Consider the following 143,887-nt stretch of genomic DNA (forward strand, 5'->3'; position numbering starts at 1 on the left):
TTTCTTTCTTTCTTTCTTTCTTTCTTTCTTCTTTTTTTCTTCTTTCTTTCTTTCTTCTTTCTTTTCTTTCTTTCTTTCTTTCTTTCTTTCTTTCTTTCTTTCTTTCTTTCTTTCTTTCTTTCTTTCTTTCTTTCTTTTTTCTTTCCTCTTCCACTTCCTCCTCCTTCTTCTTCAAGGGAGGGGGAGAGGGAGAGGGAAAGGGAGAGAGAGAGAATCTTAAGCAGGCTCCCCCACCAAAGCAGAGCCCGGTGCAGGGCTTGATCTCACAACCCTGAGATTAGGACCTGAGCCAAAATCAAGAGTTGCACACTTAACCAACTGAGCCACCCAGGCACCCCCTTCTTTTTTAACATAAAAATTTCTGAAATGCTAAGAGTTTGGTTTGGGTGAAAGAGAAGTTTGGAATGTTTTTAATCCTGTGCTCAGTGTTATTGGTAATATTAGAAGAGCAGCAGAGCCATGAATCCAGTCATACTCTTGGCTAAAGCAGCCTATCCTGACTTAAGTACTCCTCACATGAAAAAAGACCCAGGGCTTTAGTTGACAGTGAATGAAACCTGAGCCACTGAGGTGACCTGACTGCCAAAAGAAGCAAATGTGATCTGAACCAGCATTAATAGGAGGCTGAAGGCTGGGACAAGTAAGGCAATAGTCCCAGAATACACTCTGGAGTGGTCAGATCATACCTGGAGGATGGTGTTTCCTCCTGGGCTCCACATTTTAAGAGTAACGTCGACAAGCTGGAATATGCCCCAGTTGGGCAACAGGATGATGAATGGCCTACAAACTACATACTTTGAGGAATAGTAGGAGGAACTGGGGTAGTTTACCCTGGAAACTAGAAGGCATGTAGATGTGGGATAACCATTATCAAATATCTGGAGGGCTATCATGTAGAAGTGCTAAACCCTCAATGTAATCTCAGCAAGTACAACTTAGACCAAGGGGTATATATTACAAAGTGGCTGATCTGGTCTCCATAAAAGGGAGAATTTTCTCGCCTTATGAATATCCAGAAAATAGCAGCTTTGCAAGGTAGTGACTTTACCTTAAAAGGGGGTGTTGGAATGGCAGCTGGCTGACCAAATATCAGAGGACTCATGAACAGGATGGGAAGTTTGGAGAGATGATCTGATCTATGAGCCATTCAGAATCAAAGGTTCTAATGACAGAAGCTTAACAAGGAAGGAAGTATTAGTACTTTTCCCCTTCAACTCCATATAAGTATTAACTATAGAAACTAGGTTAAACTTGATTCTAAGACCAGATATCAAAGTTTTGAGGATGAAAAGAAACAAAAAGCCATAGGAAATTAATGTTCTCCTAGCGGTTGAGGATTTTGTGTATAAAAGGTTGAATGGTGTTTGTTAGTTTTTTCCAAAGCAAACCAAATGATTGTTTTTTCTACCTTTAAGATGCTTTAGAGCCCTGGTATGCTCTCTTTCTCATCAAACTTACAGTCCTCTTAATACGTTGTTTTCATTTTAATATATTATTACACTCTGCAAGATCACTCTTAACTTATGCAATAGTATTTCCGGGAATGGCAGTCTGTATCCACATGTCAAAGAACCAGCCCTGTGGAACAAGTAGTGTTTCAAGCTTATTAATTATTAATAATGAGGTAGCATCCAGTAAAATGTGTGCATTGAGATAGCTTGGCTCTTCCCCATAATTAGTGAGGTGAGTAGGCTGGGAATGATCATTCCTATGTTATCATTGTAGAAACTGAGTCAAAGAGCAGCTGGCCTACCATGATCATGGGTGGAGCTGGCACTAGAATCCAGAACTTCTGACATCTAGTCCAGTGCTCTTTTCAATTGTTTTTAATAGTAAAGGCTACTGTTCTTTCCTAATAAGGGGTTGAGAGACTAACTTAAATGAAGAACACTGCTTTTTCTCTTTTAACTACAGTGATTCTTTAGAGGAAGGCAGATTGCTTTGGCCACAGACTTGGCTTTTAACTTTAATGCTGTCCCTAGTTCATTTTACATATAAAAATAGTCTCTAGCAAACATCACTATTGATGTCTGATGATACTTGACCCTTTTCTTGAAATATTGATTATAACACTCCAAATAAAAATCTTATGGATGTATACAGGACGTTTGTCAAATGGGGTAGATTTGACTGGGTGGTGCAGGAAAATGCTAAGGAGCTTAGGCTGAGTCAGAGAGATCTAGGTTTAAATCTGTTAGGCTACCTATTGGCTCATCTCATGGAGCCTCAGAATCCTTACTGGTAAAAATGGGAATAATAATGAGACCTGCCTTTTTTTTTAAGATTTTATTTATTTATTCATGAGAGACACACACAGAGAGAGTCAGAGACATAAGCAGAGGGAGAAGCAGGCTCCATGCAGGGAGCCCAATGCGGGACTCCATCCCGGGATTTCAGGATCATGCCCTGAGACAAAGGCAGATGCCCAACTGCTGAGCCACCCAGGTGTCCCTAGACCTGCCTTTCTGGGTTGCTAGGAGGATTAGATGAGATAATATGTGTAAAAACATGAAAACTGTGATTTAAAAAAAAAAGTTTATTGTGAGTTATTATCCACTCATTATTGTGAGTTATTATTACTCATTTTTCTATTAAGGTATTGTTGTGTGTTTCCTATTTACTTTCGTTGTGCTATTTATACTCAGCATAGTAGGTGCTAAATAAAACCCTAATCAGTGGTATCATGCTGGACCAATAATCAATAATAAGTCAATAGACCAAGTGCCTCCTTGGTGCTCAGCACAGTGCTGATCTCTGAGAATACAAAGCTTCTTGGGGTGCCTGGCTGGCTCAGTTGGTAGAGTGCAACTCCTGATTTTGGCGTTGTCAGTTCCAGCCCCATACTGGTGACAGAGATGAAGAGATGACTTAAAAGTCAAATCTAAACAACGACAACCACCACCACAAAGCTGCCTGAGACTAGGCCCTTGCTAAGAGAGACTGATCCAGAGGTTGCTGTGGAGGCCAACCTGGTGTTTCAGAAAGCACTGTAGATGTTGTGTGAGTGTTGAATGAGTCACGGACAACCAGGCCAAGAAAGGTGGGTGGGACCCTGGTGGAGAGGGAACAGCGACGTGAAGACACAGATCTCTGAATCAGCAGATGAGAGAGCGAACTGACAGCCGGCACCGAAGTTGTAATACTTGTTGGGCTAGTCATGTCACCTCTCAGAATCTCAATTTCCTTATCTGTAAAAAAGAAAACAATGAAGTCCAACTACTGGTCACGATGTGTAGAATGAATGGAGTAAATATTTGCAAAGTGCTTGTCGGCACATCAACCGCCCACAGTAAGAGCTCGGGAAATGTTAGCCACCATTACCATTACGTGTAATAATTTAACGATACCTTACAATTATGAACGTGTCATTCCAAGGATAACTCCTGCCCCGGTCGTTGGGCTGCGAAGAAGGGTATCCGGATTCACAAGGCACTCCCGAGGAGCTTTAAGGCCAGGATGCCAGGGCGTGTTTCTCAACCGCAAGGGAACGCCTGCAAGACGACCCCGCGCCTGCGCAGTGGCAAGGGAGCCTCAACGCCGAGCCCGGCTCCCAGGATCACGTGGGCCCCGCCCCCGGCCCCGCCCCCGGCCCCGCCCCGGCCGAGCCAGTCTCCGGCGGCTGCGGCTGCGGCAGCGGCAGCTGCGGCTGCGCCTGCGCGGAGCCGGGCGCGCTCTGCAGCGGAGGCGGCGCGAACAGCAAGGGGGCGGCCGATGGCTCTGCGGGGCCTGGCGGCCTCGGGGCCTGGCTCCCGCGGGCCGTTGGACGAGGCGGTGGCGGCGGCGGAGGAGCGCGGGGCGCCGGCCGTGGTGGTGGCGGCGGGAGGCGCGCCGGAGGACGACGACGAAGACGAGGGCCGCGGCCGGGGCCTGCTGCGCTGGGACGGCTTCTCGGCCTGGCTGCACTGCGTGTGTGTGGTGGGCTTCGACCTGGAGCTGGGCCAAGCCGTGGAGGTGAGGCCCGGCCGCACCTTCCCCCGCGCCTCGTCCGCGGCCCGCGCTGCAGAGCGTGTGGCCCGGGGGCCTTCGGGCCGCGCATCCGGGCGTGGCCGGCCGCCGCTCCGCGGGTCGGGCCGGGCTGCGGTCCATTGGCAGCTCCCGTGGGAGGATCATGGGCTGCGGCTAGGGGTGAAAAGTTCTCTCGAGGCCCCTCCTAAATACTTGTTGAGGTTCGTTTTGTTTGTTTTTCTTTTTAAACCCGGTGTCACATGAGTAACTGAAATGGTTAGCGGCGCCTGGAGAAGGCTGCAGGCAGATGTTGGGGACTTTTTTATGGAGACGCGAACAATGCCCCTGACATACGGTGAACTGGAATAGCCAACCAAGCCTTACACAACCAACTTTTTAGACTCCTAAACCGTTTTTGGCCATTTCCACCAACTCTGACAGCATACTGCTCAGTCTGAGCGGAAATGCTTATCTCAGCATAATTTCCCCCTTTTGTTCCTCATTTCTATTATTATTATTATTTTACCATTTCTAGTATTTATTGATGTTGCTTCTGAAGCAGTTGGCCTGAAAGCTATCAAGGTGAACATAGTTCATAGTTCATCTTGTGTGTGGATCAAGTTTCCATCTTTATGATGCCTCATTGAAAGGCCTTTGAATGTTATTCTTGAGGTTGTCTAGGGTCCCTTGTGTGGCATAAAACAGTGCTTGTCTTTGTGTCCAAGGAAAGCCTGATCAGAAGGAGGTATGTTTGGAAAATTTTTGCCAGTTTGTTTTGGTGATGGTGACAGATTTTAATGAACCATCTCATTCAGACTTTGGTGGAGTTTGTCTATGAAAATTGGCCAGGAAGGTTTTTCTTAAAGCTAGTGCTTTTGTATTCAGCACGTCTACTCTGCTTTATCATTACGCAGTTCGGTACACGTTAAGTTTCTACTAAGATCTAGGCATTATGCTGGATGCTGGGCATACAAATATGAACAAAATGCTGTAACCTGTGTTTATAGATTTAGACTACAGTTAAGAGGGGAAGCAAAAATTAATCACAGCAGCAGATAGGTCCAAATGCCATGCCTGGTACATAGTGGTGTTCCATACATACTTCCTGATAGAATGAGTGAATACATGAACAGTTCTTTATCTTGAGATAGAAACAGCAATTTCCAAGGCTTTGAATTAGTGATTTGTAAGTTATTTATCATTTACATTGACATGTTAACCTGAAGTTATATAAGTAGTACAATACGATTTAATCAGAAAGTGTAGGATTGGGTTGTTGTAGTTGATTGTATTTTAAAATAGTCTAAGGAGATCCTTGTGGGCTCTCAGCATTCAGGACATTGTTTATAAGTATGTTTTTCTGACCAGATAATATTTAGTATAATTGACGTGTTACAAAAATGTAAATCATTAAAGGACTTATTTTGAATTTTACTTCCCATGGGATATGCTACTGAACAGTTTTCTTTAGATTAGTAGTTCTTAACTTTTTTTGCGTCTTGAATCTTTTAAAAAATATGAACTCCATTACAAAAAATGCTTGCTAATACAAATTATGTATATATATACTTCTGTGGACTATATGGGGGTCATCTGCGATCTTTTTTTTTTTAATTTTTATTTATTTATGATAGTCACAGAGAGAGAGAGAGAGAGAGGCAGAGACATAGGCAGAGGGAGAAACAGGCTCCATGCACCGGGAGCCCGACGTGGGATTCGATCCCGCGTCTCCAGGATCGCGCCCTGGGCCAAAGGCAGGCGCCAAACCGCTGCGCCACCCAGGGATCCCCATCTGCGATCTTTATTCCACTGTTCCCAGACTAAGAATCACTGATTTTAGAAAACATAGGATAAGGAGGGGGAAGATTCCCTTAATAAATAAGGATCTAGGGGACCCCTGGGTGGCTCAGTGGTTTAGCGCCTGCCTTCAGGGCAGGGCGTGATCCTGGAGTCCCGGGATCGAATCCCACGTCAGGCTCCCTGCATGGAGCCTGCTTCTCTCTCTGCCTGTGTCTCTGCCTCTCTGTCATGAATAAATAAATAAAATCTTAAAAAAAATTAATAAATAAGGATATGAAAAGGATAAACACATTAAATTGGTTGCAGCACAACTTAATTTTGTTTTGTTTTTCTGAGAAATGTAGAATATTGTACCTTGCCACTTTTAAAAGAAGAAAAAGAAACATAAATTAGTAATGAATTTAATGAAACAATTGAAAAATATATTTCACTTTTGTATTATGGTCATATTCATACCAAAAGTAGACAGGTGGGGTGGCTGTAATGGGACAAGAACATTAATGTAGAATTGGGTTGGAGAAGTGACATAGAGTAGCTCCAGCCCCAATTCCTGTAGTGCACAACCATGGAGACTCAAAAGGGAAATTAATTAAAGAATAAGTAAAAGCCAAGTTAGGACTATAATATTCTAGAAGCCACATGTGACCTCACTGTCTTTGAATATTAGGGTTGAAAGAGACATAAAAATCTGTTGTGCCATGACAGAAAGGAACATTTGCAAATTTTAAACAAATGCATAAACAGTGCCACTTGGTAAAGCTTAAATCCTCAACAAAGAGACAGTGTAGCATATCATAGTCTCAGTTGAGAACTGAGACTCCACAGCTGGACTGCCTAGATTTGAGTCTGTGACTTTGGACATGTTAACTTTGCTTGCCTCACACTCCTCTGTAACAGTACCTGCATCATGACATTGCTGTGAGAAGTGAGAATTCGATAAATTAATGTTGGTGAAACATCTGGAACAGTACCTGTGCCTCAGTAAGACTTAGGTGAGTTTGTATTTGGGAAGTCTGGAAATTTCCTTTTTCAGTGGAGAGAGTCCTTAACTTGCTTTGTAAAGGCAAGGCTTCGAATCTTAATTTTCTCATTAGTAAAATGAATTTGAGCTAGTAGAATCTTACTTTTTTTTTTAAGCAGGGAACTTTTTCCCCTGTGTAAATAAAAACTTAATATGAGACCTCAGTGGCTAACCTGGTTGAGATGGGGCCTGTGTGTGTATATTTGGTTGTGGACAACAGGAATTAAGCTATAGCTCAAGCAGAAAAGGAAACGTTGTAAGGCAACAGATTTCTCAAGATATTCAAGGTACAAACCTAGTAGGGCTTCATAAAATGACTACAGCCCTAACTTGGAAGCTTCTTGCTTATGCTCTTGTTTTATGGGATTTTGTTTATGCTTCATGCTCCCTACAACTTATTTCCTTAGCTTCTATAATCTTTATGGTGGAGAAGTTGCCCTTTTCAGCCACTTCAGTGAAGAGAGATGCCCAAGGAAGGTACTCAGGCCTGGTTTGGGGCAAATAATTAGCTGAAGACCTGTAGGTTAGGGGAGTGGTCCATGTTGCAGAAAATGTCTGTTAGACCCTATAAAGGGGACAATGAAAGGTATCTTTTAAGTTGGAAAGAGGTTATAAAAGGTGTTGACAATAGGAGGTGTGCTTAACTTCTTTTCCCACAAAGTGGCCCTGAAGCATCACTGCAGAATCCACGTGCCCTCTGGAACAAAGTTTCAGATCCTGTGGATTTTATAAACTAAATCAGTACCAGCTCTGAAATTACCTGATTATATAGTAAAGCCTTAATCATCTAAATCCAGAATTGCCTCATTTATTCAAGTATTTTTTTCCTTGATTGAGTAATAATATGCTTATTGTTGAAAACTTGGCAGGAAAGAAAATTGTAAATACTGTAGAAAACACAGAAAAAAGTGCTATTAATATTTGACATTTTTGTTAATGCTTTTTCTTTTTTACATAATTTCATATCTGTCAAGAATTAATTTGTTTCTTAAGAAAAGAAACTATCAAAATTTTTAAAAAAGATTGATAGTAAAGAGTCTCTTGGAACCCAGTTGCAGGAAGCTGGAATGAACCTCGGGATTTGGAAAGCCCCAGGCTTTTTTGCCTTTTTTTTCTAGAGCTGTGTAGTCTTTTGTCTCTGCTTCTCTTTGCAAGTCTGTTTCATTCTCTGTGCTGAGGCTGGTTTCTTCTGCAAGTTTCATTTTCTGCTCCCCCATTTCTCTTGACTTTGGATTACTGTGGTGCTGATTTTAGCCAAACCTACTCTAGTGTTCTGGAACCAGGCTGAAGCTTAATTCAAATACTGAAGTATCTGATTGGCTCAGCATGGGTCAGGTGCTCCCTCTTGTTCAGTCATCTGTGTTGGGAGACAGAGCTTCAGTGACAGTAGAAGCCACTTGTAAAAGGAGGAGGGGACACTTGCAAAGCATGGGTTGGGCAGCAGTCCCCCAAAACAGGTCTAACTATCAGACTCTGCTTTTATTGATAAATATGTTCATGAATAACTAGCCAGATCATTAAAGACTCTTCATAGAGTTTTTTACACCATAATTTATTTAACCATTTTTCTTAGTTTAGATATTTAGTAATTTACTTTTTCTTTTTTCTTCATAGTGTAGAGAGTTATTTGCTACCAGTATATACATCTTAGAGATGTTTTGAATTTCTGAGACCCTTTAAAGATTTACTTATTTATTTATTTTGGGCAGGGGATATTGGGGAGAGGGGAGGAGCAGAGGGAGAGAGAGAAGCAGACACTGCATTGAGTGTGAAGCCTGACTTGGGGGCTCCATCCTACCATCCTGAGATAATGACCTGAGCTGAAATCAAGCATCCAAATCAGTTGGATGCTTAACCAACTGGGCTACCCTGATACCCTCCCCTTTAAAAAAAAAAAAAACGACTATTTATTTGGTGGGGGGGGATTTGAAAGCCTTTAAAGTATATGAACTACAAGGTGGAGAGTTTTTATCAAGAAAGAATGCTATATTTTGTTAAATGCTTTTTTTACACCTATTAAGAGGATCATCTGGTTCTTGTCTTTTATTAACAAGGTTTATCACATTGATTGATTTGCAGATATTGAACCGCCCTTGCAGCCCATGAATAAATCCCACTTGGTAGTGGTGAATAATCCTTTTAATGTACTGGTGATGGGCATTAAGGAGGGCAGTGATCATTGAAGTGATGAGAGGTGGGTGTTACATGTAACTGATGAATCACTAAATTCTACACTGCTCTAAAAAAAGTCACATGAATTTATAGAATGTAATAGGAAGTTTACATTTCTGTAATTTGAGGTCAGCTTCTGAACCTTTTAGACCTTGATTTTATAAGAATTGAGGCATCATTGGTAGCTTTCCTTCCTTGAAGGCTTTACCTATCAACTCTTTGGATAATTTCAGTCTAATTAAAAGAGCACAAGGTGTGGGGTTTTGAACATCTGCTAGTTACCTGATTTTTGGCTAGTTTCTTCAGCTTTTTGAGCCTCATTTCTCTCAACTAATAAAGTGGTATAATAATATCCTGAGAGTGTTGTTGGAGGTACTAAGAGAGAGAATGCATGTAGAAATTAATACCTATCGCTTAATGCATGCTCAAATGTTGGTCCCTTATTATAGTTAGTGTCCTTGCACATTCAGTAATCAGTGTAGGACTATTCTTGGCTATTCTCTCACTCCTATTATTTTGCTTTAAATTCATTAAAAAAAAAATCAGTTTTGGATGTGAACCCAAGTATTTAAAGCACTTCCTGGGGGAACACCTAGCTGGCTCAATCACAAGAACATGCAACTCTCGATCTTGGGGTTGAGTTTAAGCCCCATATTGGTTGTAGAGATTACATACATACATACATACATTAAAAAAAGGGGGGGACACCTGGGTGGCTCAGCAGTTGAGCGTCTGCCTTTGGCTCAGGGCATGATCCCAGGATCTGGGATCAAGTCCCATATCGGGCTCCTTGCAGGGAGCCTGCTTCTCCCTCTGCCTGTGTCTCTGCTTCTCTCTTACTCTGTGTCTCTCATGAATAAGTAAATAAAATCTTATAAATAAATAAATAAATAAATACTTAAAAATAAAGCAGTTCCTGGAAATCAAGTTTTTTAGGTTTCATTTTGCTGATAATCTATGAAATAGCACATTTGTATGTATATATAATTTGTATTCCACCTCTTGCTGAAAATAATTTCAGGCCAATTAAATAATCTACAAAAAGGACAGTTTATCATTAATATATTGGGTGAATTGTGATGTTATTTGGATTACTGATCTTCACCCCGCCGCCTCTAAAAAAAAACAAAACAAAACAAATTGAAGATAAAGCTCTGCTGTGGGGTTGAAGGCATACTTATGTGTCATTAAAAAAAAAAAAAAAAAAAACAGGAGAATTGACTCCCCTTTCTTTTTCACTTCTGCTTTTTTCGTCACTGCCTGTTCCCCCTTATCCCTCTAGCAGAGTGGAGCACCTGAGGTAGTCACCACAGTTTGCTTTATTTTAGCAACATTTGTTTATTTTTTTGAGAAAGGTGAAGGCAGTTGTGTGAAGGGTTGTTTGTTTCCTTCTTAAACTGGATGCTCCATAACCTCAGTATTTGATCCTCAGCAAGTTTACTGTTTTAATCAAAATGGCTGTTATGTGTAATTGTATGTTGCTGGACTGTCTGAACTGTCCATTCAGCAGATATTTATTGGACAACTACCATATCTGTACACTGTTGTGTTCTGGAGATAAAGCCTTAATGAACCCTCCCTTCAGTGAGCTTCCAGTTTAGCATAGATGGTAGGCCATTAAACATTGAGGGTTATAACAGGAGGGTTTGCAGGTACTAATAAGGGCCTTTACATTTCCTTGTGAACTTGCAGCATTTCATAGTAGCTTGATGTAGTTATGTGGTTTGAGAGTTAAAGCCTTAGTGATCTCCTGAGTTTAGGCTCCCAGATTTTACAAGGGCTTCTTCAGTGCTGCTAATCTCTGGTTCTATTATGAAATTATATAATCCCAATATGGAGATAATCTGGGATCTTCCCCTCTCCAGTTAATGTGTTTACAAGTGCTTTATGTTTTATATTTACTATGAAGAATTATGTGAAAAATGGACAATTGTATCTAAACTTTACTCTTATTAGCAAGAAATGTTTCACTGTCCGTTCCATGTTCAAACTGATCACATTTTCCAGGAGCATAATTTAGTTTTGATCTTGAATAAGCTGGAATCTTAGACTGAGGCCCAGCCTGTTCTGATACTGTGGTGTCGGGCCATTTTTTCCCACTTGTTAAATTAAACATTTTTACTGCAGCATAACATACATGTAGGAAAGTGTACAAATCTTAAGTTGGGTGAATTTTCACAAAGTAATAATACCATCCACTACCATAGGGATCAAGAAACAGAATTATCACTGCCACGGAAATTTCATTTATGTCCTCTTTCTGTCATGACCCCTTGCCCTTTCTCCCCAGACCCTAGCAACCACTAATCTACCTTCTGTCTCTGTGGATTCTCTTATTCTATACATTTCATACGAATGGAATCATACAACCTGTGGCATTTTTTTTGTCTGACTTCTTTCACTTAGTATATTTTTAGGGTTCTCCATGGTGTGGTACATATCAGTACTTCATTTCTTTTTATGGATGAATTTTATATCATTAAATGGAAATACAACATTTTGTTTATCCATTCATTATTTGATGGAAATTTGGCTATTATAAATAATGCTACTATGAACATATGTTTATAAATTTTTGTGTGAACTTGGTTTTCTCTTGTCTTGGAGTGAAATTGATGTTTAGTAAGGTAACTATGTTTACTCTTTTGAGAAACTGCTAAACTGTTTTCTAAGGTGGCTGTATTTTCACATTTCTGTTAATAATATATGAGGGTTCTAATTTCTCCATATCTTGTCAGCACTTGTCTTTGTGTGTGTCTTTGATTACAGCCATCCTAGTGGATATGAAGTGGTATCTTATTATAATTTTATTTGCATTTTCCCTAATGACTAATGGTGTTGAGTGGCTTTTCATATACTTACTGGCCATTTGAATATCTTTTTTGGAGAAACATCTAATCAAATTCTTTACTCATTTAAAAATTGGATTATTTGACTTTTTTATTGAATTGTAAGAATTCTTTATATTCTGTACATTAGACCCTTATCAGATACATGATTTGCAAATAGTTCTTTCCATTCTGTGGGTTGTCTTCACTTTTTTGGTAGTGTTCTTTGAAATACAAGGGTTTTGAATTTTGGTAAAGGCCAACTTATGTTTTCCTTGGTTGCTCATCCTGTTATTGTCTAAGAAACCATTTGCTAATCCACAGCTATAAAGATTTATTCCTACATTTTCTTTAAGACATTTGTAGTTTTAAGTATTACACTTAGGTTTTTAATCCACTTTGGGTTACTTTTTTTATATATTGTGAAGTAGAAGTATTATTTTCCTTGAACCTTATTTTGATACAATTTTTGATTTACATAGAGTTATAAAAGTAATTCATTTAGCTTTCTCATAAGTTAACATTTTACATAAACATAGTACAGTAATAAAAACTAAGAATATAATACTGGCGTGATACAATTTGCTAAACAGAGTTTATTGGGATTCACCAATTTTTCTACTATTGTGCTTTATCTGTTTCAAGATCCAGTCCAGTTTCCTACATTTCATGTAGGTATCATATCTCTATAGTTCTCTTCTATCCATGGAGCTCTTCAACCTTTTCTTGTCTTTCATGATCTTGATATTTTGGAAGAATACTGTTCATATATTTTGTAGTACGTCTTTCAGTTTTGGTTTTTCTGGTATTTTGTCATGATTAGTCTGAGGTTATGAATTACTGGGAAGAATACCCCAGGTATGATGTGCCCTTTTCAGGCCATCATATCAGGGAGTATAGGATGTTAAAATGTCACATTATTGGTGATTTTAACCTTGATCACTTGATTGAGATGATGTCTGCCATGTTTATCCACTATAAAGTTACTATTTTTCTTGTAATTAATAAGTGTTTATTTTGTTAGATATTGAAACTGTGCAGGATCTTGTTTTCTAAACTTTGCCTGCTAATTCAACATCCGTAAGTGGATCTTACCTACAGTAATTATTATTCTGGTGTTCTCGTAGTGATTTTTTTTCTTTATTCCTTCTATATTTATTAGTTGGAATTCTTTTATGAGGAAGAGTTGTCTCTCTTTCTCATCCATCTGTCCATCTACCTATATCATTATGGATTCAAGGATACTATCTTAACCAGCTTTGAGCATAGATACCTTTTTAGGTTGGCTTCTGTGTTCTTTAATCATGCCCCCTTCCTTTTTTTTTTTTTTTAAGCTTTATTTATTTATTTATTTATTTATTCATTCATTCATTCATTCATTCATTCATTCATGAGAGACACAGAGACAGAGAGAGGCAGAGACACAGGCAGAGGGAGGAGCAGGCTCCATGCAGGGAGCTCGATGTGGGATTTGATCCCAGATCTCCAGGATCAGGCCCTGGGCTGAAGGCGGCGCTAAACCGCTGAGCCACCTGGGCTGCCCTCCCCCTTCCTTTTTTTGAACACTTTCTTTCTGGCACTACAAGATGCTCCAGGCTCATCTTGTATTTTTCCTGTCCCACCCTGTAGTCACTACCTCCCTAAGAAGCCCTGTTTCTTTTTATTGCAGAATGGTACTTATCAGTCAGCATCTCAGTATTAGCTGTACTCACTGCTACTGGGGTGTCATTGCTTTATTTATCATATTAAAAAGCCTTTTAAAAGGGGTATTATAGGTGTGCCTGGGTGGCTCAGTCGGTTAAGCATCTGCCTTTGACTTGGGTCATGATCCCACTATTCTGGGATGGAGCCCCATATCTGACTCTCTGCTCAGGAGGAGGTCTGCTTCTCCTTCTCCCTCTGCTATTCATGTTCTCTCTCGCTACTCTCTTAGAAAATGAGATATTGGGACGGCTGGGTGGCTCAGTGGTTGAGCATCTGCTTTCGGTTCAGGGCGTGATCCCCGGGTTCTGGCAATCAAGTCCTGCATCGGGCTCCCTACTGGAACAGGAGCCTGGTTCTCCCTCTGCCTGTGTCTCTGCCCCTCTCTCTGAGTCTCTCATGAATAAATAAAATATTTAAAAACAAAAAATATTATATTGTTTATAATCTATCTTAAAATATTTTCCAGCCAGTTTGTTAAAATTATGTGGCACATAACCAGTTGAAAAATGTAGACTTTTTTTTTTTTTTTTTTTTTTGCTTGTAAACAGTTTCCATTTTCAGTTTGGAATGAATGTTATTGTCTAATCATTAAAGACATAATTTTCTTTTTATATTTTATTTTGGGGGCACCTGAGTGGCTCATTTGGTTAAACATCCAACTCTTGATCTCAGGTTTGTGAGTTTAAGTCCCACATTGGGTTCCATGCTTGGTGTGGAGCCCACTTAAAAAAAAATTAAAAATAACTAAATAAGCTTCTGTTTTTAAGTAATTTCTGCACCCAGTGGTGGGGCTCAGACTTAAAACCACAAAATCAAGAGTTAGATACTCTACAAACTGAGAGCCAGCTAGGGTTAATAGGTTTGGAATTTATCCTCTTTTTAAGGTTTTGATTATGTTTATATGTGAGTTAATGTTTATATACGAGATTAAAGCAGGCCTAGGATGTAGATTCTGCTAGGCCTGAGATGCTGGGTAGAGTGTAATGGAAACAGACACTGAGTGACATGGCAGCTGGTAGGCATCCATTCACAGATAACTGGGATGCATGGCAGGCATGAATTTTTCCCATGTCCAAGTGGTATTAGCAGTAAGTTAACTGGTGTTCCTCATTTTTTTTAATCTGGGACCATAATTACTCCACATAGAGTTGGGAATGTTAGGGTATGCAGGGGTAAGTGGCAGACATACCTTTGAAGAGAATAACCTGATTTAAAACATTTTCAAAATACTACTTTTCAGTATCTATATTAATATTTTTTCCTGTGGTACTTTTTTCCTATTACATCATGATGTGAAATATTTATTCTATGTCATTATTTTTAGGCCTTAATAATGCTATCAAATAAACCTTACTTTTTTCTTGGCTGATTACCTGGCCACCTCTCCCTTGTTTCATATAACATGGAAGATCTTAACATAGGTAACAGAACCAGGGTGACATTAGCTGATGCTCTCTGTCCCCCTTTGATGCCTCCCAGGAATGCCAGTGGCCTGGGGGACAGAGATGCCTGGACTTGAGCTGTGGAGAGAGGAAACTTCAAGCGAGAGGCGTCTCCAGGTACTGGGGCCAATCCACAGTTGATTAATGCCTGTATAGTTATCAGGAGCTAACCAACTAAACTAACACTGATTGCCCAGACTTATATTTATACTTTTTTTTTTTTAACAAGATAAAGTATGTACATAGATAATCTAGTAACTGGCAGTTGGTGCAGTTTGAGATAGATACTTGGCAGTGGTTACTTTTTGTTTTTACGTAGGGAGTTTAATTGAAGTTTTAAAGCTAAGTATGTTTTTTTTTCTATTTTTTGATCTTAAGTACACTGTGGACATGTGCATTCCTATATCATAAAAATACATTATTTCCTTTTGAATATCATATCTATTTCAAAATAAAACACTGGATAATCTTAACAGAATACATTAAAATGAAATTCTAGAATACTGTTTGACAGTCTAACACAGAGTTTTTAAAAGGCAGACTTGATAGGTTATGTAGTTCTTACATCTTTTTAGCTTAAATATATATAGCATGCATAAGTCCTTTAAATATACATACAGATATATACACACATTATATATAAGATACTCATATATATATGGGTAAAACATAACATTTTTTTCTATATTGTCATGCTGGTATTTTAAACCATAGGAAACCAAAGTCTGAACAAACCACTGTGATGTCTTTATGTAATAAAAAAAGGAAATTTTGTATATTTGCTTTTAAGTTTATATTTTAATTGCAGGAAAGAAAAATCTGAAGGGCACTCACATAAAACTCAGAGTCTAATATAAAGCTGTTACAGGCCACTAAATTTTACCAATATGATAACTCCGGGATAACTTATATGTAATGAGATTTTCTTAAAATAGAGCTAAATAGGTTATAATTTGCCATTTTTAAAGGTAACAAGGTAAAATGGTCTCAAGGTGAAGCAAGGGAAATCTATGTACACATAAAGAAGAATTACGTATTATTAAATACTGAGTTGTTGAACTAATTTGAGGGTATATCCATTTATTGAAGAAATATTTTTAGTGTTTACTGTGCAGCAGAGAATGCTCTAGGTGTTAAGATGGAGTGATGAACAAAACAGACCAGATTCTTGCCTTCATGAATTGTGGAGACAGGTTACTTTAGATTGGTCAGAACATGGTACAAAACAGAGTAAGTAGAAGGAATATTGACTTTGGTGTCATTCTCTATTCCAGGTATGGTAGGTGGTTTTCATGTAATGTATCAGCTCTCTAGACCCTTCCTGTAGCCCTATATTGAGAAGAATTATATGCCACATCCTAGCTAGCTAGTGGGGAAAGAGGGCTGTGATTGTACAGTAATGATCGCTGCTAAGGATGGAATGAGAATGGTGGCTTGTGTACTTTGGAATCAGGCCTTGGTTCAAGCCCTGCCTCTGGCACTTAACTAAACAAGGAAACTTTAGGAGAGTTATTTAAGTACTATGAACTTGTCCCCTCTTCTGTAAATACAAGGAGAATTGACAGAATTATTGTGAAAGTTAAAAATTCCAGAAGGTACTCATTATTATTTCTCCCCATCTTTTTTTCTTACCGTAGTTTTCTTATATATACAATGAGGATATCACTCCTGGCCTTGTCTATTATTGTGAGGGCTAAATAAGTGAAATAAATGTGTGAAACTACTTTAATAGAGTTTATAATGTGATATTACTGTATATTATATCTGGAAATGGAAAATTATTAGGCTCTTGGGCAGCTGAGGGAATGGAAGAACTCATGAATTCTTCCAGAAGTGAGAAGTCATGGATCCCCACATTAGCAACCCAACATTAACATAATTTAGCTACTCTTTGTTATTAGCCACTAGCTAACCTGCTGCTTTTAACCTCATTTCTTCTTTATATTCCCCAGAGAGTCTGGATTGGTCCACGTGAGCGTTGTCAGAATTTTCACACCTAGCCACATTTCAGTAGTTGGTTGACTGGCCTGTTGAGTCTTGCTGCCTTTGGGTCTGGTGTTTGCTAGTGCTTGTTTTGACAGGAGCTGTTCTGGCCTATACTTGCTTCCTTTGCAGGGATTGTGGGGAAGGAGTTTCCCTCAGAAGGTGCTCTTGATCACTATAGGCACTAAACTGACCTGTCCTAAGAAAATGCAATGATTATTTAAAGGGGTTGGAGGAAATTAGGATAGATTTTATGGTGGGAGGTGGCCTTTGAGATTTCTTAAACTATGGATAATTATTTTCTCCTTCCAGTTTTTCTTTCAATAAGTAACTGGTGATTTGAATTACTTCTTAGAATTGATTGAAAAATTCATTATTTCTTGAAGTAGATGCCAGCTGATGGATCAAATTCTTTTTAGATTTTAGTGCTCCAAAGAAAACTCAATAAGCTTTGAGTCCTTAGTAAATCAGCTGGTAAATTATTCTTGATAAACCAAGATTTCACCAATCTTTTAGAGGTAACTTTGTGAATTTTTTTTTCCTAATGTAAATCCTACTTAGTTCTTCCAGCTTCTCCCATGTGTCATTATTGAAGTTTGTCAACAATTTCTTAAAACTATTTGACCATAGCCAACTAGTATTAGAAGTACTGCTAATATTTATAATATATACTCAGTATATTTGTCTAACGAGATTTAATTCTTTTTCTTCCAGGTAATTTATCCTCAACATTCCAAACTTACTGATAAAGAAGTAAGTAAAAATATTGCTCCATATAGTCTGCTATTCTATTTCTCTTTGTTTTTATTGGTGTGTGTGTGTCAGCATATATAGCTTTTGTTTTCTTTTTCAGAAAACCAATATTTGCTATTTGTCTTTTCCAGATTCAAATTCAGGTAACTATTTTTCATGTGGCATTTTTTTTGAATTTTATACTAAGAATATGATCATACTATTAATATGCAAAAGTGGATTGAAATAGAGTATTAGAATGCAAACTCCGTTTCAGCCTAACAAGTCAGTGATGTGATTCTTAGTTTTATGATGCCAGTCATGTCTTTTTTATTTTAGTTGGCTCAACTTTTAAAATAAGTGTTAGGTTGTAATAAGGTAAAACATCAAGGAGCAATAAACTGTTGAAGTAGTGAAGAGATCGAAAACCGGCAACATTGGTATGTCTAGGGATTTATAGAAAGTAGCTTACTTTTAGTTCAAGATTTGGAAGCTTACCCAAGAACTCTGTGAAAGCGGTAAGTTAAAAAAAAAAAAAAAACCCACACACAGGGTGAATCTAGTTATGAAGCACGGCCATCAATTACTTGTAATAGTTTGTGTCTGTTAATATAAGTAAAGCATGTGGAATAGTGTGTGGCGTATTGAAAACACCACATAAGTGGTGCAAACTATTATTATTTTAAGCTTGGTTTTGCTGGCCTTTTTCAAACTTGCCCTTTGTGTGGTCCTAATTGTTCAAATCTTTCAGGTTACCTCTTATGTTTCGCTTTCAAAACAGCTTTTCAGGCTTCTAGTGACCAGAACATTTCACATCTTAGACCACACACAGTTAGAACCCTATGAAGCAAAGGCACTCCTTTTCCCTTTTTTTGTCGTTATTTCTAATATCCTGTTAACTTAGTTTAGTTAATCTAAAAGGGGAGATTTGACATTTTAATTTTTGAAAGTATTTTCTCCTTTCCTTATAAATGCTTCCAGGGTTCTTTGCTGTACATTTGCAACTCAGCTTTCAGGAATTATGTAAAAAAGAAATGGTATCTTGTTTTTTTTTTTTAAAAAAAAAAAAAAGCCTTTGAGAAATCCCAGCAGGAGTTTTATTCTAACTTGGAATTATTGGAATCTCTTAATATGTTTGCCTATTATTGAAATAATGACAGAGAAGTCCTATAGGATCTTCCGTCATTTCCTTACAAAGTCTACCCATGCAGTTCTGAGTGTAGTGAGTGTTGGATTGGACTTTCAGGACTCAGGGCAATCTGAGTTATAGGCTATAGGCATTACAAAATGAACTGACGTTATGTGATTGGAGTCACAGGTGTATTCCACTGCACACCCTTCTCTTTAAGATCACAGCTGGGTTTCATGGCTCTCTTTTTTACCTCTCTGCATGATCTTCAAGGCTAAGAAGCTAATTCCATGGTGTTTGAATAGCCTTTTTTATTTTTAGTTTTGTAGTCAGTGTCTTCCTATGTCCCTTTCTTATTAGAAGTTAGACTCAAGTGTAAACCCATGTAAATCAGAATTTGTTCAATATTTTAGGCACTTGAGTGGTGTACAGATGTTTTATAATGCCTTTCTTACGAGTTGCACATCAGATGAAGTAGGGTTTGTTTTATTTAAAGTATGGTTGATGTTTAGAAGTAACATGGACAAAAGGTCTTAAAAACAGACACCTTGGGATCCCTGGGTGGCGCAGCGGTTTGGCGCCTGCCTTTGGCCCAGGGTGCGATCCTGGAGACCCGGGATTGAATCCCACATCGGGCTCCCGGTGCTTGGAGCCTGCTTCTCCTTCTGCCTGTGTCTCTGCCTCTCTCTCTCTCTCTCTCCGTGTGACTATCATGAATAAATAAATTAAAAAAAAAAAACAAACAAACAGACACCTTGCCATCTTAGAAGATGATTTTTTTTTTTTTTAAGATTTTATTTACTCATGAGAAACAGGAGAGAGAGGGAGGCAGAGACACAGGCAGAGGGAGAAGCAGGCTCCATGCAGGGAGCCTGACACGGGACTCGATCCCGGGTCCCCAGGATCACGCCCTGGGCCGAAGGCGGTGCTAAACCGCTGAGCCACCCAGGCTACCCTTTAGAAGATGAACATTAATCTAGACAGCAATAGGCTGTGAGTTTTATATGTATTTGAGAGTACTAGTCTCAGTTGTGATTATCCAGCCAATTTGTTTCACTTATATGTTTATAAAATGCATGTTGGGATTCCTGGGCCAACTTTGAAGTGGATTTAATTTTTTCCCAAAATAGCTTTTATTGTTATGTAAGGAAATCCAGGCACAGTAGAGCAATCTTTAGGAAAGAATCATAGTCTAAGTTTTGTTTCCATGGTGCACACTTAAAGTAAAAATGGTTTTTCGTAATTATGGCCAGTTTAGGTGAAGTTTACATGTCTTAAGAGGTTTCTAGAAATGATTGATGTTTAAAAACATTAGTCAAAAACTTTTCAAGTTAAAATTAGAAAAATAGTGAATCTATTACTTGGGCACTTCCTGAGTCTCCTGTATTATGTCTTCTTAAAAAACCTTCTCATTGTACAATATAAAACATATACAAGGTCTAGAAATAGAATATTGCCAGTGCCTTACAAGCCCCCTCCTGTCCCCTCCTAAGCACTGTTTTCCATCCTCCTCCAAGTGCAACCACAATCCTGATTCTTAGAGTGATTGTCTTGCCTTTCTTTATACTTTTATCACCCAACTATGCATCTCTAAACAATATAGTTTAGTTTTGCCTACCTTAAAAGGAAAAAAAAAAAAAAAGAAAACAACACTACATAATCGATTTAAACAGGATATGTTCTTTTGTATTTGACTTCTTTTTCTTATTATTATGTTTGTGAGTCAACATTACATACAAACAGTTTAAAATTTTTTTAATTACGTGGGAAAAATGGAAAGGAAAAAATAGTAAAGAGACCTAGAGTTAAGATGTGTGTTTTGCTGGTGGCTTTGCCTCTAACCAGCAAAGATGGCTTTGGACAAGTCACTTAAACTTTCAGGATCTCCTGTTTCTATGCTAAAACAGAATAGAATGAGTTTAAATAGTTAACAAGACTTTTTTAGCTCTAACATTTGGTGAATCTGGATGAAGAAATGTTATACTATGCTATTCTTAATTACTTTCATTTTTGTTTTCATTAGGTTGTCTTGGAGATACCCAGTTTTGTTTTAGGTTTCGACAATCTTCTGGGAGAAGGGTGTCACTGCATTGTCTCCTGGATCATTATGACAAAGATTTACCAGTTTACTTAAAGGTTGGAAAAGTAGTAATAGAAAAATGTCCATGTGAGAGAAAACTTTAGAACTCAGCTACCTCTTATGGCATTCAGAAGGATTTTGCTTTTGTGTTATTACTGTATTTTACTGCTAAATTTCGTGAGTCTATTTCATAAGGATTCAGCATGTGTGACAGTAAGAGACTTTATAAAGTTACAGTTCTTAAAACACATAGTACGGTTATGATCTATAGAAATTGATTACAATGTTGAGGTAATTTTCTTCCATTTGTGTTAACTCTTTGTTTAGTTCTGGAGTTAGGGTGGTACTATACCAATAAATGTCACTCAGAGTTGAAGATTCCCTACTTTACAATAGAATTGTAGTTGTCTCTTTTTTATTTTTTTAATAAGCTTTTTTTACAGTTATTATTTATTAAAGGCAATTTTAATAATTTAGGTGATTTCAGAGTGTAACTTTCTGTTTGGTATTCCACATTTCCATCCCTTAACTTGTGAGGAACATTTCCATCTGGATGTCCTATCAGCACGTCCAATATGACATTATTTGCCTGAAATCAGCATTAATAGTTCACCTCCCTGGGTTGCACTAATGACAGGAACTCTTTCCCAGTTAGCAAAGACAATATCTTCGACTCATAGCCATCTACTCCTTTCCATGATCTTTTGATATTGCTATTAACATATTCTTTCAACTGTTAATAATAGCTACTAATTATTGAAGCTTGTTATGTTCTAGGCACTGTATTAATAAGTGCGTGTTATTGATCCTCCTTACAGTGTTCTGAGAGAGTTCCTTTTGCAAATGAGGAAATTGATGGCTGTTGAGGATAAGAAATTTGCCCAAAGACATCCCATCTTTTATGTTTTTTTTTTCAATGTAATATATATTACACAGTGCTGCTAACTAAAGTATACATGCGTATTACATAAAAATATAAAGTGACTATTTATTGCTTAATGAGTAAAGAGCTAATGATAGTTAACTATTTCCTTATCTTTACTTTTTGGGCCTTCCAAAATAAGACCTTTACCTTTCCAATTTTTAACTTTATCTCCTTTTATATACATGTGGCATATTTTAGCCAAACTGAATTATGTGCTTTTTTCCTGAGGTAGCTTGTATTTTTCTGTCTGCATATTTTTGCTCAAATCTGAACTGTCTTTGTCTCTGTTTAAATCATATCCATCTTTCAATGCCCAATTTGAAAATAGCTTCCTCTATGAAATCTTTACTGATCCCCAGATAGAGGTAATCTCTTTCCTCTTGGCCTCCTTGTGACACTTTGTACTTTCTACATAGAACCCGCTTTGAGCTTTGTTTTTATCCCTCTTTAGATTATAGAATTAATAACCTCAAGTTAATTAATAACTAATTAATAAGTAAGAGTTACTTTCAAGTTATTTTTGATAAACATTTTAGTGTTTCATTTTTATTAGGTAAAAATAGAACTGGCTTTGTAAGATTCAGATTGGCAATTTAACTCCTTTTCTCTATCTTTTGAAATTTTACATTAGGATACTTCATTTTATTAAGACTGACCCCTAACTCAATTATAGGTACAATTTAAAAATATACATATAGCATTGGGGAAAACATAGAATTTGATTGTTTCCTGACTTCTACTAACTGGTATGAATAAGCTGAGTAACTAGCTCTTTGTGTATAAATCATATTTCAGTTCAGGTTTATAAAGCAGTGTTATGTTAATATTAAAGGATAGCAATATGTATTTTTTTGTCATTTCTTTCATAGAAGGATCCTGCTTATTTTTATGGATATGTGTATTTCCGACAAGTTCGAGATAAAAGTCTAAAAAGAGGCTACTTCCAGAAGGTAAATTTTGTATATACTAAGGAAAAATATTTTTATATTACGGCTAGAAAAATGGAAACTGTGAGGATGAATGGTCTTTAAAGTCTTTGATATTTTATCTTTAAACATATTACAACTTACTTTTTTTTTAAATTATAGACACCTGTCCCTAGATTTTAAAATAGTATTGAATTTTGCTTTTCTGCTATCTCTGTGCTAAATTCCTGATGGTAAATTATGGATACTATATGAAACTGTCAAAAGCCAAAAGAATCTGCTTAATTTTCACATTTTGGGGGGATCCCTGGGTGGCTCAGCAGTTTAGCACCTACCTTTGGCCCAGGGCGTGATCCTGGGGTCCTGGGATTGAGTCCCGTGTCGGGATCCCAGCATGGAGCCTGCTTCTCCCTCCTCCTGTGTCTCTGCCTCTCTCTCTCTCTCTATGTCTATCATAAATAAATAAATCTTTTTTTTTTAATTTTTATTTATTTATTTATGATAGTCACAGAGAGAGAGAGAGAGGGAGAGGCAGGCTCCATGCACCGGGAGCCCGACGTGGGATTCGATCCCGGGTCTCCAGGATCGCGCCCTGGGCCAAAGGCAGGCGCCAAACCACTGCGCCACCCAAGGATCCCATAAATAAATAAATCTTAAAAAAATTTTTTTCTCACATTTTGGAATGAGAGAAAGAATAAACAGATGATTGTAGTATTGTTACAGCTAATAACAACCTGCAGTATCTTTTTTAAACTGCTAAGAGTTGGGATGCCTGGGTGGCTCAGTGGTTGAGCATCTGCCTTTGGCTCCGGGCGTGATCCCAGGGTCCCAGGATCAAGTCCCACATCGGGCTTCTTGCATGGAGCCTGCTTCTCCCTCTGCCTGTGTCTCTCATGAATAAATAAATAAAATCTTTTAAAAATAAAAATAAAAAATAAACTGCTGAGAGTCAGTAAATACACCTCAGCAACATCTTAGTCATTACTATTTCCACTCTAAACGTACAATTATTTTATTTTCTTAAAAAAAGTTGGGTGCACCTGGCTGGCTCAGTCAGAAGAGTATGCGACTCCTGATCTTGGGGTTATTAGTTTAAGCCCATGTTTCGTATAGAGATTACATAAATAAATAAATAAATAAATAAATAAATAAATAAATAAATAAATAAATAAATAAATAAATAAATAAATAAATAAATAAATAAATAAATAAATAAATAAATAAATAAATAAATAAATAAATAAATAAATAAATAAATAAATAAATAAATAAATAAATAAATAAATAAATAAATAAATAAATAAATAAATAAATAAATAAATAAATAAATAAACCTTAAAAAAATTTCCAACCACCAGTTTAAAAAATAAAAAATTGGTTCTGATTTAATCCCAGCTAACTGGGACACACTTTTACCTTTTGTAACTAGAATGTGCATTGACTACTACTTGATATTGGATGGAAAAGTAAAAAGGAGTTTTCAAGAAAAATAGATTTAAAAGAATGGCATAATTCATGTCTGAAATGATCCAACTATAGAGTCACAATTTTTTTTAAGATTTTACTTATTTATTTATTTGAGAGAGAAAGCACACTGTGGCGGAGAAGCAGAGGGAGAAAGACAAGCAGACTCCATGCTGAGCACAGACCCTGATGTGGGCTTGATCCCAGGACCCTGAGATCACAATCTGAGCTGAAATCAGGAGTCAGTGCTTAACCCACTGAGCCACCTGGGCACCCCAAGTCTCAATTTCTAAGTATATGGCTGTAACTGTTGAAAACTAAAATAGAACAATCATAGGTCTTAGTTTGAAAAAAAGCATAACAGTTTGCTCTTTCAGTATTAGGAAGAGTTCATCTAGCTAATTCTTAATACTGCTTTGCTAATGAAAATAGTAGTGAGGCTTTGGAAATTATCCATGACATTTGTCTGTTAGGAAATTCTTTTTCCTGAAGAGCAGGAGAATCTGTGAATGTGTCCTTATGCTCTTAAGGTTTGGTACTAGGTTAAACTTTTTACATTCTGCGACTATAGTTTTATGTAGTTTTTCTTTTAACCATCCACTGCAAAAGCTTTATTTCAAAATCCACACTTTTTGCTGATTTTAGCTTGCTAGTAATTGAGTATGTAAGAAATGACAAGTTTAAATTACAATCATTAGGAAAATTAAAAAAAAAAAACAACTATGTTTCTTTTTTCTCTCCAGTCCTTGGTTTTGATCAGCAAACTACCTTATATTCATTTTTTTCATACTGTGCTCAAACAAATAGCACCAGAGTATTTTGAAAAGAGTGAACCTTATTTGGAAGCAGGTAAGTTAAACATTGTATGAGTTAGATACCTTTATGAAGGAGTTTAAAGAATTTTGCTAGAAATGGCTGATAATTATAAAGTTGGCTTTCTAAAAAAATTAGTTAAGAATTTTAAGGGCTATATGGTAGAAGAGAGAGATGTACAAAACTATTCTGCACCTTTACCTAACAACACCCAAGACCATATCTGTTATTGTCTCCTTTTGCAACAGAGATGATGCCTATTTATTAGGATAATAATAAATATGGAGTTGACAGTTTTGCTTCTTAGAATACTGTTTAAACGGAAATCTTTATGTTCCTCAATACAGAGACCTCTATCAGGTGGTATGCTTTTGTAGTTAATTTTGTTAGAGAATAGGAAAACTCTCTTTTTTAAACCTATTGTTTTTTTTTTGCTTTTAAAAAATTTATAAACCAATTCATATCCTAGAACACAGGTATATTTCTGGTATATGTAAGATATTTTCACTACTTTTCTTTTACCTTTTTTTTTTTCTTTTACCTTTTATCCTCCACCTTCCAAGGAAGGAAGTGGAAAGTGGAGTTCTATGGAAAGTGGAGTTCTAATTTCTAATGTTCCATTTTTCATATTTTAATATTTGAACTTATAATAAGGAAATGTTTTATTTTTCAGCTTGTAATGATGTTGATCGATGGCCTGCCCCAGTGCCAGGGAAGACATTACATCTGCCTATTATGGGGGTTGTAATGAAGGTAATACCTTTTATTTCATTTGTCTCTTTTTCTGAGGAACTCTAGGAAGTTTATAGATGAGTTTTGCTTTTTAACTTCCTAATGATGTTCAGTACTATTACTGCTTTCATTTGTATGTGAGGAGTAAAGTGATACCATAGTCCATTCTGTTGCAGAGTCATTAGTCACATAACTCCAGGGGCCATCTGTCCCATTTCATCCTGTAGAGTTTACATGGAGGTATCATTCTTATATAATACATGTGAATGTAAATGCCACCATGCCACCTTCTAGGGGTACCTGGGTGGCTCAGTGGTTGAACACCTGTCTTTGGCTCAGGTTGTCCTGGGATTGAGTCCCGCATCAGGCTCCCTGCGGGGAGCCTGCTTCTCCCTCTGCCTATGTGTCTGCCTCTCCCTCTGGTCTCTCATGAATAAATAAATACAATCTTTAAAAAAAAAAAAAAAAAAGTCACCTTCTAGACTTCTGCAACTCCATGGCCCTCCAGAGATGGGTGGCATTGCAGAATACTTGTCGAATTGAGTATAAATTAGTAAAAATGAAAATAAATTAGGAAAGCCGTGGTTCTTAGTTTTAAATGATCTTCTTGATGTATAGTGTTAGACCAGACATGTCTATCCCAGGGTATTGTGCTCTATTCACTTTTGCTTTCTTTTTCTTTTTTTCTTTTTTTCCCAATGAATTTACATTTTGCTCTAGGCTTTGTATGAATGTTCTCTAAGTGCTCTTGCAATTCATTTTCAAGTTGGACTTATTTTTGGCAATGCTCTGTTTTTAGATGTACTCACTTCTGTAGGATGTGTTCTGTTTTTTCCCTGGGAGATCATCAAAAGTAGTACTCATAGCTCTAGGTTGAGAGTTCTCATGATTTCCTGTTAGATTTATCCCATAGTTGGGCAAGCTTGAGAGGGTGTGTTTGGGTGTGTGTATATTAATGAAGCAAAGATTGGAACAATAAACAAGAAGCAGTATGAAGCTGATGCCCTTTTTCTGTTTTTCAGCACATTTGCTTCTCAGCGAGTTAGTGATTTCCATGTGTCTGGGAATATGGAGATCTCAGTTCACTTAACTTTCTGCTGTGACTAAAGATAAATAGGACTGTAGTTTTTAAGTCTGATATAAATACTTTGTTTTTATGGCTTTTTAGGCATTGCTGAGTGTACTTTTTTAGTGGTTAAGAGAGTTTATGATCCCTCATTGTAATGGGACTCACAAATTATATAAAGGACATTCTTCTCTTTTATATCCAAAGTTAATTTCTTCTCTTTCTCTTTAAGGTACGGATTCCCACATGTCATGACAAGCCTGGGACAACTCAAATAGCGCAGTTAACTCAGCAGGTAGTGTGGTACTGTAGCAGAGTAATCTAGCATATATAGTCTCCTTAACCGAATTCTTAAACTAGCAAATGCAGAGTTTCTTGAGTTTATGATATATTTCTGAATATTACTGAAATACTCCATTAAATAATTTTGTAATGAATTGATAATAAACTTTCTAATGTTTCTCAGATTGTTTTTCTTGTTATCTGGTAGATACTAGAGAACTCAGAATATATACTGTTACAGTGAGGTCTAGGGGAAAATACAAAAACCCTCTTAGAAGAGTAGTCAACAGACTTGTTTGTAGGAAACTCAGTCAAAGGATTCTGTAGTTATGATTGTCTTTCATTTCCCCCAAAGCTACATCTGTTCATGGGTGGGGCTGAAGTTTTTATTTGAAATGTTTCAGCTGGTGTATTAGCACTCCCATTGTTTGAAGCGAATTAAAATGGAAAACAGTGGGAAAACTAATTTTGCCTGTTATATGTATCAACTAGTGTTACGATAGTATTTCATGCAGTTGTGAATTAATCTGACATCTGATTATTGGATTAGTACTTTATCCAAGGAATCTTTCATCTTTGATCTTCTACTGTGTTAGGGGAGATTGCTAAGACCCCTTTTCTTTGTAGCTGTTCCTGGAGGAAGGGAATCAAAAGATAGGGCAACATGGCTTATTGATCACAAGATAGATCTTTTCAGAATCAATTACTGTCAATTTTAGTGACATCTTTTTTACTCTTTCTTTTTTATCTCAGGCAGACACACATATATCTGTTATTTTACCTACTGTTCATGAGGTGGATCTTTTCAGGTAAATTTTATTAACTCCCTTTTCTCTTTTACTTTGTGATATTGTTTTGAATTTCTTTAGAAAATGAATATTTTCTTACATATGGAAAAAACTGGAAGGAAGATAGGTAAAAAAAACAAAACAAAACACTGGAAGAAAATACGCATTATATTTCACATATTATAAATCAGTGGTTCATCCCTGACTGTAATTATGAGCTTTGATAGGGAAATCTGGATATAGATTGGGTATTACATGGTAGAAACAAATTATTTTTTGTTTGGTTTGGTGTGAGAATGGTATTGTAATGATGTAAGAAAATGGACTTACTTTTTAGAGATGCATTTTTAAGTATTTTGAGATGAAATGCCATGCAGTTTGTATTTTATTTTAAAATACTTCGATGAGAAGTGCCTTGCTAGCTCAGTCAGTAGAGCCTGAGACTCTAAAAATACTTCAGTAAGAAAAAAAAACTAATAAAGTAAAAATGGTAAGATATTGTTAACTCTAGACATATAAATGAGGGTTCTTACACTACTGTCTTTATTTTTCTGTATGTTTGAGACTTTTCATGATGCAAAATTTAAAAAAGGGAAAGAGAATCTAACACTTATAAAAGGAAAAAGTACTGGTGCCTGTGCTTTGCCCAGACCAGCTGAAGAGAAATCATTGATGCTCAAGTTCCAGCTCCTAGGCAGTTCTGCTGTGTACTCCAGCTTGAGAAACCATTGCTGTTGCTGAGCAGTTCTTTTTTTTTTTTTTTAATATTTTTATTTATTTATGATAGTCACACAGAGAGAGAGAGAGAGAGAGGCAGAGACACAGGCAGAGGGAGAAGCAGGCTCCATGCACCGGGAGCCCGACGTGGGACTCGATCCCAGGTCTCCAGGATCGCGCCCTGGGCCAAAGGCAGGCGCTAAACCGCTGCGCCACCCAGGGATCCCCTGCTGAGCAGTTCCTAAATAGTAATACATGTAATTGAGAGTCATGTAAAAGATTTAGAATGGGTTCTCGGGTTTGGTTTTTTTGTGTGTATAGACTTTTGTGGATGTGTGACCTTTAAACTGCATGGACTGCTTCAGAGAGTGGTTAGTTTTATATGCTTGATTGGTTTTATACACTTGGTCCTAGCACAGCTCTGTAATCCCACTTCTAGGAATTTACCCCAATAAATATGAAAGCACATATCCACACAAAGACCTGTATGCAAATATTTATAGCAGCTCTATTGATACCAGCCTAAAACTGGAAACAATGCAAATGTCCATAACTTGGTAAATGGATAAACAAATTGTGATTATGCATGTACGTGGAATACTACTTAGCAATTAAAAAAAAAGAGTGCACCTTGATACAGTCTGCAGTGTAGGGGACTCTCAGAAGCATCATGCTTACTGAAAGGAGCCAGATATTAAAGAGCTACTTACTGAATGATTCCATTTACATGATATTCTAGAAAAGGGAAAGGCATCAAATCAGTGGTTGCCTAGGAGTGGGGGAGGGAAATCAACTACAAAGGGGACAAGGGAAGCTTTGGAGTGATGGAAGTGTTCTATATCTTTATTAAATGTGAATTTTACTGTATGTAAATTATAAATCTTATTTTAAAAATTGGTTTTCTTTTAAAAATTAAATATTGTAAAAAAATTTTTAAAAATAAAAATTAAAAATTAAATATTGTAGCATTCTTAGAATGAAAAGAGGGAGTGTCCCCCAAATAAAGGAATAATATCACAGGAAAAATATACTAAGAAGGATGCATACTATTTTACTTTTTTTTTTCTTTTTTACTATTTTACTTTTTTAAAAAAGATTTTATTTATTTGAGAGAGAGAGAGAGCACGAGCTGGGGGAGGGGCAGAGGGAGAAGCAGACTCCTTGCTGAGCAGGGAGCCAGATGTGGGGCTCTATCCAAAGGCAAATGCTTAACAGACTGAGCCACCCAGGTGCCCCCCCCTCTTGTTTTAGAGAGAGAGAGAGAGAGCACCTGCACACAAGCAGGTGGGAGGGGGCAAAGGGAGAGGAAGAGAGAATCCTAAGCAAGCTTCATGCATGTCACAGAGCCCCACGTGGGGCTCAGTCTCATGACCCTGAGATCATGACCTGAGCTGAAACCAAGAGTCAGTCCCTTTAACTATCTGAGCTATTCAGGCACCCCTACCATTTATACTTTTGATACTTAGGAATAAATTAAAGAATTGGCATAAGTTAACAAAGTTTGGTTACTAGACATGTTTTCTTTTGAACTGCTGGGTACAAATCTAAATGCTTTTCAGTTTATTATCAGTTGTCTTTGCTTTTCTGGTAATTATTCCTACCACTGACACTTTTTATTAGCTTGTATCTTTTCTTCTGATTATGAATGACATGTTCTTGTTTTTAAAGTAGGACAAGTGAAGGGCACCTGGATGGCTCAGTCGGGCAAGCCTCCTGCTCAGGTCATGACCTCAAGGTTGTGAGGTGGAGCCAGATATCTGGCACCATGCTCAGTAAGGAGTCTGCTTGAGATTCTCTTTCTCTCTCCTGCCCCTCCCCCTACTCTAGGTAGGACACTCTCTCTCTCTCTCTCTCTTAAATAAATAAAATCTCAAAAAAAAGTTGAGTGAGTTTGTTGTTTTTTCATTGTTGCTCAGAAGGTGAGAAAACTAGAAGTCAAACATGATAGGCTTACACAGAGATAGTGCTGTGCTGAGCATTTAATATCTGACACTCAGATGTGTCCTTCATTCAGGACAACAGTCTTTGTTTTGTATGTAGAGAACTTACATTGTAGGTTTATTCATGTGAATAAGTGTTTATCACTCATATTGAAGGTGATATTTTTATACCAAGAGTAATAAGCTTGAGAGCAAAGGACTGAGACCTGGAAAGGTGTTTGAAGCGGAGTGGCAGAAATGCAGTTGAATGTAGGGATCTATCTCCTTTGTGCTGGGTCAAGTCTTGCTAATGCAGCCATCAAAATTGGGAAATTAACATTGATAAATTAATACCATTAATTCAGATGTCACCAGTTGTCACAACACTATCTAGTTCAGAATTACCTATTGTACTTACTTGTCATGCCTCTGCAGTTTCTCTCTCTCTCATTCTGGAATAGATCCTCAATCTTTCTTTCATACACTTGAGCATCTTGTGTATTACAGGACAGTTATTTTACAGGAAATCCCTCAATTTAGATTTGTTTGTGATTTACTCAAATTAGATTCAAGCTCTGTGTCTTTGGCAAGGAGATAACTTGCTTCATTACTGATGATGTTTACTTTGTGATATTCTCCAAGCTTCTTAATTGATAAACTATTTGTTTTCCTTCTTGTGATTATTTTGTATAGGGCACTTTGTGTTATCTGTGGGTAACTGTGTTACCCTTATACTTGAGGCTTAAAAGAACAAATATTACTTAATATAGCTTCTGAGGGTTAGGAATCTGGGGACAGCTTCACTAGATGGTTCTAGCTCTAGATCTCTTATGTAGTTACAGTCAAGATATCAGCCAGGATTCTAGTCAGTTGGACAAATGGGGCATGAGGGTCTCGGCTGGAGGATCTATTTCCCTTAAAGGCTTACTTACTTGGCTTCTGGCTGGAGGTCACAGTTCCTTGTGGCTGCTAGCAGGAGGCCTCATTTCTAGCCATGTGGACCTGGCCATAGGGCAGCTTGAATGTTCTCACAGTATTCAGAATGATCTGAGACCAGGCTAAAGCCAATATGTCTTTTATGACCCAACCTTCAAAGTTGTGTACGGTCTTCATTCAGTTCATTACAGGTAAGCCATTAATTGAGCCCACAGCTAAGAAAGGGAGAATTAGGCTTCATTTTTAAAGGAGGTATCAAAGAATTTTTAGAAATATTTTAAAACATCATACTGTGTATATCCATATGGACTGTTGGTTTCCTGGTTTTTCAATAGGTTATTAAAGTCCATTATTCTCATTTGATTTTTCAGTTGTCCTCAACTTGGCTAGTAAGACCTGTCTCACTTCAAATGGCCTCTATTTTTTTTTTTTTTATTCTTGTCATTCTTTAAACACTTCCTTGCTTTCTTGTGTAAGATGTTCCAGGCTAATCTGTTCTTTTTTAATTAAAAAAATTGATATATAATTCACAGACCATAATATTCACTCTTTCAAAAATATAGAGTTCAGTGGTTTTTACTATATTCCCAAAGTTGTGCATCACTACTATCTAGTTCTAGAACATTTGATCACTTCAAAAAGTAATCCTGTTCCTAGTGGCAATTATTTCCCATTTCTTCTTTCCCCCCAGCCCCTGGAAATCACTAATCTACTTTTGATTTCTATAGATTTGCCTATTCTGGCCAAACCATATAAATAGAATAATAAAATCTGTGGCTTTTTGCATCTTTCTTTTACTTAGCATATCATTTTTGTGGTTTATCCATGCAGTAGCAATGAATTGTTTGTTCATTTTATGATGTTCCATTGTGTGGATATACCATATTTTGTTTATTCATTAATTCACTGAGGGACATTCAGATGGTTTTTACTTTTTAGCAATTATGTGTAATGCTACTATGAACATTTGTGTATAAGCCTTTGTATGGACATATGTTTTCAGTCCTTTTGGGTTCCAAGATTATCTTGTATTTTTTTCCTCCCTAGCTCTGGATTCAGCCATTTCTCTACTTTTTTTTTTAGTGGAGAATAGGATTCAGAAGCCAAGATCTGGGTACTAGTTTTACTCATTGCTATTGGGATATCACTGATTTTAGGCCCTCCCAGTGGACAGAGCTAGGGGATACATATTATATATATAGGGGATATATATATATTTGTAAAGGGGTGCATACATACATGCTGATATATAATATATATATATACATTTTTGAATATATATATATATAAAAGATTTTATTTATTCAGGAGAGACACAGTGAGAGAGAGAGAGAGAGGCAGAGACACAGGCAGAGGGAGAAGCAGGCTCCACACAGGAAGCCTGATGTGGGACTCGATCCCGGGACTCCAAGGATCACACCCTGGGCCAAAGGCAGGCGCCAAACCGCTGAGCCACCCAAGGATCACCTATATTTATTTTTATATCTATCTATATTGAAAACCATAAAGTCACACCACTACCCCCAATTCCAATCCTACAAGACAGGATTCATTCTAGTGTTCTCCCTTTCTGTATTTGTATTTCTTTTCCCTTTCTGAGGAACTACCTCTTATTATCCTTAATTTATTTATTTGATTGGTCCTTGTTAGTAACCAATCTGTCATCTCTGCTTAAACCCTCTCCTCTGTGCTAATGATTTTCTTACCCTTTTTAGGCTCTGACACTCCATACCCAGCTGCCCTTCTTCGTGGATTACCTTCTTTAACCTTCCCAGTCTCTACGCATGCCAGATTGACCCCCATGTGGTTATTCTCCTACCCCATTTAGGCTTCTATGTTGTACATAGGCCCTCTCTTCATATGGATGCCATCCTCACCTTTCTTGTGCTCTGGCTGCCCAATAGGAATGCCCTCCCTATCTTACTGTGCTTCTACACCTCTTTCCAGGCCTCTCCATGTGAACACCCTATTTCCCCTGCTCTTATGTCCCACCATGGGCAACATCAGCACACTTCTGATACCCTATACCAGTATGCTCCTCCAGGCCTCTCACACTTCTTGGTCTCTGTCACCCCAAATCAGATTACCTCCACACATGTACACCTTCTTCACCACATTTGGGTTCCAAAAGCCCCACAGGAAGCCACCTCCTCCATGTGAATATCTCCCTCATCTCACATAGGCCCTCTCACCCTCCTCTGAACCAACATGTCTTCCTTTCCTTCCTGGCAGAGGTACCTACCATGCACATGTTCTGCTTTAGGATCAAATTGTTTAGGAAAGAAAGAGGAAGAAGAGCTCCCTTGCTTTATCCTTGAACTGTTTATTATTTTGTTTTTGTTCGTTTCTTTTTTTCCTACTTCCTTCACATTTTTTCTTGCCTTTGAATAGTTAAAATTAACTTTCCCTAATTTCCATTTCACAAATATGTTTTATATTTTTGCACTTAAGCATTCTTCCTTCCTTCCTTCTCTTTGTGTATGTGTTTTCAACTAGGTAGATTGGTTATGATTTTTATAAGTAGATATTTTCTAATCTACTAGGAAACATCATTACCCTAATAGGAGGAAATTACTAAGTAAGTATGTTACCAAATGTCTGAGGCTAAGTAGTGTACCAGAGTTGTGTCCTGATAGGCTTCCATCTAATTCCAGGGCTCCTATAAAAATAAGGAACATTTTTGTAAGGGAAGGATATGCCCAGGAAATCATTCTATTGTTTAGCATTAGAACTTCCCCTTGTGATTTGTTTTCATCATTTTTTAATATGAAACTAGTAGCTTTTATTTTTAAAAATTTTAAAAGATTTTTATTTATTTATTTGAAAAAGAGGGGGGTGGAAAGCACAAGCATGGGGAGGAGCAGAGGGAAAAGGACAAGCAGACTCCCCGCTGAGCTGAGAGCCCAATGTGGGACTAGATCCCAGGACCTGGAGATCATGACCTGAGCCTAAGTCAGATGCTTAACCCATTGAGCCACCCAGATGCCCTGAAAGCATTAGCTTTTTTTTTTTTTTTAAGATTTTATTTATTTATTCATGAGAGACACAGAGAGATGCAGAGACACAGATAGGCAGAGGGAGAAGCAGGCTCCATACCTGGAGCCCGACGCGGGACTCAGTCCCAGGTCTCCAAGATCACACCCTGGGCCGAAGGTAGCACCAAACTGCTGAGCCACCCAGGCTGCCCAGCATTAGCTTTTATTTATTTATTTTTATTTTTTAAAGATTTTATTTATCCATTCATTCATGAAAGACACAGAGAGAGAGAGAAGCAGAGACACAGACAGACAGAGAAGCAGGCCCCATGCTGGGAGCCTGATGTGGGACTCGGTCCTGGGTCTCCAGGATCATGCCCTGGGCCAAAAGCAGGCACCAAACCGCTGAGCCACCCAGGGATCTCCAGCATTAGCTTTTAAAATAAGTACATTCTGTGAACATCCTTTGGAAAATTAATTTTTCTTGTTTTCTTCAAAATATTCAGAATAGAAATGCAAATGAAAGAGAGCAATATTATGAAATAGGTCTACATATGGTACAATTTAATTATTTTATATGCTTTTATTATTTGTTAGCCATTTGTGTGTCAATATATTGCATTTGATTTTCTAAAAATTGGAATGAGTCAAATTGGTATGTTTTTATGTGGATAAAAGGGACTTATGCATTACTGTATTCTAAATGAATTTGTATATCACAACAAGGTATAAATAGCTGGAAGGATTTATATCAATATGAAATTTTTAGAACTATTACCTAAGAATTAAAAGAAAAAACAATTGGATAAATAACACTTTTACTGTATAAATATCTTTCAGATGTTTCTGCCCAGTTTTCCTTCATAGTCAGATGCTTTGGGAGCTGGTTCTGTTGGGGGAGCCCCTTGTGGTCATGGCACCATCACCATCAGAGTCATCAGAGACTGTATTGGCACTTGTTAAGTGAGTATATTTGGTTCTTGATGGTGATAGTTGCATTTTCCCACCTGTGATATGTTTGCACACTGATTGCGTTGATCCACACAACTGCCTGCCTTGTTAGAAGGCTATGCTCATGATTGTACTGTTTCATGGATGAGAAAATTAATTCAGGCTCCATGAGGGCTGGAACCAGGTTCCAGTAAACATTCATTCACTTAGACAGTAACATTCATTCACTTAGACAACATTCATTCACTTAGTAAACATTCATTCACTTAGACAAAGCTGGCACCTGACAAATATTAGTTGCGTGAATAGTCAGTGTCTAGTAAAAGATGTATTAACTGGGGAATGAGAATGCCAGAGTTTTACCCCATCTTCAGCCCCAAGTCTAGTGTTTTTTTCAACACACTATTCCACATTATTACACATTTCCACTGTCTTTCTGGTTTTCTAAAATGAATTTGCTGTTTACTGAAATAAATTATTACATTGTTAAGTATACTGAGTGTATTGATGTTTTATAGTTATTGAGTAGGGCCTTTAATTTTTGTGCCCTTTGTTTTAAATATTCTTCTTGCTCCACAGCTGTATTTCTCCATTAAAGTACTTCAGTGACTTCCGACCTTATTTCACTATTCATGACAGTGAATTCAAAGAATATACTACTCGTACTCAAGCCCCGTGAGTAAACAAAATAACTTTTATTGACCAAGTATTACCTGTATAATATAACCAAATTATGTTAAAATTAAATCTTGAGCTTATTGGCACCTTGATTTTATAAAGGAAGGTTTTAGGAGCTGCTTATAATACTTCTACATTTCAGCTGTCAATCTTATTTCTTTGAATAGTTTTATTAGTGGAAGCTGTATTATCATTAATAGCCATCTGACTATACTTTGAGTTCTGTTTTCTTGCCTTACTTCAGGGCCTCTTACAGCATCAGTTATCTCTTCTTGCTCTATAACTTCCCTTTCCTTCTTCCTCTTCTTCCTCTTCGTTGAATTAGCATGGAAACATGAAAATTCTTCCCAGTATGTCAAAGGGGAAAAATTATCTTATCATTTCTCTCTTAGCTTCTGCTCTATTGCTCACCTTTTTTTTCGTAACTAAATTTCTAGAATAACAACAAAAATCTCCATTTACTGTCTCTACCTCTTGGTTTTCTGGTTGCTTCTCAGTGTGCTGGTTGATTTCTCTAGTTAAGTCATTCTTGCATAGTCATCAAGACCCTCTTCCTGCCCAACCCCATGAGCACATTCTGCCCTATTTTTCCTGCCTTCCCTTTCTTACGACATTTAAGCTGTTGAGCTTGAAAGCATTTTTTAATCCTTGACACCAGTCTCACCTGGCTCTCTGGTGAGGCATCTCAGTCTCCTGTGCAGATCTCTCTGTCTCTGCCAGCACCTTAAATGTTGGTGTTCTCAGTGCTGTGTTCTGGGATCTGATTTCAGACTGATAATTCTTTCTGAGGAATCTTATCTATATCCACTGCCTCTGTTAACACCCATATACTGATGACTGAAATTTATCTGCCTAGCCCACATCTTTGCAAGGTGCAGACCTATGTCCAGAGCTTTGTTGTTGTTTTTTACCACTTTACCACCTGGACATCTTAATGGCACTTGAACTAAATGTATAAAACTGAATTCCTTCTGTCTCCTTGTTTTCTTCCCTAAACCCATGCTGCTTTTCATGAATGGTACTACTTTTCACTTAGTTATCAAAAACTTTAAGTTTTCATAAATTTCTCCTTCTTAATATGCCCCACATCAAGTTTTACCAAATTCCATCAATTCAACAGCATTAAATCTCTCTCATAGTAATATTTGTTATCTGCTTCCCAAAAGTCTCTTCCTGCTCTTACTATTTCCAGTCTTTGTCATATCTGCTGTTGCATTCTCCCAAACCCCATCTCCTCTTTGTTTCTTTTTTTTAATAAATTTATTTTTTATTGGTGTTCAATTTACCAACATACAGAATAACACCCAGTGCTCATCCCGTCAAGTGCCCCCCCTCAGTGCCCGTCACCCATTCACCCCCACCTCCCACCCTCCTCCCCTTCCACCACCCCTAGTTCGTTTCCCAGAGTTAGGAGTCTTTATGTTCTGTCTCCCTTTCTGATATTTCCCACACATTTCTTCTCCCTTCCCTTCTATTCCCTTTCACTATTATTTATATTCCCCAAATGAATGAGAACATATAATGTTTGTCCTTCTCCGATTGACTTACTTCACTCAGCATAATACCCTCCAGTTCCATCCACGTTGAAGCAAATGGTGGGTATTTGTTGTTTCTAATGGCTGAGTAATATTCCATTGTATACATAAACCACATCTTCTTTATCCATTCATCTTTCGATGGACACCAAGGCTCCTTCCACAGTTTGGTTATTGTGGGCACCCCAATGTTTATAGCAGCAATGTCCACAATACCCTTCTCCTCTTTGTAGAGCATCTTCCAGATTTCCCCTAGAGTGATCTTCCTACATTTTCATTCATGTGGCATCCTTCCATTTGATTCTCTAGTACCTTCCATTTGGCTATAAGATATTTTTTTTATTTTATTTTTTTAAAGATTTTATTTATTTATTCATGAGAGACACAGAGAGAAAGAGAGAGGCAGAGACACAGGCAGAGGGAGAAGCAGGCTCCATGCAGGGAACCTGACGTGGGACTCCATCCTGGGTCTCCAGGGTCACACCCTGGGCTGAAGGTGGCGCTAAACCGCTAAGCCACCCGGGCTGCCCATGCCTATAAGATTTTTAAACTTCTTAGCGTATTAACTTGGTACTTAATAATCTGGCCAGCATCTGCCCATCTACTTTCATTTCTGACTGTTTATCATTCTCGGTTTATGCTGTAGGAATGCTGAGCTATTTGTAGTTCTTCAAGCACACCATGATCTCATTTCATTGATTTGCTCATACTATTTGTTCTCCTGCATCACCTTTAACTCCCATACCCACTTGGAAAGAATTTCTATTCATCTTTCATATCTTTGCACAAATGTCCTCTCTTTGGTGAAGCTGTCTTTGTTTTTCGATTTTTTTATGTTAGGGAGAGAACATGTGCACACATGGTGGGGGCAGGTGGCGGGAGGGACAGAGGGAGAGGGAGAGTGAATCTTCAAGCAGACTCTACTGAGTGTGGAACCCTATGTGGGGCTCAGTCTTAGGACCCCAAGATCATGACCCTGAGATCATGACCTGAGCTGAACTGAAGAGTTGGATGCTTAACAGACTGAGCGACCCTGGCACCCCTGGTAAAGCTGTCTTTGAATACCCTGATAGACATCGTTTCTCCTTTGTAATTATCGTATGTTATATACCACCTTCTCTATTTTCTGCTTTGTGGCATTGTAATCGGGTATGTATGCTTTTCGTTCTATATGCTCGTAGAAAGACCATGTCTTTTCATCTTCACTTGCCTGGTCCTAAACATGATGCCTGGCAGACAGTTGATACGTAATGCATTGAGTGAGGGAAGAGATGATCTATTGTTCAGTCTAAAGAAATTATAAATTATTCTTCACTGGAACATATGTCTTCTTCTCACTTTGTTTCTGTTTTGTTTTATGCAGGCCTTCAGTCATATTAGGAGTAACCAACCCTTTTTTTGCAAAAACACTCCAGCACTGGCCACACATTATTCGAATAGGAGACCTTAAACCTGCAGGTAAAATATAAACTCAGTGTTCTGTTTTTAGTATGTGAATTGGCTGAGCAGATTTATTTCTTCCCCTTTGTTTTCATCTCTTAATTACTTTTTAATTATGTTAATGGAAAGCTTTTTTGGAGGCGATCTGAATAAGGGCCTTTGGAGAAGAGCATAACTTCCCACTAAAATATACAGATTCTTTTATGTGTAACCCATCATGTCCTCCTAGTAAAAAATGTACATCTAATATTCTAGTGTTATAAACATGAAATGAATTACAACAACGAAGCCTCAAAATTTGAGCAACTTTTAGTATATGTATAAGCCCAATTAAATGGGAATTTCCAACACTGCTTGAATAAAACCTTGTAGAAGCTTGAATTATTGAACTTGGCACAAAATTCTCTGCTAGGTCTCAAATAAGTATTATACATTTCTCTGGCAATTGTATTAAGAAATGGTCAAAGGTTGTGCTTTCCTTGAAGAAGAGATAAATAGTATTTGGCCTATCGTAACTGTTGTATTATGAATGTATGTATGTATGAATGTATTTAAATGAGTAAAATAATTCAGAGATTAGAAGCTTTGTTAACTTGATGATAATTTAATGGTCTCTCTGACATTCCTCACTGGACAGTCATGGGTTGTTTATTGAAATAGTGAGACTTGAGATATTGAAAATATTTTTAAACAACTTTATGGTATGTTACTTTTAAAGACTTTTTTTGGAGGACGCCTTGGTGGCTCAGCAGTTAGGCATCTGCCTTTGGCTCAGGGCATGATCCTGGTCCCAGGATTGAATCCTGCATCGGACTCCCCGTTGGGAGCTTGCTTCTCCCTCTGTGTCTCTGCTTCTCTCTGTGTGTCTCTCAGGAATAAATAAATAAATAAAATCTTTAAAAAAATAGTTCTTTTGGGGCACCTGAGTGGCTCAGTTGGTTAATTGTCTGCCTTCACGTCAGGTAATGATCCCAGGCTCCTGGGATGAAGCCCCACATCAGGCTCTGTGCTCAGCAGGGAGCCTACTTCTCCCTCTCCTTCTTCCCTTCCTGCCGGCTTGTGTATGCTCTTTCTCTCTAAATAAATAAAATCTTAAAAAAAAAAAAAGACTTCTTTTGGTGTACATAGATATATTTAAAATATTATTTAATATTTATGAGATATTCTTTCCAGTATATACATAAATCTACATAGATATGTTAGACTGAAGCAATAACTGTTTAAATTCTATTATTTACAAACACTAGACTCAATCTTATACTGAAATCCTTAAAAGTCTTAAAAAATAGAGGAAGGAGCAGATAACTTCACTTTGGCTGTCAGATCTGTGTGTTCTTAAAACAGCCTCTTTAGCCTCAAATTCTTTGCTAGATGAGTTCCTGACTCATGGCATTCTGTAAATGTCATAGTCACCTGCCATTTCACTGGTATCCTCTCTCTATGATTTAGTGATAATTTAGAATACAGCAGTCACCAGAGTCTTAGCTATAAGAAGATATGGAACATTTTTTAGAATCTTAATTTAATATTGACATTTATTTTCATAGTTTTGTCCTCTTAATCTAGACTAAAAGCATCTGAGTCGGATCCAGGCTCAGTGAGGAGTCTGTCAGATTCACTCCCTTTGTCCTTCCCCCTGCTCACATATACATACACTTTTTCTTTCCTTCTCTAAAATAGATAAATAAAAATCTAAAAAAAAAAATTCTAGAAACTTGGGTATTTCTGGACTTTGCTCTTCTCCCAGTCTGTCCCCAAAGCTTCATGGCTTTCTCTCCTCCACAGAGTTCCAGGGGCTCCCTGTCTTCCCTGTTCGTTCCTTGCCGCACACGTCTTGCTTCATTCAGGTTCTGTATCTACCCAGGAGCAGTACTCCACAATGCTTCTATTTTATCCTCTGGGCTTTTCTCTTTCACTTCAAGCTCCTTTGTGCAACACAGCAGACCTGCTCATGAGTCCTGTCTATCTGTAGTTCAGGCCTGTAGCTGTGGCTTACGTTATCACCACCTCGTGTCAGAGAATGTGTTAAATGCAGATTTGATCCTGTCAGCTCAGTCTCCCCATCCACTGCCTGCCATGCTCATGCTTCTGATCTCTCAGTCACCTTGGATGTTAGACATCTTTATAGTTCCTCTTGATTTGACCTTTGAGTACTTCTGTAGCTTTATCTCTTGCCTGTCTTAACATACTCTTCATTCCTGCCTCTGTAGTATAGTGGATAAGAGTGATGGCTCAGGAGTTAGACTGCCTCATTCCATATCGTGGTTCAACCATGTTATCTGTGTGTCCTTGGACAAGTTTTTCCTCTAGAGCCAACAACCTATCTGAATGGGATATTGGCCAATCAGAGTGGATGATGATGCAGGAAAGAGCCAGTGCTGGTGCATACCAGGTCAGTTTTATCCATGCCTTAGTTTCTTCATCTGTGAGATGGACTTGATAAAACCTGCTTCTTAGAGAAGATTAAATGCAATCATTCATGCAGTAGTCTTAGATCAGGACTGGCACAAATAAGGATGGAGTATGTGGTGGTAGTACTATCCTTACCATTATGTATAACTCTTTAGGCAACATGCTGTTAATGCTTCTGGACTCAACTCTACCTCAAACATCTTTTTCTCCCTGGATAACTTTTTATTTCTCTTATAAGACTGCTTACATATCACTTCCTTTAGGAAACCTCAATAATTTTTTCACTCCTCTTTGGCCAAGACACTCTTTTGTGTTTCTATAGGATCTTGTTTATCCCAGCAGATATCCTTCCAAATTGTCATATATCTCAATTTGTCTTACTTTGCCTTTAGATTGTGAGCTATTTGATACCAGGAACTAGTTTTTATCTCCAGTATCTTGCATTTATTAACATTTACTGAATCAATGGGAAAAAAATCAGTCTATTTGTACCTGATATCGACTTATTTAATAGTGTCTGTTTAAAGTTATTATTGAGACGATTAATAAAATTAGGATATCATTTTTATTATTCTGCAGCTTTTCTGTAAGATTGAAAGTACTTCAAAGTAGAGTTTTACCATAGTACATACTTCTAAAATTTTTTAACAAGATTATAAGTGAAAATTCTGTGTTCCTGCAGAACCACCCCCAGAGAAAACTGTAGTTAGCATTTAAATTTAAACAAAAATATGTTGTCAATTTAGAGCCTTGAATTAGATAAGCTCTAGATTGTTTTTCACTTCTTAGGTCCACTTTGTCCTCCCTCTCCCTGCCTAAGAGTAAGGAAAAAAAGTAGTGTGTTAATGATCCTTTTAAGTGCTTGTCTTGGGGCATTTTTCTCCTAATTAGAGAGTTGTTTAGATTGTAGCTTCTCTTGACCCGAAGACCAGAACACAGCATATGCTGCTTGGGAGGCCTATCCCTTTATGGCTCAGGTCTGTGGTTGTGACATACACTGTCACCACCTGGTGGCAGTGTAAGTTTCTACAATGCGGGAACAGACAGGGAGGTATCAGAAAACTTTTGAATACTATAGGAGTTGCTTGCAATTCCATTTACTCTTCAAGGGTATTTTATTAATATTAGGCACATAGATTTTTCAATTTCATGTATTTGGCACAAATATTTTAAATTATAAATTGAGTGACAAAAGGAAAAGTTTTAAGTAATGGATATTAATGAAAGATCAAATACCCATTTTATATAATTTATATACATTTTTTCCGTAATGCTATAATAATCCAGCATTCCCTTTATCCAGTTTTAAAGTATCAGGAATAAACTCTTGAATATTATTTGATATTAAGAAGAATACTTTAGGGGCGCCTGGGTGGCTCAGTCAGTTAAGCATTTGACTCTTAATTTCAGCTAAGGTCGTGATCTCAGGGTCGTGAGATCGAGCCCTGCATTGGGCTCTGGCGCTGAGTGTGGAGCCTGCTTGAGATTCTCTCTCTCCCCTTCTGCACCTTCCCCTGCTTTCACTTGCTTTCTCTCTCTCTCTCTCTTTCTCTAGTAAATAAATAAAATTAACAAAAAAGAATACTTTAGCTACAAGATCCCTGACTAAGTAATAAACAGTCAGTGGATTATTAATCTTGCAAAATTCCGGTTTTGTAATATATAAAACTTGAATAATTATAAGAATCTTTATGATATTTCCTTCAGGTGAAATTCCTAAGCAGGTTAAAGTAAAAAAATTGAAGAACTTAAAGACACTGGATTCTAAACCTGGTATTGACTTTTTATTATTATATTTTATTATTTTTATCAATTCTTAAATATATACTTATGTGGGTACTTGGGTCTTACTATTTACCTTATTTTCTTTTCTTTTTAGGAGTTTATACTTCTTATAAGCCATATCTAAACAGAGATGAAGAGATCATAAAACAATTACAGAAGGTAATTACTTGCTTATATTATTAATTTAAATTTCCTTGTGCAGGTATGCAATATCTAGGCAGTATGTGCATTATGTATGATATGTAAAATGAGGTCTTTCTTTTGAACCAAAACTTCATAAAAATCAGGAGATTAAAGCAGCAATGATTATGGGCTTGAAATGTGGAGCTGCCGCTACCAACTAGTACTGGTCTTTCTAGAAACTTAGGAGTTACAGTGAAAAAGTTATAGACTCTTCCATGAGGTAGTTTAGCATCTATAACAGAGGATAGTTAGCATTTTTTGGAAAATGTAAATAATACTCATACAGCAAGTATGAAATAAAAACACTTCATTGTAAACTGATACTTTTAAGTGTGAGATGAACAGTGATGTTTTACTCTAAGGGTTTTTCCACAAGATATTGCACAGTGAACTTCAAGTTAAATTACTTCAAGATGAGGTTCTAGGGTTCTTTTTAAATCAAGTAAAAATATGTATTTACATATCAATTGATTACTATAATTATGCATTGTTTTATTTTCTCTTACACTAGAATGTAGGTTCTCATTGCTTTTTCTTTTAAGGGTGTACAACAGAAGCGTCCTTCAGAGGCTCAAAGTGTTATTCTCCGACGCTATTTTTTGGAACTGACACAAAGCTTCATCATTCCATTAGTAAGTTAACACACATATTTGCTTAATTTAGTGATTAGTTGAGGGATATGTGAATGCTTTCCCCATCCACAAAACCTTCAGTTGTGTGCTTTGCCTGCTCATGTGTTTGATGATTAAAAATAGAGCCCTTTGCAAGAGACCTGGACTCTCTTCTAATATTAACTATGTAACTTTGGCAAGTCACTTCCTTCCTCTGCCCTCATTTCTTTATCTGTAAAATATGGCTAATTCCACTTTTCCTAATTATCTTACAGGGTTGCTTTGAATCTTAAATGAAATAATTATGAAATACTACATAATTATTGCACTTTATACCTTAAAAGAGGGTTAACCTGGAGCCTCTTTCTCTGATATTATTTCTTTTTTTTTTTTTTCAAAGCCACTTTAAGATTTTATTTAGAGAGAGAGAGAAAGCTCATGAGCAGGAGGAGGGGCAGAGAATCTCAAGCAGACTCTGTGCTGAGTGAGGAGCCCAGTGTGGGGCCTGATCTCATGACCCTGAGGTCACGAATGTGGGCCAAAACCAAGAGTTGGACACTTAACCCAACTGAGCCACCCCTCTGATACTATTTTCTTGAGCATGATTTGATATGATATCCATGAGACTGCTAACTCCATAATGATAGGGACCTTATCTGTCTTGTTCATTATCTTTTCCTCAGTCTGGTATCTGATAGCACTCAATACTTATGGAATAAATGACTACATGATATGGTTCCTTCTATAAAACTCTGTAGAATAGCATATTAAAATACTAAAACTAAAAAAATAAATAAATAAATAAATAAATAAATAAATAAATAAATAAAATAAAATAAAAAAAAATAAAATACTAAAACTTGCCTCACAGTATCAGACAGTACCATAATGTGGTCTTAGTATGGAGCCTGAATTGGAGAGAGATGCCAGGTAGTTAGTTATTAATGTAATCTGTCTAGGAATATCATGTGGGAGCAACCTGGAGATCTTCACTATTACATTTTGTTTTTTTTTTTTTTTTTTTAATAAATTTATTTTTTATTGGTGTTCAATTTTCCAACATATAGAATAACACCCAGTGCTCATCCCATCAAGTGCCCCTCTCAGTGCCCATCACCCAGTCACCCCACCCCCTGCCCACCTCCCCTTCCACCACCCCTAGTTCGTTTCCCAGAGTTAGGAGACTCTCATGTTCTGTCTCCCTCCCTGATATTTCCCACTCATTTTTTTCTCCTTTCCCTTTTATTCCCTTTCACTATTTTTTATATTCCCCAAATGAATGAGACCATATAATGTTTGTCCTTCTCTGATTCACTTATTTCACTCAGCATAATACCCTCCAGTTCCATCCACATCGAAGCAAATGGTGGGTATTTGTCATTTCTAATGGCTGAGTAATATTCCATTGTATACAGAGACCACAGCTTCTCTATCCCGTTCACATTCAGAGTTACTATTGAGAGATATGAGTTTAGTGTCATCATGATATCTATTCAGTCTTTGTTTTTGTGGACTGTTCCACTGAGTTTCTTCTTAAAGGGGAATTTTAAGAGTCCCCCTTAAAATTTCTTGCAGAGCTGGTTTGGAGGTCACATATTCTGTCAGTTCCTGCCTGTCTTGGAAGCTCTTTATCTCTCCTTCCATTTTGAATGAGAGCCTTGCTGGATAAAGTATTCTTGGTTGCATGTTCTTCTCATTTAGGACCCTGAATATATCCTGCCAGCCCTTTCTGGCCTGCCAGGTCTCTGTGGAGAGGTCTGCTGTTACCCTAATACTCCTCCCCATAAAAGTCAGGGATTTCTTGTCTCTTGCTGCTTTAAGGATCTTCTCCTTATCTTTGGAATTTGCAAGCTTCACAATTAAATGTCGAGGTGTTGAACGGTTTTTATTGATTTTAGGGGGGGATCTCTCTATTTCCTGGATCTGAATGCCTGTTTCCCTTCCCAGATTAGGAAAGTTTTCAGCTAGAATTTGTTCAAATACATATTCTGGCCCTCTGGCCCTTTCGGCGCCCTCGGGAACCCCAATTAAACGTAGGTTTTTCTTCCTCAGGCTGTCGTTTATTTCCCTTAATCTATCTTCATGGTCTTTTAATTGTTTGTCTCTTTTTTCCTCAGTTTCCCTCTTTGCTATCAACTTGTCTTCTATGTCACTCACTCGTTCTTCCACCTCGTTAACCCTCGTCGTTAGGACTTCTAGTTTGGATTGCATCTCATTCAGTTGATTTTTAATTTCTGCCTGATTAGCTCTAAATTCTGCAGTCATGAAGTCTCTTGAGTCCTTTATACTTTTTTCTAGAGCCACCAGTAGCTGTATAATAGTGCTTCTGAATTGGCTTTCTGACATTGAATTGTAATCCAGATTTTGTAACTCTGTGGGAGAGAGGACTGTTTCTGATTCTTTCTTTTGAGGTGAGGTTTTCCTTCTAGTCATTTTGCTCAGTGCAGAGTGGCCAAAAGCAAGTTGTATTGGGAAAAAGAGAAAAAGAGAGGAGAGAAAGAAGGAAAGAAAAGAGAAAGAGAAAAAAAAGGGAAGAGAAAAAAAAACGAAAGAAAAAAAAAGAGAAAAAGAAAGGAGAAAAAAAAGGGGGGGTGGGGGAAGGAAACAAATCAAAAAGCAAAACAAAACAAAAAACAAAACAAAGCAAAAAAAATAAAACCAAAAAAAAAAAAAAAAAAGAACCACAGGGTAGTATCTTCTGATTCTGTGTACTTTAAGTCCCTTGGCTTCTCCTGGAAGTTGTCTGTCTAGCTGGTGTTCTGGGGGAGGGGCCTGTTGTGCTGATTTTCAGGTGTTAGCAGTTGGGGGAGCTGCTGTGCCCCTGCCTGGTGCAGGGCTCAGTGGGGGTTGTTTACCCCGTGAGGCCGCAGGAGGAACAGCCCCAGTGGCGGGGCAGCTCTGGAAACCTGGATTCAGCTCCGGCAGGAACTCCGTCTGCAGGGCCTGGAGGCTCCGGGGCGGGGCCGCTGATCTGCTCGGGGCAGGAGCGTCCTTGCTGTCCTGGGCCCTCCCGGTCTCTGCCTGTCCCGGGGGGGGGGCCGGATCCTGGGCTGTGTCCCGGCGCCCTGTGCTCCGGAGCCTGCGCTGGTGGATTCGCGCTCCAGGGCTGCGCAACCCCCTCCGCGGAGCCGCCGCCCGAGCCCCTCCGAGCTGCTCCTGGAACCGCGCAGGCCCCTCTGCACGGAGCCTCTTCCTCTGCCCGAGCCCGGCCGAGCTGCTCCCGGGGCCGCGCAGCCCCCTCCGCGCAGCCTCCTCCGCGGAGCCGCCGCCCGAGCCCTCCGAGCTGCTCCCGCCCCGCAGCCCCCTCCGCGGAGCCGCCGCCCGAGCCCCTCCTGGCTGCTCCGGGTCCCGCCGGGTCCCGCCGTGCGCGCTGCAGCCCTTAGGGAGCTCGGCGCACTCTCCTGGGCGCGCAGTTGCTGTTACTGTCCCGGGGAGCCCGAGGGCATCCCCTCCCTCCTGGGTCCTGCTCCAACTCCCCGCGAGCCCCTTTCCCCCGGGAAGGTCGGTGCAGCTCCTGCGTCTCCGGGACGGGGCTCTCCTGTCCTGGGGACACTCGACCCGGCCTCAGCCCTGCTCCTCGCGGGGCCCCTCCCCCTTGGAGGCCTTTTCTTTCTTTATCTTTTTCCCCCGTCTTCCTACCTTGATAGAAGCGCGAACTCTTCTCACTGTTGCATTCCAGCTGGTCTCTCTTTAAATCTCAGGCCGAATTCATAGATTTTCAGGATAATTTGAAGGTTTTCTAGGTAGTTTGGTGGAGACAGGTGATTTGGAGACCCTACTCTTCCGCCATCTTGCTCCTCCCCTCCCCCACTATTACATTTTGAAGCAAAATATTCTTTCTTGGTCTGTAGATGTTAATTAATTTTGTTCCATTTAAATCTGTTTGATTTGAAATGAACTTTACTGTAGTGCTTAAGGCATGGGTTGAATTCAGGTTCAGGCTGCATGACCTGGGCAGCTTACTTAGCTTTTCAAAGTCTCTTTCCCAGTAAGAATTGCCACATGGGATGGTTGCAAGGATTAAAAGAGATCATGCATGTAAAATATTAAGTACATTTTCTGGTACATACCCAATAAGGTTAATGATTTTCATTAAAAATATGCAGTCCCTTGGATTACATAAGATTTAGTTAAATTCTTATTCAAAGTCTGACTTCTCAATTCAGTCTAAAATTTCCTATGTCTGTTATGGGGAGTGATGTATTGCTGCTATTAAAAGAGCATATGATGAAAAACTTGTTGTAAACCTATTTTTTTTAAGCCCATCTGTTTAAATGTTTTTGAAAAGTCTCTAGGTAAGAATGCCTAACTTTGGGGCATATCAGTGGCTCAGTTGAGCATCCAACTTTTGGTTTCTGCTCAGGTCCTGGTCTCAGGGTCATGGCATTGAACCCCACACAAAGCTCTGTGCTCAGCACAGAGTGTGCTTGGGATTCTTTCTCTGCCCTTGCCTACACTTGCTCGCACTGTCTCTTTCAAGTAAATAAATAAAATCTTAAAAAAAAAAAAAAGAATGCCTAATGTAGGTTAATTTTTTCTTGGTTTTAGGAAAGATACGTGGCAAGCTTGATGCCTTTGCAGAAAAGTATCTCTCCATGGAAGGTATAACTATATTCAATTAAATTCTTATTTGAGTTCTCTGTCATTAACTTCTGGGAGTATATCCATTTCTAATTTTTAAATCAGTATGTCATAATTTCTAGAGTCCACCCCAATTAAGACAGTTCCTTCCAGAAGAATTTATGAAAACACTTGAGAAAACAGGACCTCAACTGACCTCTAGAATAAAAGGCGATTGGATTGGACTTTACCGGTTGGTCTTTTTTTCCCCTTTTTTCACCCATCTGTAGAACTTTGTTTAAAAACAAAACAAAAGGGCAGCCCCGGTGGCGCAGCGGTTTAGCGCCGCCTGCAGCTCAGGGCATGATCCTGGAGACCCAGGATCGAGTCCCATGTCAGGCTCTCTGTATGATGCCTGCTTCTCCCTCTGCCTGTGTCTCTGCCTCTCTCTCTGTGTCTCTGTGAATAAATAAGTTAAAAATCTTAAAAAAAAAAAAAAAAACTGGACTTTAACTTATATTAAAAAAAAAAAAAAGTTTCACATGGTTCTCCAAGCTATAGGTAGGAAAGGTATCAAGGAGAGGAAGTAAGTCATAATCAAACTTTGCTTTTTTAAAATTTATTTTTATAGGCATTTTCTAAAATCTCCAAATTTTGATGGTTGGTTCAAGACCCGACGGAAGGAAATGACCCAGAAATTGGAGGCACTCCATTTAGAAGCTCTTTGTGAGGAGGTTAGAAAACTGTGTTTATGTGATGATTAACAGCTATTGAAAATAAAGATAAGATTATCCTTAGCGGCTGGGAGATTATATCCATATCCACTACTTTGTAAATAGTAATACCTAACTTTTCTAGATCATGTGCTGTGTGCCAGGGGCTATGTAGGTGTTTAATATGGACAATGTCTTTTAATCCTCACAATGATGCATTGAAGTAGGTGTGTTATAATTTGCATTATGAAACCCTCAAGGATTATAAATTAAGTGACTTGCTTCAGATTGTATCATTGCTAAGTAATGGAGCCAGCAGTGAGCTAGAGCCCTACTTCTACTGATCCACAGCAACTAACTGTGTACATCTCTTCCCAACTCTGTGTTCAGTGATCTCAGGTTGGTAGCTTGAAATTGGTTACAGTTGGTGTATTATACCACATTCGCAAATGCTACATACAAACCAGAGACTTTTCCTAGAGAATTGGTGGTTAAATATTTATTAGCATAGCACTGGCTAGAATCAAGATTCAAATCTGAACACCTTTTCCAGTAACTATTCCCAATTTTTTAATGTATTTTGACTGTTTATAATCTATAATTTGTCACCAGACTATGTTAAATTGAGCTACTTGTGAAAATATAAAGGATAGTCTCATTTTTATTTAACGTGAGGTGCGCTAGCCTTGAAGTGAACTTTCTGATCATAAACTCCCAGTGACTGTGATTTTAAGAGAATGAATATAATGAAGGCAACCACAAATAAGCCAAGAAGAGCTTGTTTGTAGATGTGAAAGTTTACATGTTCAGTTATCTGAATTTGTTAGTGTTCCTTATAAATTACTTACTACTTAATAGGGATGGGAGTTAGTGTTATACTCTGAGTTGCAGTTTTTTCATTGATATAAAAGGGCTACCTCAGAAAGGAGTTTCTTACATTTTATTTACAACTGTTAGTTCTGATGTCAAAAATTATCTCATTAATATTGTTAAAATATCATATGGAGAATTATGCTTGTACTTTAATGCTATATCTGAGTTACATCTTTATTCTCCTTTTCCTTCCTATCCTTCCTGCTCAGTAGCCTCGCCTGTTAAAATAGAGCAGTTTGAAAAGTATTTTGAGTATTAACTGATTGGGGTTTTGTTTATTCTTCTAGGACTTACTTCTCTGGACCCAAAAACACACAGAAGTAGAAACAGTAGACCTTGTATTGAAGCTAAAAAATAAGCTGGTATGTAGCCAAAACAGCAAAGATCCATAAAGATATTTTCCTCACAGTTGAGGTGACAATTCATGATGTGAAACAGAAGTAGCTTTTTTAAACGAGAGCGCTTAAGATTGGCCAATTGATGGTAAATCTGAAAATACTTGGTCACTCAAGCAGATCAGAGTGATGCCATATTATTTGAAAAGTATTTACAGGGAGTCTAATGAGCTTTACAAAAAAATTGTCACATATCTAATACCACCTAGTACCTATAGATATTATCTATTAATTTATAGAAGTCTTTTATTGATCTCAACAATATATTGTTTAAATGACATGTTCTTGCTTTTTTACAATTTCTGTAAATTCTAGTATAAGTTTGAATTTTCCAAATCATCAAAACCACTAAACTTGTTCATTTACAGAATATAATATATTAATACAGACTGAGAGGATAATTTAAGTGCTTCCAAATGTTCTTTATGTAGTTGCAGGCTGATCGAGAGCGCTTGCCTGTGAAACCTGACACCATGGAAAAGTTACGGACACACATAGATGCAATTATCTTAGCATTACCAGAGGACCTACAAGGCATACTGCTCAAAACAGGCATGACATGACACTTGCCAGGATTTTCCAGCCGAAAAAGATTGTGCACCATGAAGCATACTGACATTTCAACCCAACGCACAAGGGAGATGTCTCAGTGTGGAAAATAGCCGTGAATGCTAGCTACAGGGTGGAAAGACTATACTGACTAAACAGACCTTTTTAGTGCATTATTTTTAAAAATGGATATCTGTGGTGGTTCCACTTTAATACTGAAATACCGAAAGGCATTTCTATATTTTTAATCATGTTCAAAGTGCTCTTATGAGAGACCTGTGGGGCCATCAGTTTAAGTGATTCCAAACTGCAGTGCTGGCATTGCAGATATTTTTTTAAATTGGTGCTGTTTTGCCCAATCATGTTAAAACTCAGGGGGATATAAAAATAACATTCACACTGGCTATCTTCTTAAGAAGAAGGAAAAGACTGATCTGTCCGACTGTAGTTAGAAGTAATTAATGCTTTTGTAGTGCCTTCTGTTGTCCTACATGTTTCACAAAGCCCAGCTGCTAGTCTTGAAGCTTTTTCTTAACTTGATTATGATATGTAATTTTATAAGGCATTCTTCTGAGTAATCACCGCTTAAAGACGTTTCTTGCCTCCCATCATCATGTGTATTAGTAGTGCCCTGGTGTGATCTTTTTTTCAGTTGTCATGTAGGTTTCATTTCATTAAATTCTATTATCATTTCAAGTTTAGCCTTACCAGTTTCTCCAAAGGCAAGAAAGCATCTAGTATTAATTATGGAAGAGTTTAATCTCTTCTTAACCATTTACTAGTTGAACCTGTTTAGGTTAATTAGCTTGGATGTTTTCCAGAGACATTCTAATTGTAAACCTCATAATCAGCTATTTTTAACTGAATTCTCATGTCAAAGGCATTCATAAACCTTTTGTGTTATAGGCATGTGAGTGATTGATTATAAGATTAGTTTTCAGCATTATTTGTTTGGTAGGGGTTTCCCCCCATTATATTTCTCAGAATACTGTCCCTACTGTTGTTAGACATGGGGATTTTGCCTAAATCACTGTTAAGCAAGCTAGTTTTTTTTATTGCACCACTAGGCTTATTTTGTTTCTGTTTTGTTTTGTTTATACTACCTTGCCAAAAATAGAAGATTGTGATTTGGTAAAGTAAGGTTGTTTGGTTTGTGTTTGAGTAGGAGTGTCCTCCAGAAGCCACTATTTAAAATAGCCACACATGACATAGCACATACGTAAATAGCTGTGTCTTGAATTACCCTCTCAGTAACCAAATTTAGTTGTATGTGTTTGTAAAAGAAATGGCTTCAGAAGCTGTCTCTTGTTTTCTGTTAATGTAACTCTTAAGGGCACTCCTGACCCAGAAAGCCTCTTGTGTTTGTAACTGTGGTCTTATACCTAAATGTGCCCTTTTCTCCTGGATACAGTCTCTTGAAGCATACCTCAAAGTCATAGAGAGAATATGGCATTTGAAAGAAATCATTTGCCTTGGATCATATGAGTTATTTTGTGAAACAACATTGTCCTTATGGAAAAGGGGCAACTACTTTTATATGCTAAAGTATTTCATATCTTTCTGGGAAACCTTATTTAGGTATAAATGGTCATCTTATTATTTTTCAAAAAGGAGTATTTTAATAATCTTACAATTTATATGCAGTTTGTGACCAGAATTTGAAAGTTGTTAGTGTCATATCAAGGATCTTTTAAATTATGCCACTACAGGATGTATCATTTCAAGTTTATTTTGCACAGCTAAAGAGTAGCAAAGGATGCCAAGTAGCAGAATAACAGTATCTTCATATTTACTGTATTTAACTAAAACCTGACACATGTTGAAAACCATATCATACTTACCTGGTTTATCTATTAATTTCAAATTATGTACTTGTAAAAGTAACTGAAAATTGCATTGGGAATCTGAGAAAGACTGCTAATTTTTTGTGATTTTCAGTGTTGTCTTTTTTTTTTTTTTTAAGGAGATATTGTTAAGATCTAAAAACTGTCATTTAATGTTATCTCCACCAGCATCAGAGGGAATCACTGTTTTCAGGGTGTTATGTAATGCCTTGTGCCTTCCGTTTTCGTGAAAAAGAGGTTTTGTGAAGGCATTTATGGTCATTACTGAAAAATGAATTAAAGGCCTTGGATTTTAAAGCACTTGGATGTCTTGTGTTATTTCTGAGTAAGGTTGGAATGCTTGAAAAATTGCATAATAAATAAAACTTGTACATTATAAGTTTCTTACTTCCCAACTTATTTTTACCTTTTAAAAAAAATTTTACTTTATCTTTTTACTTCCCAACTTATTTTTAAAAATTCAAATGAGAGGGATACCTGGGTGCTCAGTGGTTGAGCATCTACCTTTGGCCCGGGACATGATCCCAGGGTCCTGGGATTGAGTCCTGTATTAGGCTCCCCTTCAGGGAGCCTGCTTTTCCCTCTGCCTATGTCTCTGCCTCTCGCCCTGTGTCTGTCATGAATAAATAAATAAAATCTTTAAAAAAAATTTCAAATGAAAACTTCTGCTTACTATGAACAAGTGGACAGCAGTCCAGTATAACAACAGATCAATGACGTGATTTCAAATCCTTGTTGGCAGTGTATTGACTTTATCAATGACTTTATGAACTGATCTGATGAAAAATTTTTCGCTTAATAAAGTAAGTAGCTATTATTGGATTCTCTCTTACTACAATTTTTTTTACCTTTTTTAAAATTTCAAATTACCTTTATTTCTTCATCTCCCTTTTTTAAAGTATATGATACTACCCCTTGGATTTTAATTATTTGTTAGAAATAAAATATATTGGATGTTACTCCTTTTTGAAGTTACTAGATGATACCCTTGAAAGTGTACTATAAAATATTTCACTACATTTAAAAGAGATTTTATTAAAATCTGTCCTTTTGTTTTCATTTGCTTATAACTTAATTCATTTGTTTTTATACACTTGCACTGACTTCCTTCTTTCAGCATAACTTGGGGAAAATTTTAATTACTAACTTCCTAATATTAGTCTTCTAAAAACATAGTTGAAGAAGACAAAAACTTCTCTAATTATGGATAAATATTTAAATAACAAAATATATTAACTCATATTAATGACTAAATTATCATTAACACTTTCATATCCTTCCATATATTCAAGATATATTATTTAGATGCCATCTGCAATTTGGTTGAATTGTATTTGTAATTAGACCAATAGAAATTAGCACTTGTTAATAAAATAGAGCTCCTAGAGTTTTTTTTTCCAATTACACTTCCCAGTTTGAAATAGCATGGCAAGAGAATTCTGCTATATCCTATTCTCCAGGGTTACTTCTGCACTTTTGAATACCAGCCTTTCTCTGTTACACACTACTTGAATGCTGTGCTGTGCATTTCTTCAAATTAAGATTCTTATTGTCAGGAGTACCTGGGTGGCTCAGTCAGCTAGGTGTCCAACTCTTGATCTCAGCACAGGCCTTGGTCTTAAGGTTGGAGTTAAAGCCTCATGTTGGGTACTGGGTATACAGCCTACTTAAAAAAAGAAAAAAGATTATTGTCTAATAATCATAGGCCTCCTTCCGTTTTACTGGCATCAACACTAGGCTTAGGTTCTTCTGTTTCTTTTTGCCTCCCCATTCTTTTTGTCGTCATATCATCATTTCTGTTTAGCCAATTAGAAAGTTAAACTTCATGGAAGCCAAGAGTTGGACATTTAACCAACTGAGCCATCCAGGTGTCCCCTCTATATATTCTTTTTTTTTTTCCTCTATATATTCTTGATACAAGTTCTTTCTCAGATATATAGTTTGCAAACATTTTTCCCTCAGTTTGTGACTAGTCTTTTGATTTTCATAACAGCATCTTTTAAAGAAGCAGAAGTTAATGAATTTCTATGCAAGTTCTTCCTCTGATTTTGATTGGGATTATATTAAATCTATATTTAAGTTGGGGAAGAAGTGACATCTTAATTATATTGCCCCCTGATCCATGAACAAAATATATCTCTGTTATTTTTGTCTTCTTTAATTTCTCTCAGCAATATTTTGTGGTTTTCAGGGTATAAATGTTTCACATCTTCTGTCAGATTTATCCCTATGCCTGTCTTTTTTTCATGTTATAAATTATATCAGTTTTTAAATTCTCAATTTTTCATTCCAAAGTTTAGTTCAAAATGCTAATATATACTTGATTTTTGTATACTGATACTGTATCTCACAACCTTAAAAAACTCATTTACTAGTTCTAGTAGCTTTTTTTTGTAGATTCCATCATATTTTTTACCTAGAAGATTATACCATCTCTGAATGAAAACTGCTTTACTTCTTTCAGTAGATGACTTCTTTCTCTTGCCTGATTGCACTGTCTAGAATCTCCAATACAGTGTTGAATAGTGCTGATGAGAGTGGACATCTCTGTCTTGTTCTTAAAGGAAAGCATTCAGCCTTTTATAATTAAGTATAGTATTAGCTGTAGGGTTTTTGTTTGTTTTGTTTTGTTTTGTTTTTTTGGTAGGTGTCCTTTATCAAGTTAGTGAAGTCCTCTTTTATAGAAGTCCTATTGCTGAGAAGGTTTTTTTTTTTCGTTTTTTTTTTTTTTTAAATCAGGAATGGGCTTTGGATTTTGTTTAAATGCTCTTTCTGAATCTATTGAGATGATCATATAGTTTTTCTTCTGAGTTTGTGAATATGATTGATATGTTAACATTAATTGACTTTTGAATGTTAGACCAAGTACATTCCTAGGATTAATTCCTCTTGGTCTTGATGTGTTACCCTTTTAATATGTTTTTGGATTTGACTTGATAAAATTTTGTTTAGAATTTTTACTCCTGGGATGCTTGGGTGACTCAGTGGTTGAGGATCTGCCTTCAGCTCAGGGTGTGCATGATCCTGGGATCCGGGATAAAGTCCCACATCGGGCTTCCTGCATGGAGTCTGCTTCTCCCTCTGCCTGTGTTTCTGCCTCTCTCTGTATGTCTCTCATGAATAAATAAATAAAATCTCTTTTTAAAACAAGAATTTTTACTTCTGAGGGCAGCTGACACTCCACTGGATGCCTGGCCTCGCCACCTGGCCTGGCTGCTCCTCAAGAGCACCCTGACCCCCCTCCTGGGAATGGTGCCTCTGAGGACAAGTCTGTCCCCCACTGTTGCTGACCCCTGCCCCCTGTCCTCATGGCCACCTCAGTGCCACCCCCACCAGACAAGCTGGAGAGAGGTGGCTGCCCCCACTGACCCCTGCGCCACCTGGCACCAAGAGGAAGCAGGGCAAGGTGGGTCTGAAGATGAAGAGCCCAGGAAAGAAGTGAAGGAAATCAAATACTCAGGGCCCTGCATACTCACACCTGACAGAGTTTGCACCATGTTTGCCTCCCATAGTAGATCACCTGGTTGCATCCAACCCTTCTGAGGATGTCTTGAGAGCCCCTAAGGTGGGGGGCGCAGCCCCTCCTTTCCTTGGCAGTCGTGTTTCCTTTGGAGGCTTCTGTGAACAGTGGGGCATGGCAGGCCAGGTACGCCCAGGCTAGGGCATTAGAGGTGGTCCCCAGCCTCTTCATCAACAGCACCCCCCCTTCCCTCCCAACCCTATGGGCCTTGTTTTCAACATGAACAATCCCCACCCCCAACACACAGCCCTGCAGGGCCCTGGCTGCTAACCCCGAGGCAACATGAGCTTTCCTAGCCAAACCTTCCACTAGCCTCTGGGTCAAAACTTCAGCCTCCTGGTGGACAGATGATGCCAGGCCTGGGAGGATCAGCCCATGATCTCACCCACCATAGGACAACCTCTCAGAGGGGAGCTGGGCATCCCTTCTCTCCCCCAACACTTTGTGCAACCAGGAGCAGCTTTTGGGCCTTCTCCTCCAGAGACCTTGTCAGGGGTCCCCCAGCCTGCCCTCCAATACAAGTCCCTTCCCTGGTCCAAACCCTGGCTTTCCTGGTCTTGGTTAGGATGGGGGAAAGGCCCTGAATCCACCTGCCCCTAGTGCTTTTTCCCAGGAGCCTTACTCAGGCTCCCTAGCTGCTGCTGTTAATGGGATCAGCCCAGTCTCTCCCCTCCCGCCCTCCGCTCCCGCACTGCAAACAGCAGTGGGCGGGGTGGGGGAACTCTGGAAACAAATAGCCTGGCACCCCCAGCAAGGCAAGTGGGGACTCAGGGCCTCAGCCTCTCCCCCCAGGTGTGGTGTACACGTGTGGTACCTGTTGCAAGGAGGTGAGCAATGACTAGTGTGCCGTCCTGTGTGAGGCCAACACAAGTACACACGCATGACAGAGCACATACGGGCTGCTGACCACTGAGGCCTCAGCCTCCTGGGCTTGTGATCTCTGCCTCAAGACCAAGGAGATCCAGTCTATACATCCATGACGGTGTGGGGCAGCGGGTGGCTGCTAATGATGGGTGACACTGGCGAGGGTGATAGTTTCCAAGTCTGGTTCTTGGTTCTGCTTTCCACTGGCTTCCCGTCCCCATGGGGCAGAAACACAGTGGCTCCTGGGGGCAGAGAAAGAACGGAGGTGGGCAGGCAAAAGAGCCTGGATTGCTCATTTTTCCAGAAACTTACTCATACATACTGAGATCTACAGAGATCCAGGAAACCAAAGCCCTGCCCAGCACTGTGGTGGCCCCAGTCTCAGGAGACCTAGGGGTACGACTGCAAGAGAAAAGAAGCCAAAAGGAGGATCTGGAGGGCAAGGGTCTTCTCTGTGCAGACGATGGATGTGCCAGCACCTGTGCCTAACACTCCTATCTAGCCCCACACTGCAGCCTTAGTTTTTGGAGTGAAGTGTTCAAGGTTTCTGGCCAGAGGAGTTGGGGTCCCGTCCCGGCAGTCTCCCTTTCATGGGCTTTAGGACACAGATTCGGGCAATAAATGGGAACTTTTTCCCTTTCTGACTTTCCCCTCACCTCCTCCAAGACCTACCCAAGTCCTACCCCCTTAGAGAACCAAATAGCTGAAAGAAGCAGGAGAGCTCTTGGCTAGGGCAGTTTCTCGGTGATTTGGGGCTTCAGGACGATGGGTAAGAGTCGCTGTCCAGACATGCGTCCCTCATACCAAAGCCACTGGCCCTTTCTCAATCTCTCTAGGGCTTTTGGCACTCTGCCTCCCTGGCTGGGTTGAAGGAAAGCTTGAAAAGGCACAGAGCCCTTATACCTCATGTCCTGTTAGAAGGATCCTTGTCCCCACCTGTGGGTGAGGGAGGCGGTGGGACTGGCATTGCCATGGTCCTGAAACGCATTCCAGAGTCTGGATGTGCTTTGCTTCTCTTTCCCTATCTTCCTGTATATCTTCTTGGGCCTGGTGATCTAGCAGTTCTCATTCTTCTCAGCCAGGCCTGCGCTGGGCTTTATGTGTTAATATTTTATTTTTGAGGCAGCGCTTGCTGCCCATCCCAGAGATGGGCCCGGGACTGGGTAGGAGCCGGGCACTTTTGCTCTTTTTCTCTTGTGGCTCATGCACACACTCCTCAGTGGGGTGGGGAAGGCAGGCACAGGTGTGGCCCTGGGAGGAGCTGGTGGTCCCTGCCCCCTTCTCGTGGGATCCTAGCATGTCAAGAGAAGACAAACAAATATACTGCAGAACTCACTGGGCTGTCCAGGTGGAGCCGGCAGCTTTTGAGACTGTAAGAAAGAAGGGAGAGGCCTCTGGCCTTCTCTCTACCACCGTCCAGGCTCCCTAGTGCTCCCCAGCCCTGCCCTCACCCTGCCCAGCTTTATGTTGTGTTTGTGGTTCTGTTGCCTCTCTTTTATCTGTCGCTGTTTTTGTCACATGTTCCCCCTGCCTCAGCCCCATCTCTGCCTTTTGTAAGTGGCTTCTAGGGGAGGGGGTGCTCAATCCTTCTCTCCCTCTCACCCCACTACTTTTTTGGAAGAAAGCAGGAGTGGCAGAGATGGTATGTGTGTGGGGCGGTGTCTTTTGTATGACTGAATTAATAAAATGACTTGAAACCCTCCCCACAAAAAAATTTTTGCTTCTGTGTTGGGTATATGTAGGTATTGGTTCATGGTTTCTTTGTAATGTCTTTGGTTGAGGTATCAGGCCTCAGAGTGAGTTTGAATAGTGTCGTATTACGTATTTCTTAAATGTTTGGTAATAGTCACCAGTGAAGCCATTAGGGCCTGGAATTTCCTTTGTGGAAAGGTATTTATGCTCAATTTTAAAAAAAATAGACACAGGCCATTAAGTTTATCTGTTCCTTCTTTTTTTTTTTTTTTTAAGATTTTATTTATTTATCCATGAGAGATACAGAGACAGAGGCAGAGGGAGAAGCAGGCTCCATGCAGGGATCCTGATGTGGGACTCCATCCTGGGACCCCAGGATCACGCCCTGGGCCCAAGGCGGCGCTGAACTGCTGAGCCACCCAGGCTGCCCACCTGTTCCTTCTTGAATAAGCTTTGCTAGTTAGTGTCTTTCGAGAAATTTGCCAGTTTCATCTAAGCTGTTAAAATTATGGGCATAGGGGCAGCCTGGGTGGCTCAGCGGTTTAGCGCCACCTTCAGCCCAGGGAGTGATCCTGGGGACCTGGGATCGAGTCCCATGTCGGGCTCCCTGTGAGGAGCCTGCTTCTCCCTCTGTCTGTGTCTCTGGCTCTCTTTCTCTCTCTGTGTGTCTCTCATGAATAAATAAATAAAATCTTTTTAAAAAAATAAATAAAATTATGGGCATAAAACTGATCATCATATTCTCCACTGGATCTTAGCCAAAAGGCTGAGAAGCAATGATCATAAGATTTTCTTGTTCTTGTTTTAAGTATCTGTAGAAACTGTAGGGATGGGAATCTTTCTCATTCCTGATGCTGGAGACTTAACGAATTTTTTTAATCTTCTCAAAGAATTGGATTTTGGTTATATTTTCTCTTTTTTCCTGTTTTCCATTTCATTGATTCCTGCTGTTGTCTTTCTTTTCTTCTCACTTTGGTTTTAGTTTGCTCTTCTTTTTTTTTTAGTTTCTCAAGATAGAAGGTGAGGTCATTGATCTGAGACCCTTCTCTAATGTAGGTATTTGTGCTTATGCATCCCCATAGCACATTAAATTAGTAACATCCCATAAACTCTGATATATTTTCATTCAGTTCAAAATATCTTTTTACTTCCCTTTTTATTTCTTAGATGGATCCATGGGTTAATTAGAAGTCTTACTTTCCAAATATTTGTAGATTTCCCAGAAATCTTTTTTTTTTAAGATTTTATTTATTTATTCATGAGAGACACAGAGAGAGAGGCAGAGACACAGGCAGAGGGAGAAGCAGGCTCCATGCAGGGAGCCCGATGTGGGACTCGATCCAGGGACCCCAGGATCACGCCCCAAGCCGAAGGCAGGCGCTCAACCACTGAGCCACCCAGGCGTCCCTTTCCAGAGATCTTTTTATTTCTAATTTCATTTCAGTTTAGTCCAAGAACATACTTGGTGGATGTTAAATCCTTTTAAATGTATTAAGATTTGCTTTGTGGCCCAGAATACAGTTTATCTTGGAAAATGTTCCAGGTACACTTGAGAACAATGTGTATCTTAGTGTTGTTGGGTAGAGTGTTTTATAAATGTCAAGTTTGTTGATAGTATTGTTGGTGTCCTTGCTGATTTTCTCCTACTCATTCTATCAATCATTAAGAGAAGTCTACTGAAATCTCTTGGTTTTATATATCCTTTGCTCTGAAATCCACTTTGATATTCATACAACTTCAGCTTTCTTTTGACTAGTGTTAGTGTGGTGTATCTTTTCCATACTCTTAACTATATAGCATATAGTTTGTTGCTACTTTTTTTTTTTTTTTTGCTACTTTTTTTTTTTTTTTTTTATCCAATCAGACAAATTTTTCCTTTTCATTGATTGGTGTGCTTCTACCATTTACAATTCATGTGATTATTGATATGGTTATATTTGAGCCTATTATCTTGCTATTTGTTTTCTCTATTTTTAATCTCCTCTTTATTTCCCTTTTCCTTTTTATTTGACTTCGAATTAATGGAATATTTTTTATGATCTCATTTTATCTTCTTTGTGGGATTATTGGCTATAACTCTTTATTATTTTAGTGTTATAGTATACATTTTTAACTTATCGGTCTACCATAAGGTGATTTTTATGCCACGGCAGATATAGAATAAAAATGTTACAGCAATGTACTTCTCTTTCTCTCCTTCCAGCCTTATTGTTTATGAATTTTAATTCTGCATAAGTTATAAATCTCACGATACATTGTTATTTTTGTTTAAATAGTCAAATTTGTTTGTTTATGAGCCCAACATGGGGCTTAGCTAGCCAGGTGCCCATAAGTAGTCAATTACCTTTTAAAAATATTTAAATGGTAATAAAAATTTCTTACTTATATACTCTTATACTTAACTTTTTTGCCCATGCTCTTTAATTCTTTACATAGATGTATTTGGTAGCTCTTTTCTTTTTTTCCTGAAGAACTTCAAAACATTTCTTATAGTGCAGGCTTTATTTGAATTATTTTTAAAGATGTTTTTACTCTGAGGGTACCTAGCTGGCTCAGTGGCTAGAGTATGGTACTCTGAATCTTGGGGTTGTGAGTTTGAGCCTCACATTGAGTGTAGAGATTACTTAAAATCTTTTTTCTTTTCAAGATTTTATTTATCTAATTTAGAGAAAGAGAGAGAGAGAGCATGAGCAGCAGGAGGAGCAAAGGTGGAGGGAGAGGGAGAGAAAATCTTAAGCAGGCTCTGCACTGAGCGTGGAGCCCCACCCGGGACTCCATCCCACCACCCTCAAACTATTACCTGAGCTGAAACCAAGAGTCCAATGCTCAACTGACTGAGCCACCCAAGTGCCCCTAGATTACTTAAAATCTTTAATAATATATATATATTATTAAAGATTTTGTTTATTCATGAGAGACACAGAATGAGAGAGAGGCAGAGACACAGGCAGAGGGAGAAGGAGGCTCCATGCAGAGAGCCTGACGTGGGACTCGATCCTGGGTCTCCAGGATCACACCCTGGGCCGAAAGCGGTGCTAAACCGCTGAGCCACCTGGGCTGCCCACTTAAAATCTTTTTTTTAAAAGTGTCTTTATTATGTATAGATTTGTAAGTTGTCCCTTTTTTCTTTCAGTATTTTAAAATGTTACTCCACTCTTATTTGCATTATTTCCAGTAAGAAATATAATTATATTTTTCTCTTTGTTCTTATGTAGTTAATAAGCCTCTTTCTCTGGCTGTTTTTGAGATTTTATTACTGGGTTTTGTGTTATTTGACAATTATACTCTTTGATATAGTTTTATTCAAATTTCTTGGGCAGCCCGGGTGGCTCAGCGGTTTAGCGCCTACCTTCGGCCCAGGGTCTAATTCTGGAGCCACGGGATCGAGTCCCACGTTGGGCTCCCTGCATGGAGCCTGCTTCTCCCTCTGCCTCTCTCTCTCTCTGTCTCTCATGAATAAATAAATAAAATCTTAAAAAAAACAAAAACAAATTTCTTGTGCTTGGGGTTAGTTGACCTTGTATATGTGGTTTTGGTTGTCATCAAATTTGGAAAATTTGAGGGCATAATTCTTTTTTTTTTTTTTTAAGATTTTACTTATTTATTCATGAGAGAGAGAGAGAGAGAGAGGCAGAGAGACAGGCCTAGGGAGAAGCAGGCTCCATGCAGGGAGCCTGATGTAGGACTCAATCCTGGCACTCCAGGATCACACCCTGGGCCAAAGGCAGGTGCTAAACTGCTGAGCCACCCAGGGACTGCGGGCATAATTCTTGAAGCATTTTTCCTGTCCCCCTTCCCTTCTTTCAGAGGCTTCAATTACTCATGTATTCGACCTCATGAGGCTGTCCTATAGGTCATGGATACTCTTTATGTTTTTGTCTTGTTTTATAACTCTTCTATCTCTCTGTATTTCATTTTGAATAGTTTCTGCTGCTATGCCTTTAAGTTCATTAGTCTTCTGTATTGTCTAATCTGCTGTTTAATTCCATCTAGTCTATTTTTCATCTCAGACATTGTGATTTTTATTTCTAGAAGCTTATTGTTGTCTTTATTATGTCTTCCATGTTTCTACTTACATTTAAGTAACATTGTGTCAGTTCTGAGGTGGTTCCAACTGGTTATCTCATTATTATGGGTCATGTGTTCCTGACTCTTTGCATACTTGATAATCTTAGATTAGATGCCAGAATTTTACCTTGTTGGGTATTTTTGTATTCTTATAAATCTTCTTGAGCTTTGTTCTAGAATCAGTTAGGTTACTTGGAAATTACATCATACTTTCAGGTTTTTTATGATTTTTAAGTAGGTCCAAAGCAGTGCTCAGTTTATTTAGTTTTTGTTTTAATTCCACTAGTGTACATTTGTTTCAGGTGTACAATTTCATGATTCAACACTTCCATAGACCACTTGGTGCTCATCAGGACAAATGTACTCCTTAATCCCCATCAATCCTATTTACCTCATCTGTCCACCCACCTCCCTCCCTCCTTGGTAACCATCAGTTTGTTCTCTGTAATTAAGAATCTGTTTCCTGGGTTGCCTGTCTTTTTTTCCCTCATGAACGTTAGTTTTGTTTTTTAAGTTCCGCATATGAGCATCATATGGTATTTCTCTTTCTCTGATGGACATACTTCACTTAGCATAATACTCTCCAACTCCATCCATGTCATTGCAAATGATAAGATTTCATTCTTTTTTATGGCGAGGTAATATTCCATTGTATATAAATACCATGTCCTCTTTATCCATTCATCAATGGACATTTGGGCTCTTTCCATAGTCTGGCTATTGTTGATAGTACTGCTGATAGTGCTGCTATAAACATCAGGGTGCACGTATCCCTTCAAATTAGTATTTTTGTATTCTTTTTTTTTTAAAGATTTATTTATTTATTTATTATGATAGACACAGAGAAAGAGAGAGAGGCAGAGACACAGGAGGAGGGAGAAGCAGGCTCCATGCCAGGAGCATGACGCAGGACTCAATCCTCGGACTCCAGGATCGCGCCCTGGGCCAAAGGCAGGCGCCAAACCGCTGCGTCACCCAGGGATCCCCGTATTTTTGTATTTTTTGGGTAAATCCCTAGTAGTGCAATTGTTAGATCATAGGGTAGTTCTATTTTTAACTATTTTTTTAAGATTTTATTTATTTATTCATGATAGACACAGAGAGAGAGAGAGAGGCAGAGACACAGGCAGAGGGGAGAAGTAGGCTCCATGAAGGGAGCCTGACGTGGGACTCGATCCCGGGTCTCCAGGATCGTGCCCTGGGCCAAAGGCAGGCGCTAAACTGCTGTGCCACCCAGGGATCCCTATTTTTAACTTTTTGAGGAACCTCCATACTGTTTTCCGGAGCGGCTGCATCATTTTGCATTCCCACCAACCAATGCTCAGTTTAGAATTATTCTTCACTACTGCGACAAGACCTTCTTGAATACTCTAGACACTATCTTATGAATTATGAGTTTTTCCAATCTGGCTGGTAAGAACAGGCATTGTTCCCAACCAACCCTGGGCACTATTTCCTTTAATCCTTTCTGTCGGCTCTTTCCTTGGCTTTGGTTAGTTCCTCATATGCATGTGCTAATCAGTGCTCTGCTGAATACTCTAGAACCCTCTGCAGATCTCTAGGTGGGTTTTTGTATAAGGGTTTTTTCTTTCTGTGCTATTCCTTCTTCTCTGGAATTCTGCCCTAAACTTTGATTTCCCCTGACTTCAGCTCAAAGAGTTCACCAGGCTACCCTCTGTTCCCCTAAGATGTGACCTAAAAATGCCCTCAAGGCTATAAACTGGAGCACACTCAGGTTCAGGGCTCACTTGCATTTGTGTTCTGTATCTCGTACTCGCTTTGGCAACACATGTACTAAAATTGTTTTCTGTCTCTCAAGAATCATTGTCCTTCATTGCCTGGTATCTAGTGTCTTGAAAATCATTGTTTTGTAAATTTTGCCTGCTTTTTGTTATTCATTATTTTAGGTGAGAGTGCAAATCTGGTCCTTGTTACTTGATCTTGAGCAATTTGGTTTTAACAGCCTTCCAACGAATTCTGGTGCATGTTAAACTTTGAGGACTAGATAGATCCATGAACTGAATGTTAGGCAATTATTTCATTAACATGCTCAACTGCCACACACCATGAAGACAGGATTATATGCAGTAAATCTAATATCTGGAGGAAAAAGATTTTGTAAATCATTTCTATGCTTTGTAGCATGAAAGATATGTCAGTGATTGTGAGATATTTGAAATATTTGTACAATCAAGATAGATGGAGATTTGGGCAAGGAGAGGAAGATTTTGTGAAATAACCTTCATTAATGTTGCTATGGTACATAGTAGTCAGACATGTAGCTTTAAGCTACCTAATAATTTAACTGAAATTTTTTATAAATGTTAAGTGATAAATACAAATTTGAGTAGAATTAGTTGCCTTAGGCTATGTACCTACCATAAAATCACTCTGCTTTAAAGTATACAGAAAACTAGGGCGCTGGGGTGGCTCAGTTGGTTAAGCATTTGCCTTCAGCTCTGGTCATGATTCCAGGGTCCTGAGAGCCCTGCATGGGGCTCCCTGCTCAGTGGGGAGCCTGCTTATTCCTCCGCCCCTCTCCTCTTCATTCTCTCTCTCTTTCTCTCCCAAATAAATAAAATCTTTAAAAAACAAAACAAAGGGACGTCTGGGTGGCTTAGCAGTTGAGCATCCCAGGTGTGATCCCGGAGTCCTGAGATCAAGTCCCACATCAGGCTTCTTATGTGGAGACTGTTTCTCCCCCTGCCTGTGTCTCTGCCTCTCTGTATATCTCATGAATAAATAAATAAAATCTAAAAAAAAAAACAACAAAAAAACAGAGTACCACAGTACCACTTCTTCTGGGAGTCAGGAATGTGACTGCTATAAATACTTTGAAGGAAACTAATCAAGTTACTGCAATTCCTTAAAGTTTTCTGCAAGAAACTTTAAAATAGTTTAAGATATGTATAAAATTTATGCCATCTTTATTAAGCAAATAAAGCAGAAATATTTTAAGCTGGGGAAGTAAGTGTTGACTTTAATAAGCTTTACCCAAATTATTAAAAAACAAAACCCTGACTCCTAGGAAAGATGTGGGCACAGATCAGATATACAAGCCTTCCCACAAAATCAAATGGAATAAATAAAACTTTTTTTAAAAAAAGAAGACACTGAAGCTAAGGAAAGTTCTTACCTACATGACAGAGGCTTTGAGTTGCTGAGAGGAACAACATGGGTCAAACTATCCACCAGACTCTGGGAATTCACACACCACTCCCATTCCCGGTGGAAGGGAAAGGAGTTGGACAAGATTCTTTGTAGAAGCACAGATACTGTTCCACTATTGCAGATAAATAACAATGTCCAGAAAACATGAACTTTATTTTTTTTGTAAGATTTTATTTTTATTTATTCATGAGAGACACAGACAGAGGCAGAGACACAGGCAGAGGGAGAAGCAGGGTACCTGTGGAGGAGCCCAATGTGGCACTCAAACCCCAAACCCCAGAATCCCGACATGAGCCAAAGGTACTCAGCCACTGAGCCACCCAGGCGTCCCAAGAACATGAACTTTAAACAAGATTAGTGATGAATTACAGCCAGAGAAAAATATCAAAATGGAGTTTTGAGAGGTTGGGAGGTAAAAAAAAAAAAATTATACTATTATACAACTAACAAGTAGACTAGAAAAAAAGCTGAGTCACTTTTGCAGAGAGCAAAGTGAATGACATGGATTAAATTGTTGAGAAGAATAAAGTGATAATGTATATGAAGCATGATGTTTGACATATACTAAGTGCTCGATAACATCTGTTGTTACTAAATATTAGCACTATTTATAGAATACATACTCTCAAGTGCTTTGAAAATTTTAAAAGAAGTCACATGGTTTCCTTAAGAATCTTGGATTCTAGTGTAGCATACACAATCAACAAAAGTAATTATATTATAAATCCATAGAACAGGAACATATAAAAAAAAATAACTGGCTCAGTTAGTAGAGCGTGTGACTCTCACTCTCAGGGTTATGAGTTCAAGCCCTTTGTTGGGCATGGACTCTACTTAAAAAAAACCCAAAACCAAAAAACCCAAAGCCAGAGAGGGCACCTGGCTGGCTCAGCTGGTTGAGCCTGTAACTCTTGATCTTGGGGTTATGAGTTCAAGCCTCATGTTGAGTATAACAGTTACTTTAAAAAATAAAATCTTTAAAGAAAAATCAGAGATGAGGAAAACATACCTTATGTAGTGTGCTGTTTATAAGTTGGGGCAAGTTCATAACACCTTTCTTATAGTTGTTAGATTAAATGAAGACTTGCTACATGATAAATGATCAATAAATAGTGGCAATTTCTTTCCTTTGGGACTCAATTTTCTTTTTTATTTATTTATATTATTTTTAAAAGACTTTTATTTATTTTTTTCATGAGAGACACAGAGAAAGGCAGAGACATAGGCAGAAGGAGAAGCAGGCTCCCTGTGAGGAGTCCTGATGTGGGACTCGATCCCAGGACCTGGGATCATGACCTAAGCCAAAGGCAGATGCTCAACCACTGAGCCACCCAGGTGCCCCAATTTTCTAATTTTAAAAAAGAAGGCAGTGAATATAATGATTAAGAGTGTTGACATCAGAAGAAATGGGTTCTTATCCCAATTCTACTGCTTATTACCTGTGAAGGTCTCTGGCAGGTTACTTAACTTCTCTACCCTGATTATTCTTGTTTTACAAAAGAGACATTTCAGTGGGCCATTGACATTGTTTTGTAACCTCTATTTGCTACTTGATGTATAGCTAATATCTTAAAAGGAAATCTGAAAAATCTACTCTGACATCTTCATTTGTTGTTTTATTTGTGGTTCGTTTTTGGTTTAGGTTTTGGATGCTAGAGATGGACATCAGAATTCTTTCCATCTATTTTGCTTAATTAAACAGATATGGAAGAAGTTATGAGGAAGAAGATGCATTTTCATTAGTCTAGAGAAATTTATTAGAGTCATTTCGGGAAGACCGTCAGAATCATTGTTTTAAGGAATTCTATATAAAATTCAAAACAGACATTGTCTACTTAAAGGATACAAGGATTTTTTTTTAATCTAACAAGCTTCCAAAATGCAATTTTAAGTTGATCAACTGCTAAGCAACTCATTATATGTATTTCCAGTGCAAAGGAAGGTTCTTTTCAAGGAAGATATAGTCTTTAATTCCATTTAAGCTAAATTCTAGGAAAATGTGTGGATCTCCCAGGTAATTGTATAGACTTTATTAGAAAATTAAATAGTATTTTGCTTCACAGAAGACATTAACAAACATTTCTATTAAATTGCTTGAAGAGTTTAAGTGCAAAAAACAATTGATTTCTCTTTCCTCTTTAAATGTTGTATATTTAATTACATTTAATTTTACCTTGCTTGCTATTGCTGGAATATTTGGAAACTTTTAACACCACTTTTTAAAAATATTTTTTAAACTTTATTTGAGAGAGAGAAAGAGAGAGCGAACAAGCAGAGAGAGGGGTAGAGGGAGAAGGAGAAGTAGGCTTCCCACTGAGCAGAAAGCCAGGCTTGGGACTTGATCCCAGGACACTGGGATCATGCCTGAGCTGAAGGCAGATGCTTAACTGACTGAGCCACCCACGCACCCCTAAAAACTTTTAAAAGGGGCAGAATAAACCCATTGCAGTGTACAAAATTGCTTTACCTTATTATCCACCAGACTAAAGTTTTTGCTTTTGAGTGCTCAAGGTCATTCTGAGAAATGACAGTTTTCTGAAGTGTAGTTCTACCAAATGAAGCTTTACTCAGCAGGCCTTCAACAACACAAAATATCTTACTCATTTTCAGATTTGTCTTATTCAATTCCATCCTGCAGAATGCACCAGTTGCAATAAGCACCTATAGAACCTCCTAGGATAGTACTGTTGAAAAGAAATTAAATATTTATTCTGGGGATACCTGGGTGGCTCAGCAGTTAAGCATCTGCCTTCAGGTCAGGGCGTGATCCTGGGGTCCCTGGATCAACTCCCACATGGGGCTCCCTGCATGGAGCCTGCTTCTCCCTCTGCCTGTGTCTCTGCCTCTCTCTCTGTGTCTCTGATGAATAAATAAAATCTTTAAAAAAATATTTATTCTGGCAATGGATCTAATTACTGTCTTTACTTATTATTGTGAATTTATAAAATTGTAGCAAAAACAAAACTGAATTATCTGGATTAGTGATCAGCAAAGGAAAGAAACAAAGGGCAATTTAAATATTTATTATTTTTAAAAATTGATATTTCCAGTTTCTCATCAAAATGATGTAATGAACATTGAATGTAACAAACTTAAAAAAAAGATTTTATTTATCTATTTAGAGAGCAGGCATGTGAGTGGGGGGAGGGGCAGTGGGAGAGGGAGAGAATCTCAAGCAGGCTTCCCACCGAGTGCTCTGAGCCTGTCTTGGGGCTCTATCTTACCACCCTGAGATCAGGACCCCAGCTGAAATCAAGAGTCAGATACTTAACTGACTGAGTCAGTTAAGGTGCCCCTGAACATAACAAACTTGAGGGAAATTTTCATTACCATAAATTCCTGGAAGTGGAATTTTTAGATCAAAGAATATGGATGTTTTTCAATTGTATAGATCAGTTAAATAAGTTATTTTACATAGCTACAATGGAATGTAGCTCTTACAAAGAATAAGTTAAATATATAAATACTGATATTTTTAAATGTCCACAGTATATTATTAAATTGAAAAGGAGTTGCTTAGCAGTACAAAATCCCATTACCATCTATATAGAGATGTTAGTATTTCAGGGAGGAAAAGTGGAAGAATATATGTCTAACAGTGGTTGACTCATTTATCAAATTCAGATTACTTTTTAAATTATGTTGAGTAATGCATGGATAAATACTTCTTATAAAAAATTAATAAAGATATACAAACACTTGTACTCAAATGTTCAAACAGTCTTATGCATAAAAGCTCAATACTTCAAACAACCCAAAGCCTATCAGTTAGTGAATGGATAAAGAAATTGTGGTATATCCATACACTGAGATACTACTCAGCAGAAAAAGAACAAACTATTGATACACACTATAACATAGACGAATCTCAAAATCATTATTCTAGGAGAAAACAGCCATACACAAAAGATTACATATTGTATGATATCATTTATATGAAATTTGGGAAAGGGAAAAGCTATCATGACAGATTAGTGTTTGGCCAAGGGCTACAGGAGAGTACAAAGGAGTATGAGGGACCTTTTGGGGGTAATAGAAATGATTGATATCACAACTGTGTTGGCTATGCTACTGTATATATTTGTTTATATTCATTTAATTGTACAGCTAAAACTGGTGAATTTTATTTCATATACAAATTATACTTCAATAAAGCAAATTTTTAAAAATACAGATTAAGCTGTCTTTTGACTACTACACCAAAACCAAGTTCCCTCACTTGCTGGGCAGGCCTCCTCTTCCTCCAATAGGTAACCACCATCACTACTGCAGACTCTACTTCAAAATTCTTGCTCTGCGTTAACACACATGCACACATACACACAAACGCACGGGAAATCTACATTTCTATATTGTTTTACAGTACTTAGTCATTATTTGGCATTTCCCACTAACTCTATGTCTTGGGGATATTTTCATTAGAATTTACAATTCTGTTCTAACTTCTGATAGTATTACATTGTATGGATATAACAAAGGTTTTTCAGCCATCTCTCTATCACTCAAACACAGTTAAGTGTCATGGTGTGCCAACTCCAAGGAATACAGTGGCATGTAAAGGGGATTAGAGAGTCTTGCCTTCTCAATGCTTTCAGACAGTGGGGTAAGAGAGGAAGGTTGTCAATAATATTAAATGTGAAATCATAACTAGAAGGGTGGATGATTCTTTTTTTTTTTTTGGTGGTTATGATTCTTGAGCCTGAGTAATTCATCTAGTGATATCAGCAAAGTATTTTCCAAGGGAGTTAAACTTTTAATCAGATCTGAAGGGTAGGTGATCATGCCTTAACTAAGGTAGGAGAGTAGGTAAGGGGGAGCTACTAATTCTGAACTGTACCAATGGTACAGAGGAAATATGGGGATATGGTGAGAATTATGGGGAATGTGCTTTAAATATATATTTTTACAGATTTTATTTATTCATGACACAGAGAGAGAGAGAGAGAAAGGCAGAGACAGAGGCAGAGGGAGAAGCAGGCCTCATGTAGGGAGCCCGATGTGGGGCTCAATCCCGAGGTCTCCAGGGCCGAAGGCGGCACTAAATCGCTGAGCCACCCGGGGGACCTGCTATATATACACACACACATATAGCAAGACCTAAATATATATATGTGGTTTTTTTTTACAAGATGTATACCTTGTTTTGTAACCAGAAAAATATTAAGATAATAAATATGGAGGCTTATGTTGGGCTCCCAGCTCAGTTGGGAGTTGGCTTCACCCTCTGCCTCTCCTCCTGCTTGTGCTCTCTCTCAAATGGATACATAAAACATTAAAAAAAGAAAGAAAGAAAAAGAAAAAGAAAATGAGGCTTTTCACTTTCTTAGCATAAGGGATTAAGTTTCCCATACTCCAGGGACAGAAATGATACAAGAAAAGCAATCCTTCCTCGGCTTGTCTTAAAAAGCTGCACTCAAAAATAAATAAATAAATAAATAAATAAATAAATAAATAAATAAATAAAATAAAAAATAAAAAGCTGCACTCGTCGATGAACATGTCTCGGAACTCCCTCGTCTTGACACAGGATCAGGGATGCTCAGCACGACCTGGCGTGGAGGGGTCAAGGCGTCAAGGCCTCTAGCCTGCACAACTTTTAACTACTTATCACCTGGGAAAGCAAGGGCCCTCCTCTTCACCTCTCCACTGGGGCAAGTGTCTGGCTCCACGCGTGAAACGTGTCCGGTCGTGTTCGGGGGAATCCCCACCGCGCGCAGAGTTTAAGAACAGGACGCTCAGAGGGCAGGAAGACCCCAGGTTCGCTTCCTAACCCACAATGCACAGAGCGCCTTTCAGGAAGTAAGGACGACGGACTCCTGGACGTATTTACCCGGGCGGCAGCGCCTCGCCTAGAATCTGATTGGAAGTGAACCACCGAAGCATTGTGGGACTTTGTCCGTCTCCCAGTACGCATGCGCTAACTGGCTTCGTCCCGCAGGTCCACGTCCGGGAGGGGACGGCGGCCAGAGAATTACGTCGGCGTAACTGGCCGATCCCCTCCGTGCGCAGGCGCAGTGGCTGGGCCAGCACCGGAAGCGCAGGGGGTTGGGGCGGCGGTGACGCGATTCTGTCCGCGTTGGAGGGGCCGGGCCGCTGCTGGAGTCGCCGCGGCTACCGCGTGACGTGGCATAGCAGAAGCCTAAAACGCCAGACCCGGAGCTGCCGCGCCAGTCGTCGAGCAGGTCCTCGCCCCGTTAGTTCTTGTCCCGGAGCTTCGCCCGACACACCGGCTAGCGAGGCGTCTCTGCCGCCCTCTTCCTCCCTCAGCTCCTCTTCCTTCGCTCAGTTTGTTGGGAGCGTGAAAGGAGGAGGCCCGGGGACGCCCCCAAAACCCCTTCTGCTCCTGCCCATCGCAAGTGCCGCTCCTGCCATGGGCCTCACCATCTCCTCCCTCTTCTCCCGCCTCTTCGGCAAGAAGCAGATGCGCATTTTGATGGGTGAGTGAGGGGCCGCGCGCGGAGGGCAGGCCCCAGTGCGGCTCCGGGAGGGAGGGCCGGGTCTCGGCGCGGGGCCTGTGTGTCCCTCCGCCCGCTGTGGTGGGGGAGGGGCGGCGGGCTCGGGGTCAGGAGGAAGTCTTCAGGGGGAAACAATGGGGGCGAAAGGTGGGCGGTCGCCCCGGATCTGTCTCAGAGGCCGGGACAGGGCCGCCCGGGCAAGGTTTCTTCCTTCTGGCTTTCTCTACTCGATCTTACTGAAAAGCCAGAGAAGATTGGGCGGAGATCTGTTGGGGGGGGGGGGCGGGTTGGGGTGGCGAGGAAGCGAACTCTCTCCTCTCGCTGAGCCCGGAAGACACTGGCGAGGCCGATTCTGAGAGTGCGGCCAGGCTCGTCTCTCCCCCGGTGTGGGCAGCGGTCAGGACCGAGGCAGAACTACTCCAGCCTTCCTCCTCCCCCTTTCTGCCCCCGTGTACACACACTGCACACTCCCAGTGGAATGTGAGCGAGCGGTCGCCGGGAGCCCGGAGCCGCCCGGGGCAGGAAGTGAGCAGGCCCGGAGCGCAGTGGCAAAGGGAGCAAAGCACCCTCGGCTTCAGAAGAGTCCGGAGTCCTCAGTCCTCAGCGCTCCCTCTGCCAAACTTAACTTCGCGCTGGATTCCCCTGCATATTCTTTTCCTGAAAACTGTGAAGTTTATCCCGAATCACCTTTTGGCCACTCCCAAAACCTAAATATGTTTGGTTTACTCTCTGGTGAATTTCAAACGGATTTTTGTCCAGCTGGTTAAGGTTTAATGAAAAAAAAAAAAAACTTTTAAAGCTATTTTTTGTAAGCCGATAGCAAATTTCCAGTAACAACATTATGACATTTAGTTTTAGGGTAGCCTTGTTACATAATAATTACAGTGTTTTTTTTTTTTTAAGTTATTTTGGAAAATAGGCTTTTAAAAAAACTGCTTTTCAGCGCCAGTTTTTTTTTTTTTTTCCCCTTTTTTTTCCTGCTGAGGGAGAAGGGGCTTGACACTTAGGTGATGTAAGCAACCCCTCCCCCCTATTACTGTGAGTAGTCTCTACATCACAGCTGAGCCCTGCGGACCTGCATAATGCAAAAAGGAGCTCCTCTAACTTTAAACGTTGAAACTTGTTTGTTCCTTAGGAGCTGGGAGAAAAAGTCGTTATTTTCTAGTTCTACTACCATTGAAAGTTTTCCAAAGGAGGATTGAGTAATTCCAGGTGTATGAAGATTAAGGGTATACACATTGAGTTCTTTTTTCTCTTAATTGTTATTTCTGGCTTTTTCACAATTCATGGAACAATTGTTAATCATTCATAAAGATAAATCAGAATGTTTTCTCTTTAAACGTTTTTAAGATTTCATTTATAGAGACAATTTTTAAAGGAGAGCAAGCATATTAAGTTTTTAAGGTGGCTGAAAATTGACAGTCTGTAAAGGATCTGAAGTCATTGGGAGGACTTTGGACTGTGATAAATGAATTTCCAGGTTGTTCCTTAAAGAAATTAACTAGTACACAGTTGTGTCCCTGGAAATGTACTATGTTGGTCCTTTTACTTAAGATCTATTGTAAATGAATTGCTGTGTTCCATACCCTAAGTCTTTTGTGATAGCTTAAAGTTTCAGAGGGAGAAGAAAGGTAGCGTTATGCTATAAGCACTTTCCTAAATTTACTGTATTAGGGGAGCATTTCTCCCCCGTTCTCCCCAAAAAATAACAGTTGAAAGAAAATGGGAGAATATTTCATTTTGTGCATTTGTGCAAGGGATAGAAGTCATGCTTTGGAATTACTCATTTTATGTTAAATGTTTTATGCCTCCAGTTTCCTATTCTTGTTTTGCTCTTTAATTTTGGAATATTCTGGTTTCCTTCATTAAAAACACTAAAGTCACAAGGTCAAGCTTTATAGTAACTCATCAAATGGAGCATAACCGTAAAAGGTAGGGAAAGAGGTGATTTGGAAGTTTGATAAATGATTTTTTTGTCTAGCTTTATGAGTGACTGCATAATCACTCTTAAGGTCTCTTACCCCTGGGATCCCTGGGTGGCGCAGCGGTTTGGCACCTGCCTTTGGCCCGGGGCGTGATCCTGGAGACCCGGGATCGAATCCCACGTCAGGCTCCCTGCATGGAGCCTGCTTCTCCCTCTACCTGTGTCTCTGCCTCTCTGTCTCTCTCTGTGTGACTATCATGAATAAATAAATAAAATCTTTAAAAAAAAAAAAAAAGGTCTCTTACCCCTATTCGAGTTTAGAATTAAGAGTCAATGATTGTTTTTTTCATATTAATATTCTCTGGCAGGTATGTGCGCTTCCTTTTCCTTTATAAGGCTTACGTAAAATTCAGACCTTCTTGAGTCCATGACTTTTTCAGTGTTATTGAAAGATAGCAGCTCATGGGTCTGGTTTGCCAAATTACTGTGAAGTTTAAAATTTTATTCCTACACTTGTTCTCCCAGAAGTTCAAGTAATTTTAAAAAGTGTTTGAAATTATAGCTTGTAGTTAACTAAATAAAAACCAATGCAATGTTTTAAATGTAATGTCACTTAAAGTATAGATTGACAGAATTGCCAAGTTTGTTTTTTGGCGAAATCACTCACGTCAATATTGTTGAGCTTTAAATTCAAAGATGACTAGTTGCCATCTTAGATTTCTCATGTAGCCCTGCATTACCTTATTTTTAGATTGATCTCCAGTGCCTTGTTCTATGATAAGATGTAATTTTCATAAATGATTCCCCAAGTTTTGTTTACATTGGAAAACAGTGTTTCTGTAGAGGGATTATTAATTCTAAGCTCTTTGAACTTGTAAACTTTTGGCTGTTGAAAGGCTGAAAAAAATGTTGCTTTCTAAAAGATTGCCAATAACAGTATAGTTCTGTATTGCCTTATATGTGACTGTGGTTTTTTGGGACCAGGGAGGTTCCTCTATTTGCCAATTTGAAAAATATTACTAATATTTTAAGTGAGACTGTGAGCTGAAGAGTGGTGTTTCATGCTTTTTCCTTAGCATATTTTGTAAATCCATTCATTGTGATTTTTAATTTTCTGTCCTCATTTCAAAAAATAACACGTCCTTTCTGTTAAATTTTAAAAATGTGGAAAAGAATAAAGTAATAATTATAATTCCACCATTTCACTATTGTTAACATTTACTGTCAGGCTTTTAAGAGGAAATTAGTGTTCTCTCCTTTTGACTTCGCTTATTAGGAGCATTTTCTCAGGTCATTAGTTGAAAACATACTTGCCAGTCTTAAAAAAAAAAAGCCCTTCTATTAATGTGATATAAGGAAACAATAGAAAGGCAAAAATCTTTAGTTTATGCCACCACTATAAGTTGATACAGCCATTTTTAGAAGTACCCTTTGGCATTATTGCAGATGGCTTTCAGACTTTGATAATTTGCTGCTAATTAACACATTGATCAAAGTGTAGATATTTCTGATCTGTTGTGTAGAAGTAAGACCTAAGCTTATAATAATTTTTCTGTACATCTGATAGCCTCACTTTCAGTTTTGATGATCAGACTTCTGAGGAATTAGATAAAATACTAAGATAGAGTGTGTCCACCAGAAAAGCTAAAGGCACGATGGCAATGTATAAATACCATTTGAGAGCTCTGGCATTGACTTAGGGCTTTTTTGTTTTTAATTTTAAAAAATTGAGATGTAATTCACATAACAAAATTTATCCCTCTAAAGTATACAGTACAGTGATTTTTATTCACAAACTTGTGTAGGAATGCCTGGGTGCCTCAGTTGATTAAGTGTCTGCCTTCAGTCAGGTCATGATCCCAGGGCCCTGGGATCCAGCCCCACTTTGGGCTCTGTTCACTCTTTCCCTCTGCCTGCCACTCCCTTTGCTTATGAGCTGTCAAATGAATAAATAAAAATTTTTTTAAAGATTTTATTTATTCATGAGAGAGACAGAGAGAGAGAGAGAGAGAGGCAGAGACACAGGCAGAAGGAGAAGCAGGCTCCATGCACGGAGCCCAATGTGGGACCTGATCCTGGGACTCCGTGATCATGCTCTTAGCCGAAGGCAGGCGTTTAACCGCTGAGCCACCCAAGTGTCCCTAAAATCTTTAAAAAACAATGACAACTTGTGTCACCATTGCCACTGTCTTTTTTTTTTTTTTTTAAGAGAGTGTGAGAGTGTGCTCCTGCGTGTGGGGAGGAGCAGAGAGAGAGGGGAGAGAGAATCTTAAGCAGGCTCCATGTCCAGCACAGAGCCCACTTTGGGGGGAGGGGCGTGTATCTCACCACTCTGAGATCATTACCTAATAAGCTGAAGTCAAGAGTTGGACCCTAAACTGAGTGAGCCACCCAGGTGCCCCACCATCATCACTGTCTTAATTCTATAACATTTTCATCAGCCCGGAAAGAAACTCTATTCCCATTAGTGGTTACTGTTGCCCTTCTTGCCCAGTTCTTTTACAACCACACACCTACTTTTAGTTTCTATGCGTTTGTCTACTCAGGATAGTTCAGGTATCATACAGTGTGTTCTTTAGTGCCTAGCTTCTTTCACTTCGCATAATGTTTTAAACGTTCATATTATATCATATGTCAGTACTTCATTCCTTTTTATGCCTAAAGAGTAATTCCATTTTATGGATATACCATACTTTGTTTATCCATTCATCATTTGATAGAAATCTGATTGTTTCCCTCTTTGGCTGTTATGAGTAATGCTATTGTGAAGATTTGAAAAAAAAAGTTTTTGTATGGGCATATTTTAATTGTCTTGGGTAAATAAATACCTAGGAGTAGAATTGTTGTGTTCTGTGTTAACTATATCTAACATTTAAAGAACTGACAAAACTGTTTTCTAAAGCAGGGACACCCATTTCGCATTCCCATCAGCGATACTTGAGGGATCTAATTTTTCCATAAAACCTGGAGTTTTGCATACCTCTTCTACTCCTCTGATTCTGGGGACATTTTTGAACCTCTGATGTTGTGTTTGAAAAATGGAGGGTAGTTGTGAGATTTATATTACAAAAATGTAAAGAACCACCTAGTGTGGTACTCAGAATTATTTTTAAATAAGCAAATTATTTTTAAATAATTGTGAAGTTGTATTTTAAGCTTCCTTGTAGAAAATCGAAAGATAAAGGAAAACATAAAAAGAAAAATTAACTGTGTGAAATTTCATCCATCTGAAAATACACTTTTTTCATTCCAGTCTCCTTTCTGCATTTTCCTTTTCCAACTTAAGGTCATGGAATCTAGTGTCTTTCAATTTAAATATAAATATTTCTTGCTGCCACAGTTTAGTAGATATACTTTTTAATGATTGGCAAAGAGTTTTGGGTAATTTTGCTGCGTTAATATTTTGGTCAAAGTGCAGGTCTAGTTAAGGAGAACAAGTAATTCTAGTATATCTTTGAATACAGTGACTTGTTTATGGAGTGGAAGGGAGGGAGGGCATTACTGGAATGTACAGATTAGAGTCTTATCTTGGCTGGTTGAGAATTGGTTATAGTTTCATTTTGTGGAGAAATCTCATTGCCAAATATTGCAACATTAAGGAAATACATACTTAAGAAATGACTGAAGTAGGACAAAATTGTTAGGCCAAAATGGTTTTGGGTAAAGAACTATATAAGTTTTAAGTGATGGTATAAATTAATCTGTGCATCTTTAATCTCACAGTAGAAATTCCTTTTTTAAAAAAAACTTGTGGTTTGCATTTATATAGCACTATTATATTTTTGTGCAGCTCAAGGATGTCTTCATGATTTTAGAGTCTTGTATGTGACTGTGAGCCATTTAACTGTTGTCTTACAATTTTTATTTTAAAGATAACTTGTTTAAAAAGCCTTATGGTTGCATTATTTGGTCAACAATTCCCCCATTTAGGGAGGTGGGCGGGGGTGGGGGTGACTGGGTGATGGGCACTGAGGGGGGCACTTGATGGGATGAGCACTGGGTGTTATTCTATATGTTGGCAAATTAAACACCAATAAAAAATAAATAAAAAAATAAAAACAATTCTCCCATTTCATTAAAAATAAGTATATAGAATATATTCAAGGCTCTTAAGCAGTTATCTTCCTGATAGATACATCAGGAAATATAACCAGGCCGACAAATTAATTAAGGAAATCTGCTATTTGAGAATTTTTTTAAATGAAAGTAACACGTTTATTGTGTGAAGACAATTCTAACTGTAGAAGAATATTAGTTATGCATATAAGCAGGTGTTAACAATTTCATTAAAAATTGGGTTACCTCTGTGCTTTTGTATAACTTAAAATAGTTATATTAATAATAATTTGTCTTGGGTTTTTTCCATTCTTTGTCAGTATTCTTGTATTGAAATTGTTTTAGTGATGGTATGAGGTTTACTTGGACTTGCAGTGAGGACTAGCATGTGCCATAGTTCTCACAACCTAAATCATGTTTTTTCTAACCAATATCTTAGTTTCATTTCTGACTTGGGCTTAATCATATTTTGATTTAGTTGCTTTTTTTTTTTTTTTTTTTTTGAGAGCTCGAGCAAGCAAAGGAGGAACAAAGAAAGGGAATCTTTTTTTAAACATTTATTGGGGGGATCCCTGGGTGGCTCAGTGGTTTCGTGCCAAACTTTGGCCCAGGGCGCGATCCTGGAGTCCCAGGATCGAGTCCCGCGTCGGGCTCCCTGCATGGAGCCTGCTTCTCCCTCTGCCTGTGTCTCTGCCTCTCTCTCTCTCTGTGTGTCTATCATAAATAAATAAAAATAAATCTTTAAAAAAAATAAACATTTATTGGAGAGAGAGAGACAGCCCACACACACAAGCAGGGGGAGGAGCTGGGGGGAGAGGGAATCTTTTTTTATTTTTTATTTTTAAAGATTTTATTTATTTGACAGAGAACACAGGCAGGGGGAGCAGCAGACAGAGGGAGAGGGATAAAGCAGGCTCTGCTCCAACTAAAGAACCTGATGTGGGGCTGGAGCCCAGGACTCCGGGATCATGACCTGAGCCAAAGGCAAACACCCAACTGACTGAGGTACCCAGGCATCCAGGGAGAGAGAATCTTAAGGAATCCATGCTGTGAGCGCAGAGCTGGGTGCAGGGGTCCGTCTCACAGTCCTGACATCACGACCTGAGCTGAAACCAAGAATTGGCTGCTTAACCAACTGCACCACTCAGTCATCCCAGAGAGGGAAAATCTTAAGCAGGTTCCACGTTCAAAGCAGAGACAACTTAGAGCTCAGTCCCACGACCATGAGATCATGACTTGAGCCAATATCAAGAGTTGGTCGCTTGACTGAGCCACCCAGGAGCCTCTTAATTTAGTTACTTAAGGGTGAATATTTCTTTATTTTAAAGTTTGATCAACTTCAACTAAGAAGGACTTATTTTCTCGAGTGACCGCTTTTTCTTTTTTCAAAAAAAAATTTATTTAAATTCAATTAATTACTAAATAGTGTATTATTAGTTTCAGAGGTAGAATTCAGTGATTCATCAGTATTGTAACACCAGTGCTTGGTATATCACATTCAGCTTTTCCAAATGGTGAAACGATCATATTGTTCTCCTTGTTTTAGGTTACTTTTGTTTCTTTGTGTATAGTTTAGAATTCGATTTTTTTTTTATACTGTCCCATCCATACTCCATAAACAAACACCTCCTGATGTAAGTTGGCTTTTCGTGTACCCATTAGTGAGGGCTTAGTTGTTCACTCTATTAGGTGTCATAGTATTTGGAAAGAATAAACCTGAATATCTCAGAATGAAGGAGTAGGGAACACAGTTTGATTAGAGGACACAGGATATGAAGATCCAATGTTAAATTGCTTGAGTGTACAGAGAGTTCTTAAAGCTACCTTTTGTAGGGTACAGAACAGAAAAGGTGGTTATATGGGTAGATGTGTAGATGGCTGAAATTGCCTATAGCTTTTTAATTTTTTTATTTTTTTTAGTTTTTTTATTTCTATTTTTTTTAAGGTTTTATTTATTTATTCATGAGAGACACAGAGAGAGAGAGAGAGAGGCAGAGACACAGGCAGAGGGAGAAGCAGGCTCCATGCAGGGAGCCCAATGTGGGACTTGATCATGAGAGTCCAGGATCACACCCTGAGCCAAAGGCAGGTGCTAAACCGCTGAGCTACCCAGGGATCCCTGCCTATAGCTTTTAATTCTGTTTTGGACTGATGAAAGTTAAACTTACTTGCACAGTAACATAAATTAGATAAGTAGGGTGATTTCTGTGTGTGTTTTTTAAACTTAATAGTGTTCGTTTCATGTGCCATGTCATGCTCGATTTAAATATTTGGAAAGCATCCTTGCCTAAATCAATACTCAGTTGAATTCATTTCAGAATCTCTTGATAGCGTAAATCTAGGCCAAATGTGATGTCCTTGGAACAACGATAACAGTCATTGCAGTTATTAGATATTGACCTTCCATTTAGAATGGTTTGGCAGACTAGAATATGCAGGTTTTGAGAGAATTGTACTTGAAATATACATTTAATTTGCTCATCACTATCACTGAAATAAAGAAGTATACCCTCTTGCTTGAGGATGGATTTTTTTTTCCCTTCAGAGATAAACACATTTTTGGGTGCCTGAATGGCTTAGTTAAGTGTCTGCCTTTATCTCAGGTCATGACCCCAGGGTTCTGGGATGGAGCCCCACATCAGGTTCCCTGCTGGGGGTGGGGGGAGTGTGGGGGGTGTCTGCTTGTCCCTTTCCCGCTCCCCTCTGCTCATGTTCCAACAGTGGGAGTCTTTTCTGCCCTCTACCCTTCCCTGATGCACGTGCTCGCTCACAAATAAATTAATAAAATCTTTAAAAACAAAACAACACAACAAAAAACAAGCAAATTCTTCCCTACTTGTATTCTCCCTCAAAGGAATAGTTTTAAGAATTTAGACATTAGTTACATTTGGGATTAATGAGATAGGGCCATTTTTTACAATCCAAATTAACCAATCTTTTGTTCTTGTTTTTGTGTATCTGATGTAGGAATGGATTTAGGTAGGGGTAAAATTGGCCTCTTTTTCCTTTACTATCATTTAAGGATACTAGTGCATAGTTACCATATTTTTTAAGATAATTTTTATTCATTTGTTTTTATGTGTTCTCTGATTCAACTTGTAACTTGGGTTTTTAAAAATGATAATAGTTTGTAGAATTAATAAGGACTTGAATTGGAGGGCAGCCCCGGTGGCGCAGCGGTTTAGCGCCGCCTGCAGCCCAGGGCGTGATCCTGGAGACCTTGGATCGAGTCCCACGTTGGGCTCCCTGCATGGAGCCTGCTTCTCTCTCTGCCTGTGTCTCTGCCCCCCCTCCCCCCCCCCGCTCTCTCTCTCTCTTTCTGTTTCTATGAATAAATAAAATAAAATAAAAATTTTTTAAAAAAGGACTTGAATTGGAAAGGATCTTAGGTTAAATGATTCCATCTTGTTTTACAGCTGATTTCTCTGGTCTCAGTTTTCTAGAGTGATTTGTTTAAAGACCCTTAACTAATTTGTGGCAAAGCAAATCTAGAGACTAGAGCCTGAGTCAGTCAGATACTCTTCTTTTCACTGCTACATGTCTCTTTAGGTCTAGAAAGAAAAATAGAAAAGCTTTCTGCAGCAGGTGTTGCCCTTAGGATAGAAAGGAAGTAATTTCATTTCTAACTCATTTGTGCCTTGACCAGTTAACTTTTGCTTTCAAACTATAAAGTTGTGAAATTAATTCTTAGTGTGCATTTTTGGCCTAGATTTAAAATCTATAATGTCTTTTTCTAGTTGGATTGGATGCTGCTGGCAAGACGACCATTCTGTATAAACTGAAGTTAGGGGAGATAGTCACCACCATTCCTACCATTGGTAAGAAAGTTTACAGATGACTAATTTATGTCATAATGATATATTGTAAAATGAAATAGAGTATGGTTTAATTTTGAAAAATTTTAAAGGTTTTACTATTTTAGAGCAGCTTTATGTTCACAAAAAAATGAAAGGAAGGCACAGAGATTTCCCATAAACTCCCTGCCCCCAAGTATATATATAGCTTCCCCCTTTATCAGTGTCACTCACTTGAGTGGTACGTTTGTATTGCTGATGAACCTCATTGACATAATCATCCAAAGTCCATAGTTTACCTTGGAGTTCATTGGTGTTGTACATTCTAGGTACAGGGTTTGGACAGGTATGCTATGACATATATCTATCATTATAACTGGCTTAGGTTTATTCAATTTGTTGATTACGGAGTATATTTTCTTAATGACGTTTTGCACAATTGTCTTTTTTTTCTTTGTAGGTTTTAATGTGGAAACAGTAGAATATAAGAACATTTGTTTCACAGTATGGGATGTTGGTGGTCAAGATAAAATTAGGCCTCTCTGGAGGCATTACTTCCAAAATACCCAGGTAAGGAATGCTGTATAGTTTGTATAACTTTTCTTTATGTGTTTTATGCTTTAAAGTTTCTTTTTATATCTACGTTTAACTGGGTGTTGGTGTTTACTGTATGAGTTGGCATTCTTCTTATCACTACTTCTGTATTCCTCAATGAACTCTCAGTCATGCATTTGAAGGCTAAATTACCCAGGGTGGAAAAGTTACATAGCCATCATAACAATATTTTGGAAGATTAGGAGGGGGTGATTCTCAAGGTTGAATTAGGTGTCTCTTCCGTAGTACTGTTGGTTTCATTCTTAGTCTGGAAAGTAAGTTCTGTGTTACTGTCATTGTAATTTCTAATGAATAAACAGCAATTAATAATCCTTCATTTAGCATCAAGTGTTTACCTTACTAAAATACATTAAGGAAAAAAGATATTGGGGTGCTTGGGTGGTGTAGTCGGTTATGCATCTGACTCTTGGTTTTGGCTTGGGTCACGATTTTGAGGTCATGAGATAGAGCCCTGAGTTGGGCTTTACACTTAGCTCGGAGTCTGCTTGAGATCCTTTATCCTTCTCCCTCCGCCCCTCACATGCACGCACGCGCTCTCTCTCTCTCTCTTTTTAAAGATTTTATTTATTCATGAGAGGCAGAGACACAGGCAGGCAGAGAAGCAGGCTCCATGCAGGGAGCTGGATGGTGGGACTCGATTCCGGAATTCCAGGATCATGCCCCCCAGCCAAAGGCAGACACCCAACCACTGAGCCACACAGGTGTCCCTCTCTCTTTCTAAAATATAAAATAAGGGATCCCCGGGTGGCGCAGCGGTTTGGCGCCTGCCTTTGGCCCAGGGCACGATCCTGGAGACCCGGGATCGAATCCCACGTCGGGCTCCCGGTGCATGGAGCCTGCTTCTCTCTCTGCCTGTGTCTCTGCCTCATTCTCTCTCTCTCTCTGTGACTATCACAAAAAAAAAAAATTTAAAATATAAAATAAATCTTGGGATGCCCGGTGGCTTAGCGGTTGAATGTTTGGGCTTTGGGCTCCCTGCGAGGAGCCTGCCTCTCCTGTGTCTCTGCCTCTCTCTCTCTCATGAATAAATAAATAAAATCTTTAAAAAAAAAAAAAAAGGTTTTTTCAACAGGAGCACTGTTGACATTTCGGGCTGAGTAACTCTTTATTGTTGGACAAGGGGAGATTCTCTGCATTGTAGGATGTTTAGCAGCATCTCTGGCCTCTACCCACTAGTAGCAAACCCCACCCAACACCCAGTTGCGGTAACCAAAAATATCTCCACATATTGCAAAATATTCTCTGGGGACAAAATTCTGCCTTCTTGAGAACCACTGCTCTAGTCTAATTCTTAAATAGGAGCAAGCTGAAGCTTGGAATGACTTACTAGGACTGGAGAGGCAGTTCTTATTCTATATTTTATATTTCTCTTTAACCTTGTTCCAACTCAGTTGTGTTTTCTGCCATAGGAGAGGTTTCTCATCAGTTTTTGTTTACTATTGGAGTTAATAAATACATTTTTTTAGGCAGTATGTGATATTACAAGTACTTCCTATGTTTGAGGTTTGCAGATGTAATTCATGTTCTTCAACTCTTAAAACAGAGCATGCAAGTGAGGTATGTTGCCACCAGGTGGCAGTGAATATACCCTAGGTGAGTTGGTAGAACTACCAGGTTTAAGTAGTGTGTGTGTCCTGTTAAATAAGTGGTATGCTTTTTTTAATTTAAAAGTTAGAATATTTCTGTTCATTAACTGTGATTAGAAAAGCTATTTTGATATAAATCACATAGTTTAGAAAACCTTATTATGGAAATTGTCAAATGAGCACAAAAGTAGAGAGAATAACAAAGTTCTACATACCTGTTACCCAACTTCAATTATTTGGATATGGCCAATATTGTTTGTTTGATGTTCCTCTCTTACCTTTTGAATTATTTTAAAGTAAGTCATAGTCATTTCTTTTAGGGAACACGTTTTTAAAGTAAAATAAGGGATGAAGTGAAATTTTGCTCATCCTTAATTTGTGATTTTTGACTAAGAAGAGTAACTAACCCTAGTCTTTTTTTTTTTTTTTTTTTTTTGAGAGTGAGAGAAAAGAAAGTATGCACATGTGTGTGGCAGGGAAGGGCAGAGGGAGAGGGAGACAGAAAATCTTAATCCCCAGCATGGGGCTCGGTCTCACAACCCTGAGATCATGATCTGAGCCAAAATAAAAATAAGGGTTTGACATTTAACTGATTGAGCCACGCAAGTGCCCCGTTTACTTTTGAGTTCTTAATTGAGATTAGATCCATTCCTGGCCTCTTTAGATCACTGGATCACCTTATAATTAAAAGTCCAAGTACTTCTTCCTAGAGAACTCATGTCTACAGGAGAAAGTTTTATGCTATCTGATATAATCTCAGTTTAGGTCTTAACACCAGCTTTTCTAGCATTCCTGATCAGTTCTTTTAGCTATAAAATTTAAAAGAAATGAATAATGTTTAACCATGCTTCTAATTTCTATTTACAAGCCAGGACACAGTGATTATTGTAGTAAATTCCTCATCCCTCATTAGATAATCCCAATTACTTTGCTGTCCTAAATAATTAAGCAAATACTTGGACTTTTAAGTAGACTTTTCTTATTGTAGCCAAACTTAATCTTTAGAATCTTATGTTTTCTACACTCTTATTTCTAGGTGGTCCCAGGAAGTGAACAACTTTGAATTTATTACTGAAATACTTCTTTCTCAATAGTATTATTTTGGAACAAGGAGCATTATCTACATTTTAAAACAGAATAAAAATGGACTATTAGTCCAGATAAAATTAGATCCCTTTTGGAGGCATTGCCTCTTGTAGAGGGATAGATTTTAAAAAAGAATAGCTTTTGCAATAGGAAAGGAGGAGACAACATTTACTAAATGCCTGTGATAATTCAAGTGCAATGCTAGATTCTTTCATACGTGTATGGTTACATTTAACAGGCTTGTACAGTTGGCTGGCATGGTTTTATTTTTATAGAAGAGGAGGCATATTCCAAGATGAGGTTATTTCTGTAATAAGTCTTTAGATTTGAATTTGGATATCTTTCCCGTATGCCATACTGGCTTTTATAGCACCAAAAGTATTTTCAAAGGTTAGGAGGTTTATTTTTTTTTAAGGTTAGGAGGTTTAAAATGATGGTTTCCAGCAAAGTCAAAGGAAATGGGTTTGAAATTTACTAGACTAAAGGAAATTGTTATTTAATGACCATAGCCTAAAATAAATATTAGGTCCCCTGGCAAGCTCAGTACTATAATGGTGCTATTAAGGGGTAAATACAAAATGATGTAGCTCTTTGACCGAAGATGATTTTATGCTCTTGGTAGATTTAATCTAGTTATTTATATAAATAAGTGAGCACAAGACAGTTTGAGTTTGTGATAAGTGATGAATGATCAAAAATACTTCAGTGGTCATGGTTGTGGGGACAGTAATACTTAAATTAATCACTTTAGTATTAATATATTAATAGAAATAGATTTGAACAAACCTATCAAGGTAATCTGCCCTCCCTATTTCTAGTTGAAAATATTATACTTTCCATTTGGAGGTTTTTAGAAGTCTTAACTGCTTTCGTTAGTTCGTTTGTTTTCTACTGTAGAATTCTAATGTTTGTGAATAACTATAAGAATTTCTTTTTGTGAAGAATTTCATATTTGGGGGCACCTTTTTGGCTCAGTCTGTAGAGCATGTGACTCTTGATCTCAGGGTTGTGAATGAAAGCCCCACGTTGGGTCTAGAGCTTACTTAAAAAATAAAAATAAAAGAATTTATTCAATCAACTCAACAACTTTGTGGAACAGGACTGACTTCCACATGAAGCCTACAAAAACTGTGTACCCCTCTCCCAGAACTTTGTGTATGCCTTTTACTGAATATGCCAATTTAATCAGTGAATTCGTGCATCTTTGGTTGATTCTTTTTCCTTTTGTTCCCACTTACTGACCATTTTGCTACTTACACTTACCTGCACTTAGCATGTAAGTGAAGAGGAATAAAATTTAATTCATAGAGTAAGTTGAGAAAAATGATCAGTTGTTTAGGAGTAAGATTTTTCTTTTAAGATTTTATTTATTTAGAGAGAGCACATGCATGTGAATGGAAGGAGGGACAGTGGGAGAGGAAGAGAAAGAATCTCTAGCAGACTGTTGTCTGTGGAGCCCCATGTGGGGCTTGACCCCATAACCCTGAAATCTTAACTGAGCCGAAATTCAGGGTTGGATGCTTAACCAACTGAGCCAGCCAGGCATCTCTACTTTTTTTTTTTTTTTTCTAATGTAAGTTAAAATCACAAATAGTGCTCAAATCTATTTTTAGTACTTAGGACCCTATTTATTTAGTTTTTTTTTTTCTTTTAATAAGGAGACATTGTCTTCCTAACATTTAACTCAGTATGGTTCTTCTGCCTGTACTTATGTTTTATATTTAGTGTCTCCTTTAAGATTAACTGTTGCAATTTATTTAAACAATTTTTCCCCAGGGTCTTATTTTTGTGGTAGATAGTAATGATCGTGAAAGAATTCAGGAGGGAGCTGAAGAACTGCAGAAAATGGTAAGCATATTTTTGAAATTTATCATTTCTAAGATGTGTTTTTCAGGGTGACATGGTGGTATTAGTGATTGGTACATCTTGCTGTGATTAGATTACACCAAATCAATTGTTTCACAGCTAGAAAGAACCTTGAGGAACTGTCATCACAGGTTCTTAAGAATGCATGTAAAACACACAGAAGAGTAGCTACCTCCTTATGTTGGAAGGAAGGCTGACCTTGTTTTTAGCATGCTCCAGGGGTGATATGTCTCTGATTGAGGATGTCTCCACTTATTTAATAGATAAGAAATCTATAGTTTTAGAACTTTTGTGATCTAGGAATCTTGATTCAGATTCCTTGTTCCCAAGATCATTGGGTTCAGTTTCCTCCATTTTGTACCTACAAAATACACACTTTGAGATATATCATAATAGTAGCTATGGTAAAAAATTCCACCTGAAGGTAGTACCATTTTGGTTGATGGTATTTTGGCTTTACCATGTATCAGATTATTTCCACATACAGTTGACCCTTGAGCAACATGGGGGTTTAGGAGTGCCGACTCATGGCCCACCTACCATGTGTGTACAGTTGAAAATCCACATAAAACTGTTGAGTCCTCAAAAACTTCTGCTTTTTCTGGCTACAATTGGGTGGTGGGAATATTGCCTCCTGAGGTCAAACCTTCCTGTCCTAGGTGGCAGTTCTTCGTGCCAGTTGTAATTGACTACAACCCAAATAGCAAGCAGTCATCAAGCCCTCCAACTCTGGAGTGGGAGGCAGGGAAGGTGGGCCAGCACAGGTCGCTGGTGCCCAGGTGGTACATCCCGCGGACCTCTTGACCCTGCCACTCAGACTGAGAGCACAGACAAAACAGTAACTCTTGGAATATAAATCAGTGGTTGATTACAAATGAAAAAACTCCAGAACAAATCATGCAAAATAAGTGAATTGAAGCTAAAATTGAAGACCTGGAAAATGAAGTTGGAAGAGTTGAAAATTGCTTTTGAAATGAAGGTTTCATTAGAGAGGATGCAACTTTCAACTGCACTTCAAAAAAACTAGAGTAAATTAACCCCAAGTGTGATCATGGATAACATGAAACATGTTATTAAAGCTAAATTAATAATGAAATCACACCAGGAGTCTTGGGATTTGAAGGAAAAACTGCTTGATGATGGAAAGATGAGATTACAAATAAGACAAACTTTAGAATGTAAGGTTTTAGAAATACAGACTGAAAAGAGCAAACAGATGATTTGGACAATTCAGGCAAGATAAAGACCATACCACAAAACCTAAGTGGAGACTCCGTTTACTACAGTTACTCAGTATGTGTTCCAGAACCTCATTTTAGGGAGTAAAGCTAAATGGGCAGAGGATTTTGCCTTTAAGGAAACTGTTCTATGGCTTGACAAGAATCTCACCATGATCTAATAAGAATTCTATTTTGTCACTTTTTGTTTTGGTCTTTAATATGTCATTTAAATAGCAAATAACAAGTAAAATTCTTTTTAGCGGTTTTTTTTTTATAGTTTTAGTATTGTAATACTACAATGTGGTTTAACACCGTAACGTTATTTAAAATCTGATAAGTAAAGTGACTAGCATACTCTAAGAGAATCTGAAAATCTTAGTTTTGGAAGGGTTTCAAAAAGACACCTAATTGAGCTTTCCACTGAATATGGACATTTTTTCTACAACATTCCTGGCAGTCCCAACTCTCATTTGGAATACTTGTGTGCATTTGTCAGTCAACTAAAATACTAGAAAAATTAGAAGAGGATATCCACATTTTGAATTTTTTTCAACCATCAGTTGTATTTTATTGAAATAACTTTCATTTTAGATTTATCTCTTGCACAAAAAATGCTTTAATGAATAGGGTTATTCTTGCCCTTCCCAATAACACTTGATTAACACATATTTTGAATGTTATATGAATTATATACTGTATTCTTACAATAAACTGGAGAAAAAATGTTAGTTAAGGAAGAGAAAATGCATTTACAGTAATGTACAGCAAAAAAGTTCATGTATAAGTTGATCCACACACTTCAAACTCAGTGTTATTCAAGGGCCAACTGTATTTAATTGTGAAAATTTGAGGAACCTTGCTAGAGGTACTGTCATGCTTTCAAACTTGGATAGCCATAAAATGTTTACTGAAATGAAATCTTAATTCTCATTCATAGCCTCTAAAACTATATTGCAGTTTGTAAAACCGTTGTGCCAGTATATGTGTAACTAAGTCATTGGTAGTTTGATGAGCTAAATAGCACCCCCTCTACTCTTTTCGTAAACAGCTTTATCGAGGTATAATTCACAGAACCATAAAGTTCACTCATTTAAAATATGTAAGTCATTGGTTTTTAGTATACAGAATTGTGCAGACATTACCACGATATCATTTTAGAACATTTTCATTGACCCAAAAAGAAATTCTCTAGAACAATTGGTATTTATTCCCCATTCTTTCCCCACTCTGCCCCATACCCCCAGCCCTTACGACTGCTAATTTACTTTATATACATATGCCTATTCTAGGCATTCATGTAAATAGAATCCTACAATAGGTGGTCTTTTTAAACTTTTTGATACGTTTCACTTAGTATAAGTTTTCAGCATTTATCCATGTTGTATCATGTGTCAGTTCTCATTCCTATTAGCTTCTACTCTTGTATTTACTTTTTTTACTTTTTATATTATTGCTTATTATTTACCCTTGTAATATTTATTATTATACTCTTGTATTTTTTCACGATACTGCCCAATCCTTGTATTGTCCTACTCTTGTCTAGTCCAACTGGCTGGAAAGAAAAGTTCAAAAAGAATCCTCTAAATACTTTTACTACTGAGTACCATAAGATTCTGCCATAAATACTTTATTTCCACATGTGTTTCTTGTCTTTTTGCCAATCCTGAGTTTTAATGAATGATCATGAAAGCTGAAATGAGTGGTTTACCTTAATGGAGTATAGGATGATTGATTTGAAAAATAGTTTTGCTTTCCTTGAAAGGCATATAGTTATTTGCTTGGGATTTAAAAATTGAAGGATGTGAGATTTAAGTGTGTCTGAAGTTTAGTGAAATTAGGTTGATGTTTAATAATGCATTGAATGTTGACTAAGTGGTATATACAGGAAGACAATGTTTTACCTAGTTAGTCACATTTATTGAGTTCCAGTTTGTTAGTTAACATCTTAGCTTTTATTTCCAGCTTCAGGAAGATGAGTTGAGAGATGCAGTGTTGCTGCTTTTTGCGAACAAACAGGATTTGCCAAATGCTATGGCCATCAGTGAAATGACAGATAAATTAGGTCTTCAGTCTCTTCGTAACAGAACAGTAAGTATTTGGAGGTTCATATTAACCTTGATTATTAGAATTACTGCAGTTGTTTAAGCAGGTATTCACTTGAAGTACATATTAAGTAATAGTCCCTTTTGAACAGATAAAGAGCACATCATTTTAAAAGAAATACAGTAATATACTCTTATAGACATGAACCCTTTCAGGCTTTTATAAATGTGTGTTCAATTTTCAAACTATGTTAATATCATCTACTTTTTAAAAATTTAAAAACATTTTTTTAAAGAGAGAGAGGTAGAGGGAGATCAAGAATCCCAGGCAGGCTCCATGGCCAGCACAGAGCCTGCCACCAGGCTTGATATCATGACCTGAGCCAAAAATCAAGAGTCAGACGCTTAACTGACTGATCCACCCAGGCACCTCTCCTTTTTTTAACTTTTAATATTTATGTTTTAAGGATCCAAATGTTTAGATACCTTTATTTTTGTTAACTTTATCCTTAAAATATTTCGTATCGGTAGATATACTTTATGAGAATTGTATTATCTAAAGATTATTGATATCGTTAACTTTAATTTTATATCTTTTAAATAGCTGTGCAGCAAGTATTTTGTAATTCAGTTTTCTTATTAAAACTGTAGTATTTTTGCAGCTGTATTTTAGATAATACAGTTTTATATTGTTTACTTTTTAACATTAAAAGCTTTTGAACTATAGTTATGACATTAAACAAGTTTTCAACTTAAAATTAAAGGAAATACTATACTTACTCTCCATTAACTTGTTTTAGATCAGTGATTTAAATACTGGCAAAACACAATATACTGGTTTACATATAAAGATGATATCACAAACTATAGTGTGACTTGTATTTTACAATAGTTTTTCACTAAGTTGTCAACAAAAACAGATACTGTGCTGTGGCAATAACTGTATATAGGCTGTTAGAGATGTCCCAGGCTGATTTAAACAAAATAAAATGTAAATGATACCAGTTTTCAGTGCTGTGAAGATAAGAATTTGTACCTTTTCCCAATGCTCGAGGATACTGAGTTGTTTGGTATTCAAATAATTGGCAGCAGAGTTTACTTGTATTGACTTTGTACAATATTAAAACAAAGTCTTTATTATATGGCGGAATGAAACTGGTCAGTGAAGAAAAGTAATAAAAATAAACTGTCTCAAAAAAAAAAAATAAACTGTCTCTTAAAGGTGATTAAATTGCTTTCTAGATCTTTTTCTTTCTTTCTTTTTTTTCTAGATCTTTTTCTTGTTCTTTGTTAACATTTCATGGCATGACATTCATTACCATTTTATCAAGAGTGAAACTTTTTGGAATGCATGAGATCAGAGTGCAGTTATCTGGAAAGCTTGCTCCTAATAGCAGCTCCTACTCATTTCAAAATTTTGCCTCCTGTACTCTGAACTTAGGAAAAGAGGGTTAAAAGGACCTGGTGGTACTTAATTAGTTACTAATCTTCCTATCAATGTTCTTTTCAGATTAAGGAGTAGCTTGTTGATTAAATCTAATGAGTTGGGTAGGAGTAGCTTTAAATGTGACCGGAGTTTTGTGAGAAATGTGTATGAGAACATTTTCAATCAATACAGTTGTTGTTGAGATCATTAAATACAAAAGTAATTATTTGTGAGATGTTAACTTTATTTACTCCTTTATTCCTATAGTTTTAATATTAATTTTTTGTTTCTTTACATTTATGGTAACTGCTGACTAAATATTACTGTCGGGCAGTTGGAAATATTTAATTTTCTGATAAAGAAATTTTAAAGACTGGTTATATATAGTCTTCTGTTAATCAAGTATTTTCTTGTTCTTTCTTTACAGTGGTATGTTCAAGCCACTTGTGCTACACAAGGAACTGGTCTGTATGAGGGACTTGACTGGCTGTCAAATGAGCTTTCAAAACGTTAAATGAAACTGGATATCTAACCAAGGACACATTTGATAGAATTGGTCTAGGCTTGTTACAACAAAATTAGTTTGCATCTTGGTTATTAAACAGTATCTGGGACTGGTTTGGGCAGAATATTACAGCGTTTAAACTTATTTTGTTGCCAATTGTTTACCAAGTATAATATTGCTATTTAGCAATATGCTTGGTTTTAAAGAAATTCTCCTTAACTTGGGAAAAAAGTGTCCTCTTTTAATTTTACTTCCCTTAAGCCTAAATGCCTGGACATAGCTATTGTGACACCTTTAAATCCGTTTTGAATGTTTTTTGAGCCCACAAGAAATGATGTTTTAAAGTTATTCCCTTGCTACTTTACTGATACCTTTATCATTCCTGGGACAGTCTGCTGATTTAAAAAATGTAGCATTCCATTTGTATTTATTTTTCTCCCTTGCCAAAAAGATTTTCTAATACTGCTTGTACCAGCCAGGGAAATGCTCCAAAACACTATTCAGATCTCTTGCACTGAGGAACTTCTATTTTTTCTCCCCTTAATGAATCCTGGCTTTCATCAGCCAAGCTTACCTTAGTGTGGTTTGGATTTGATAGCTCATTAGTTCTGTGCTGGTTGCAAAGAGTTCATATTGAGATGATTTTTAATACCCAGCAGATTGTCTTCCTTTATATTGTATCTTTTTTATGTTGCATGTTGCTTTTTGGTATCAGCCTGACTCTTTGCCCAGTATATGATAGTTCTGCTGATGTTTTATTGTTTATTGGTGAACATATCTTCATTAAGAGTTTTTGGAAAACTCATCAAACTCAATAAGTTTTCTTCATAACCCATTTGGAATTATTCCTAATAAAATGATAAAAATGTATAATTGTATGTGTGCTTTTTGAGTCTTGGAGATGTTTGTTTGATATGGGTTTTCTTATTTAGCAAAGCTATTTTGCATACATTACAGTTTGTGAACAATAATGTACAGGTCTCAGTGAGTTTAATTTTTTTAATTAAAATTTTTTTTTACTAATTGTTTAAATTGGAAAGAAGGTATGAGTTGCTATCATGTGTATAACAGAGTGGGGAGCAATTTCAAAATTTTAGTTTCCTTTTAATAAAATAGAATTTGACACTGTACATTTCTAAACTCAGATCAAGAGTAAAAAGCTGTAATAAAATGAACTGCCCAAAAAGAATGTATGCATGTGTTTGTTTCACAACTAATCAAAAAAATGCAAGTGCTGTTTGCAGGCAGATTGCAGACTGTTAGTGGTGGGGCTCTCCTACGTAGAGAAGTTCACAAGCATAAGCACTTTTCATTTGAGTTCCACGTATATCAGAATTTCTGCAGAGAGCTGCCTGTAACTAATTCTTTGTTTATAAGGCAATACAGGAGATCCCTGGGTGGTTCAGCGGTTTAGTGCCTGCCTTCGGCCCAGGGCGTGATCCTGGAGTCCCAGGATTGAGTCCTACATCAGGCTCCCTGCATGGAGCCTGCTTCTCCCTCTGCCTGTGTCTCTGTCTCTGTCTCTCTCTATCTCTCATGAATAAATAAATAAAATCTTAAAATAAGGCAATGCAGGTATATATACTTCATTAACTATATCTATTAAGGTATTAAGGACTCATCTTGGGACCCTTATAAGTAACTCAGTTTTTGTCTATAATGCTTTATGTATCTCACAAACCTTTTAAAATCTTAGTGGCTTGTATAACTTCACGTAAATTTCTGGATTGAAATTTTATTTTCAAACCAAAAATATGCTAGTAAAATAATATAGAGTTTTGAATCATAAGATATTGGACCAAGTGAAAAGAAATTAGGATTAAGTAGTTGATGATTGTCACGCAGGGGAAAAGTGTGTGGGTCACTTGATGTTAAGTGCAACTTCCCTAGCCCACCAGATGAATAAGCCCACCTTCTGTCTGAATAAGTAAGGTATCATTTCTGGTTGGAGAAAACTAAGAAATGATATGTGTGTAGTTTTATGGAGTTTAACTTGGAGGTATTAAACCTCCAGTGGGTTCACTGTTACCATAATTAAATTACCACTGTATTAATTTTAAAAACTGAAGTAAGTCCAGAATGCTTTCACAGACTCTGAAAAAGGAGTAAAGAGAACCCATGTAATCTTATTCGTGATGTAAAGCAAGTCTTACTATCAATGATGGAAATGACTGCACTAAGAAACTATAAAATTGCCTAATTTTCACCAAGTGGGTTAGATTTGCAAGATTATCTTTGTTTTATTTTAAGGAAAAAATTAACTTGGTAACTTGGCATGTTTTTTACCCCAAGAAATTACTTTTTGGGGGTCCCTGGGTGGCTCAATTAAGCTTCTGCCTTTCAGGTCATGATCCCAGAGTCCTAGGATGGGGAAGGGGTACATGCCAGACTCCCTGCTCAGTCAGGAGTCTTTTTTTCCCCTCTGCCCCACCCCCTCTCATGCTTCCTCTTGCATGCACGCCCTATCAGGGGAGGGGTCAGCTGGTAGGGCTGAGGGCACCTAGTGGCGTCGGGGCACACACCATATGGTGTCAAGTAAGTAAATAAAACCTTAAAAAAATTACATAATAGATTTTAAAGGCAAATTGAGAAATTCTCCCCCCCCTTAAAAAAAAATAAGTTCTTTGGGAAAAAGTATAAGAGATAACCCCAATAATGCCTTTCCCTGTGTTTTAACATTCTTTGCAAACAATGTGAACTTAGAAAATCACTATCACTGTTCTAACTTACATGCTCAGAACTCTTAGGAAATACTTGACACCATCAAGATTCAATGCTTACTGTTCACCAAAAAAAAAAAAAAAATGCTTACTGTTCACATAAATATTAACCTTAGTGTTGTCAATCAATAAGAGGCCTCTGTGACCTCCCCTATTATACAGAACAGTTGATTATATCCCTAGATGAAAAAGTATTCTGTCAAATAATTGTTAAGTATGTCACTAGAGAAACTGAAGAATAATTGTGGTTCTCTTAAAGGCTGATGAGCAGCAGCATTGGAGTTGAGGATAGATGCATTATCTGTTTTCTGTCCCTCGAACCATAGCTTTTTTGAGGGCGGAGCGGGCATAATACACCCATTGTTTTTTGTCATTGAGTTGCTTTCCTGTGATGTAGTATCTTGGTATTTTGCTACAGGTTTGTGTTTACATGATTTTTCCCCCCTCATCTTACGTATTCTTTTTTTTTTTTTAACATTTTATTTATTCATGAGAAGACACAGAGAGAGGCAGAGAGACAGGCAGAGGGAGAAGCAGGCTCCATGCAGGGAGCCCGATGTGGGACTTGACTCTGGGTCTCCAGGGTCATGCCCTGGGCTGAAGGCAGGCACTCCATCGCTGAGCCACCCAGGTGTCCCAATCTTACGTATTCTTAATTGAAAATACAAATAAAATGTTTTAATTTTCCAGAGTATTCATGTCTTGTTCATTGAGATGTCCAGTTTTCTTTAGCATATGTACAAAATCTCATATAGTAATAATCACTTTCAGATCATTTATTGGAGTGAGACTTTTTTTTTTCTTTTTTTTTTTTTTAGGAGTGCCTGAGTGGCACAGTCGATAAACCATCCGACTCTTGGTCTTGGTTCTGGTCATGATCTCCAGGTTGTGAGATCAAGCCCTGCATCAGGCTCTGCCCTCAGCGTGGAGTCGCCTTGGGTTTCTCTCTTCCTCTGCTCCCCCCAGCTCTCTCTCAAATGAATAAAATCTTTAAGAAATAATATTTTAACTAATCTCTACACCTGACATGGGGCTTGAACTCCTAGCCCTGAGATTAAGAGTCATCTGTTCTATCTACTGAGCCAGTCAGTTGCCACTGGGGTCAGACTTTGATTATTTCAAAGTCCATGAAATCTATAGGGATGTCCCCTCTTTCTGATATTAGTAATTTGTGTCCTTTTTTTTCTTAGTCTGGCTAGAGGCTTATCCATTTTACCTTTTCAGAGAATCAGCTTTTGGTTTGATTGATTTTCTCTCTTGAATTCTTTTTTTTTTTTTCATTGATACCTGCTGATTTTTATTCTACTTTTGATTTAATTGGCTCTTAGTTTTCTAGTTTCCTAAGGTGGAAGCTTAGATGATTGATTTTAGGTTTTTTCTAATGTATGAATTAAATTTTCTGCTAAGCCCTTCTTTACCTCCCACAAATTTTGATGTTTTTATTTTATTGTAGTTCAAAATATATTTTAAATCCTCTAAGATTTCTTCTTTGACTCATGCATTATTTAAAGTGTGCAAAGTAGGGATTTTCCAGCTGTTTTTTTGGTTTTTATTTCTTGTAGGGATTTTCCAGCTGTTTTTTTGTTTTTCATTTCTTGTATAATTTCATTATGGCCTGAATGCAGACACCAAAATTTCTCTTTTAAATTTGTTCAGGTGTATTTTATAGCCACAAAAGTCTTGGTGAATGTTCCATGTGAGCTTGAAAAGAATGTGTATTCTACTGGAATATTGATGAAGTAATAATCTATAGATGTCAATTAAATCCATTAGATTGTTCGTGTTGGTTTCAGCTACTTTCTTACTGATTTTCTGCTTACTGGATCAGTCACAGAGACATCTTGGACTCAGATTTCTCCTTAATTCTGTCAGTTTTTGTCTCACCTTATATAGTTTGACACTGTTAGGTGTATACATGTTAACAATTGTCCTGTAGAACTGACCCCTTTATCATTTATCTTTATCCCTGACAATTTTCCTTGTTTTGAAGTCTATCTGAAGTTAATATAGTTATTTCTGCTTTCTTTTGATGAGTGTTAGCCTGGGGTATCTTCATTTACTTTTTTTCTTTTTTGAGACTTTGTTTTAGAGCAATTTTAGATTTACAGGAAAGTTGACAAAAGAATATAGCCTGTACCCCCATGCATGTACACCCCCCCCCTACTAACATTCTCCATCAGAGTGGTACATGTTTCATCTGATGAACCTATATTGACATAGAATCACCCCAAATCCAAGTTTACATCAGGGTTTATTCTTGGTGGTGTACTTTTTTGGGATTTGGATAAATGTAAAATATGTATCCATTGTTACAGTATATAGAGTATTTTTACTTCCTTAGACATTCTCTGTGTTCCATCTCTTCATCCCTCCCTCACTCCCAACTCCTAGCAGCCACTGATCATTCTATAACCTCTGTGGTTTTGCCTTTTTCATATTATATGGTTGGAATACAAGATGTAGCCTTTTCAGATTGGCTTCTTTTACTTAATACGCATTTAAGTTTCTTCCATGTCTTTTCATAGTTTAATAGTTTCTATACCATAGCTTATCTATCTCCTGTAGGACTCAGTAGGCTGAGCCCGAGTTTTGGCAGTTATGAATAAAACTGCTACAAACACTGTGTGCACAGACTTCTATGGGTATTTAACTCCTATGGGTAAGAACCAAGAGGCATGATTGTCAGATTGTACGTACAAGTGTGTTTAGTCTTTTAAGAAACCACCATACCTCTTGGTGTCTCCACCAGTAATGTATGGGAGCTCCTGTTGCTGCAGTTCCATCCTGACCAGCATTTGGTGTCAGTATTCCAGATTGGACCATTCTAATAAATGTGTAGTGGTATCTCATTTTAATTTCGGTTTCCTTGATGACATAAAATGTGGCACATCTTTTCATTCGCTTATTTGCCATCTCTATATCTTTGGTGAGGTTGAGATCTATGGCCCATTTCTTTGGTTGGGTTTGCTCATTGGATTTTAAGAGTTCTTTGTCTATTTTGAATATAGTCCTTTATCAGATGTGTCTTTTGCAAGCATTTTTTTCCACTCTGGTTTGTCTTCTCATACTCTTGATAACTTATAACCTATGTATGTCTTTATTTTACACTTAAAGTGGGCTTCTTGTAGGCAACATATATTTGGTCTTGTTTTTGGATCTACCTGACAATCTGTATGATAATCGGTACATTTAGATAATTGGCCTTGCAGTGATTATTGACCTACCTGGATTAATATCTATCATATTTGTGATTTTTCTAATGGTTGCCCTTGTTCTTTGTTTACAGTTTTGCCTTCCTATTTTTGCCTTCCACTTTTTTTTTTCTGCCTTTTTAGTGGGGTTTTAATTGAGCTTTTTTTTTTAAGATTTTATTTCTTCATGAGGGAGAGAGAAGCAGAGATACAGGCAGAGGGAGAAGCAGTATATGTCTTCTCATCTCAGTTATACTTTTTTTATTAAAAAAAAAAACCACCTTTTTTTAGTGGGTGCCCTAGATTTTGTGATATATATCTACAACTATTCCAAGTCCACCTTCAAATAATAATAATATGTTTTTCATGGGTAGTGTGGAGTACCTTACAACAAAATAATCATCATTCTTCCTTCCAATCCTTCACATTATTGCAGTCACTTATTTCACTTATACATAAGCACATAAATAAACATACATAGTCAAACACAGTGCTGCTGTTGTTCTTTTGAACAGACTTGTCTCTTAGATCAATTAATCAAAGATTTTTTTTAATACGTTCACTTACTCCTTTGATACTGTTTCTCTATATAAATCAAGATTCTGACGTATCATTTTCTTCCTCTTATCTAAAGAGTTTAACATGTCTTGCAAGGACAGTTCTACTGGCAACAAATTCCCTCAATTTTTTTTTTCCAGGAAAAAAAAAAAAAAGCTTTATTTGGGCTGAGAGCTGGAGAATGAGAAGGCCCTGAGCCAGCCTACTGAGCTAAGAAGTGAGATTAGATTCCAAACCGGCAGGTAGAGCTTATGAACCAAATGGACTCCACCTCCCAGCAGGCTTACAGTTAGTACAATCAATAGAGGCTGGTGGGAAATCTATTTGCCACTAAATCACCAAAGTATGCCAGCCACCATTACAAAACGGCAGTTTCTTTTCTTCTATAATTAAATTTCCACAACCCCTCCCAACTACAAGTATTACAAAAGAAAGTTAAAAAAAAAAATCTCATTTTACAGATCTTAAACTCATCTTCAGCATTTAACTCAAAGGTCTCATCAGCCTCAAAAAAATAATTCTGCTAAGCTCATCAGCTAAAAGGTCTTTCCAAGTAGTTAGAAGATGGTCTTTGCTAGCCTATGGCAATTCTTTGGCCCATTTTCCCTAGCCAGTTAGGGCTGAACAGCAGAGTAAGGCTCAGAGTGGGGGGTGAGGGAGAAGGGGCACAAGGGCTAATTTTCCCCCGTACAAGATGCCATTTGAAGCTTGATGGGAGAGCAGAACTGGAGAGGCTTGAGGGAAGGCTCCAGACCCTGTATTCAGTCAGAGTCACTGCTGGAAGAGGAGGAGGAGGAGGAGGAGGAGGAATGCTTGCCATGCTTGTGGTGTTTGTGCGTCTTTTTATGAGCTTTCTTCATTTTCTTCCGCATCTTCTTGTCCATCACCATTCCCGGTCCTCCCATGCCAGGTGCCAGGAACAGGTGGTGGGTAGGGAGGTGGGTAGGGACCCGTGGGTTGGCATCCAGGGTACCCTGGTGGTGGCGCAGGTTAAGGGGGCCTGCGGGGGGTGGGGGGGAGCTGGATTCCCCTGGGGAGCCCCTGGGGGAGTTGGATAGGGGCCCGGGGGGTAGGCGGGATTCACAGGTGGCGGATGGGCAGGATTGGCACCTCCAGGGTACCCGACGTTAGGGGGATATGGATGCGGCCCTGGCTGTCTGGCATTGGGATTTCACATGTTCGGGGCTTCCCTGCAGCCTTTACACCAGCTTCCGGGCTGGACTCATCCTCGGCTCTCAGTTCTCAATTTTTGTTTTGAAAGTCTGTTTCTCCCTCACTTTTGAAAGAATTTTGCAGAGTGCTGAATTTTAGGTTTGGTGGGTTTTTTTTCTTCAACATTTTAAATATTTCACTCCACTCTTCTTGCTTGCATGGTTTCAAGTCAGATGTAGCTCTTATGAGGTGTTTTCTTTTTCTTCTGTCTTCTCTTAGGATTTTTTCATCTTTTTCAGTAGTTTGAAAACAATAGGTATAGATGTAGGGTTTGGGGCATTTCTCCTGCTTGGTGTTATCTGCATTTCCTGGATATGTGGTTTAGCACCTGCCATTAGGTTGAAATTCTCAGTCTTTATTGTTTCCAATATTTATTTGTCTTCGTTATTCCCATTGTGTGTATGTTATACCTTTTGTTGTTGTCCCACAGTTCTTGGGTATTATTTTTCTGTTTTGGTTTTTGACCCCTTCTCCAGTCTTTTTCCCCCCTTCCTTTGCTTTTTAAGTTTTGGAGGTTTCTGTTGCAATATCCTTACTCTCAAGAGATTCTTTCCTTAGCCATATCTAGTCTATTAACTAACCCGCCAAAGGCATTCTTCATTTGTCACAATTTTTTTTAATCTCTGGCATTTACTTTTGATTTTCTTAGAATTCATCTCTGCTAACATTGCCTATCTGCTCTTTATATTGTCTTCTTTATCCATCAGAGCCCTTACCATATTACAGTTTTAAATTCCCAGTCCAATAATTCTATCATCCCTGCCTCATCTGAGTCTGGTTCCAATGCCTGCTCTCTCATCAAACTGGTTTTTGCTATGTATGTATGTATGTATGTATGTATGTATGTATGTATGTATGTATGTATGTATTTTTAATCTGTTTATCTAAGTATATGTGTATTAAGTTCACTCTAAGCCCAAAATGGGGCTTAACTCATGACCCTGGGATCAAGAGTCACATGCTCTACCGACTGAGCCAGCCAGACACCCCTGTATTTTGCCTTTTAGTGTTTGTCTTTCTTTCTTTCTTTCTTTCTTTCTTTCTTTCTTTCTTTCTTTCTTTCTTTCTTTCTTTCTTTCTTCCTTCCTTCCTTCCTTCCTTCCTTCCTTCCTTCCTTCCTTCCTTCCTTCCTTCCTTCCTTCTTTGTCATTGCTGATGAAAAAGTAAAAGGAACATGATGTACAGGTAAAAGGAACTGCTACAAATAGGCCTTCAGTAATGTCATAGGTGTGGGAGTAGGGGAAACTTTTTATAGTCTTAGGATTAGGTCTCAGTATTTTACTGAGACTCATGTCTCAGTACTGAACTATAAACTTCACATGTACTTCTCAATTTTTTTTTCTCCCCCTTAGGTGGGATAGGATGCCTAAAGTGGGCTGGAGTTAAGTATTTCCCTCCCCCATCTGCCGCACCCAGGTCAGTTAGGCTCTGATAAAACCCTCGTATGAGTTAGGTCCTGGTTACTTTTTTGAGAGCAGGCCTTGCTAAAAACAGGGTGCTCTGGCATATTTCTAAGTCATTTCTTTCCCCTTCCTTTACTGGAAGCATGAAATTTTTCTTCAATATTCACAGTGAGAAGCTGGTAGAGGTCCAGGAGGTAAAACTCACAAATGTGTGGGGGCCTTTGGAGTTCTACTCGGTTGGCCATACCGAGTCTCTAGCAATTCCTCAGTTACGGTTCAAGTGTCCCTACCCTGGCACTGATTCCCACAGAGATTTTTGTTCTGCAGGTTGTGATTCTCTGTATTCATCTGTTGGGCTCCAATCTGGGGGGCACCAGTTTGCCCTGTGACATTTCTCTTATGGACCTAAGAAAAGTTGATTTTTCAGTGTGTTTGGTTTTTGACATCTCATTCGGACAGAGTGGCAACTTCCAAGCTTACTTACATGCATACTGGACCAGAAACCAGGAAGTTTCATCTAGCACATCTGGTTTCTGGTCCAGCATTCATGTAAGCTAGATGAAACTTCCTTAAATGTAGAAGTTCTCACTCTTGGTATTGAGGTAAAAGTGACTTTTGACTTATCATTAGAAACAAGTGCTTGTTGGTAGCATGTTGGATGTTTCAATAATGTAAATGTTAACTAATATTTACTAACTTTGGTAGAATTTATATGAAAACTTAGATTGAGTTATAAAGAGCAAATAGTTGGTATATCTGTCAAATACATTATCTGAAGATCTGGTATAGGGAGAAAGTAATGATTCAGAGAAAGAATCTGATTACCTATTCAGATGGTTGAATTCTGAGAAAATGACTAGAAATAATCTACTACCAGCCTTTTCCCAAGATCAGTAGAGTTAGTGTTGAGATAGTATTGGCGCAACAAAATTTTTTCCCAAATGACATTTATTTATGTTGCCAGCTTAGTTATTTTTAGGAAAACCATAGGAATGAAATAATAGTCTTAATGTGTAATATCATTCAGACAATCTAGGTATTTTACATTAAAGGCAACTTAATATAAACATGGAGTTGATCAGGACTTGGTTCTAAAATTTACTCCTGAGAATTAAGCCCAGCATATTCTTAAATTTCTTCTTCTAGCATATATGTCATGACAGTGTATTCAGTGTGCCTAACTTAAAGGAAGTTACCATTACTGGAAGGTTACTTGGCTACTTATGTTTCTGTCTTACAAATATCCCTTTATCCCTATTTCCGCAAGCCAGGTAAAAAAAGTTTAAGTGGTTACATTCTAGCAACAAAAGTTCTGAGAAATCAATAGCAAAAGTAATAATCTGGATTCAGGTAAAGAATACTTAAGGTAGGGATGCCTGGGTGGCTCAGTCAGGTAAGCTTCCGACTCTTGATTTTGGCTCAGGTCATGGTCTGAAGGCTGTGAGATGGATCCCTGACTCAGGCTCCATGCTGGACAGAGAGCCTGCTTAAAATTCTCTCGCCCTCTCACCCTCTCCTTCCCCGAGCCCTCCCTCTCTTAAAAAAAAATTTAATTAAGGCAGCTGTACTAGTTAGTAGACACTTGAGAGGTACTTTGTGTTTTAAAAAGCAGTGGAGGGGCAGCCTAGGTGACTCAGCGGTTTAGCGCCGCCTTCAGCCCAGGGCCTGATCCTGGAGACCCGGATGGAGTCCCACGTCAGGCTCCCTGCATGGAGCCTGCTTCTCCTTCTGCCTGTGTCTCTGCCTCTCTCTCTCTCTCATGAATAAATAAAGTTTTAAAATAAAATAAAAAGCAGTGGAGTCAGGTGTCTTCCTGACCTTGTCAGAGCTTTCCAATTGTTTTCATGGTGTACTTTCAATTCTATTGGGCATTTAAGCATTCAGCTGGTGTTTGGGGACTAGTTGGTGTTTGGGGACTTAGCACTGCCATCTGCAGGCAGGAAGTTGGCTCTCAGGAACTGACCAATTCTTTGGTGGCAGTGGCTCTTTCTTGGGGGCTGGGTTGAGTGCCATTCAAGTAACAGATGTATATATCACAGACTGCACAGTTTATCCCCTGCCTTGTCTTGAAGAGGTGAGGAATGATGATTTTTGAAAGGAAAGGGAGGGAAGGGTTGCCCAACAAAAAGGCAATGCAATTTTTAAAATGGGCTCCAAAGATATACAAATGGCCAATAAGCACATAAAAAATGCTCAACATCATTAGCCATCAGGTAAATGAAAATCAAAACCACAGTAAGATGCCACTTTAAGATAGTTGTAATAAAAAACAACAACAACAAAAAAAGGTGTTGTTAGGATGTGGAGAAATTGGAACCCCCATACATTGCCAGTGGGAATGCAAAATTGTGCAACTACTTTGGGTAACAGCCTGGCAGTTCCTCAAAAGATTAATTTCCATATGATCCAGCAATTCCATTCCTAGATACATGCCCAAGAGAAATGAAAACATGTACACTCAAAAACATGTACACTCAAAAACTTGTATACAAATGTACAGCATTATCCAGAGAGGCCAAAAAGTGGAAGTAATCCCAATATCCATGTGTTATCAACTGATAAATGGATAAATTAAATGTGGTATGTCCATACAATGGAATATTATCATAAAAAGGAATGAAGTATTGATACTACAACATGGAAGAACCTTAGCAGCATACTAAGTGAAATAGGCTGGTCACAAAAGCTGGTCATAATTGTATGATTCCATATATATGAAATGTCCAAAATAGGCAAATCCATAGAGGCAAAAAGTAGGTAAGTGGTTGGGAAGAGCTGAGAAGAAGGGGGAGTGGGGAGTGGCTGGTAATGAGTATGGGTTTGTTTCTGATGACAATTTTTGATGATTTCACATGCAGTGACAAAAACTCTTAGAGCAAAAAAAATAAAGATCAATTTTAGATTGAAGAACCAAAGAATTGTGAGATTCTTTCCTTTAGGATGAAGAAAAATGACACAAGCCAGACTGCAAAAAGGCAGATTTTTTTTAAAGGGATGTAATAAAAGGACATGAAAGAGGTAATATAATTCAATTACTTAGAATACTTAAAAATTCTACAGCTTCAGCAGAAATACTTTTCTTTGGTTTAAGATATTCAGAACACTACACTTAACCCAGCTTTTCTGAGAAAGGCCAGCTTTATTTCTAAATGCTTTCATCTCTAGATACAGCATTTCTCCAAACTATTCTACAGGGAAAATAGAGATTAAATGTAATACTCTTTTAAAAGTGTATTGTTCATCCAATATAAGAATGCCAAATGAAGCCTTCCAATTGCCTACTGAACCATTTTCAGTTTCAAGAACGGAAATAAGAGGAAACCAAAAATGTAAACTAGGAATACTTCAAATACAGTAAGAAGATGAATAGCAACAATCTAGGATAACAGCATTAAAATGAGTTACTGGGCCAAATGGATTGCATTATATAAACTCTTTGACATAAAATTTACATGAAACAGAAAATGGAAATGAGTGATTGTTTTTAGTGAAGTTTCTCAAGGAAATTGAAGATTATGAGTAACAACCTAAGTCTGACAACATGAACATGGATTTTAACAGCTGAGAGAGCTTGTTATAGAAGCATGAATCCAGCTGGTAGGTTATATTGAAGGTGGCATCAGGAGTTGAACTAAAAGATTTAGCATTTTTTAAAAAAAAGATTTTATTTATTCATGAGAGACAGAGAGAGAGAGAGGCAGAGACAGGCAGAGGGAGAAGCGGGCTCCACCCACGAAGTCCGATGTGGGACTCCATCCCGGGACTCCAGCTGGGATCATGCCCTGAGCCGAAGGCAGACACTCAATCACTGAGCCACCCAGGCTACCCTAGACCCACATTTTTAAAGTGACCTTTTTTTGTTTGTTTCTTTAGGCTATTTAAACTTTCTAATTATTTACACTCCAGGACTTTTGTAAATTTTCCCCCCCAAATCTCTTCCAAAGAAGCAATGAGACTGACCTTTGCAATTTGACAAGCTTGTAAGATTAAGTAGGATTTGCTGAAGATGAGCTCTCTGGAAAAAATAGGAGTTGGGTAATCCATTGTCAATAATCTAGTTCATGACTGCAATAAAGATAAAAATGTATTGGTAGAGGACCACACTCACTTGGATGACTATAATCCAAAACACGTGAAGATATGGAGAAACGTACTCTTACATCACTGGTGGGAATGTAAAATGGTGTAGCCACTGTGGAAAACATTTTGGCAGTTTCTCGAAACATATATAACCAAAATAGTTGAAAACAGGTGCCCAAACTTGTACATGAATGTTCGTAGGAGCATTATTCATAAGTCAAAATGTGGAAACAACCCAAACGTCCATTTGGATAAACAAATGAATAGAATATATTCAGCCATACAAAGGAATGAAGTACTGGTACTTAAAACATGGAAGTTTTTAAAACATTAAGGTAATTAAAGGCAAGCCAGTCTCAAAAGGCTGAAATATCCAAAATAAATCCATTGAGGCAGAAAGCACATTAGTAGTTGCCAGTGTCTGGAGGGGAGGAGGAAATAAGGCATGGCTACTTAATGGGTCAGAATTTCTTTTTGGGGTGATGCAAATGTTTTGGAAATAGGGATAATGGTTGCCCAAGGCTGTCAATGTACTAAATGCACTGGAATCGTACGGTTAATTTTATGTGAATTTCACTATAATTTAAAAAATGTTTTGGTGTTATCTCAAAAGTCCTATTGTTCTCAAGTTAGTGCTAAAAAACCACCCAATATGGCTCTAGTACCTTCAATGCTAAAGCATGTGCTTTCTCATGAAGTGGGACCACATAATTTGATTACCCAGATCAGTTAAACATCTTAAAATTGTTTCGTTCCCTAAATGAAATCTAGGTGTTTCCTTCTAGTACTAGAGTAAAATACGAAAACTTTCAAAATATTTAAATGTTTTTGAATTATGATTAGAGAATTAGTATTGGCTATAATTTAAGAGGAAAGATTTTCCCTATTTGTGTTGTCATGTGGATTTTATGATAAACTAGTAATGCAGATCTTTAACTTGCATTAAGAGGGATTTTGGTTTCCCCTCAAACCAGGTTGTAAAGAAACTCTGCCTGTTTCGCAGTTAGAGAATAGGAAATCTAATGGTGTCACCCTCCACCAGGAAGATCTTCCTATGATGTTCTTTGGACCCTCTCCCTTGTACTGTTTCTCAGATACATCTCCAAACTGAAACCACCACACCATTCTGATAATCAGGCCTAGTTCTCTCAGAAAAGTCACCACCCACTGAAATACTTGGAAATTTGAATTTTGATATTCAGAATTTTAAAGAACATCACCTTACAGCCAGAAATGATTTTTTTGCTAATAATTTATGAACTACCAGAGCATGCCTGCAGTGGATACTGTTGAAGAGTTCATTTAACAGGACAGTGTTCTATATAATAGCCTTTTAAAATCAATAACATGACATTTTGCAACGTTAATTCCTAAGGCAAAAACTTGTGACATCATAAAATGGGTTCACCAGAGAAAGAGGTCCTACACTTTCCACACTTTATTAAATGCATTTAAAAATCCAAATGTAAAAGAAAAATTCAATCACAAAGATGGCTTTAAGCACATAAACATTTCCGAATAACATTTCATTCTAACTCAGGAATACAAGGTAATTCTGGTATCCTATTTGTTCAATTTTCTTAGTGTTCCCCACCTTTGGACTCCAATTATACTAATATTTCTGTATACTGGAGATATGATCAGAGTATATGGCAAATCACAATATCCTACATTGTACTATTCTGAAATGCTGGTATATAATCTGATCATACTGTTTAGTCAGTAAATGTAAAATTTAAAGATTCAGGACATGGAATGCTTAATGTGAGTAGTTCTTCTGACCAGAGTTCAATCTAATTAGCCATAGTGCTAATACAGAATCCGAAGGTTTTCCTTATGGGTATAAGTATGTTACACTTTCTTCTTTCAAAATGTTTCTCAATTTTTTGCTTTTACAAACCTTGTTTTTTCTCAAGTTATTTTAAGGTCCTGTCAACATGTCTGAAAGCAGACCAAAAACACATTTTAAAAAGAAAGTATGTATTTTGCAAAAGAATCAAGATTCTGGCTTTAATATATTCATGTATTTGCAAACCGCTGTTAAATAAAATGCTCTCAAAAACGTTATTTAGGAAGGCACAATTCGGTAGCATCAATTTTTCATTTATAGCTTTTTCTAAATAAGATCCCAAGAAACTGCCACTTTAATTTTTCCCTTCCAATATTTTAAGTACTTCAAGGTTCAAACTGAACTGTAAGTAAGACTCATTTTCTTTTTCTTTCTTTATTTATGATAGTCACACAGAGAGAGAGGGAGAGGCAGAGACACAGGCAGAGGGAGAAGCAGGCCCCGTGCACCGGGAGCCCGCTGTGGGATTCGATCCCGGGTCTCCAGGATCGCGCCCTGGGCCAAAGGCAGGCGCCAAACCGCTGCGCCACCCAGGGATCCCTAAAACTCATTTTCAAACTTGCTAAGAGTTAACAATACATTGGATAGGGAACGGAATATGAAATACAGCCTACTTTATCAAAAAGACAAAAGTTGTTATGGTATTGGGTTTAGAGATTAGTAAAGAATTTGGGACAAATTCTCATGACTGGAAAATCAGAACTCTTCTTCATGTAGATGGGCTTTTAATATCTAAGCTATAGAAACTAAATGCAGAAATATGAGATGAAACTAAATGCAGAAATATGAGATATTATAGTTATCCTGAACATCAAAAAGTAACAGCTAAATTATGGTAATAATTGAGTTAGAAGAGCCGTTACCACCCTAGGCTAGAAACTAATCAGTAAAACTGTAATTTCTAATGTTAAAGTTTGGCTTCATATTTAAATTCTTTTTACAGTATATAAATTATATATACAATATTTTCCTATAACCCAAATTATAATGCTCAAGTCTATGAAAAAGTTTATTTCAGAAATGCTCAAAAGCCCCACAACTTTCTCCTTTTTATAAAAACCAACAATTTCAAAAATACTTCCAACATAGAAATGCTCAGTGGTTCACCCAAAATGTCAAGCCCCATCAGTAGGCAGTTTCACATAAAGTAATCTATTATGCTGTCCTCTGGAATATCATATAGTCAAATACCCTATTGATTTATGAACATTTTTCATGGGCAAGATTAAAGAAAATGGGATCAAGTTGATTATGTTGCTATTTACTTTGAATACTAAATTGTGCTTCCATCCTAAAAGTTCAAATGAGCTACAGTTAAAGAATACAAATGTCCATTTGTACCATACACTAAAGAGTAAAATCCTAAAAATAACAATGAAAATGGCTTATGAAAAAGTAAAGATGAGAAGCAGTAACAATTGGTGATGGCATATTTTAATTGTTAAAGCTCTAAAGTTGCATTAAATTGCTAACCAAGTTGAGGTAGAGGTAGACTCTAATGTTACTCCTTTCAATGTGTTAGACACTGGCTTCTCACTTTAACCTGTATGCATTTCCCCCTAATTATATAAACATGATTTGATTCGAAATGTTATGATAGAAAAATTAAAGGATCATTCAAATTTTTACAAAATTCTGAATTCCTAGCTAAAAAAAAAAGGTACTTATAAAAATGTACATAATTCAATGTTCTTCCTGGGAATTATAAATATATTTGTTTTTCCTTCAAACACAGGAAAAAAAGGAAAAGTGGAAAAACTGCAAATATTATCAACAGTCGTGTAATGAAGACACTGGAACTAGAATAACATTTTGCCTTGGTGTCGGTCTAGTTTTCCTCTTTGAAGGTTACACATAGTTTTGATTCATATTAAATTCCTATTAAAGCAGACTTACATTACATTAAACAAATCTATTTCCATTTTAAATCACATACAAGTGCTATGTGATCAGAGGGGTGGGAAACACTAGGTAAGGCCTGATGGGTGGTAACTTCTTCATGACTAGGTAACGGAATCACCTGTTCCACTTCTAGAGCATTTAAGTCAATGAAAATGTAATCCAGGCATCCATGAAAACCACCAACATAATTTGTGTAAGCAGGTTCCCCACAAGCACTTTTCAGTTTGAAGAAATGGGAAAGGGACATATTGCACCGTTCCTCCTCCCCATTGGAAGCCCAGTCTTCGTGATCCTCTGGAATGCTGCCATTGACAACAAAATGATACATTCCTGTCGATGGGGTGCTATTAAAGTCTCCACAAAATATAACTGGTATGCCAGGATACAGGTCACATGAGACATGTCGAATGTGAGCCAAGGCTACTGCCATTTGAATGAGACGAATGTACCCACCTGTGAATACAGAAAACACTAATGTTAAGAACTTTTAAATGACCAGTTACCATGATATATAGCATATCTATAAGTCGCTAAAAGAGTAGATATTAAGTTATAACAAGGGGGATGGCTGGGTGGCTCAGTGGTTCAGCGGCTGCCTTCGCCTCAGGGCTTGATCCTGGAGTGCCAGGATCGAGTCCCATACTGGGCTTCCTGCATGGAGCCTGCTTCTCCCTCTGCCTGTGTCTCTGCCTCTCTGTCTCACATGAATAAATAAAATCTTTTAAGAAAAAAAAGTTATCACAAGGAAAAAGTTATTTTTTTTGGCTCTATGAGGTGATGGATATTTAACTAAACTTATGGCAATCATTTTGCAATATATGTAAATCATTATGCTGTACCTATATTTAAACCTATAGGATGCAGTTATGACAATTGTCACCCAATGAGGTACAATTAATTATACCTCAAAAAAAAAAAAACTGAAAAAAGATGTGAGTAAACAACCTTATTGACCTTAAGTTACCCATGTTTTTTACGTCACTTGTGAAAACCACTAAAACCTACCTTTTGGATGCCAGTAGAGATGGGTATTAGCAACACATAGCCTTTTAGAAGAGTCCTTTGTAGACTGAAGAACAGAAACCTAAAATAAGCAAAGTGCCAAGAATTCAGTTGTTAACTGTCAATCTCCTGAATATTTTTAAAAAATCTAAGCCTATATGATGAACCAACATTTCATAACCTACCCTGACTGGAAAGTATGATCACAATTATGAAATTTAACTTTTGCAAGAAGTTTTAGGATGCACATGAATATAGGATTCAGCATACCATGTTTAAATAACTGTCCAATATATACAGCTTTGGAGCTAGACCCACCTAGATGGAATACCTATTTACAGCAGTGTCACATGGAGAGAGACTTTCTTCCTTAAGTCAGCTTGGTCACTGGTTAAAGGCACTATCATCCACCTCAAGGGGGACTGTTGTATTGATTCAACTGAAATGAGCTTACACAGGTGAATGAAACACACTGGGTGCTCAAAAAAAAAAAAGAAAAAAAAGAAAGTAGCTACTCAAATCTTACTATGAACAAAACCAGTTATCTGAAAACTCTGGACAAATATAAAAATAACATGTTTTTAAAACCTAAGGCAGCTTATGTATTGCCTGGGTGGTTCAGTTAAGTGTCTGCCCTTGGCTCAGGTCATGCTCCTGGGGTCCTGAGATCCAGCCCACCACCCTCTGACTCCACTCAGCAAGGAGCCTGCTTCTCCCTTTCCCTCTGCTGCTCCCCTTGCTTGTTTGTGCTCTGTCAAACAAGGAAAATCTTTAATAAAAACCAAGGAGGCCGGGTGGGTCAGTGGTTTAGCACCGCCTTCAGCCCAGGGCGTGATCCTGGAGGCCCGGGATGGGCACCCACATCCAGCTCCCTGCATGGAGCCTGCTTCTCCTTCTGCCTGTGTCTCTGCCCCTCTGTGTCTCTCATGGATAAATAAATAAAAATCTAAAAAAACACAAAACAAATGGAAAGATCTCATTAAAACAAAACAAAAATAAACAAACAAAAACCCAAGGCAGCTTAACACCCTGGTCAGTGATGATAAAATATATAATTAACTGGGTAAAAATCCTTGCCCTCCACTTGTGTGGATAAGTAAACTTAGCCATCTGCTTTAAAATATGTCAGCACAGTGCTTGGCAAGTAGTAAGAAATTACTAGTTATTACTATATTCTTGTATTCAGCATGTGTCTCTCCCAATAGACTAAACACCATGAAGGTCTCTTGTTAAAAGCAATCTGCAGAGTGCCTGGAACACTAAAAGTGCTCAGTATTTGCTCAAAGAATGAATGAAAGCTAACTTTTGTGCTGAAGACACAAGAGCAAACACCCTTCAGTAAAATTTGAAGGGTCTTTCAGGGCCCTAAAAACCCACCGGTCTGTAAAGACCATGGCAGAGGTACTTCACCTGGAGGACAGACGATCTCTGGAGCACTCTCTCCTGCGCAGATGGGTACACCACTAGCTTCTCCAGCAGTTCTTTGTGAAGTGGGTCGGACTCCAGGGCTTCATGGAAAGAAATGTCATGCTGGCTGAGAAGACTGAATTTGGTTTTTCGGTAGAAAGTAGCCAGGCCTTCGTGCTGCTTGATTCTAAACACGCCTTCCAGTCCGAAGGCCTCGAGGGCCGGCACCAAGCTGTCCGTAAACACGTTGCGATCAACCTCTTGCAAACAGATGAGGTCAGCGTTGTAGCCGGTGAGCTCCTTCTGGATAAGGTTCTGACGGTAGTCGAGCTCCAGAGCATAAGGGGCACAATACGGGTACAGGACGCTCCTCGAAAACTCAGTCTGGGCGTACGTGTCGGCCAGGAGGTTGTACGAGACCGTGCGGATTAGAGAGTTGTCCGTCACCTTCTTGGTGTAGAGATGCCGGTGGTCAAAGGTGCAGGTGCCAGGCCCAGCCTCCACGGGACACACGCTTTCCAACTCCCTGCTTGGCCCCAAGCGCTGCCCATTGCCTGGGGTGCAATGAAGCTTGAGTCGTAGACCGATGTCCGCATTGGACGGCGTGTAGACGCGCTCGTTGACACCCGTCTCCGTCCAACTAGGAGAGGGTGAAGAGGGAGACAATGACGAGGGGCCCCCGCCCTCAGCCTCTGCCGCTCCGGGTTTGGCTTCCTTGTACCAGCGGAAGAGGGAGCTGGCGGGGTCCCCAAATTCGAGGCTGAGCTTGGGGCATACCGGGAAGCCGGCCATGATGTAGCGTGGCAACTGCAGCTCGGTGAAGGCCGGCGGGTTGCGCTCCACCTTGTACTTGACATCGCCGATCTGCAGCACCGCACCGTCCTGCCAGGCGTCCACGTTGAGCACATCCTCCGCCACTGCCTCCTCCCGGTAGTACAGCTTCACCACCGGCTCGCAGGCCGCGGCCGGCTCGGGCCCGGGCCCCGGCCCCGGCCCCGCACAGGCCACGCCGCCACTTGCATTTGGCCGGTTCTTCCGGCTCTTCTTGGCGGCAGCCGCCTTGGCGTGGCCTTTGAGGGCGTTGGTTGCGATGCGGCTGAGGGCCCGACCCAGAGGCTCGCTCTGGTCGCGCTGCATGTTCTTGTGGCTGCCGTCGGCCAGCGCGAACGACAGGCTTAGCTTAGGCTCCGAGGGCACGCAACGCACTACAGCGCGCTCCATGGCGCCCGCCGCCGTCTCCGTCGCCGCCGCCGCCGCCTCGGCCCGAGTGTGCCGCTCCACCGCCGTGCGGACCCCACGAAGCGCGGCGCGGGAGCCTGGGAGCCTCCACATGAACCTGGTAGCCTGGCGGCCGCCAAGCGTCACATAAAGACTGAGAAGGTGCAGCCTCCGGCTCGGAGATCCATTCAGTCCTGCAACTTCCGGTTGGGGCGGGGAGAGTGCCGGATGCTCCTGCTCTGCACTTTCGCCAGGCCGGTTTATCTACTCCTTTTTCCTCCCCCCTCCGTAAGCCACGCCTGTCTTTAATCCCTCCCAGTTTAATCTTTATCTTAGAATCCAGCCATAAAGCGTGGAAAATCAAGAAACTATAGAGGTGCCAGAGGGAAATATTAGATTTACTGTTTTTTTTTTTTTTTTAATCGAAAGTGCAGTTATGGGACTGAAGGAGAGGCGCGCCAAGCCGGAAGTCGCTGGGGCGTTGTCAAGGGTTCCGCTTCCCGCGGGAAGGAGGCTCCTTCTGTGGAGTCCAGCCGCCTGCCTCGTCCTCGAGCCCCCGGACGCTAAGCTGCGCGAGGGCGTGGAGAGCTCCTCCGGGATTGCTCGCCTGGCCGCGGCCGTGGGAAGCGTTGCCCAGCTCCTCTCCACAGCGGTCTCACTGCTGCTCGTCTCTTCCGAGGTGTGGGTGCGTTCGCCTCAGGCTGACCCAAGCGCAGACCCAGGGAGGCCCTCTTTGTGGTACTTCGTAACCACGAGCGTTATCCAAGAACGACCCTGTAGGGAGCGGAGACGTCTTGTGTGGTTACAAGGTGATTAAGTTCCCTGCTCAAGGTCACCCAGACGAGGCCGGAGACTGAGAACGGCCAGTAAGAGGAAATGAGAAGTGTAGCTTCACTGGGCAGCAAATGAAGAAAGTATTTCAAGAGTGATTTTTGTGTTGCATAGAATGAATAATCGGTGATTAACTGAAAAAACAAAACAAAACAACAACAAAAAAACAATACAACCTTGAAGATTCAAAGACAAATTGAGAAATCACTTCTGCCCGTAAATGATCTATTTGTATCCACTGTTACCTTATCCTACAACTAGAATGCTTTTCTGGCATTCTAGCATGAATGATTTTATATTTATTCATGAGGGACGCAGAGAGAGAGAGAGGCAGAGACACAGGCAGATGGAGAAGCAGGCTCCACGCAGGGAGCCCAACGTGGGACTCGATCCTGGGACTCCAGGGTCACGCCCTGGGCTGAAGGGAGACGCTAAACCGCTGAGCCACCCAGGGATCCCTGAAAACAGGCATTTTGAACTGTGTTCTAAAAGAATGAATTTTGCAATTACTTGAAATTTGTATTTCTGTCCTCCACTCCTCCCACCTACCAAATATTTAATACAGCGACTGGGTACTGATAGTGTATATGCAGTTCGAGGCTACAATATTAGATATAAAAGTCATTGCTTTGTATCAACTGACTAACCTAGGAAGAAAGAAAATAAGTCTTGGTAGTCCAGTTGATAGTACTTCATTTAGCAAATAGGAGTTTTGAAATGGCATTTTTTCTTATCCACAGCATTTTCCTTCATGCAGCCTTGCAGAACTCAAAATTTTTTTTTTTTTTTAGAACTCAATCTTAACTCAGCCTATATAAAGATAGAAGTCCTACCAGAAAAATGTGAGTTTCCTTCAATCAAACCGATCTCATTTAACAATTAGTCTTTTTTTTTTTTTAAGATTTTATTTATTTATTCATAGACATAGAGAAAGAGAGGCAGAGACACAGGGAGAGGGAGAAGCAGGCTCCATGCACCAGGAGCCCGACGTGGGATTCGATCCCGGGTCTCCAGGATCACGCCCTGGGCCCAAGGCAGGCGCCAAACCGCTGCGCCACCCAGGGATCCCAGCAGTCTTCATCATAGTTTTGAGACAGTGCCTATACGTGTCATACTTCTCTTAGTTTATCATATTATATATATATAAAATATTATTTTATGAAAGAGTAAAACATACCCATGTTTTACTTCTGTAGCTTACTTCTGCTTCTATGCAAACACAAACACTTATTTTTTTTTTAAGATTTTATTTATTTATTCATGAGAGACACAGCGAGAGAGAGGCAGAGACACAGGCAGAGAGAGAAGCAGGCTCCATGCAGGGAGCCCAATGTGGGACTCGATCCTACCTTTTCAGGATCACATCCTGGGCCGAAGGCAGGCACTCAACTGATGAGCCACCCAGGTGTCCCACTTATGAACATATACCTTCCTCCTATTTGTTTACACAAACAGGAATATAGTATTCCCATGGTTCAGTACTTTCCTCTTTTTGAAAGAGGATTTCAACTACCTCTGTTTTGATCTCAAACTTCCTAATTTCTTCCTTCCAGTTTATCTCTTTACACAGGCCAAAGACCCTGCAGGCGTATCTTGTGGTAGGAGCCAAAACTACTCCCTCAAGCAGTAAGAATTGCTCTGAGCCAGCAAGTCCCCACCTCTAGACCATGATCCTTCTGGCCTTTACTGCCCACCTGCATGTATCCCTGACCTTTGTTCCACATTTACCTGGTGTAAACCTAGAGGTATTGTCAGTACTTCAGAGACCATCTTTGAAGCCACTGGTATTGGCCTTAGTGAAATAAATTCCTTTCTTGTTTGACCACCACTCATCTGTCTGCCTTTGGAGTTTGTCTGGGATGGGTGGTCAAACCTGGTCTGTTTGGAACCCTCAGAGCCGTGTGCTCTTGCACTCTTGTGCCGCAGCTAAATTTTCACTATCTTGTTAATTCTTTCAAGAGAAAGTGAATGAAAGTCACAATTTCCCACAGAAAATGTGATTAGAACTTTAACAGATTTGAAAATAATACATGTCAAAAAAAAATACATAATAAGTCATGTGTTTGAAGTTCTATTTTTATGAGGCTAAATTATAATTGTATACATTATACAATTAAAATTTGAGGTCAGAAGACTGAACCAATACTATGCTTCCCCTGATACCAAAGCTAATAAAAATCATTTTATTCTGCCATTCTCAGTCCATATCAAGAAACACAAGCTAACTTTAATCAAAAGCTTAAGGTTGGTGGAGTTTTCTTTTTACTTATACGTATATCTGCAAACAGCATGTGAAGACTAGTTTCTTATGATTACCTTCACCTTGATTAATAACATTGGTAGATAACAGTATAGATTATTAATGTACCTTTATCTTTTTTACTTAAGGTCAACATGGTACTATAGTTTTGAGTGATAGTGCTCAGAAATTTTGAGTAGTACCGGGTGATACTACTTCGTGGTAATCTGCTACTTCCTTATAAATTCAAAATTTGATCATTTTCATTTGCTTTCTATTTAGAGAACCAGTATCTTTGTTTCCTTAACATTTTTTAATTTTTCCAGTTCTTAAAATTTATTTATTTGATATAGAGAGAGAGCAAGAGAAAGCACAAGCAAGGGGAAACAGCAAGCAGAGGCAGAGGGAGAAGCAGGCTTCCCACTGAGCAAGGACCCTGTTGCGGGGCTTGATTCCAGGACCCTGGGATGATAACCTGAGCCAAAGGCAGACGCTTAACCGATTGAGCTACCCGGGTGCCCCAATTTTTCCAGGTTTATTGAGATATTATTCACTTACAACTGTAATAGTCCACAGTGTATGATGTAATGATTTAATAGTATATACATATGATTACCACAAAAATTTAGTTAACATCCATCACTCCATAGTTATATATTTTTAAGATCTACTCTTAGCAACTTTCAAATATATAATACAGTATTGTTAACCATATTCACCATGATGTACATTATATTCCCAGAACTTTATCTTATAATTGGAAGTTTTTACCTTTTTGACCACCTTTACCCATTCTTTTCATTCTCCTGCCTTCTACCCTTTTCTCCCTCCTCTGGCAACCACCAATATGTTCAGTTTCTTTTTTCAGATTCTACATACAAGTGAGGTAATGCAGTAATTATCTTTGTATGACTTATTTCACTTAGCATAATGACCTCAATGTCTATCCATGTTATCACAGATAGCAGGGTTTCCTTTCTTGTGGCTGAATAATATTCCAATATCTATGTCTATATCTATTTATACCACATATTGCTTATTCGTTTATCTTTCTTAGGTTGCTTCCATGTCTTGGCTGTTATAATGCTACAGTGAACATGGGGGTGCAGATAGTGATTGTTTCCTTTAGATACATACTCAATGTAAAACCTAGAGCTAGAGGAAAACAGGAGATCTTGACCTCATCTGTCTTTCATATATAATAATCTCAAAAGCATGGCCCATAAAGAAAAATTTTTTTTAAGTTTGATTTTATAAATATTGAAGACTTTTGGAGGCACCTGAGTGGCTCAGTCAGTTAAGCAACCGACTGACTTTCAGCTCAGGTCATGATTCCAGGGTCCTGGACTGGAGCCCCACATTGGGCTCCTTGCTCAGGGCAGAATCGGCTGGATTCTCCATCTCTCTCTGACCCCCTCTTCTCTCTCTCTCTAATAAAATAAATCTTCAAAAAAATTGAAGACTTTTGCTCTTCAAAAGGCACCATTAAGAAAATGAAAAGCTAAAAAAAAAAAAAAAAAAAAAAGAAAATGAAAAGCTGTACATCAAGAGAATGTGTTTGCAAATTATAAAAAACTCATAACTATAAAAAGTTAAATAATCCAATTTAAAAATGGAAAAAAGATTTGAATAAACATTTTATCAAAAAAAGATACATTAGGGGCAGCCCGGGTGACTCAGTGGTTTAGTGCCACCGTCAGCCCAGGGCCTGATCCTGGAGACCCAGGATCAAGTCCCACGTCGGGCTCCCTGCATGGAGCCTGCTTCTCCCTCTGCCTGTGTGTCTGCCTCTCTCTCTCTCTCTGTGTCTCTCATGAATAAATAAATAAAATCTTTAAAAATTATTTTAAAAAAAGATACATTAGTGGATAATAAGCACATGAAAATGATGAAAGATAGTTGGAAGGCAGGCAGGTACAAGCCCCTCAACCTCCACTCCCCGTCCCCTGCCCTAAGAGGAAACCATCCTTAAAAGGATTTTACACCACCCTGGATGGAGCCCTCCACCCTTTTCCATGTGATAGATAGGTGACAAAAACCTGATAGGATGACAGGCACGGGAAGGGTTAATCAGATTAAAATAGCCTGCTTGGGGATCCCTGGGTGGGCTCAGCAGTTTAGTGCCTGCCTTTGGCCTGGGGTGTGATCCTGGAGTTCTGGGATCAAGTCCCACACCCGGCTCCCGCGTGGAGCCTGCTTCTCCCTCTGCCTGTGTCTCTGCCTCCTTCTCTCTCTCTCTGTGTCTCTCATGGATGAATAAATAAAATCTTTAAAAAAATAAAATAAAACAGCCTACTAACAAGCCCATAAAAACCCCTAGACTGCAGCCCCGGTGGCACAGCGGTTTAGAGCCGCCTGCAGCCCAGGGTGTGATCCTGGAGACCCGGAATCCAGTTCCACGTCGGGCTCCCTGCATGGGGCCTGCGTCTCCCTCTGCCTGTGTCTCTGCCTTTCTCTCTCTGTGTCTCTCATGAATAAATAAATGAAATCTTAAAAAAAAAACAAAACCCTAGACTTAGAAACTCTGGTGGCAACCCTCTGGGGTCCCCTCTCTTTCAGTTTTTGTACTATCATTCAATAAACCTTGCTTTGCTGCCTACCACTCTGTCTGGTTTACCTCTTCATTCTTAGGTGTGACCAAGAACCATGGGTGCCAACGGAGAAAAAAAATCCTAAAACAAAAGGTGTTCAGCATCATTAGTATTTAGGGAAATGCAAATTAAAAACACAATGAGATACTACTATATGTCCACTAGAATGGCTGTAATAAAAAAGATACACAATACCAAGTGTTGGCAAACACACAGGGAAGTTGGAACCCTTATATGTTGCTGGTAAGAATATAAAATCTTTCAGCCACTTTGGAAAACAGTTTTAACAGTTTGACAGTTCTTAAAAGGTTAAACATAGACTTACCATTCAACCCAGTAATTCCATTCTAGGTTTCTATGGATGAGAAATAGAAATGTATGTTCATCCTAACACCCGTACATGAATGTTCATGTCAGGGTTATTCATAATAGCCCCAAACTGGAAGCAATCTGTCAACTGGTGAATGGATAAACCAAATATGATATATCCATATAATGGAAGACTATTCAATAAAAATGAACTTCTGTTACATACCTCACATGGGTGAACCTCAAACGTGTTATTAAGTGGAAGAAGCCAAATACAATGTGGAGGCCGAGAAATATTAAGGCCATCCCACCTAAAGTTTAGCATTAGCACAAGTACAGCCATCTTAGGCCCCTGTGAATAAGAGCTGAACTTTACTACGGGAAAAACTGCAGAATGTCCTTGGCAGGGAATCCCATATCACAAGGACAACGGAGCCCACGCCCATGGTAGAAAGTCCCATATTAGAATGAGAAAAGAGCTCAATGCCCTTGAAAGCCCCATATCAGAATGTAAATAGAACTTGAGAAATTTCTCCACCCCTTCTGAAAATCCCCTAGACCAGCCTATAAAAAACCCAGCTGTAACCCACTTCGGGGTCCAAGTCCCTGCTCTGCTGTGTTGGGTATACTTGGACCCAAGCTCGAGCTTGCTAATAAACCCTCATGCGCTTGCATCGGTGTTGGCTCCTTGGTGGTTTCTTGGATTCGGAATCTTGGGCACAACATACAAAAGACTACATACTTTTTTATTCCATTTATATGAAATTTTCAGAACTTAACAAACCTATAGAGGCCAAAAGCAAACCAGTGGTTGCTTGGGGCTGGGAGTGAGAGTGGGGATTCACTGCATATAGCCCTAGGGAACTTCTTGAAGTGATTGAAATGTTTTAGATCTGGATCTTGGTAATGGTTGTATAATTTTCTATATTTACTAAAGAAATCATTGAATTATAGAATTTAAAATGGTAAAAATTTTTAGTACCTAAATTATACCTATATAAAGCTATTTAAAAAAGATATACAAAAAATAAATAAAAATAAAAGATATACATTGTTATTAGGGTTTAATGAGGCAAGCAGAACCAGTAGATTATACATATCCCCTATATTTATCCAGATGTATGTACTGATATATATATATAAGCTAATATAAATGTATATATATTTAAAATTATTACAAGGAATTAGCTTATGTAGTTGTGGGAACTGGCTAAGCAAGTCCAAGATCTTAGGGCAGGCTGTCAGAAAGGGAAGATCCAGAGATGAGAGCAATTATAAACCTATCAGCTGTTTAGAGTCTGACTCAGTGCGTGCCTAAACCTTTTCTTTAAAAGGATTTCCACTGATTGAGTCAGTCCCACCCAGATACTCTCCCTACTTTAACATCAATTTACTAGGATTTGAATTGCATTTACAAAATCTCTTTATTGCAGCACCAGATTAGTGTTTAACTGAATAACTGAACTGTGAGAGGTTGTGGGTATGATACAAAAGACTTCTGTCTTCCCTTAAATCCAGTTTATAGGGATCCCTGGGTGGCGCAGTGGTTTAGCGCCTGCCTTTGGCCCAGGGCGCAATCCTGGAGACCCGGGATCGAATCCCACGTCGGGCTCCCGGTGCATGGAGCCTGCTTCTCCCTCTGCCTGTGTCTCTGCCTCTCTCTCTCTCTCTGTCTGACTATCATAAATAAATTTAAAAAATTAAAAAAAATTCTTTCCATGATGACTGGCACTCTATGTCAAATTGCTCAAATATTTGTTGAATGAATATACCATCAATACACCACCAGGACTTACTCATCCTCAATTTTATTTATGCACATGATATTTGTGTAGGCTATCATAGTTTAGATGGAGTACCCATTGTACAGCCTCTCAAAGCAGTTTCACATTTCTGTCTCTGAGCATACCTGTAAATTGACACACCTTAACCTTTTTTGCCAAGGATTTCCTGAAGGAAAAGTACTATATAAACAAATACCAAATATAGAAAGAAGAGGGAATCCCTGGGTGGCTCAGCGGTTTAGCGCCAGCCTTTGGCCCAGGGGGCAATTCTGGAGTCCCGGGATCGAGTCCCACGTCGGGCTCCCGGCATGGAGCCTGCTTCTCCTTTCTCCTGTGTCTCTGCCTCTCTCGCTCTCTATCATGAATAAATAAATTTAAAAAAAAGAAAGAAGGAAAAATTATGTTGCTGATTATTTACAGGGAAGTCACCATGGGAACATTTGAAGACTTTATCCTCCTCTGAGAGCGTTTACATAAATCTATTTTCCAACTCATCCAAGTTTCCAATATTGCAGTTTTCCATAACTTGAAGATCCGGATTCCCTGGACTTCTTCTAAGGGAAAGCAGTTAGGTTAAAAACAAAACAAAACAAAAACCTCATTCCTCCACCCTCCGTTCCTAATGGATTAGTACTGAATTGAGTAATGAGTTACTGTGACAGGTAATCCTAATCGGCCGCTCGCAGCTCAGCAACTGCCTCCAGGCAACCTCTACCGGGTCTCTCCAGCCGCTACCGGGACGGTTTCCATGGCGACAACTTTGTTTATACACGGCAGGCGGACTGCCCAGCTCGTCGGGAGCGGTGGGATTCCCGAGGTTTCACCCCTCGTGTCCCTTCTTCCTTTCGCCAGAGGAGAAGCTAACTGAACCTTTCCCTCTCTGCGCAGCCGGAGTAGTGAAAAGCAATCAGATAGGTACTTCCTTGACTTCAGTTTTTTTCTCACTCCTCTCCCAGAGTCGGAGATCTCTAACTGGGTGCCGGCAGAAATACTCTTTTTCAAGGCAAGACTCTCCCAATTTCTGCGGGCTTCCGCGACGAACGCAGTTGGTATCACAGTTACCATTTACATGACATTTTAGACTTTCTATGCAAAAAAGTATGCCTATTTTTTGCTTGATCATTGTATCACTTCCTAGGAAGGTAGCAAGACTAAGGTACAATATTGGTGTTTAAAAGTGTTAATGGTGTCAAACATCAGCTTTTTTGGGAGCAGGGTTATACCTCAACAACTGGATTTTATTGTTGTGGTGGTAGTGGTGGTTTGGATTTTAAGGAAAAAATGTGAACCCAGAATTTTAGGACTTGTAGGGGTATTTAGAGGGCATCTAATCCAGTTCCTTAACTTCATCCATGGGAAAACTGAAACCCTAACTGGGAAGTGACTGGTTTCATTTCTTCAAAGCAAGTGGGATGTAGACTTGTAACAAGAATCCCTGCCCAAACCTCAACTGTCATTCTTTAGACTAATATCATACTTGGGAAGAAGATCTAAAAAATCTGGAATTTTTGGTACTGATAGCTAAGATATGTTATAAGTATATTGAGGCTTACATTTACAATAAGGGTTTTATGGGCTTTTTCTCCTCATAGTATAAAATATTTTAATCTTCAGGAGATCAACATGTCAGATCCAAACAAAGCTGCCATCACAGCAGAAAAGGAGGCTCTGAACTTGAAGTTACCTCCCATTGTGTGCCCCCCTGAAGACATAGGTGTTGACACATCAGCACAAAGTAAATTGCTGAATTACAGAAGATCTAAGGAGCAGCAGAAGACAATTAATCAGTTAGTGTAAGTAGCATATTGGAAATAAATCTTTTATGGAGTTGAACTGAAATGATTAGTGTTCATAGTCTCATGAAAAAGCTTTAACTATGTAGGTTGTTCATGGGCGAAATACCATTTTCAAGTTCAATTAGGGAAACAAAAAAAGTAATCACCTTAATAAATGTTACATATCACTATATATATGTTATATATCACTATATATATAGATATATATGTCTATATATGTCACTATATCTATAGTTAATATAGTGCTTATGCTAATCACTGCTTACTCTAAGCATTGTTTTTATCACTTCACCTGTACTTCTCACAACTACCCTCTATGATGGGTACTATTCTTATCTCTATTTTTGAAAAAGATTTTATTTATTTATTCATCAGTGACACAGAGAGAGAGTGAGAGGCAGAGACGTAGGCAGAGGGAGAAGCAGGCTCCCTGTGGGAACCCTGATGCAGGACTCAATCCTAGGACCCTGGGATTGTGCCTTGAGCCAAAAGCAGATGCTCAACCACTGAGCCACCCAGGTGCTCCTCTTACCTCTATTTTATAAATGTAGGTTTACTCAATGTTTTAGTATACTTAGAGATTAAAGAAATGCCTTAGGAATTACATATTGTTTTTACTCCACAACCTTTCATAATCTCACATTGTTATGTTGAACTACTTGCAGTTCCATGAATATATTCTATTTTTCACAGTTTGGTGAAAGATAAATTTCATAATTACTGCCTGTAGTTTCCTTCACTTGAAAGTATTTGTCTGCCTGAATATTTATACTAGTTCTTCAAGGCTTAGTTTTTGGATCACCTTCTCTAGAAAGTCTTCTCCTAATCCCCTTCGCACAGCTTTAGCTTTTTCCTTATATTTCTCTTACATCAGTTTATTTAGCAATATTACCTACCAACTGTTAAACAGACACTGTACTTGTTACTAGGGAGACCAAAGAGATTACAACAGAAGGGATTGTGTCTTTATATTCTGGTAGGAAAGACAGATAGTGGACATTTAAAAACAAATAATCAAAAAGAGTATGTTAGCCTTTTAGTAGTGATGGATACTATGATGATATAAGATTGTGGGGTAGAGAGTGATGGGGAAGTTGTCTCAAGCAACATCACAGGAAAATCCTATGGAGATGATATTTAAGTAGAAATCTAAAGAGTAAGAAGCTGAAGTGTAGGGGTGGTTTAGTCAGTTAAACATCTGCTTTTGGCTCAGGTCTTGATCCTGGAGTCCTGGGATTGAGCCCTGGGTTGGGCTCCCTGTTCAGTGGGGAGCCTGCTTCTCTCTCTCCTTCTGCCATTCCCCCTGCTTGAATGCATTCCCTCTTTCTCTAGGTCAAATAAATAAATAAATAAATAAAATCTTAAAAAAAAAAAAAGAGTAAGAAGTTTTAATTTAAATAAACATGGGAATAGCTCTCTAGCAAAGGGGATAACAAGTGTTGAAAGCCCTGAATATGAATGCTTTTGTGTGTTCTAGGAGCTGACAAAGGCCAGTGGAGCCTGGGGAAGAGTGGTGTATCAGGTGAAGGTGGACAGAAAGTGAGAGTGAAAGGGTTTTTAAGCCATGCTAATGAAGGGCAGAGTGTGAATGGCTTTTTAAGACATGATAATGAATCCAGGTTCCACTTTAAGTACAATGAAGGCCAACAAAATGTTTTAAACTAGGACATGACATGAAATTCAACTTACATTTAAAAATATCACTCTGGCTATTAAGAATAGACTGAAGTGGAAGGAAGAGGGCAAGAGTAGAGGGAAACAAGGAGACCAGGTAGGATGATTTTGTAGTAACATAGGTGAGAGCTTTCAGTGGCTTGAATAAGTCTGGAGACAGTGGAGGAGGAGAGAATTAGATTTATAGGGGATAGGTTTGTCTTTTTTTTTTTTTTTAAGATTTATTTATTTATTCAGAGAGAGAGAGAGAGAGAAAGGCAGAGACACAGGCAGAGGGAGAAGCAGGCTCCATGCAGGAAGCCCAATGTGGGACTTGATTCCGGGTCTCCAGGATCACACCCCAGGCTGCAGGAGGTGCCAAACCGCTGCGCCATCGGGGCTGCCCAAGGGATAGGTTTGGATCCAGAATCAGTAGGACTTGCTATTGGATTGGCTTTGGTAACAAGGTGAATGGTAGGGTCTATAGACAATCAGAAGTCCAGGAGATGGGGGAGGTAAGTTTTGAAGGTTAGGTACTTATCTGACATCTAAGGGGAAATATGTTAAGTAGGCAGCTGAATATATAAGAGAAGAGGTTTAGGCTAAAGATACAAATTTGGGAGTCAGCAGAATGTGGACAATTGTTAAAGCTATGAGGAATAGTTCAAATCACCTAGAGATGGTAAAAATTGAGAGGAGAAGATAGCTCAGGACTAAGCCTTTAGGAATTATAATTATTTATTTTTTAAAGATTTTATTTATGAATGAGAGAGAGAGAGAGAGAGAGGAGGAGCAGAGAGAGAGGGACAAGGAGACTTCAAGCTGAATTTGGTGTCCGATGCAGGGCTTGATCCCACAACCCTGAGCTCGTGACCTGGGCTGAAATCAAGAGTCAAATGCCCAACTGACTAAGCCACACAGGCGCCCCAGAAATGATAATATTTAGATGTTGGGTACAGAAGGGTCAATCAGCAAATAGATCGAGGAAGTGTGACTTTCTCAACAACATGGTATATTATTGTGTCTTTGTTGCTATTCTCTTCCACTAACTTTGGCATAGGTAAGGGCAGATCTCAACACAAAGCACAGTATCTGGCATGTTACTGTTGGTGAATTGAATGAGTGAATAAAGGAACTTTTTAAAGAGGAACCTAACTCTTGTGCTTTCTACAGATGTTTAAGTAGTACCTCTCTCATTTGGGTGCTTAATAAAAAATAGTCTCAGAATTACCTGAAGCATTAATCTCTAATACTGAGATTAGAATTGCCATGTGTTTATTTAGGATAAATGCATTTGCGATGAAAGATTTTTATACCAGAAACACATTTTTCTGGATGACTGTGGATTTTGTGATTCTCTGGTCTTACTGATCTACCTATTAGGCAATAGGAATGTAGATTTCCCTGTTTCAAAGTCTGTTAATAGAGAGAGCTCCAGGACTGAGGTAGGATGTAAGGTGTCCTGGGCAGAACTGGGCCCCTTCTGTGACCAGTGCCTGGGAACAGTTGGTTGAGGAAAAAAAAATTATTTTGTAGCTTCTGGAGTCCCAGGAATGAGTCACTTCTTCCTTGACCACTATCTCCTTCTTGATTCAGACCAACCTTTCTCTCCTTCACTTCATGTGGTCTCTCACACAGTTGCTTTGAAATTATACAATTTTTGTTTATTTGTTTTTGACTGTCAACACACAAAGCAAAAACAGAGAACAAAAAGGTTCACTTTTATATTCTTCCCAGCTCTTTTTATTTATAACCGGTAGGAGAAAACACACTCCAGGAAATTGTTGCTATCTTAAAGGGTAGCTTTATATATAAAGAGCTCAAGGAGGTCAAGCATATTTTTGTTGGGATAATTACAGTGCAAGTCGGCTGTAGCTAGCATACTATACTACCATACTAGCATACCAAAGTATGAGGCAAATTCCTTGAAAGTGTGGATCAGTGAGAGCTAGGCTATTCAGGGAAATAATGACAGATGAAAGGAAGTCTGGCTGGGGCCTTGATGATTCATAAAGAAAAAAGGAAGGAGGATATTCCAGTCACATTTTCTACTTTATGTGAAAAAGCATTTGGAATTTTAGTCAGGCTCAATAAGAGTCAACATGGAAATTAGACTACTCAAAGCTAATTCAGGTGTGCCTGGCTGGCTCAATAGAGCTTGGGACGTTTGATCTTGTGGTCAAGAGTTCAAGCTCCACATTGGGCTTAGAGCCTACTTAAAAAAAAATCGAGTTTCATGTTAGACTGCTTTGATAAATGTAAAGTGTCTAGAATGCATGATAGAAAATTTTCGCTCTGCACTGATTAAACAACATCTGGTGTTCTAGGGTCACACTTTAAGAGGTATGTTGATAAACCATAATAGGCATGGAAGAGAGAGGAATTTTGAAAAACTATCTCATTTGAAGGAGGCTGATCTGCTTAATGGGTAAGAGTATAGACTGGCATCAGACTGCCCTGAGTTCATATCCTGTCTCTGCAGCTTATCAGCCATGCATGAATTTGGCAAGTTAAGTAACTTTGCTTATCTTCATCTTTCTGTCTGTAAGATGGAGATAAGAATAGTGCTATTGTCAGGATTTTTGTGGGAGTTAAATGAGATCTATGCACTTAAGGTCTTAAGTCAATGCCTAAAACATAATAAGCTCACCACAAGTGGTAACTTTTATTGACAAATAGTTGAAAGAACTGGATAGGTATCATTAAGTTTCAGAAGGGTAACAGAAAAAGAATATGACTTTTTGTATATAGCTCTAGAGAACAAAAGTTATAAGGATATAACTCAATATAAAAATTCTGTTTCTAAGGATATAGGCCAGGGCACCTGGGTGGCTTAGTTGGTTAAGCATCTGCCCTTGAATCATGATCCTGGGGTCATGGGATTGAGTCCCGCATTGGGCTCCCTGCTCAGCAGGGAACTTGCTTCTCCCTCTCCCCATCTGTTTGTGCTCTCTCTCGCTATATCTCTCTCTCTCCCTCAAATAAATAAATAAAATCTTAAAAAAAAAACCAAGAATATAGTTAGCTGACAGTAAATTGGTCTACCTCAGAAAGTGATGAATGTCATCCCCCTTACTCATCTCTGGGTACAACTTGATATTTTTGAGAGTATTCATGCATCAAATAAGGTACTGAATTAGATACACAAGATTTTTTTCCAAATCCATAGGTATTTATGGACCTTGATGGACACTAAGTATTGTAGTTAGAGCAGTGAGCAAAACAGACATGGCCTTTGTCTCTCTGGAACTTAACCATCTATGCTTTTATGGTTTTGGTGGCCATCTTTTCTTTTACATTTCTTTTGGTTCTCCTGCCTCTCTGACCACATCTCTTTTTCCTCCTTCAATTGTGTTTTTTTCTTATTCTTGTCAAGGTTGGCATCCTCCAATCTTCCTTTTCAGGTCTCTTCTTTTCCTTGTATACTCTCTGCTTTGGCCATCTCCCCCAGTGTACCTTTGCAAACTGATGGATTTATCTTCCTACAAATGTTTCCATGCTCAAAAACTCTCAGCAATTCTCCATTGTTATTGAATTAAAAAAAAAAAAAACAGCCCTGCTCTTTGAGGCCCTTAGTTGGATATTCCAGTCTATTTCTCCAAATTAATTTCCATTTGGTCCCATAACCAATGAGCATATTGGACAATTCCCTACTACTCCTTATTTTTTCCTTTGATCATTTCCTTGACTTCCTGTTCCTTAGGAGAGTCTTGTTTGTTCAGATCTATCTACCCAGGAAAACTACATCTTCACCTGAAATCCCCTCCTCTATTTAAACTCATCGTAAATGCTAACTTTTTCATGTAGCCTTTATAGACACCTCCAGGTCGAAGTGAACTTGTTCCTTCCTCTGAACCATCAGGGTCCCATAAAAGGCATATGGTACCTGTTTTTATCTCCTCACCCTTTCAGCTTATCAATTCCTTGAGGTTTGTTGCTGTTATATTTTTAATAAAACCTAGAGGGGATGCTTGCATGGTTCAGTGGTTGAATGTCTTCGGCTTAGGGTATGATCCTGGGGTCCTGGGATCGAGTCCCACATTGGGTTCCCCATGGGGAGCCTGCTTCTCCCTCTGCCTATGTCTTTGCCTCTCTCTCTCTGCGTCTCTCATGAATGAATAAATAAAATCTTTAAAAAAATACCAAACCTAGTAGAATGCTTGCGTAATATGAGCATTCAATAAATTTTCAATAAATATGTGACAGATGGATTAGATGACATAACTTTATTTTATGGATGATAAATTCCTATGTTCAAATTGTTAAAAAAATGTTTTAAAAGATTTTATTTATTTATTTGAGAGAGAGAAAGAGAGAGAGAGAGAGAACATAAGCAGGGGGAGGAACAGAAAGAGAAGCGGACTCCCCACTGAATAGAGAACCTGCTGACATGGGGCTCTATCCCAAGACCCTGGGATCATGACCTGAGCCAAAGGCAAATGCTTAACCCACTGAGCCACCCAGGCCACCCTCTGTTCAAACTATTTATCAAGTACCTACTATGTGACCAAGTACTGTTCTGAGCATTAGGGGCAAGGCAATGAATAAAATAGTCTACAACATGTAATATGTCAAATGATGGTAAATTCTATGAAGCAGGGTAAGTAAGGACAAAAAGGTTGGAGAGTGAAGGAAGTGCTACTTAATATAAGGGGTAAGCAAAGGGGAATGCCTGGGTGGCTCAGTGGTTGAGCATCTGTCTGCCTTTGGCTCAGGGCGTGATCCTGGAGTCCTGGAATCAAGACCCACATCGGGCTTCCTGTATGGAGCCTGCTTCTCCCTCTGCCTGTGTCTCTGCCTCTCTCTCTCTCTCTGTCTCTCATGAATAAACAAATAAAGTCTTAAAAAAGGGGGGGGGCCTGGACGCCCCGAGTAAGCATCGTTAAAGTCTCCCCTCCCACCCCCGTCATGTCTAAGTCAGGGTCTCCCAAAGAGCCCGAGCAGTTGCAGAAGCTCTTCATCGGAGGTTTGAGCTTCGAAACAACCGATGAGAGTCTGAGGAACCATTTTGAGCAATGGAGAATGCTTACGGACCGTGTGGTAATGAGAGATCCGAACACCAAGTGCTCCAGAGGCTTTGGGTTTGTCACGAATGTCACCGTGGAGGAGGTGGATGCAACCATGAATGCAAGGCCACCCAAGGTGGATGGAAGAGTTGTGGAAGCAAAGAGGGCTAGCTCAAGAGAAGATTCTCAAAGACCTGCTGCCCACTTAACTGAGAAAAAGATTTTTGTCGGTGGCATTAAAGAAGACACTGAAGAACATCATCTAAGAGATTATTTTGAACAGTATGAGAAAATTGAAGTGATTGAGATCATGACTGACCGAGGCAGTGGCAAAAAGAGAGGTTTTGCTTTTGTGACCTTTGACGACCACGACTCTGTAGACAAGATTGTCATTCAAAAATACCATCCTGTGAATGGCCACAACTGTGAAGTAAGGAAAGCCCTATGGAAGCAAGAGATGGCTAGTGCTTCGTCCAGCCAAAGAGGCCGAAGTGGTTCTGGAAACTTTGGTGGTGGTCGTGGAGGTGGTTTTGGTGGGAATGACAACTTTGTCGTGGAGGGAACTTCAGTGGTCGAGGTGGCTTCAGTGGCAGTCGAGGTGGTGGTGGATATGGTGGCAGTGGGGATGGCCATAACACATTTGGTAATGATGGAAGCAACTTTGGAGGTGGTGGAAGCTATAACGATTTTGGCAATTGAAACAATCAATCCTCAAATTTTGGACCCATGAAAGGAGGAAATTTTGGAGGCAGAAGCTCTGGCCCCTATGGTGGTGGAGGCCAATACTTTGCCAAACCATGAAACCAAGGTGGCTATGGCGGTTCCAGCAGCAGCAGCAGCTATGGCAGTGGTAGAAGGTTTCAATTACTGCCAGGAAACAAAGCTTCGCAGGAGGGAAGAGCCAGAGAAGTGACAGGGAAGCTACAGGTTACAACAGATTTGTGAACTCAGCCAAGCACAGTGGTGGCAGGGCCTAGCTGCTACAAAGAAGACATGTTTTAGACAATACTCATGTGTATGGGCAAAAAACTCGAGGACTGTATTTGTGACTAATTGTATAACAGGTTATTTTAGTTTCTGTTATGTGGAAAGTGTAAAGCATTCCAACAAAGGGTTTTAATGTAGTTTTTTTTTTTTTTTTGCACCCATGCTGTTGATTGCTAAATGTAATAGTCTGATCATGATGCTGAATAAATGTGTCTTTAAAAAAAAGGGGGGAGGGTAAGCTAAGCCTTCTCTGACAAGGTGGCTTTTGAATGGGGACAATACATATGAGGGCCTACTAGGCATCAGGATTAAATTAAAATTTGTAAGTTTGAATTGAAAAAAATTTGATTTTTATTTTTAGTCTCATTCATTTACAGTACACATGAATAATTTGAAAATTAAACTCTTGGGACACCTGGGTGTCTCAGCAATTGAGCGTCTGCCTTTGACTCAGGGCATGATCCCAGGTCTGGGGATCCTGTCCTGCATTGGGCTCTCTGCAAGGAGGCTGCTTCTCCCTCCATGTCTCTGCTTTTCTATCTGTGTCTCTCATGAATAAATATATAAAATCTTAAAAAAAAAAAAGAGAAAATTTAAGTCTCATTGATAATGACTATTGGAATTTGTTTCTTATAGAAAATTCAGTAAGATAAAGAAGTCTTGAGTATCTCTTCCATAAGTATAATTGAAAAGATGTTCAAATTGTAATATTTTATTATTGTTATTATTTAAGTAAACTCTACCCCCAATGTGGGACTTGAACTTATAACCCCAAGGTCAAGACTCAGCCAGGCACCCCCAAATTGTAATATTTTATTTTATTTTATTTTTAATTTTTATTTATTTATGATAGTCACAGAGAGAGAGAGGCAGAAACATAGGCAGAGGGAGAAGCAGGCTCCATGGGCCGGGAGCCCGACGTGGGACTCGATCCCGGGTCTCCAGGATCGTGCCCTGGGCCAAAGGCAGGCGCTAAACCGCTGCGCCACCCAGGGATCCCATATTTTAATAATATATCCTAATGTCTTCAAGAGAGGTAGACATTTTTTATAACTATAAATAGTTTGTAACTATAAACTATTTTTAAAACCATAATCCAGAATTGATGGAGCCAAAAGAAGTTTAGACAGAGCACTGGATAAAAGAACACCTCCAACACCAGAGCCAGATTATCCTCCAACTGTAAGTTTATGTTGTCTCTTTGAAAAGAGAAACAGAGTCTTTTTTTATCCTTCTACACTTTTAATTTCTAATTATCTTAAGTTGATCTCCATATAACTAGTATTTTTAAGAGAATAATACACATAATACATACATTTACATCGCTTATTTTAAAAATTTTTCCTCCTTGATTTAATTATGTCTTATTTGTTTGCTTTTGACAGATGACCAGTGAAATTAAAAAGAAAGGAGTGAGTTCAATTTTTTTATATTTCTTGTTTTGAAAATGTTCAAAGAAATTATTACAAAGTAGTTCCTTCTAAGACAACCTGCTAATAAGACCCATTCTAGAAGAAGAAATTTAGAACTAAGATTTTCATTTTTATTAGCCAAAGGAATAAGCATTCCATGGATGACAATATGGGTTTTAAGAGTTCTATTTTTGTTGCCATTTATTATCTGAAGATTAGTTGTAAAGGTTTTAGTTCTTATTCCAGAAACTGGAAAAAATGTTTTAAAGTTGCAATTATAAAGGAAATGCATTTCCCTTTTCACTGTTCTAGTATTGGTGTAATAATGATTACTTACTGAGAATCTATAGGGTGCTAGCCACATGCTAGATGCTTGATTTTTTAAAAATGGCGCTGACTGCATGGATGACAACGTGAGCATGTGGTGTGATTGGTCGGAAGATGAGAGCACAACATTTATTGCACAGCAAAGCATAAGGAAACCTATGGAGCTGGCCCCACAAAACAGAAATTCATACAGCATGTTCCCAGACAAGAGTACTTTCCAAGTCTCTTCAACTTCCCTTTGGAGATAGAGGGCTCAGGACACATCCCTGTATTGAGGATCTGTGGGAGAATCTAATTTTAGCTACTCCAAGTTTCCTTCTCTTCTCTCTTCTCTTTTCTCCCTTCCCTTCCCTTCCCTTCCTTTCCCTTCTCCTTCCCTCCTTCCTTCTTTCCTTCCTTCCTTCTTTCCTTCTTTCCTCCTTTCCTTCTTTCCTCTTCTTTGCCTTCTACCCTCCCAACTTTTCTGAAGACTTTGGCTGTGTATATTTGCTCTTTACTAGATATAAGAACTAATACAAAACATTCATAAGTGTTTCTCATGAGACCAGGTGAATTGCAAGGCATTTTTGTGTGTATGTGCTTAGCATCCTCACTCACTCTTCATCCACAATTCTTGCCTACTAGTGTCTTACAATCTAAAATACATAACCAGGCATGAAACAGTCATTCACTCCTGAGCCCACTGCTTTTGGTAATCTGGCATGTAGGAACTCCACTTCTTCATCATTAATTCACCAGTGACCACTAATGCCAAATCCAAGGCATTTTTTTTAAACATTTTTTTAATTTTTATTTATTTATGATAGGCACACAGTGAGAGAGAGAGAGAGGCAGAGACACAGGCAGAAGGAGAAGCAGGCTCCATGCACCGGGAGCCTGACGTGGGATTCGATCCCAGGTCTCCAGGATCGCGCCCTGGGCCAAAGGCAGGCGCTAAACCGCTGCGCCACCCAGGGATCCCAATCCAAGGCATTTTTAAAAAAGATTTTATTTATTTATTTATAGAGACACACAGAGAGAGGCAGAGACATAGGCAAAGGGAGAAGCAGACTTCCTGCAGGGAGCCTGATGCTGGACTTGATCCTGGACCCTGAACCCTGGGATCACAACTTGAGCCAGAGGCTCAACACTGAGCCACCCAGGTGCTCTTGGCCTGCTAGGTCAATGTGCAGTTTTGGTAGCTCTTACAAAATTTCTCTCCAAAAAGATAATGCCAATACGCATTCCTACTTGTAATATGTGGGAGTACTTCTTCCCCATAGTCTCACCATAGAATGTGGGGGTCATGTTTTTTACTTCTTCAGGTGACATATGGTATCTCAGAATGGTTTAAATATGCTTTTCTTAATTATGAGTAGGATTAAATATTTATCAGAGTTAAGGACCATTTTTATAATATTTTTATTGCAAAATGTTGGTTCATATTTTCTGCCCATTTTTCTATTGGGTTTTGGTCTTATTTTCTCTTAAATTGGAATCTAGTAAAATACACACAACATAAAATTTACCATCTTAACCATTTTTAAGTGTACGGTGAAGTGGTGTTTCTTCATATAATTGTGTAATTAATCTCTGGAACTTTTCATCTTGCAAAACTGAAATTTTGCTCACTAAACAACTCTCCATTTCTCTCTTCCCTCAGCTCCTAGCAGCTACCATTCTATTATCTATTTCTATGAATTTGACTACGCTTACTCAGAAGTGAAATCATATAATATTTGTTTTTTGTCATAGGCTTATTTCATTTCACATAAAGTCACCAAATTTCATCTATCCTTTACATTTTCAAGCATTCTTTATACTTTGAGATACATATTGCAATTTTTTCCTCCCAGATTGTCAGTTGTCTGATTGTTTTTATTGAGTTGTTTTGCCATGCAAACATTTTAATTTTTTTAAAGATTGTATTTCCTTATTCATGAGAGACACACAGAGAGAGGCAGAGACATAGGCAGAGGGAGAACCAGGCTCCATGCAGGGAGCCTGATGCGGAACTCAATCCCAGGACTCTAGGATCACTCCCCAGGGTTAAGGCAGGTGCTAAACTGCTGAGCCACCCAGCGTTCTCCCACATTTTAATTTTTATGTAGTCAGTATTTGTCAGTCATTTTTTCTTTTTTATAACTGGATCTTGAATCATAATTAGAAAGTTTTCCCCTACACTCAATTACAGCAGAATTTATCAATTTTTTGGTCTTTCATTATTTAATTTAAATTCTTCAACTACTTGGGGTTACTTTTTTTGTATGGTGGAAGGTATGGATTCATTTTTACCTTTTTCCAAATGGCTAGCCAGTTGTCCCAGAACTATTTTTTAAAATCTTCATCTTTGCTTCACTGATTTGAGGTGCTATGCTTATCATATGCTAAAATTTCCTACATACTGGGTCTATTTCTGGACTTTCTTTTTTACCCTGCTAGCCTGTCTACCCAGGCTCCTGTACCACACTGTTTTTTGTTTTTTTGATTTTTAAAGGTTTATTTGTTTATTTATTCAGAGAGAGAGAGAGAGGCAGAGAGACACAGGCAGAGGGAGAAGCAGGCTCCAAGCAGTGAGCCCGACGCGGGACTCGATTCTGGGTCTCCAGGATCACACCCTGGGCCACAGGCGGTGCTAAACTGCTGCGCCACTAGGGCTGCCCTACCACACTGTTTTAATTAGAGAGACCTTATAATATGTTTTAATGTTTCCTAGGGCTGGTCCTCCCTGGTAGACATTTTTTCTCAGGGATTTCTTGGCTATTCTCACATGTTTATTTTTTACAGGATATTTAAGTTAAACATGTTAAAGTTAAAGAATTTTTAAGCTATTCTCACATGTTTATTTTTATAGGATGTTTAAGTTAAACATGTTTAAGTTAAACAAAGAATCTTTGTTTTGCCTTGAGAAAATGAAAAGTGTACAAAGAACATTACTTTTGCCAATAACTCATCATAAATAAAGAAAAATGTAAATTGGTTTCTTTGAAAAGACAGAGCAAAATGTTTTTCCTGCCCAGACACTTGACCTCCAGTGAATTTATAGTAAATACATCAGGGCTCTAGAGAGCATGATTTACTCTTCTAGGTATTAAAAGCTGAAGGATTGCATTTTGCATCTAGTTCATTCATTATTCTTCTACAAAGCCCCTTTTATGAAGTATATGATATATCATCTGCTAGAAAGTCTTGTGTTCATTTTGGCTGCCACCACCTAGGGGTCCAGTGGGAAGAACCTCTAGACTTGTTACCCTGCCTTCACTTCCCTGGCAGGGCTCCCTTCTCCAGCTCTGACTGCTTTCATCCAGAATACAGAGCCCTTGTGATCACAGGTTATCAAGTGTAACAGTAAAATGAAACGCAGGGAGCTGTATATTGTTGCTGTCCATCGAAAGTGGAGGTCTAGACTGCTTAGAGCCCTTTGCCCAACTAAAAGGTCCTAAAGAATCCCTTTCTCCTCTTCCAATTCCTGTTGCTCTCTAGATTTCCCTATTTGAATCCTTGGATGCTATGAACTTCTGTTTGGTTCCCCATCCCAGGCCCTCCATTCCCTTTAGTCCCCTTTCTTACTCTCTGGGAAACCAGGGTCCTTTTCTGCTTGCCTCCAGTGTGCCTACATCAATTTGTTTTTGTGATCATCTCACACTATCCTGGAGGTGACCAATTGGTTCTTACTCAACTCAGTTGCCTCCCTCTAGATTAAATTTTAGTCAGTTCTGTTCCTGCCCCATCACTTTGGTATGCTGTATTAGAGCCCCTCTCTGTTTCTGCTGGTTTCATTTAGCTGTTACCTTTCTGCTCTTTTCCATACCCTATAGTGTTTTCTCCTTTTCTTTTTTTTTTTTTTTAACCATTTATCTGTTCTTCTTTCAAACCACACACATTTTACCCACAAGAAAGTCTTATTTTTTCCCTAGATGAGACATTATTTATGTTTTGTTTTACAATAATCTATTCCTATTCAGAGAGTCCCAACAAGCTGGTATGGTAAATTCATAGTACACTCTTAAATATTAAAACCTAATTCAGGTTGCTTGGATGGCTCAGCAGTTGAGCGTCTGCCTTCCACTCAGGTCATGATCCTGGGGTCCTGGGATTGAGTCCTGCATTGGGTTCCCCATGGGGAACCTGCTTCTTCCTCTGCCTATGTCTCTGCCTCTCTCTCTCTGTGTCTCTCATGAATAAATAAATAAAACCTTAAAAAAAGATAAAGACAACCTACTTAATTCATTTCTATTGCATATTTAAGATATTGATGAATCTGCATTTAGACATGTTTTAATACAGAAAACGTTAGACTCCAGCCCTGGTTTGAGTGAAGAGCTTGTGACAAGATTAGTTTTCTCTAGTATAAAATGCAGATTTGGCCTAGAAAGAACCACCCTGGTAATATTTTAAATTAGCTTGATTAAATATTCTAAAATACTTAATAATATTCACTCATAATTTATTATTATTATTTCCTGTTATTCTTTGTTATTTCATCAATTGTGTACCTTTGTGCTTGGTAATTTCTGACTGTTTAACAGATTAATGCTAAATATTTCAATGTTTTTTTTTAAGATTTTATTTTTATTTATTCATAGAGATGGGGGGGGGGGGGGCAGAGAGAGAAGCAGGCTCCATGCAGAGAGCCTGATGTGGGACTCAATCCAGGGTCTCCAGGATCACGCCCTGGGCTGCAGGCAGCACTAAACCGCTGTGCCACTGGGGCTGCCCATATTTCAATGTTTGAATGGATAACACATGGGCACACCCAGCTTCTCTAGCCCACACTTCAGTCCCAATTACCAATTTTCATTCATTCAATAAATATATATTAAGCACATTAAAAAAAAGTGGTTTCTTTTTAGGTCATACTTTTGGGTAAAATGTTTTTATTCTGAAGACGTTATTTTTCAGAATTCTTCTATTCTGAAAAAAAAAGTTGTCTTGACTGGACAGAGCTCAGGAGTTACACTGAAATACTACACCATTTAGAAGACTTAATTTTTTCTTATTATATTCCCAGTTCAACTATATTTATTTAAAGCAATGTGTAGAAAGCAGTCCTATAGTACCTATTCAGCAGGAATGGCTGGATCACATGTTAATGCTGATACCTGAGTCTTTAAAGGAAGGGAAAGAAAGAGAAAGACTTGTGGAAAGTCTCATAAATGAGGTGTCAAGTGACTTTGAAAAAAGCATGAAGAGGTATCTGGGTAAGTGGCATTTAACTCATGCCAAGCTTCTTTTACTTTTGTTTCCCATCCCTCCAATCAAAAGTAGAAATATGAATAATGAACATTTATGTATTTAGCTATATGTATTTCTTAGATATTTTTTAAAATTTTTACTTTGAGGGGCACCTGGTTGCCTCAGTCACTAGAACATGCAACTCTTGATCCTGGGGTATAGGTTCAAACCTCACTTTGGGTGTAGAGATTACTTCAAAAAATGTAATCTACTTTTATTTTTATTTTTTTTAAAGATTTTATTTATTCATGAGAGATACACAGAGAGAGATAGAGACACAGGCAGAGGGAGAAGCAGGCTCCAGGCAGGGAGCCCGATGTGGTACTGGAACTCCAGTACCAGAGTTGAACTCCAGAATCACGTCCTGAGTTGAAGGCAGATGCTCAACCACTGAGCCACCCAGGCGTCCCAAATGAAATCTACTTTTAAAAAGTTTTTATTTTGCGCTTATTATCTAGTCAAAATCTTTGTCATTCAAGGGAACTTTGTGTAATTTTTACGTGCCTTGTTAGCTAATAGCCTTTTGATTTTTTGTCTTTGTCTTTATGGCTATAGTTATACTGCTTACAAAAATATTACTGTATTTAGGGAGATTTATTAAGGACTTAACATTTGCAATTTTTATTGGAATAAGTTTTCTTAAGTGGTGTTTGAGTAGAGAGAATACAAAAAAACTGAAAACTCAAAGCTTTTCTGTATCTGATTTCACACCCAAAGTAACATCAAAATAGTACCAAGAACTTGATTTTTTTTTCAAATAAAGGAACTTTTTCTTCTACTCACTTTAATGCTCAATAAACCATGTTACCCAATATCAAAAGTTAGAAACTTTTGTTTTGATTAGGATTTGCAAGAGTTTTCAAGAAATATTAATACATATATGTATTTTAGTGAGGAGTGTTCTCGTGAAACCTCCAGTTAAATGGCTTGAAGATGAAGGAGGCCCTTTACCTGAATCCCCTACGTGAGTAAATTATTATGATGATTTAAAGATTTGTATTTATTTATGAATTTATTTAGAGCGTGAGTGACAAGCAGGGGGAGGGGCAAAAGGAGGAAGAGAGAGAGAATCCCAAGCAGACTCTTCGTTGAGTGTGTGGGGCCCAATGTGGGGGTCATTCCCACAACCCTGTGATCATAACCAGAGCCTAATCAAGAGTTGGAGGCTCAACCAACTGAGATACCCAGGTGCCCTAGTAAATTTAGAAACAGAATGGCATCTAGTTTTTGATAACAGATCGAAAATAAGCTGATCTTACATTTCAGTCTAGAATTGTGAAGCTCAAAGGTATTTTGAATACATCTAAAAAATAGCACTACTATTTTTTTTCCCCTCGAAGGTATCCTTGCTCTGGACTTGTCTATTTGCTGTTTATACAATTAAGGGAACCTTTATGGATGTATAGGTCAACTTGACCTTAAGGAAGCTTTGGTATGTGGCAGACAGATTTCTTCATCTCTTTTCCCCAGGCCTAAGGTCTGGGTTTGTGGATCTCTACCCACAGTAACTGAGCCAGAGCACAGTGGAAGTCAGCAGGGCACCCCCACCTAGCCTATCATTCTGCCTTCCCCACAAGTGGTCTTTGGCCTTTCCGAAGAGAATGCAGTTTCAAGATCTTGATGCATTTTTATTACATGGATGTCTTCTAAAGCTCCTGTTGCAGACCATATTTTTCTCTTCTAAATCCCTATTCTTGCTTTAATACTAATTCTATGTCATAACTATTATTTCCTAAAATTTAGAGTGTATTGTTTGAACCCTGTTTGATATGGTGTTTTGCTTTTCCAGAGGACTGGATTATTCTAATCCTTGGCATTCTAGCTATCTGCAGACAAGAAATCAAATATCAGCTAATTTGCACATTGTTCATCCAATTATGAAAATGTTACTGGACCTTGGCTATACGACGTTTGCCAATACAGTTTTGCTAGATTTAACAGGGATTAGGTAAAGTCTCATATTTATTAACTAACATTTAAGATTTGAATGTCTCCTGCTTGAGTCCTTATATTTTGACTGTGTGCATTTTAAAACTAAGTCTTGGGAAAAAAACAACAACTAAGTCTTGGGAACTTTTCTTTAGATTAAAACTTTTTAAAATTAATTTTAAATGTATTTATTTATTCATGAGAGACACACACACAGAGAAAGAGAGGCAGAGACACAAGCAGAGGGAAGAGCAGGCTCCATGCAGGGAGCCCGAGGTAGGACTCGATCCCAGGTCTCCAGGATCAGGCCCTGGGCTGAAGGCAGCGCTAAACCGCTGAGCCACCCGGGCTGCCCTTAATTTATCTTATTTTTAAACAACTGTGTATTAAAACCAATATTTATCATTTGCTTTAAATCATTTTAAATTTTCTCATAAATAGAGCTAAAGGGCCAATCGATTGTGAATCACTGAAAAATGATCTATCAATACAAGCTAGAAAGGCAGAAGAGAAGATAATGAATACATGGTATCCAAAGGTTATAAATCTTTTTACCAAGAAGGAAGCTCTAGAAACCATCAAACCTGAAAAATTGGATGCATTTTATAACTGTGTTTCCACACTTATGTCAAATCAGGTAAATATATTTTGTATATCTTAAATAATGTTAATAAAATTAGTTTATGATTTTATTTTATTATTTTTAAGTTTTTATTTGAATTCCAGTTAGTTAATGTGCAATGCAGTATTAGTTTCAGGTGAACAATATAGTGACTCAACATTTCCATACAACAGATGGTACTCATCACAAGTGTATTCCTTGAATCCCATTACATATTTAATCCATTCCTCCACCCTCACCCCCCTATAACCATCAGTTTGTTCTCTATAGTTTACGGTCTGTTTCTTGGTTTGCCTCTCTCTCTTTTTTTTCTCCTTTGCTTGTTTGTTTTGTTTCTCAAATTCCACATATGAGTGAAATAGTATGGTATCTCTGTTTCTCTGACTGACTTATTTCACTTGGCATTATACTCCCTAGCTCCATCCGTGTCATTGCAAATGGCAAGATTTCATTCTTTTTTATGGCTAATATTCCATTTATGTAAATATACCACATATTCTTTATTCTTTTAACTATCTATGGACACGGGCTGCTTCCATAATTTGACTATTGTAGACAATGCTGCTATAAGCATTGGGGTGCATGTATCCCTTTGAATTAGTACTTTTTATTCTTTTGAGTAAATGCCTAGATGTGCAATCACTGGATTGCAGGGTAGTTTCATTTTTAACTTTTTGAGGAGCCCCCATACTGTTTTTCCATAGTGGCTGTACCAGTTTGCATTCCCCAAAACAGTGCAAAATTGTTCCCCTTTCTCCACACCCTCCCCAACAGCTATTGTTTCTTGTGTTGTTGATTTTAGCCATTCTGACAGGTGTGAGGGGATATCTCATTGTTGATTTGATTTGTATTTCCCTGATGATGAGTGATGTTGAGCATCTTTTCATGTGTCTGTTAGTCATCTGTATGTCTTCTTTGGAAAAATGTCTATATCTTCTGCCCATTTCTTAATTTGATTATTCATTTTGGAGTGCTGAGTTTAAAACTGGTGTTTTAGTTTATTATTTTAAATAAAATTCTATTTAGATATAGTGGTAGGTAATTATTTTGAAATAAGTTTAAAATATCTTTAGCATAATTGTGTTTAAATTAGTTTAGCATAAAATACTTCATTTCTGAAGCAATATAAAATAAAAAGAAAGTCTAGAAGTATGTGTCAATATTATAACTGATTACTGGGCTCATGCATAAGGGCTATCAACTATCTATAGGTTTATTGGAGAATATTCACAAAGGACTATTTTAGTAAACATTTTTTAAAGATTTTTATTTATTTTATTCATGAGAGACAGAGAGAGGGAGAGACATAGGCAGAGGGAGAAGCAGGCTCCATACAAGGAGCCCAATGTGGGACTTGATCCTGGGACTCCAGGATCATGCCCTAAGTCGAAGGCAGATGCTCAACTGCTGAGCCATCCAGGAGTCCCCCTAGTAAACATATTTGAACATATGAAATTCCAAGTCAGTTGATTCTCATTTTTTTCTCAATAAAATTTTGGTCTGAAATGGAATTGATCATCTTTAAAGAATATTAATTTATATTAATTATATATTTATAGGCTCCTCAAATTTTTACTATTGTAGAAATACAATTCTATAAAAATAGTTTTGAATAAAACCTTTCCCTTCTGGAAAATATCTCCAAAGATTCTATGAATTTTTCAATGTATCCTTAAAAGGACACATTTAATATCTAGTATACAATCCTGTAATTAATATATACATTATTTTATTTTTACCTTTATCCTCTTAAGAGGACTATGATTATTTGATAAGAAGTAGAGATGAGGAATATTTTGAAGATGGTTTTAGATATATTTTTTTGTTTGGCTAAATTTCCAATAGTTGGTTCTACATAGGAATGCATTATTCAGGGGCACCTGAGTGGCTCAGTTGGTTGAGCATCCTACGCTTGGTTTCAGCTCAAGTCATGATCTCAGGGTTATGAGATAGAGCCCCCAGTTGGGCTCTGTGCTCCGTGCAGAGTCTGCTTGAGATTCTCTCTCCCTTTGCCCCTCCCCACTCTCTCTAAAATAAATAAATAAATAAATAAATAAATAAATAAATAAATAAATAAATAAAATCTTTAAAAAATAATGCATTATTCATACTTTGGCAACTTAGTGTGCACATTTCTAAGTCCAGTGGCTTCACACTCACCTAGTGATATGCTGGAAATCCAGCTTTGGGGATGAGGGAGAAAAGCCCTAATTTGTACTGTTTGCCAATTTTCTGGTGTAAATATTCTCACTGTGGCAATTTTCAGGCATACAAAGGATTAATAATTGGCTCATAGAAGTCTTCAATATTTAGCAGTTGGCACTAGGAGATAGCTCTAGCATACCACCGTCCTTCACCTTATATGCCTGTCACCCCTTATCACCCTCACCCTCAAGTGGCTGGCCTTTCCTCCCATTAGTATTTACCAGGTTGTTTAATTTTCTGAAATGTTTTCTGTAACAGGGAAAGAATTACTAAAGAATGTGGAAGATTCTGAGTTGCCATATTAACCCTGTTGATATTTGGGACGCCTGAATGGCTCAGTGATTGAGAATCTGGCTTTGGCTCTGGTCATGATACCCGGGTCCTGTGATCAACTCCTCACAGGAGCCTGCTTCTCCCTCTGCCTATGTCTCTGCTTCTTTCTCTGTGTCTCTCATGAATAAACAAATAAATAGTCTTTAAAAAGATTATTGATATTCTATAAAAAATTAAAGTTTGCATATATTGTTCCATTTATTGTTTTAGACTACATTTAGTAGGAACATATTGTGCTGAAGATAATTTTGAAGGCTAAATGGAATGATAGAATGGCTTAGTTATAGGTAATAGCTCACTCATTTTGAACTAAAGGTTAAAAGGTTAAAGGTTGAATTTGTAAATTCTAAAGTAATAATTTATTACATCATGCAGCTAAAGGACTTCTTAAAGAGAACTGTAGAAGGATTTGTAAAACTCTTTGACCGAGAAGATCAGCAAGGGCTGCCAATATTTAAGATGGAACTGACATTTGATGATGATAAAATGGAATTTTATCCTACCTTTCAAGATTTGGAAGATATTGTTTTGGGTTTGGTAGAGCGAATAACTGAAGCTCTGCAGGTATTCCACCAACCTTATCCACTGGGCTTCTTTATATGGATCTCTTTCAACATTTTAAACAGTTGAAACTATAAAGTGGACATAAAATGTCCATAACATAAAATGTTATAACTCTGTTTTATTTCCATCCTCCAAGTTATTTTAAGTTACAAAGTGCTTTCTCTTTGATAAAGTCCCTGGATAGAAATGATGTTTTCCTTTTTAGAACTTTTATTACAGTTAGGAATTGGTATTTATGGGCTCATTTCATCTTCCCTACTTAGTTGTGAGCTTCTTAAGGATGAGATCCACATCATGTATGTTTTTTCTACTTTCTAGTATAATCACTTAGACATTATAGTTATTCAATAAATACTTGTTGAATGATAGAAAACTAACTCAAGTTTTTATACTAGACTACAAACTATCCAATTTTATTTTATTTTATTTTTTGAGATTTAATTTTAAGTAATCCAATGTGGGGCTGGAACTCCCAACCCCTGAGATCAAGAGTCACATGCTCTACCAACTGAGCCAGCCACGCACCCCAAACTATACAATTTTAAATCATTATTTTGAATCAAGTTGTCTTTTTTTGGTGGGGGCGGGGCACTGAAATCTGAAATGAATGTTTAAAATTATAAGATCTATGTATAGACCAATATTTAGATCTACGTATAGACCAGATATTTATTTCATAAATTATCATTTTATTTTTTGTTAGAATGTCCAAACAGTTCCCTCTTGGCTATCAGGAGCTTCACCA

At 38.5% G+C, this 143,887-nt stretch overlaps 4 protein-coding genes and 3 pseudogenes across 13 annotated transcripts in view; 5 read left to right on the plus strand and 2 right to left on the minus strand.

The window, feature by feature from the left end:
- The first annotated feature begins 3,696 nt into the window (after positions 1–3,696).
- DENND6A (DENN domain containing 6A) lies at positions 3,697–53,208 on the plus strand. 6 transcript variants are annotated; one of them, XM_072785755.1, is made up of 21 exons: positions 4,119–4,166; positions 14,950–15,029; positions 17,610–17,648; positions 17,749–17,791; positions 20,780–20,892; positions 22,631–22,711; positions 24,895–25,000; positions 25,638–25,717; positions 26,995–27,057; positions 27,798–27,853; positions 35,220–35,342; positions 35,910–36,005; positions 38,907–39,001; positions 43,103–43,168; positions 43,275–43,339; positions 43,906–43,995; positions 48,523–48,576; positions 48,678–48,787; positions 49,166–49,268; positions 50,408–50,482; positions 50,947–53,208. In XM_072785755.1, the coding sequence occupies exons 2-21, from the start codon at positions 14,952–14,954 to the stop codon at positions 51,076–51,078; spliced, it is 1,668 nt and encodes a 555-aa protein (XP_072641856.1). In that variant the 5' UTR covers positions 4,119–4,166; positions 14,950–14,951; the 3' UTR covers positions 51,079–53,208. The 6 variants fall into 6 exon arrangements, with proteins under 6 accessions (XP_072641852.1, XP_072641853.1, XP_072641857.1 ...); XM_072785754.1 differs by lacking the exon at positions 4,119–4,166 and adding an exon at positions 6,721–6,737; XM_072785753.1 differs by lacking the exon at positions 4,119–4,166 and adding an exon at positions 8,895–8,960.
- Positions 53,209–56,216: 3,008 nt separating this feature from the next.
- On the plus strand, positions 56,217–57,445 carry LOC140611317 (pygopus homolog 2 pseudogene; annotated as a pseudogene).
- Positions 57,446–72,239: 14,794 nt separating this feature from the next.
- On the plus strand, positions 72,240–93,671 carry ARF4 (ARF GTPase 4). 2 transcript variants are annotated; one of them, XM_072785762.1, is made up of 6 exons: positions 72,240–72,660; positions 82,396–82,476; positions 82,913–83,022; positions 87,516–87,587; positions 90,788–90,913; positions 92,721–93,671. In XM_072785762.1, the coding sequence occupies exons 1-6, from the start codon at positions 72,594–72,596 to the stop codon at positions 92,805–92,807; spliced, it is 543 nt and encodes a 180-aa protein (XP_072641863.1). In that variant the 5' UTR covers positions 72,240–72,593; the 3' UTR covers positions 92,808–93,671. The 2 variants fall into 2 exon arrangements, with proteins under 2 accessions (XP_072641863.1, XP_072641864.1); XM_072785763.1 differs by lacking the exon at positions 72,240–72,660 and adding an exon at positions 73,880–73,907.
- LOC140611200 (centromere protein H pseudogene) lies at positions 87,640–90,838 on the plus strand (annotated as a pseudogene).
- A 1,336-nt stretch (positions 93,672–95,007) lies between the features above and the next one.
- On the minus strand, positions 95,008–100,444 carry LOC140610129 (proline-rich protein 13 pseudogene; annotated as a pseudogene).
- A 6,941-nt stretch (positions 100,445–107,385) lies between these two features.
- On the minus strand, positions 107,386–113,567 carry PDE12 (phosphodiesterase 12). The gene is made up of 3 exons (XM_072785761.1): positions 112,126–113,567; positions 110,719–110,797; positions 107,386–110,166 (listed from the first exon to the last, which is right to left on the minus strand). Exons 1-3 carry the CDS (start codon positions 113,452–113,454, stop codon positions 109,724–109,726), a joined length of 1,851 nt encoding a protein of 616 aa, XP_072641862.1. The 5' UTR covers positions 113,455–113,567; the 3' UTR covers positions 107,386–109,723.
- An 8,276-nt stretch (positions 113,568–121,843) lies between these two features.
- Positions 121,844–143,887, plus strand: part of DNAH12 (dynein axonemal heavy chain 12) — a 203,784-nt gene continuing 181,740 nt past the window's right edge. For 3 of the 4 annotated variants that reach the window (XR_012011905.1, XM_072785758.1, XM_072785759.1), the window contains exons 1-10: positions 121,852–122,009; positions 122,709–122,887; positions 131,637–131,718; positions 131,922–131,948; positions 137,266–137,455; positions 138,381–138,453; positions 139,279–139,437; positions 139,860–140,055; positions 142,954–143,142; positions 143,846–143,887. The exon at positions 143,846–143,887 is cut by the window's right edge and continues 115 nt beyond it. Coding sequence is in view for 3 of the 4 variants with exons in the window: in XM_072785758.1 (XP_072641859.1) it covers positions 122,718–122,887; positions 131,637–131,718; positions 131,922–131,948; positions 137,266–137,455; positions 138,381–138,453; positions 139,279–139,437; positions 139,860–140,055; positions 142,954–143,142; positions 143,846–143,887 (1,128 nt within the window). In the remaining variant the exon portion in view is untranslated. Of the gene's footprint in view, positions 122,010–122,708; positions 122,888–131,636; positions 131,719–131,921; positions 131,949–137,265; positions 137,456–138,380; positions 138,454–139,278; positions 139,438–139,859; positions 140,056–142,953; positions 143,143–143,845 lie in introns of all 4 variants that reach the window. The other variant, XM_072785760.1, reaches the window with a different exon arrangement.

The sequence above is a fragment of the Canis lupus genome, chromosome 19 (assembly GCF_048164855.1).
Source record: "Canis lupus baileyi chromosome 19, mCanLup2.hap1, whole genome shotgun sequence".
NCBI lineage: Eukaryota > Metazoa > Chordata > Mammalia > Carnivora > Canidae > Canis > Canis lupus.

Excerpts from the sequence above, each read along its gene's own strand:
- PDE12 (XM_072785761.1), bottom strand. The coding sequence starts at position 113,454 with ATGTGGAGGCTCCCAGGCTCCCGCGCCGCGCTTCGTGGGGTCCGCACG. Across the intron at positions 110,798-112,125 it reads AGAGATCGTCTGTCCTCCAG|GTTTCTGTTCTTCAGTCTAC; the intron begins GTGAAGTACCTC and ends TGCTTATTTTAG. Across the intron at positions 110,167-110,718 it reads TCTCTACTGGCATCCAAAAG|GTGGGTACATTCGTCTCATT; the intron begins GTAGGTTTTAGT and ends CTGTATTCACAG.
- ARF4 (XM_072785762.1), top strand. The coding sequence starts at position 72,594 with ATGGGCCTCACCATCTCCTCCCTCTTCTCCCGCCTCTTCGGCAAGAAG. Across the intron at positions 82,477-82,912 it reads CACCACCATTCCTACCATTG|GTTTTAATGTGGAAACAGTA; the intron begins GTAAGAAAGTTT and ends TTTTCTTTGTAG. Across the intron at positions 87,588-90,787 it reads CTGAAGAACTGCAGAAAATG|CTTCAGGAAGATGAGTTGAG; the intron begins GTAAGCATATTT and ends TTTTATTTCCAG.
- DENND6A (XM_072785751.1), top strand. The coding sequence starts at position 3,712 with ATGGCTCTGCGGGGCCTGGCGGCCTCGGGGCCTGGCTCCCGCGGGCCG. Across the intron at positions 17,792-20,779 it reads TTTTCCAGATTCAAATTCAG|GTTGTCTTGGAGATACCCAG; the intron begins GTAACTATTTTT and ends TGTTTTCATTAG. Across the intron at positions 39,002-43,102 it reads AGGAGACCTTAAACCTGCAG|GTGAAATTCCTAAGCAGGTT; the intron begins GTAAAATATAAA and ends TATTTCCTTCAG.